A 144,179-nucleotide genomic window follows, 5' to 3' on the forward strand; every position below is an offset into this window, starting at 1 on the left:
AAGTCATCGAGCAAGAATATTTGAGCGTATGTGCATAATGCATAAGAAAGACACCATAATGAAATGCAAAAATCAAATAAGTCCACTTTATCCTCACTTGGTCCTTCTTTACAAGTACATATAAGGTTGCAAGGCAGGCCATATTATATGCCTTTCAATGAAGATAACATTCAGGTTCTCTCAAATGTACATAGAGACGACATTTAGGTTCTCTCAAATGTACATAGAGACATTCAAGATACAGTCATCAACCCTTTTCTTAGGTTTGTTTCATCATTATTTTTCATTCCATTTGCTTCTTTCTTGCCAAAATTAACAAAATAAATGATGTGATGTAATCTTTCTATGCAACCTAGTCGTGTCAAGACTTCCAGCAGAGATTCAAGAGTGGGTTTATGTTTTTTACTCTCTTATTTCCTAGTTGCTGTGTCTAGATAATACTACATTCGTTGATGTAGCTCCATGGCTGAACCAATTGAACTATGACTTGGAAGTCCTCCGAATAATTTTGTTGGCCCACCATGAGAAGTATTGTGATATATCACAACTATATGCATATACCATGTTTTCCAATTCCATCATCAAAGATTGTTACCTAGAAAACTTGGCTCAAGATGACCATGGCAACGTATCACTATAAAGTCCGATAATGTGTTGTGGGATATGTGAGAGAGAGAGAGAGAGAGAGAGAGAGAGAGAGAGAGAGAGAGAGAGAGAGAGAGAGAGAGAGAGAGAGAGGCTAATGACTATAAATTGGCATGCAGATCGATAAGGAAAATTGTAAGTGCTTTAGAGTGTGTCACCCAGGAGACGAACATTTTTTAGAAAATCATGACAATAAGAGTTAAATGTCCACGTCAACAAGATGGCTTCAACTGCTATTGGAGAATGGCCTTTAATGCTAAATTGTTGCACACAATTTTCAATTTGCCCAAGGAACATGTATGTATCAAGTGTTTTTAATGATGTATATAATTTTCGTTTCTTGTTCTATAAGCTCTTACTTTTTATTTTGCATTTTGTGTAGCTTCCACGGTTAAGGTTCTACTTTGAACTAGATGTGGAGCTATTCAGAGAACAGTGCATTGATGATATCATCAACAAAGTCCAGATTCAGCTAGTCGGTGACCCTCCTAATTGGGTACCCCCTCCTCCACGAGTGTGTAGACCACCCCGTGCCCCATTCAATTTCAAAAGGGAATTCTATAAAATTTTGTGGAGACCACCCCATGCCCCATTCAATTTCAAAAGGGAATTCTGTAAAAATTGTGTATGCATACCTCCTAACTAGTCTCCACCAGCCATTTGTTTAGCAAGGATTGGCATTGTACAATATTTCTCAATATAAATTCATTATTTACACTTCTCCATGTATCTTGATTTATTTTTTAATTTCAAATTTCTTAATGTAACTGCAATTGTGTATATATATATATATATATATATATGTATGTATGTATGTATGTATGTATGTATGTATCCAATATTAAAATATTTCCAAAGTGATTGAAGTGATGTTTTCTCACCTATGTGACTAGATAGTGTTCTTTGACAGGCCAAGGACCATAATGTGAGATGAAAGATTTTGATTAAACTGAGTTGAAGATTTAAAATAAAGTGGTTGGATAAGCTAATGAGAGTGGAAGAGATGCACTATGATGATGGTAGGACTAAGTATGGCATAGGCCAAGGACCGTAATGTAAGATGAAAGATTCCAAATATCTATACATATCTATATGTCTATATATATCCAATCTTATAAATATTTCCAAAGTGATCGAAATGTTGTTGTACAAAGCTGGTTGAAAGTTGCATGCTCTTCAATACAAACCAATGAAGGAACAACGAAGGAAGAGAGATGGAAAGCCATGGTAGCAACAACATTTCTTCAGCCTATTGTCCTACAAAAGATGAAGCCATTTTGCAATGGGCCCCTCGGCAACCCGAGATTATCATACATGAGATTGATCGCTTGGAGGAGGAACTTAGTGTTCCACAATGTCGATTCAAGATTGTCATTTGGAAGATGGATCACTTGTAGGAGGAACTATGGAAAGGCCTTCAATATTATAAGGACCCAAGATTGTCATTCGGAAGATGGATCGATTGCAGGAGGAACTATGGGAAGACCTTCAATATTATAAGGACCCATAGTTTGCGAAGTACGTTGTTGAAGGCTCCCACTGTGCTCTCTGTGTTGAGTGCATGTCCTGGAAGCCTTGCACACATCACAAGTTCTTCAAAGATCTCAAACTTGATCTCTTGGAACTTTAGCTACTCTATTCTTTTGTATAACAGTAAATCTTGGATATGTATTACCCACATCTTTTTTAGGGGCTGACCACCCCTCTAATACAGTCGGCTTTTCGATAGAACTTGATTTTTAAGTAGTAAAATGTCTTTACATTTATCCATCCTTAGATATGATGGTGGTCTCTTTTCAAAATACAGAAGAGTAAAACTTTGTTGTATACTACTCGGGTATATAAGTTTAGGGGCTAAGTATACATTTGGCTTTTCTATACAACTTTCGTTTTAAAGTAATAATTTGCCATTGCATTTATCCATCCTTGGATACCTCTTTTATGACTGCTTCACTCAGTTGGACTTTATAATTTGAAAAATTTTCATTCAGTTGGATTCAAACGTTATCTTTTCTTATGACTGCTTCACTTAGTTGGACTTTATAATTTGAAAATGTTTCACTCAGTAGTTTTATGACTACTTCACTGAGTTGGACTTTATAATTTGATGGACATTTTCCAATTATATAGTATGATTCTATAGCTCGTAGTCTACAATATTTAGTTATGTTGATATGGCTCACAGTCCTTTAGTTCATGTCAATGTGGCCCTCAATCCATGAGTCAAGAAAGGATGGAGACAAGTGTTGGGCTTACTCTAAACTTTGTAAGGCATGCTGTTATACACGGATTTGTGTACCTCAAGTGAGAATATGAATAATCTGTTGTTGCTTTTGTCCTAGACCATTGGGAACTAGATGCGAGTATATAAACACCTCAAGCTTGGTATGCAACAATTCATAGGTTTTCTCATCCTTCCTTGCATAGAAGAGTCCTTTCACTATGAAGGAGCCTTAGGCAATGATGTTTCCCCATGCATCTTTAACAACTCTCATGGCAATTTCCTTCTCTTTTTTGCACTTGATAATGTAAAATTCAGCATTCTCTGCATTGTCCTTTTCTGCACTAACTGCAAAATTATCTCCAATTAGCAAGGCATCACTAAGTATGTCATAATGCCCCCAATATGTTGCATGACATCCATGTCAAAACTAATCTCAAGACTATCATTTGTCAATGTTTTAGTCTTAATATAATTCCAACTGGATACATGTGATTGACTGGTGCATCTCCTCCAAAGTTGCTACGTACAAGCACTGCAAAATGATAATTTTCTAGCTCTTAGAGCTATGTCATCACGATCTAAAAACCCCAAAATTGAATGCAGTGATCATGATTGTGGTATAGCTTTGGAGTCAAATTATTCTCTATGTTCACATCACTAGCTTTTAGCTTCAAAACACTCTAGTCACCTTATGAACCTGGGAATTATATGAGCATTCAGGTCCACAATGCAGATTTTCCTTAAAAAATCTGACTACATTAGCAGCAACACTTTGCAGCTTTTCACCATCCACCTTCAATTACTCGTGAGTCAATTATCTTTTAACGACAGCTCCTGCACCACAGCTCCTGCACCATCATGCTCACCCTTCCCATGACCAAAGCCAAAGAAGTTCCACATCATTTACGATCTGGTCTCATAGGTGTACCAAGCCACAAAGTAGAAATGTCTTTTAGCTTTGAACTGGGAGGCTAATCCATCAAACCATACCCAATGCCATTTAAGCAGTAGACCAAAACCCTTCAACCATTCATGATGAAGCATGAAATAATGCTGCACAAAAAGCGTGTCATGCTGCGTATCATCAGATAAGTAGAAGTGATGGGTTTTGTGGATGTCACCTGTAATACGAATGTAAGAAATGTGAACAAAGATTGTTACTTAATTGGAATACCAGTGCATGGACTATATCTCATTCTGCTCCTAGAGGCTATAGTTTTCAGTGAAATCTATGCAATGATACAACCACATCTTCAGGGAACCTTGTCAAACATTCTTTATATTGCTCTCCTTGCCATCTGTACACAAAATTATTTTGGTTAAAATCCACTAGATGAGCATTAAACATATCAATAAGTTCCCTGGTAGACATGTCCTTGTGTGTTATAATATTCCTTTTCTTCTTCTTTCCATTAGGAGTAAATCCTACTTCTATGTCTTCAAAAATCTTCACACCTATAGGGTGTTGACTGAATGGTTCCTTAGTTGGACATATTGGTAGCTTCTAAGGTCCACACTCAGTGCATTCTCCCATGACATGCTTCATTACATGGAATGCAAAAGTTGCTAGTTTTGCACACAAAATAGACTCCCAAACTGATGTGACACCCTTGTAGGACTTATTCGTAGACTTGCATCCTTTTGAATGGCCATCCACCATACAAATATCACAAGCACATTGACATGAACATCCACACAATCCAAAAGCAGGACTCCTCATGTGATTCAGGTCATCCTTTTAAAAGGAGATTTGAATGTGTGCAATGTAACAACATTTGTAGCGATCCTTGAGCGTACTCACAAAATAAGGCTTCGAGTTCTCAAATGCCCATTGTCGAATCTTGATCTCTGGGTGCATTTGCTTGAACAAGAGATAAATCTCCACCTGTAGCATCAGTTAAATAGATAGATTACTTACATGATACTAGTATAAACCGGTATTTTGTTCCCATTGGTAATACTGGTATACACCAACATTCTTGGTAAAATTATATCAGTAGTCTTGCGGAACGAATCATTAGTATCTTGTGCTACCACTATTTCCTTTCCCACAAGTGCACATATCCTTATTTTTATACTAGTGTTTTTGCACTACTAGTGCCACCTCACTATGGAAACGATTTCTTGTAAGGAACTTACTACAACCACCTACAAGTAGTATGTCACATTGCTTTCTACTACATAGGTATCTTGCTGATGCAATGCTGATAGAAAAGTGATTTCCCCCATAAGATATCATAACTAGTGTAAAACCATACTTCCACACAGTCATACAATGATACCGATTTTCTAGTACTACCACTACGACATTGGTAAGTACTATTTTCTTCATAATGAACAACTGAAAGAAATGTGATACATTGCAAACTACCACTTGAGTGATCCACCACCATGACAATATCTATATCAAAGTAATATACAGTTGGGGTATAGCAATAGCCCAAAGAATGAAAGAATCATGACCACTGTGAGTAGCTAAGGCTGGTCAAGGAGGTGCATAGGGTGTTTGATCCAAGGTTTTCTTTCGAGTCGCTTTCAACAAACATATTTTTTGTTGGGTGAAACACGGGGTATGAGCAGCCCAAAAGGAGTATACCACCTCAACCTCATCACTAATTGACCCAACTAGTCAGGGTTTTTGTTCGTATGTTGACAATGGCAATACACCATATCTTGCCTATTCCAAACAAGATTTAGTTGCATAAAAGTTTCTCATGTGTATAACATTGTCAACGCGGCAAAAATGTTTGCCTGAGATGTTTTATCGTGGTACCATTCACTAGCCTCATAATATTGGCTCTTTTGAAAAACAAATCCTGAGAGATTCTAGGTACTTTCACTATAGTGAGTGTATTGTGTATGTTTGCTACTAAATCTCCATGAGCATCCTTATATCTCTATTGCAATCCAGTAAGGAATCCCCTCGTCAAAGGATGTTGGACAATCCAATGAAATATATAAGCCCTTGAATCCACATGCAGACCTGATGTACATTGATTAAAAAGTTGAACAACCTCATTGTATATTCTTCATTGCTTCTCTTCATTGGCTCTTTGTGTGAATTCTCATCGTGTGGTTTTATCACCTTGAAACTAGCATTATAACATCGCTTCCACTTTCTCTCTACATGATTATCCTTTATTACATTACTTCTAATCTTGGCATAGACCTCAGATTCATGTGGGTAGCCAAGCATAGAACATGTACAGATATCATTGCGTTCTTGCATTCAAGTATACACTGTCCTTGGTTTCTTCCTTCTGAAGGCATTGAAAGATCCATGCCCTGCAATACAAACCAGTGGAAGAACAGAGAGAGACAAAGAGAGAGGCAAAGTGAGAAATGTTAAAGCTAGAGTGGATAGAACAAAAGAAAATACACACAAGGAGAGAGAGAGAGAGAGAGAGAGAGAGAGAGAGAGAGAATGAGTAACTGATCGATGGTATTTGCTTGCACAAAGCCACTGAGACAAGCTGAACGGGAGAGAATGAGAGAGAGCGAGAGAGCATAGGAGTGAGCGAGAGTCTGCTGAGAGAGAGAGAGAGAGAGAGAGAGAGAGAGAGAGAGAGAGAGAGAGGTGCATACACAATCATTTCTTTCCCACATTGTACATTGAGTGCCAGTGAGTGGCACATTACTACGTGAAATTTCAATTCAAAATGTTTGTTCATTTCCCACCCAAACCACTTGCCCTACCATTGTCTGGGACATAAGTTTTTTATCCACCTTACCATACATATACCTTGGTGTACAATGCCCTCTCTTGCATTCTGAGATTTGCTTGGTATGCATGCTTACTCAGTGCTCAGATGTAAGAGCTAGATGTTGTTTCTATCAGGGGGGGTTGTGTCATCATTGGTGGAACAATATGGGGATGGGTAGATGAGCATACACAAAGGAGATATGAGCATTGCAAGAAATCAAATAATAAGCTGGTATATCAAACCCCATACTTGCATTATAATATAGGCCTCAACCAAGAACCTATTACAAATAGCCGTAGTTGAAACGTGCTCATGCAACGATTGGTGGTTGACGAACGCTCTCTCGCCTTGGCTCAAGACATAACACTCACTAGAATAGCAAGGCTCAAACATCTCTAGTCTACTTGAATCATACTTAGACAAACAGGGATAGCCTGAGCCTATTCTAACTTTGACTCCAAACTTAAATACTCCTAAGGCTATCTTTTGATTTAGCGGACCTTTTGCTTGGGATCTTTTGTAAACTGCTAACAATGATTGGATCAACTTTTTAACTCCCTGGTGCTTGCCCTAACTATTTAAATGCTTGCCTCTTGAGCAGGTGGTGGATGCAGAACCCTGCTTCTTGGTCACTTGGAACTTGGGTTCATAGCTTGTTGACCCACGGTGAACAATGGCATTATTGCTAAAAATAGGATGTGAGATTTTTTATTGTACAGTATCTAGAATTCATTTCCATCAATGTAAGATGTAAAATTTTAAATGCCTTATTGTAAATTCTAGCTAGATCTTTAGTCACTTCTTACAATCCTTGAATGATTTTCATGATTATCCTTTTGAAATTTTGCACAATATTGGATTTGTCTTACAATATGATTACTGAAGTGAACTAATCCATGAATGATCACAATATCACCTTATGAGAACTAATGTTATACTAACTATATCTCCACATACCAACAAATACATTAATAAGATAGTTCACCTTTTGGAAAGAAAATGTGGGTTAAATCTTGTGAAAATTATATTGTGTTAAGAAGCTCCATAGTGTTATTTGCTTTTCTTGTAGTCACACTACTGGATGTGGTTACCATTCAGTCAAAGCTTATATTGATGGCTAATTTTGTCACTAGGGACACTTTTGTTGAAGTAAAAAGGGTAGAGGTGTTGCCTTTACATAGGATTTTACTCTCAACAAGTCACTGCTAGCTTTCAACTTAAAGTAAAAGTTTGATGTCATTTGGATTATAATCCAATCTTAGTGAGCTTGACACTACTGGTGGCTGGCCTCTTTAACTAGTGATTGACCTTTTTTTAATAGCCCATTGGATAATCTTTTAGAACAACTGGGTTTTAACCTTGGCAAGTTATTGGCCAACTAGTCGTGATTCAATGTGTTTGAGAGTAAGCTTAGGTTATAGAGATTAATAGACTTGTGATGACACTTAAGGAGGAAGAACAATCAATACATGATCATGATGAGGTGCATATCAGATTGCATTACAAAATTTTGGAATAAAAAGGGGCCCTGTAAGAGAGTCCTTCTCGTGGAGATATGGCAAGATAGGGTGAATAAATCTAAGAGAGTCCTTCTCGTGGAGATATGGCAAGATAGGATGAATAAATCTAAGTAGAAATTGGCTTGTGGAAGCTAGAGTATGACATGATTCTCACATTTTTAATTCAAGATGGCCCAAAGTCTAATGGAACTCTCTCACTTGTGCCCTCACCTCCCTATCACCTTAAACTGATGTGGAAAAATATAAGGCATGCTTGGTTGCCTAGGGATATTCACAAGTAGAAGGCATTGACTACTTCGAGGAGATATTTGATCCTATGGCCAAGATGATTACTATCGGGTGTGTTGTGGCCATGGCTGCCTCATATAGTTGGCCTATTGAGAAACCATCTCAAACTCATGTGATAATATGTGCATAGCACTATCCCAATAGAGTGATATAAAGGAAAGGGTTAGATGCCCTAACCCTAACCCTAAAAGGGTTTGTATATATTCTACAATTTCAACTAAATCTAATGTACAATTAGTCATTTGTGGTGTGCTCTCTAACTATGTCCTCTCTCCTTATCTCCACTCTTCTCCTCTCCGCTCTTCATATTTTGTCATGGTATAAGAGCTCCCTTGCCTTCCGCTGAGGCATTTTGATTCATATGAGAGCGTGAGAGATTGAGAATTCTTGAATGTTCTCTTCCGTGAGATACTTCCGTACATGTGAAGAATTTTTGTCCATTGGTGACAAATTTCCATCATAGAGATATTTAGATTCATTCTTCACTTCATCCTTAAGAGATTTTTGTATATTGAGAGAGAGAGAGAGAGAGAGAGAGAGAGAGAGAGAGAGAGAGAGAGAGAGAGAGAGAGACTTAGTTCCGGAGAGAGATTTCTTCATTATGTGCAGCAACCGTTTCTTTTGGAGGTGACCTTAGTAATGGACTTTGATTGTGAGAGACTGTGTGAAAGAGAGAGAGTTCTCTCTTTCCTTCTATGATGAGAAAGAGAGAATTTTGTTTTTTGAGAGCTAAGCTCAGCAGACTGAGCAAGGATTGCATCTACAAGCACGGCCTTCATGAACTAAGCTAGGGGCCATTACAAATAATTTGAACTCAAAAAGGGCCCTGTAAGGAAGCCCTTGGGCTGGTGACATGGAAGAATAAGGTGAATAAAACCCAATAGAATATTGGCTGGTGGAGGGCAATATAATATTAGAAGTGGCGTGACTTCTCTATTTCTTTATTCAATGGCCCAAACAATGAGGTGGAGCACCCACTTGCTGCCTCAACTCCCCCATCATGTTTTTTAACTATAACCAAACTGAGAAACCTGTAAGAAAACAATACAAAGTCTGTGCTCAACAAATAACAGGATCTTGTATGCAAGAGAGAAGACCAGATAGTATGGAGAATAAAAAATTTGATTACTATAAAACTGATACAATAGATGGCATTGCCTCCCAGCCATGCGCTCCTGTGTGAGAAGCTTCGATGGCATGCTGGAAACAGTAGAGGACAGAGGCTGGATGCTAAGGAATCAGGGTTGCTATAACGAGTGATGAATATGGGCTTCACGGGCTTGCTCTTATATAGCCACCAGTCGTAGTCGGTTAGACACAATTGGGTAACCAACCTAGTCTGCCCAAAACGGCTGATTGGAGGTCGGTCTCGAAATAGGCCACCGACCACATGATAGAACTAGCGCAAAATAGAGCAACTGGCCTACGGTCACCGTTCGGCCCAGAGCCATCTAGAATCTCATCTGGGGCTTCAAACGGGCCTCGTAACCCGAGAGTGGGCTACTGTCCTGGGAAATGCTCTGTCTACCCTCAGTGCGGTTAGTCATGGGATGCCTTCCCGCACTTGCATGTACTCTAGTTGGCAGTGTGCCAACTCTATCTGAAGCCATCTAGCCATCAGGCTACACATAGCCCCCATCTGGTGTCCAAACCAGGACCTACCAGATAACCTAGCTACTCAAATGCCTTCTCCTCATATGGGGGGCTTACAAGTAGAGGTAGCTGGTTCCCGTGTAGTTACACAAGAGTGGAGCATTGATATCTAACACCCCCCCTCAATGTCCACCTGCAAGTGAACTTACTTTCTCGGCCCAATGCCAAGTCGATGAAGATGCCTTTCTAGCAAGTCTCTTCCAAGAGCCTTCATGAAGATGTCTACAACATTCTCTGTAGTCGGATAGTACACCAAGTCGACCTCTCCATCCATGATGAGCTCGCGTACAAAGTGATATTGAATCTCAATGTGTTTTGTGTGAGCATGGAACACAGGGTTCTTTGCAATTGCCATGCAACTCTGATTGTCACATGATAACTGTGTAGGCTTGTTCTGCACTGCATCCATGTCCCCTAAAATCCTCCTCAACCACACTACCTCACAAGAAGCAAAACATGCTGATTTGTACTCAGCCTCAGTAGAAGAAAGAGCAACTGTAGGTTGCTTCTTGCTGACCCATGATACAGCTCCAGATCCAAGTGAGAAACAGTAACCAATCACTGATCTCCTACTGTCCACGTCTCCTGCCCAATCCGAGTCACAAAATCCGATCAAGGTGTTGCCCTTGGTATAGGTGATGCCATAATCGAGTGTGCCTTTGATGTATTTCAGCACCCCTTCTCTGTAGATATACAAATTTGCATTAGATGGGCTCCTCCTGAACCCGTTTTGCAGAAAGTAGGCATCAATCCGCAGGTACCATGCTCATGAGGCATGTTTCAGCCCGTAAAGTGCTTTCTTTAGTTTATAGACTTTACCTTTTGAACCAGGGATCACAAAACCTGGTGGTTGTTCCACATATACCTCCTCCTTGAGATCTCCATTCAAAAAGGCGGATTTTGCATCCATCTGAAACACGAGCCAACTTTCTTGTGCTGCTAAAGCCAAAACACTGTGAATTGTGGTTAGTCGAGATGTGGGAGCAAAAGTATCCTGATAATCAAAACCATGTACCTGTGCGAATCCTTTTGCCATGAGCCGAGCCTTGTACTTATCCAATGTGCCGTCGGACTTGTACTTGGTCTTGTACACCCACTTGGTGCCGATGACCTTGCATTTTGGTGGTCGATCCACAAGGTCCCAAGTGTTGTTCTTCATTATGGAGCCATACTCCGATTGCATAGCCTCCATCCACCTATCATCACCCTGTGCCTCTTCAAGACACTTGGGTTCTTCAGCACAGATCACCTCTATCATTAAAGCGTAGTTGACCAAGTGTTCCTGCGTCCTTTGCTCCTCTAATCTCTTGGACCGACGGTGTTCGAATGGTTCCTCCTCAATGGCTAGAGGTTCTCTACCATCCAAATGCTGCTTTACCCACTTCGGGAATGGCTGTTGCCGTTGTGGTTCTGTAGGCTCTTCTTCCTCTTCTTTATCTTGAATTTATCTTGAATCCTCCCAAGCATTGTTGGGGGAGCTCAGTCTGCTGTTGGTGGTTGTACTAGATGGATATCCTGGTTCTGGTTGTCTAGGAAGGAAGATCCTCCTCCAATTGATGCGGCTGTTCTGAGAAGACCACATCGCGACTCACTATTACCTTCTTGGTAATAGGATTATAGAGACGGTAACCCTTCGCCTCTTCACTGTAGCCCAAGAAAATACACTTCCGGCTCTTCGGTTCCCATTTGGTCCTATTAGCATCAGGGACATGCACAAAACAGTCACATCCAAAAACTCTGAAATGTGCAGCTGAAGGTTTCTTACCAGAAAAGGCCTGTAGTGGAGTCATCCCATTCATAGCCTTCGTGTAGCTACGATTCAGAATGTAAACTGCTGTGTTACATGCTCCAGCCCAGAAAGTCTTTGGCAAATCTTTCCCTTTCATCATACTCCTGCCCATTTCGCAAATGACGGTCATCTTGTGCTCTTCTACTCCATTTTGCTGTGGTGTATATGGTGGGGGTTTCTGCCTCTTGATCCCGTGACTTTTGCAGTAACTTTTGAATTCACTTGATGTGAACTCACCACCTCTATCTGATCTCAACTTCTTCACCTTCCTCCCCATTTCTTTCTCGACCATTACATGCCATTCTTTGAACTTACTAAAAGCCTCATCTTTAGTCTTCAGGAAGTATATCCATATCCTTCTACTGTAGTCATCGATCAGCATCATGAAGTAGTAGGAACCACCCAAAGCTTCCGTCTCCATCTTTCCGTAGAGGTCCGTGTGAATGAGCTCTAAAGGAGCCTTTTCCCTGCTGGCCTCTTTAGGAAAGGGTTGCCGATGCTGCTTGCCCATCATGCAAGCTTCACATACATCGAGCAGATCTGTAATTTTTGGTAGGTCTGCAATCATTCCACTTTTATGCATCTCCTTTAAAGAACTAAGGTTTAGATTACCAAACCTCTCATGCCATAGCTTAGTGTTGCTCACATCGGCTCAAGCACTGAAAGTTGAGAGTTCGTAGATGTTGTTGCACTGTGTGCCTTTTCCAATGACCTTCCCTTGAAGATCCAAAATATGTGCGCCATTCTTATTGAAGTGAACTTTGAGGTCCTAATCCATGATCGCAGAAACGGACAACAAGTTCCTCCTGATATCTGGCACATAAAGAACATTGGACAACTGTTTTACAACTCCATCTGACTTGAGAGCAATCATACCTTTTCCTTTTGCTGGACATTTTGCATCATTGCCGACTACTACCAAGATGTCATTCCCTATCGGATATAGAGAGGTATACCAATCCTTCTGACTGGTCATGTGGCACGATGCACCACTGTCAATAATCCAAGGTTCATTTGCAGGTACATGAAGTGCCTTCATGCAAATCTCCTCAATTGCTACGAATAGCTCTACTGGTACTGCCTGCGTGCTGTTGTTGGACTCTTTCTTTACTCCGTTCTTCTCATCTGCAATCTTCTTTTGGCACTCATTCTGCTTGTGCCCTGCCTTGTTGCAATAGAAGCACTTGATCTTCTTCTTTCTCTTTTTATCATCAGAAGAAGATGGGTTACCAGAGTCCTTACCCTTACCTTTCTTTGATCCAGCCGAGAAAGCCGAATCTTCTCTAGTCCTCATCTTTTGACACATCTCCTCCTCCATAATTTTTACGCTGAAATCCTCAAAGTCGAGGGGCGGATTTCTGTTCTGCGTATTCAGCGTTGTAACAAGACCGTTGTACTTTGGTGGGAGAATCCGTATGCACCTTTGTGCTAGATTCTTGCTGGTGATGGTGATGCGAATCGCAATCATCTGATCGCGCAGATTCTTCACCCTAGTGATGAACTTCTCTGCCATTTCAGACTTAGACAATTTCTCATTCGCGAGTTGATTCTCCAAATTCTGAATCAGCATCTGATTCATGGTCTCGTACTGACTTTTCAAGACCGTCCATGCCTCCTCCGTTGTGGTGACATGTTGAATTAATGCCATGACAGAATCACTTACACTGCAGACAATAGAACACAGCGCATCTACATTTCTTCTTATCCACGCGAGAATCTCATCTGCAATTGGTACTATCTGTTGTCCTGCATTGGTTGGATTCAGTCTCACAACCGGCTTCACGTCCACCCTAGTAGCAGTATCCCAAAGCTCGTATGCGCTAAGGATGGTCTTCATCTTAAACTTCCAGAGTGGATAGTTAGTGCCATCCAACTATTCGCTTTCGCCGAACGGTGGGATTCGCAGTCTTGCGGGCTGGGCCATCTCTCACAATCTACTCGCAAACAAAAACACACTACCAAATCTTCTTGCTAGAGCCCAAGCTTTGATACCATGTAAGAAAACAATACAACGTCTGTGCTCAACAGATAAAAAGATCTCGTATGCAAGAGAGAAAAGCAGATAGTATGGAGAATCAAAAATTTGATTACTATAAAATTGATACAATAGATGGCGCTGCCTCCCAGCCGTGCGCTCCTGTGTGAGAAGCTTCGATGGCGTGCTGGAAACAGTAGAGGACGGAGACTGGATGCTAAGGAATCAGGGTTGCAGCCAGTGATGAATATGGGCTTCACGGGCTTACTCTTATATAGCCACCAGTCGTAGTCAGTTAGACCCAATTGGGTGATCGACCTAGTCCACCCAAAATGGCCGACTGGAGGTCGCCTCGAAATAGGCCACCGACCACACGATAGAACTGTGGCATAGAATAGAGCAACCGACCTACGGTTGCCATTCGGCCCAGAGCCATCCAGGATCATCTGAGGCTTCAAACGGGCCCCGCAACCCAAGAGTGGGCTACCCCAGGAAATGCTCTGTCTACCCTTAGTGCAGTCAGTCATGGGATGCCTTCTCGCACTTACATGTAGCCTAGTTGGCAATGTGCCAACTCTATCTGAAGCCATCTAGCCATCAGGCCACACATGGCCTCCATCTGGTGTCCAAACCAAGACCTACTGGATAACCTAGCTACTCAAATGCCTTCTCCTCATATGGGGGGCTTACAAGTAGAGTTAGCTGGTTCTCGCGTAGTTACACGACGAGAGTGGAGCATTGATATCTAACAAAACCTAGTTTCTTAACCAAACTTGAACCATTTGACTTGAAACCAAATCCTCCCATCCAACTACCACACTCCTTTCATTCTCTCTCATTCCTCTTGCTTCCCCCTCATTTTCGAGCACCATTTCAAATTTTTCTTTGCTCCAGCCCTCTTTTCAAATTTCCTACTGGCTCTTGAGCGGGGGGAAGCTTCTTTCTCTATTCTCCCTCTCATGGGATGGACTCTCATGCCAAAATCTCATCACTTCTCTTCTCTACCTATATTTCCCTCCCATTTCACTCTCATTCTTTCAAAACATTCAAGAATTTTTGAATGAGATTCAACCTACCTTCTTCTTTCTCTATTTTGGGCGCTTCTTCAAATCTAGTTACTTCCTCTCTCATTTGGGATTCTCCCATGATCTGAAATCATTTCATTCAGGATGACAAGGCAATCAATGTTCTAAGCGAGCCATGAATGATGCAAGGTGTTTGGAGCTTAGAAGGAGCTACTGGACGAGATTCTTTGAGAAAGGATCAAAGAAGATTGACTTTCAGGCATTGCAGTTGCTGATGTATGAGAATCAATCTTTCTTTTGCCCATCTCTCAATACTAGTTACTTTCCTTACTGCAATCTCTAAGGGTGCATGATTTTAAACCATTTGTGAAGGTTAGGGGTCCATCTAGACAGCTTGTATGGAGGTTCAGGTGAGATAATCTTTGGAACAATGCAACAAAGTGATTATGATGAGATTTGTTTGTTAATGATGTAACTTTGAAGAGACAGTTAGTTCGTAGTTCATTTTGTGTAGTTGTGTTGTTTTGTTTTATTTCATGGTTTGAAAACATTGAAATTTTTGTTTGTTTTGTAAGAAACTCCATGAGAAATGAGTCTTTTTCACTCTTACTATCAATGGTTTTCTATAGAATATTGCTTGAAATAGATTTCGAGATGTTTGGGAGGATATAATTTGTTTTGAAGCAAGAACCATCAACTTCATCAATCCTAGAACACATTTGGGACCATTGGGAGGGACAAATTTAATCACATTTTTCTTTCAAAGAATCTTGCTCCAAGACACAGGTACTATTCATTCATGTAGTTTTAGAATGTTTTTAGTTTTCAACTCAAATCAGGGTATATCAGAGCAACTTGCATGGAGATTCAGGTGAGAAAACCTTTAGAACAATGCAAGACAATGAAAATAATGAGATTTTATGATGCAACTTTGAAGAAGCAGTTAATTTGTAGTTTGTTTTGGTAATTTTGTTATTTTCTTTTAATACATGATTTAAAGAGGAAGAAATAATTTTTTGTTTTAAAAAATACACTCTTACTATTGAGTTTTTTTACAAAAGATGGTTAGAAATAGATTTGGAGTTGTTTGGAAGCATATAATTAGTATTGGAGAAAAATCCATCAATTTCAGCATCCTGGACTACAAGAGGGACCATTGAGGAGGACAAGTTTGATCACATTTTTTCTTCAAAGATCCCTGTGAGGTATTGTTCATTCACATAGTTTAACAGTGTTTTATGATAAGTAAATGTTTTTTTGAATTTGTAGATTTCAATCGTTAGATTTTGCGTGCAATTGGGGTTTTCATTTTCGCTTAGTTTGATACTTTTATGAAACATGTCATGTTTGTATATTATTTATTGATGTCAATGTTATATTATATTAGGTGGAAAGTGCATGAAATCATGCAAGCCGCTCGAAATTTAAAAAAGGTGGATATCCACTTTCAAATAGATGCAGAGAATGCACCATTTTTAAAGAGGAATGAATCCTCCTTAGGAAGTGAAAGTGATTTAGTAGCTCTTCAAAATCAAGGAAAAGCACATATGGATTTGTGGTTAGAAGGGAAAATATATCCAGTAGATCCACAAACTTGTCAGACTCCTCAATTCCATGGATTGACCAGCTTAATAAAGTTCCTATGTAAGGGTGAGAATGGATTGTTAGGATATTATCGAAGGTTGATTGGTCATGGAGCAAGTAGCCTTCACAACCAATATCAATCTTTGCTTAGTGAAAGAGACAAAAGGATTGCAATGTTGGAGGCTTGGAATCAACATTTGGTATCATCTATGCAAGCTACAAGTGTTCAAATGTTTGCATATGATCGCATAGAGAAAAAAAATGAAGAATTAAAGGTAAAGGTTCAAACATTAGATGCTCAATTGGGAGAGAGCAATATAAATGCAATTCACTTATAGATGCAAAACACAGCTCTGAAGGATGAGATCAAGAAGTTAGAAAAAACATTATCATTCATGAAGGATACTCCAATGGGTCCAAGACTATGTAAGAGGAAATTGCGTCCAATGGATGAAATATCCAAGAAAAGTGGTCACTGGAAGTGTCAAGTGAGAGCTTGTAGGAGTGTTTCAGAACTCATGTCTATCCATGATAAACACTATGGTGCTATGTGTGAAGTGTTTACAAAAAAAATATTGGAGTCTGTTATACAACATCCAAAATTCAAAAGTCTAAAATTAGAGATAACATCCGAGTCAATGAACAAAGTTGTGGAGCATTTTAATGCAACTAGTGCACAGAGAGTTTGTGATACTGCAGGGATAAGTACAAGGGCATATTGGCTCATATTTAAGAGCTTAAAAACAGCATGTCTTTTGGTGGGAGCAAAAGTTAAAGGCCCACTTCCTAAACCGACTGATGTTGATAAGGCTAGGTATGCACTCAATTTTGGCATACTTAATTTAGTCGGTGAGCCCCAGCATGTATGTAGTACACTAACTTTGAAAACAAAGGCTGGAGAGACTAAAGAATTGGGATTGACAGTCAATAATAACTTGTGTGATGGATGTTCAAAGAGTTCTACAAGCCGTGGTGAAGTTTTATGATATGCCTATGGAGGAATGCAATGGTACTTTGAAGATTGTACTAAAGCTTGATGAAAGTGAGGTGGTCAAAGGTCAAAAATTGAAAAGAGTTAGTTTGACAATGATGAATAGAATACTGGACCTTGAAGTCGAGCTTGATGATGCAAGACAATTTAGTGTGCAATCAGAATAGGAGATTTGGTGGTTGGTTGCCTTTGAGGTATAATCGAAATTCATATTTTAATGCAATAATGCAAAAAGACTTAGAATATTTTGAAATAACATGTGAGTTTTTTTTGCAGGTGCCGAATTAGTCACATTCAATTTTGAAGTGGTTTTTTAACCGAACCGATATCCCAAGTGTGATCAAAGGTCATAAAAATGGTGAGCTACTTGAAGTCGAGGGCTATGGATCCTACAGTGTATAATGGCATCTAGTTGCTGACCTCAAGACTATTAAATGTATGTTTAATGTGCCACATGGAGCAAATACAAGCCATCCTTGTCCACTGTCCATGCAAACGAGAGTACCTGCAAAGGGTGGTAAAAAGAATCAAAAGCAATGAGCCTCTGAACTTGCAGAGATAGATCAAACTAAGGCACGAGATAGGGATGCTCCAGGGAAAGATCCATCATGGAGCCCAATTCTTGAAATTCCTCTTGAGCGAGTACACATTTATGCGCTTCATGCTATTGTGAGAATAATTGAAAAGTTGGTGCATTTGTACATCATTGATGCATATAACTTGAAGCTTCAACAAGAGAGTGAGAGGATGATTGCAAGAATTGAAAAGGTTCTTTCAGATATGGGACTACACTCTGGGCAAGTAAAGATGAGAAAAGATCTAGAAAAATAGGCAATGTTCCTTGTAAGCCAAGCTTTGGTGGTGTCAAGGCTTTAAAATTCCTTTCTGTAAAGAAGAAGAATGACAAGCTCAAATGTGCTAATGAGTTTGATGTATGGAGAAAGCTACACAATGCCTGTTGTGAACGAGGAAGGGACAAAAAAGACTGGAAAAGGTGCGAGTGTGGTTAGCTCTTAATAGCTTAGTACCTTTACTACAATCAGAAAAGATTTAAAGAAGATGATGCAGAGTGTTTCATCAATGTTGTGAATGACTTTAGCTGGAATATGGAGATAGCTTGGGGAAAGAATCATTTCACACAGTACATGGTAATCTCTAACTTGGACATTGAGATGTGCATATTGAATGGTCCTATATTTACTGATTTGTTTTTCTATTTAGCAGCACATATTATATGCTCATGCACCATACATGGCATGGAATTATGGAAGCATCGGAGTGTGGTCCACTCAGGGCATGGAAAGATCGCATTGGCAAGCACGTTGCGCATAAAATAGAGTGACCCAACATGGGGGTGGTAGAACTAAGTCAAGCCCAATGGTTCAATTGGTTCAATGGTGGTATAGGTGTATTGAAATAAGAGTAGCTGGAACACTAGCATTCAAAGAGTCCTTAGTGTCCCATGCAGTGCAAGATGTTAACACGGAACATCGAAGAAGAATATACAACTCATCGAATGCAAGACAAATCATGCAAGGTGGCATGCAACCCATCATAGACAAGGGCACATATGGGTGGAAACGTATGAAAATGATGGTGTAGACTCTTCCAATGTGGATGCCCATGCATAAGTTTCAGAATTTATTTGTAATTTTAGTTATGTGATTTGGAGTAAAGCCAACATATTATGGACATGAGTTGCAGTATAAATGAGAAAATTTGTGTTATGGGATGTTAATTATAAGTATTTAGCTCAAGGTTGCACTAATTTTACTTTTTTTAGGGTTTTTATTGAAACAAGTATTTTTAAAAAATGAGGGTTTTGTTCCCTATATAAGAGAATGCGCCCTCATTTTCATTTCATTGTTTAAAGAGCTCTCCACTCCCACACCACCTCCCACTTGCCCCTTAGATTTCCACCCTATCTCTCGCACCCTCACCCTTTCTCTTGCACACTCTCTCCATCCCCCATGGCCAGCAGGCCCAAGATCAAGGCACCACGGAGACTGGCACAGCCAAACCCACCTCCAGACTCAACGACTGAGAGTGATAGCCCCCCCCCTTCTCCCCCCGATGATCCCCGTCGAAGGGAGAAACTGCCAATCCAAAAGCCAAACGGGGAACAAGAGGGATAGAGGAAGGCACAAGAGGAGGGACAGAGGAAGGCACAAGATTATCCTCTGATAGAGACAGTGGATGACTCGGAGAGCACAAAGGAGGAGCATGTGGAAGAGGAACAACGAAGGATAGAGCGGAGGACTAAGGCAAGAATAGAAAATTAGGGTCCACGCCAACGGGGAAGAGGTGCCCGACCCCCAAGTATAGGTCAAAGAGGCCCTCAACATCCAAGAAGAGGCCCTCCACATCAAGGGCAAAGAGGCCCTTCTCTAGTGAGGTGGTACAAATTCAAGCCAAGGACAGTGGTGCTTCGGGAGATCAGAAAGTTTCAGAATTCCATTGATCTGCTCATCCCGCCCATGGTGACTCGACACACGACTAGCACGTAGCTCCAACAGCGCAACCACACTGGTTGGATCGACACTCAAAGCACATGCCAAGTTGTTAGACCTTGGTCATACCTAGTCATAGCGTGTTCACATATGTTCACATCTTGGTCACTCTGGAATAGACTTGGACATGACTTGACATGGACATGACTTTGGACATGACATGGACATGACTTGGACATGACTTGGGTATGACAGAAGCAATACATGACTGAAGAGTGCCAAACCTCAACCTCGACTCACCATGGTCAAAGTCGATCAGAGGGAAGTACTGGCGCAATGGTACACGGGATACACCTGTTGGTGCACATGGGAAGCAGTCCAACAGTTAAGAGGTATAGGTGGTGCACCAACCCTCTCAACCAACGAGTGTCAGGAGCGCATGGAATAGACAGGAGAACACATGGAGCACGAGATTCATTGACCCAGAATAGGCTGGAGTGTTGCGGAAGCCATCAGAGCGGCCCACAAACGGTGGAATGGCTAAGGATGGCTAAGGGTGCAAGAAGACATCCAATAGGAAGGAGAAGAGGAGATTGGCAGCGGGGGGTGGAGCAGAGGAGGAGAAGGTGAAGAGGGGGAAAGGGGAAAGGGAGAGGGACATTCTGGAGGGACGAGAGGCGTGAGTGAAGGAGTGAGAGGCTAGAGTCAAGAGCTCACCTTGTGTGTATCTTCTCGGGGTGTATCAGTCATCTTTCTTTCTAATGAGTTATGCTACTCCCCATCTCTGCTCGCTACTCTAAAATCTCTTTCCGTTGTGTTCTCCTCCCCTCCTCTCCCTTCACCTGGTACAACAGACCTGTTTCATGTGGTTGAAGTTCTTTGCCGTTCATGTCGAGGAGGGTTGGCTTTCATGATGTTGTTCCGCTTTGGTCTTCTTCTTGCTCACATCACTTCAGCACTTGTACCGCTTGCACATAGTTGACACCATCTACCGCTTGCATATAGTTGACACCATTGACAAGCAATCGCCTACGTACCATCAGTGACACTTATGGCATGTCTTACTCGCTTCTTGCACCAGTGGCCCTAGGCCTCCGGTAATACTTCCAGAAGTGTTAGAAAAACCCCCCCCCTCTCAGACAGTTTATGGCGATCACGGTGGGACACTGCTGGTGTTGAGTAGCACGAGTAAAGTGGTGATCTAGGGTCCTAGAGAGAGGTCTTATGCCGAGTAGTTCTGAAACATTTGAAGGAGCTAGTGAGAGAACTAGGAGGTACTTAAGGAGAGTGGAGAAAAGACTTCTGGTAGACCAAACTAGGTATAAGAAGCATTACGTGCGACGTAAGTTTGCGAAGTCCTCAACTCGAGCACAAAGTGAGCCCATTGGAGCAGTAGCCAGAGCAAGTAACTTCATCGACACTCTCATTGACTTGGATCAATAGGAACCCTGGTGGTCAGATCCGAACTCCGGAGAAGAAGAAGTGCAAAGCGGAGAACATGTGAAAGAAGAGGGTACTAAGGACGAGTGCTCCTCAGGGACTCATCAAGGTCAAGGCAGCCCCTCTCCTCCTCCTACAACGATGTCTTCATTAACCACCTCTTCTACCGGAGTGGTGACTCCATCTGCTCCCGCCTCATCAACCTCTTGTGGACAAGCTGCTACCTCATCTGTTATGCATAGCTCCGGGCTCCTAGCTAATCCTTCTTCTACATCTATTCCATTGGGGGGTACTTTTGCTCCGGCCATGCCTTTACCTGCCATGATGGTTTCATCTCCCTTTCCATCCACACCGGTGTTGCCTTTTCCACCACCTCCTTCCTTCCCTTCTGCCTACTCATCCATGACTTCAACTCCGTCCCTCTCTTTCCCAAATGCTCTCCCATCCTCTTTCACCCCCACATCTTCCATGTTCTCACCCTTTCCCTCTGCAACACCGAGACCCCCCACTTACGCCCTACCATCTGGGTACACTTCCTCTATGACTACATCAGTAGTGACTTCTCCATTGTGGTCCTCCACAGGAGGAGTTGTCAGGGTGGTCTCCTCCTTGGGAGCACCAACACTCATTACAGCCCAATCGGGACTCCCTCCAACTCTTGCATCCTCTCCAACCTCTCGGGTGGGGATGGCCGCCTCTCCAACCTCTCGGGTGGGGATGGCCAGTTCTCAGTCCTCCAGATAGAGCTAGACTTCTCGAGCCACTCAACAAGGTCCATGTGAAGACTCAAAAGTTCAAAGGCCACCTCCATGAGGATGCAAAAGCTCATGTGAGGAAGTTTCTCACAGCATGTAGAGCTAAAGGTGTGGAGAATGAGCATGCATTCCTTCACATCTTTCCCTTGTCATTGGAGGATGCTGCGGATGTATGGTACAGTCAATTTCCTCCGGACCACTTCCAGACGTGGACAGACCTAAGGGAGGAATTCTTACGCACTTTCAAGTTGGAAAAATTCGAACACATGATTGTCCAAGAGTTATCCACTGACACCATGAAGCCTGGAGAGAGCATCTCTGAGATGTACACAAGGATGAGGGTCTTGGCGGCAAAGATGTCGGTGCCACCCAATGACGCCATCATGAAGGGGTGGTTTTTGAAGGCTTTACCCTCCACCATTGCTATAAGGCTGGTTGACAAACTTCCTGAGCATGCCTCACTACAAGAATTTCTTAGGGAATCGGTGAAGATGGAACGGTCCCAGTTAAGTTTCGCCTCAACACCCACCCAGACCGCCCAACTTCCAAGAGAAGAGGGCTCACAGGCATGGCAGCAACTCAAGAAGGAATTGGAAGAAATCAAAGAAGGTCTGAAAGATAGAACAAAAGTGGATGGACCATCACCCTTTGAAGCTCAGATAAGAAGTGGTCTCTGGTGCACCGACTGCAAGGGTTTTGGCCATGGCTACTGGGAATGTCCATCGAAGCGTAAGGTACCCACCCCAACCTTCTTTTGCACATTTTGTGAAATTCATGGACATGATGCCTCTGAGTGTAGGTATCTTAAGGGGTTGAGGAAGCTTCTACCGGAGTATCCAATTGGAGAACCACTGGTGGCTACAATGAACAAAGCTGCACCGACCACTTCAGGGCTAGTACCCCTAGCTTCAGCCCCTGTGAAGGCACCTGAACCACCCACCCATCCTATCATTCCACCTCCACTACTTCCTAATACTCCTTTGCTCCAAGCTCCTACTCCTAGTGAATTTGGGGCTCCATACTTCTATCCTCCACCCTACTATGCACAGTATCAACCACCTATGTCAGGGGGTGGATATGGACCCTCTTATATCTGCGGTCGACGAGGTGGGTTCCGAGGTGGACGTGGAGGCAGAGGTACCAACTTTCGCAGGCCCATCATGTGCTATAGATGTGGCGAGTACGGCCATTACCAAGATGATTGTACACAACCATTTGGGGGACCCTCTTGTACACAGTGCAATAGAAATGACCACTACACCAAAGATTGCCCCAATGGCAGAAGGGAATCAACATCGCAAGTCAACATGGTTGATGTAGTAGTGGCGGGGGAGGGTGACATACCCCATTTGATTGGTGTAGTGTTGGGAGCTATGACTAGGTCACAAATGAAGGGTGACAGTAGTAAGGATGACTCAACATCAATATCGAAGGCCTCATCACCAACTAATACCAACTCAGTCACTAGAAGAGCATCCCCACCTCCTTCCTCCAAGGTGGACAGTGGGCACATGACTGCATCACCCTTGTCCTCTCCTGTAACTGGATTAGAAAGGACCCAAAGGGCCCCACAGCCATCAAGACCTATCAATAGCTCTAAAACTACCTCAGCTCCAAGTGAGCAATCTATGCCTTCAAGGTACTAGGAGGTGGTCAAGAGTGTCACCAAAGATCTTCAATCTAGTTCTGAAGATGAAGGCGTCACACCTCAGTTCCCTTCCCGCAAGTCCAGAATAGTGAGGTTTGCAACAGAAGTGACAACTTTAGGGCAAAAACATGAGAAGTCGCAGGCAGGCCCATCCACCTTCCACTCAGGAAGCACAATGAAGCAAGAGAAGGAAAAAGGGGTGAAGCCTAGTAGTGCCCAAGAAAAGGGGAAATGGGTGATGGGAGAGTCACCACAGGAAATATTGATTGAGAATCCAGAGGCACCTCCTCTCCCTCGCGTGAGCTTCGACCCTCGGCCAGAAGCTCGGCGGATGAAGGCACAAAAGGCTGCTGCTATTGTCCAGCCCTATTCTTTGATGGATGACTTGATGGATTTTAGGCCCAATATCACCTTACGACAACTCTGTCAATTGTCTCCACATATCAAGCATCAGACTATTGCATTTTTGAATCGCATGTCAGGAGGGCACCAAAGGGGATCTGTTCAAGGCGGACCTACACCAGAGACAGTAACAGTTCAAGATGGAGTAACACTAGACAATTGCTCAGCCTATGCTGCCCTCACATGTGAACAAAGTCCCAAGCTCGCAGTGGAGATCAATGGGGTGGAGCTGAAAGATGTTTTCTTGGATGGTGGGGCAGCAGTAAACATCATGCCGAGAGGTACTCTTCAACAACTGGGTTTGAAATTGACAACTAACGTACATTTTCAAGTACGCATGGCGGATCAACGCAAGGTGAAGCCTATGGGGGCTATCAAAGGTGTTCACATGAAGATTGGGGGAGTTACATTCCTGTCCAATTTTATTGTACTTAATATGACGGAGGGTGAGCAGACTTATCCTCTACTTCTTGGTAGACCATGGTTATGCTCAGCAAAGGCCATTCAAGATTGGTCAAGTGATGAAGTTCGACTGCCTTTGGGATCCACATCCTTAGAAATAGACATGGTTACTGGAAGGGCCCGTCACCGACCTATGGAACTTGGGGAAGAGGATTTTGAAGAAGAAGAAGGGGTGGAAGAGGAGCAATGGGCACTTGGGGATTGGCCCCTATAGAAAGAAGAGTTGACCTATGTGGAGGACTCACCCTTCCAAGGTGAAACCTATGTAACAGCGGCACGAGATGATGGTGAGAGCTTGACGTACTTGTTGGAACATGCTAGACCAGATGAGGAAGAAGCTGTCATCTTGGATTGGATGGGGGCCTTGGGATCCTTAGCCATCAACATGGTGGAGTTGTGTCCAGAAGAGGATCTTGAAGCCCATCTTGCTACTTCACGGAATGCGCAAGAGGTGAGCCAGGAAGCCTCTTCACCACCTGGTTTGGCTGATCTCATGTATGAACGGATGCCTTTTGGTCTTCTTAATAATCCCCACATGTATCAGCGAATGATGTCCGCAAGTACCAGACCAAGTGGTGGGGAGGCCACCAGGGTGACTCAAAGACAAGACCATGAAGTAGCAATGGAAGCAATGGAGGCACACGACATGGATGCCTCACACCAAGAAAATGACCATGGGGACACAACAGAGGAGGAAGAGGATGCTATGCAAGAAGATGATGAGCTGGCAGAGCATAATGATGGTACTGAAGAGAACACTCATGAATCTATGGAAGAAGAAGATGACCACATAGATCATGGGCTGGCTGAGCACAATGATGGTATTGGAGAAGACACTCATGGATCTGCAGAAGAAGAGGATGACCACCTACTTACTGATGTCATTCAAAGGCAGGCGGTGCTGGAAATGACTCTTGGAAGGGTTATTGAATCCATTGTGCAACTTGACCAACCTAGGAGGGGTCAAGAGACCGGACAATTTGAAGGAGCCGTCCACATTCACACTGGAGTCTGGAACTTCAGACCTTCAAGGCAAGCCCACAGCATACAGGGAGAAGATGTCACGGACCTTGTTCTACTCGACTTATATATGTCAGAAGCTGACCCCCCAACGACACAGGACGTTCATGAAACTACATACGAGGTGGTTGGACTACCATACAGAGGAATGCTCAAGCAAGCACAAAAAGGAAAGAAGAGAATGGGCCCAAGTGCTGCCTCTACATTTCAACCATTTCCAGAACACACCCAACCATCCTATCCGAGCTCTTGGATGGAAGAAGTAGTGGCGGATTTTTCTCTAGATGATTCTCCTGCGCACCCAGCAGTGGGAGTAGAAGAACCGAACAACTCCACATCAGGAAGCATACCTCAGGTTGACCATGCCAGGGATTGGAGGTATCTGAACATTGGGACAGAAGACCAACCACGACATCTTAAGGTAGCCAGTTGGGTCTGGGAACATGACTATCCCTTGCTGCATTGTTTGATTTTTTTCAAGAGTATGTTGATGTCTTTGCCTGGTCATATAAGGATTCAAAGGGAGTACCCATTGAGTTCATGGAACATCGCATAGATCTATATCCGGAAGCAGAGCCGTTGATCAGGGGACCATATCGCATGAATCCTAACTATGGCAAGGCTGTCCATGCTGATATTCAAAAGATGGAGCAAGCAGGGTTGATCTACCCTGTTGACTACTCCGAATGGCTTAGTGGCATCGTAGTGGTGCCCAAAAGAGAGATTGGAAAACTCCGAGTTTGTGTCGACTATAGGAGTTTGAATACCGCCACACGTCGGGATAGGTTTCCTCTCCCCTTCACTGACAGGGTACTGAAAACCGTAGCTGGTCATGCTCTCTACTCCTTCATGGATGGATACAGTGGGTATAACCAGGTTCGGGTGCGAGAGCAAGATCAGTTAAAGACTACCTTCGTCACCCAATGGGGAACTTATGCTTACCGGATGATGCCTTTTGGTCTATGCAATGCACCGGCCACGTTTCAACGTCTTGTCACCAAACTCTTCCAAGAGAACATCGAAAAGTTCCTTGAGGTATTCTTGGATGACTTCTTTGTGTTCAATGGTAAGAATGCTTCTCACCTTGAACCTACGATTCAGACTGATCACATGCGTAAGTTGAGGTGGGTTTTTGATAAGTGCAGAGAAGCTAGGTTGTGCTTGAATCCGGACAAATGCTTCTTCCTCGCCTTGCGAGGAGTTCTCCTTGGCCACATCGTCTCGGCTAAGGGAATGACCACGGACCAAAGGTGGAAGTGATATTGACCTTGCCTATTCCTCGCACACCCAGAGAAGTCAAGTCTTTTTTGGGACATGTGGGTTATTATAGAAGATTCATCAGGTCCTATGCTGACATAGCGGTGGCGTTGACGGAACTCCTTCGGCAGGAGCAGTCCTTCAACTGGTCGGCACCTCAACAACTGGCGTTTGACAACCTCAAGGATTGTCTAGTAAAGGCACCCATCTTGCGGCAACCTCAATGGGATGTCATTTTTCATGTGCATGTAGATGCAAGTGGGCTGGCGATTGGGGCGATATTGGCCCAACCAGATGAAGAGCACAAACTCGACCTACCTGTGTACTTCGCAAGCAGACAACTCAATGGAGCAGAAAGAAACTATAGCACCACTGAACGTGAGGGCTTGGGCATGGTCTATGCCATGACAAAGTATCGGCACTATCTCGTGGGCAGTAAGTTTATCATCATTACTGATCATCAAGCTCTCAAGTACTTACTGAACAAACCAACGCTTGGGGGGAGAGTGAGGAGGTGGATTCTTCTATTTCAAGAGTTTGACTTTGACATCCTAGTGAGAGCAGGCCGATTGCATCAACCAACAGACCACTTGTCAAGGATCTCTTCAGGTGAAGCAGCCATAGGAGTTGATGATGACCTTCCAGATGCAGGCCTCTTCTGTGTCGATGCCACAGTACCAAAAGATGACTGCCTGTTTGCTGTGGACTGCTTTCCCCCATGGTATGCAAACATTGTACACTTGTTGTCTACAGGGGAGTTCCCCAAAGGGTTAACTCTAGCACAAAAGCGGAGGCAGATTGTTTAGGCTGCTCCTTTCAAACTGATCGCGGGTCAGCTGTACAAGTTGGGGAAGGACCACATTTTAAGGAGGTGTGTGCTCCCTCATGAAACACAAGCCATCCTTCAGGAGGCTCACTCAGGAATGGGGGGAGGTCATATGGCACCAGAGGCCATTGCTAGAAAGATAATGCGCTCTGGGTTGTGGTGGCCAAAGCTATTCCAAGACTGTTATGCTTATGTGCGCCGCTGTGACTTATGTCAAAGAGGGGGGCCGAAGCCTACCCGACGGGAGTACCTTCCCCTTCAGCCATCCAGCCCTGTACCACCCTTCTATAGATGGGGATTGGATTTTGTTGGACCCATCTCTCCTGCAACTCGAAGAGGGAACAAGTATGCTCTGATTGCTACTGATTATGGCACTAAATGGGTGGAGGCTAAGGCAGCGAGAAGACCTGCACTGCTCAAGTTGTGGCCTCATTCTTGTATGATCAAATCATTTCTAGGTTTGGATGTCCTGTGGAATTGATGAGTGACAAAGGTACCCACTTTCTCAATGATGTCATCACTAACCTCATCACCCAACTGCAAATTGTTCACAAGACCTCTAGTTCATACTACCCTCGAGCCAATGGTTTGGCCGAGAGCTCCAATCGGACCATGTCTCATATTGTGGCTCGGTTATGCCTTCATTCCTTGGCAAATTGGGATATTCTACTACCAGCTGCTCTTTTTGCTTACAGAACAACATATAAGGCTAGCACTAGATACTCACCCTTCCAGCTAGTTTACGGCTTGGAGGCGGTTATGCCCTATGAGTTCCACATGAAGACCACTAGGGTCATGGCAGAGATGGATGATAACTTGGAGGCATGCACACTTGAGAGATTATGGGATCTTGAAGCCTTGGATGAACATCGTCGTGAAGCGATCCTTGCTCAGGAAGTCTGGCAAAGAAGGTAGAAGGCATGGCATGATAGAAATCTTAGGAAGAGGGAATTCCAAGTTGGCAGCTTGGTCTTGTTATATTCCAGTAAGTTCCTAAAGCATAAACCCAAATTTGTCAGTGGCTGGACAGGGCCCTTCTTTATCACAAGGATTATTCCTAGTGGAGGGGTTTATTTGGCCACCTTGGAGGGCAAGAAGTTACCAGCACCTGTAAATGGCTCACGGGTAAAGAAGTATCATCCACATTGACTCTCTCTCTTTGGATAAGGATTTCCATTCCTATTAGTTGAATTTCTCTTTATTAAAAAAAAAACAATAACAATGTATTCCCTTTCCTAACCCTGTCACGCTTCTACTCTCTGCCCAGTTGCACTCTTTGGTGGGAGACCAATAAAAACTGAGTTTCTCCTTCTCTGCCAAGACGGAAACAGCCCTTGCCTTCTCTGACACACGCTTCTCCTTAATCCCTCTTCACCCGTGTCACTCAGGTTGAACCTCTGTTCACCCATGTTCACCTCCAGGTCACCCCTGTTCACTCCTAGGTCACCCATGTTCACTTCTAGGTCACCTCCCCATGTTCACCTCTAGGTCACCCATGTTCACCTCCAAGTCACCCCTGTTCACTCCTAGGTCACCCCTGTTCACTTCTAGGTCACCTCCCCATGTTCACCTCTCTGTCACCTATGTTCACCTCTAGGTCATCCCTGTTCACTCCTAGGTCACCCCTGTTCACTTCTATGTCACCTCCCCATGTTCACCTCTCTGTCACCCATGTTCACTCCTAGGTCACCCCTGTTCACTTCTAGGTCACCTCCCCATGTTCACTCCTAGGTCACCCCTGTTCACTTCTATGTCACCTCCCCATGTTCACCTCTCTGTCACCTATGTTCACCTCCAGGTCACCCCTGTTCACTCCTAGGTCACCCCTGTTCACTTCTATGTCACCTCCCCATGTTCACCTCTCTGTCACCCATGTTCACTCCTAGAGCACCCCTGTTCACTCCTAGGTCACCCCTGTTCACTTCTATGTCACCTCCCCATGTTCACCTCCAGGTCACCCATGTTCACCTCCAAGTCACCCCTGTTCACTCCTAGGTCACCCCTGTTCACTTCTAGGTCACCTCCCCATGTTCACCTCTCTGTCACCTATGTTCACCTCTAGGTCACCCCTGTTCACTCCTAGGTCACCCCTGTTCACTCCTATGTCAACTCCCCATGTTCACCTCTCTGTCACCCATGTTCACTCCTAGGTCACCCCTGTTCACTCCTAGGTCAACCCTGTTCACTTCTATGTCACCTCCCCATGTTCACCTCCAGGTCACCCATGTTCACCTCCAAGTCAACCCTGTTCACTCCTAGGTCACCCCTGTTCACTTCTAGGTCACCTCCCCATGTTCACCTCTCTGTCACCTATGTTCACCTCTAGGTTCACCTCTAGGTCACCCCTGTTCACTCCTAGGTCACCCCTGTTCACTTCTATGTCACCTCCCCATGTTCACCTCTTTGTCACCCATGTTCACTCCTAGGTCACCCCTGTTCACTTCTAGGTCACCTCCCCATGTTCACCTCTCTGTCACTATGTTCACCTCCAGGTCACCCCTGTTCACTCCTAGGTCACCCCTGTTCACTTCTATGTCACCTCCCCATGTTCACTCTCTGTCACCCATGTTCACTCCTAGGTCACTCCTATTCACTCCTAGGTCACCCCTGTTCACTTCTATGTCATCTCCCCATGTTCACCTCCAAGTCACCCCTGTTCACTCCTAGGTCACCCCTGTTCACTTCTATGTCACCTCCCCATGTTCACCTCTCTGTCACCTATGTTCACCTCCAGGTCACCCCTGTTCACTCCTAGGTCACCCCTGTTCACTCCTATGTCAACTCCCCATGTTCACCTCTCTGTCACCCCTATTCACTCCTAGGTCACCCCTGTTCACTCCTAGGTCACCCCTGTTCACTTCTATGTCACCTCCCCATGTTCACCTCCAGGTCACCCATGTTCACCTCCAGGTCACCCCTGTTCACTCCTAGGTCACCCCTATTCACTTCTAGGTCACCTCCCCATGTTCACCTCCAGGTCACCCATGTTCACCTCCAAGTCACCCCTGTTCACTCCTAGGTCACCTCCCCATGTTCACCTCTCTGTCACGTATGTTCACCTGCAAGTCACCCCTGTTCACTCCTAGGTCACCCCTGTTCACTCCTATGTCAACTCCCCATGTTCACCTCTTTGTCACCCATGTTCACTCCTAGGTCACCCTTGTTCACTCTTAGGTCACCCCTGTTCACTTCTATGTCACCTCCCCATGTTCACCTCCAGGTCACCCATGTTCACCTCTAGGTCACCCCTGTTCACTCCTAGGTCACCCCTATTCACTTCTATTTCATCTCCCCATGTTCACCTCTCTGTCACCCATGTTCACCTCTAGGTCATCCATGTTCACCTCCAGGTCACCCCTGTTCACTCCTAGTTCACCCTTGTTCATTCCTATGTCACCTCCCCAAGCTCACTCTCTATCACCCATGCTCCTCCCTATGTCACCCCTTGTTCCTCCCATGTTCACCCTAGGTCACTCCTTGCCGCTCCTTGTTCACCCCTCAATCACCCATGGGCAGACCAATGTCACCCCTTGTTCATCCTAGGTTCACCCTTGGTTCATCCCTCCTTCAGCCTCATTCACCCCTATGACACACTCGTCCACTAGCCTATACAGGAGAAAATAAAATTCAAATTCAGATTTTCCCACCGTTTCATTCAAATATTTCCTCTTACCCACACCGCTTTTTCTCTCACCAACCACCTCCCACCAGGGCTATATTTAGCCACCAAATTCAGCGTAGGTCCTTCATCTCACCTCCCAATTCTGGCTATATTTAGCATTTGGCTAAACTCAGCGTGGATCCTTGGGATCAGCTCATCCATCGCATCTTACAGCCCACTCATGCTATTTTTGGCTTACCTTCCTAAATTTGGCTCTCTTTGCTTGTGTATTTGTGGCTGCCCCCCCCTCCATCAAAACCATATGCAGCTTCCTTCCCTCCATCAGCGAATTCTCCTGTATGGAAACTCTCAGAGCTCCAGTGTCTCTTCTTCCGACCATGGGGGCTCAGATTACACCCCTCTGCACGGAGACCACATTCAGAAGGGTCGAGTGGGCCAATAGAGATACAGAGCCCTTCGATAACCACCCCTCCTCTCTCCCACATTCGGGTTATGTTTAAACCTCTTCTTGATCCAAACCTCAAACTATCCTCGGTGTTGACATCTACCGAGATCCAAACCCTGTGTCTAACTGAGTTCGACAAGGTCATCTTCCCTCCTGTGGATGTGGAACTGTGTACAGGATTCATAAGATCTTATGACTCTGTCACAGACACTTTTGAGTTCATGGGCTCCAAGCAGCTTCTCACACCCAATTTGGTCTCACAGTACATGGGGCTCCCTGCTCTCCCTATTCAGCCTCCTTCTGACAATTCACCACATCTCCTTTCATTCCTGTATCTTCTATTATATGGCCAAACATGCAGATTTCTCATTGAGAAATTCTTTCTGAGTGGTAACATGTTAATATTGAGATTCTTATTTAGTACTTCAGGAGTTCTATTGCTCTTTCACTTACAATTTCCAAGGTTTTGTTTCAAGCCTTATTGCGGAAACATTATGATGACACTAGTTCTTCCTTTACGATTTGTAACGTAGATGAAGAAACTGTGGGCTACTATTTTTGTAGCCTTCATCCTGACGTTGTCTAAGCATGGTTTACACCTATTGTTTATGCAATGCAGAAGAATTTTAACTTCCTGTGCAACTATCTTGTGGTTGAAGACTGCAGTCTTTGTCTGCATTATGTGATGAGTTTCGATATGATGGTCTTCAATTCATCTAGATCCCTGACCTTATTTAAACCCCAAAGTGACATAACATGAAGCACCATGCTAACTACTATTAATGACTACAACTTCAGATTTTCAGTGTGTGATCATACCATAATAAAGCAAACTTTGAGCTTATACATCCATGATGCACATCCACATGCAAGAACGGTCCAGGTCAGTTCTTCACTGTGAATAGAATTCAGAATTGGAAGGGTTATTTCACTGCCTGTCTGATACTACAATGTTGCCTCTAATTTGCACTGCTTTCAATGACAACAAGACAGCAGTCATAGGCCTATCCTGGGAGTGTATTCTGGCTGAACAGCAGAAGACTTCAGTTCCAATTTTAAGCTCAACGGGCAGGTAAAATGACTATATATCCTATCCATCTTTTTTTGTGCAGCATCCACAAATTAAACATGTGTAAACACAGCACCTGTCCGAACCTGTCAATTGGTTTGTAAATACTTTAATACTTTCTTTCTTGCATCTTCAAAAATCATGGCGTGTGCCATCAACACGTTACCACATGATTTAAGGAATATCAGGTTTGGGCATCATAGAGGACTGAAAATGCTACCTCATGATGAATAACCACTCCTGTATAGGGCTGGATCAAGAGGATTTTTCATTGATGGTTCCCCACTGGATACTACAGTAAAGCCTTCAAGCGGCATCTTCACAGAAATTGTCCTGCTTGTACCAAAGCTGTAGTTCAATGGTTCAACATCTGATACCATCGAAAATCCCTTTCAACAGGTTTGTTCAGATGAAGTATTCCCTTGTACCAGACATGTACCAGAACAAATGCAAGGTCATCTATAACTCTGACTCACACTCACTTCTCAGGGCTGTCATACAGGTCAGTAACAGGGCACTTCGTTGAAATGGCATGTTGAATTCTGGTGACAACAGGTAGCTATGATGCTCCCACTCCTGATAAACTGCATGCTCGCAAGCGCTCATTGATCTCTAATGCCAATCGTTCCTCTAGGTCCTGGCAACATACAAGTTCATGCCTCTCAGTGCTATGAGCATGGAGTGATCTGATCTATGATCAAAATGAAAGCAAAACACACTTAGATACCATGGCCTCTGTTTGAACACCGATAGAAACTGGCTTGATGTTGTTTCCAGATCTGCTAACTTGCTCATCAACATGCAATCCATCAACTGGCAAATTCAGAATATCCTCAACTGAAACTGCTAAGCCACCTGCTTTACAGTTGTTGAAAGCAGGTATAAGCATCGTTTTCAACTATTTTAAGTAAATGAGATACAAAATACAATGGCAAGTCTCCACAGTTGCCTATCAACAAGCACATCAGGGCAAACATGAGATTGACCTTTTGGAGGAGGGATACATAAAGAATTGACTGCTGAACTGGAGTCTTCAGTGCATTCTGCAAGTGCAGCGCTCTGCACAACAGCTCGGAGAGAGACTGCCGTTCGAAGAAGATGCCTGAAAATTTTTGAAAACAGAGCAGTGGTACAGATAATTGGTACTTTCAGCTTCTATAAAGATAAAGCCCTTATAAAGATGACTTGAAATGCACCATATTTCATAAGCTTTACAATGTTTACAACGCTGAGTTTGCTGTTACACTCTAAAACCTAAAGATCCATGTCAGTTACAAACATCAGGAATTCCTGTCGCTGCTGAGGAGTAAACTGATCTAGGGAACTTGATCTTCCTTCAATACTGGGGCTTGATATTGTTTCTGAGCTGCAAAGTCCATAAAATGGTAAATTTCCATCATATACCTGCCTAATAAGAAACCCTCTGACAGTCCTCCCACATTACTTTGCTATTGGATGCACAAGCACAAACCAGTGACTGAGAAGCTCCACTTTCAATAGATAGAAGTGATGTGTCATTGATATAAGTTAAATAAGTGTTCATGTTTAGATTAGCTTCCAGTTTGAGCAAGAACATTTTACAATACCTCAAAACTTTATCCTGACCAGAAGCATTTATACATTTTTCCATCTCAATATCTTCCAAGCAAGCATAGAGGAATTTCATTGCTTCCTCTGCACTACTCACTGACTCAACAGTCCTTGTGCATTGCTGAATGTACCGTTTTATATTCTCTAGCTCCTGCCAGGTTGGACACACCGAGTATGGAAATGCGCAAACATCTTCTGAAAATCTGACGTCTTCCAAACAGTTGTAGGTAGGCATAGTACCTGACTTTCTACATGTGGGTAGGACTTTTGTTGCTCTTTCTGACATATTAATCTTGTTAACTCTTCCTCATCAGAACTCTTCTCTGACTTACTGGCAAGGTGTTTCTCTGTTGTAGATTGATGTCCAAGCAGATCGTATTAGTGGCAAAGCCTTAGCCTTAAATGAAGAATTCAGCTATCTAAAAATCGCCCCCTCTATCTGAAAACAGTAGCATTCAAATAAATTTATAACGTGCCATTAAACATCAACTCTCTCTCTCTCTCTCTCTCTCTCTGTGTAAATTTCAAAACAGCCTTCTACGCGGTTCCACACAAGAAACTATGCAAGAGACTGGAAAATCTCCAAGTCCCTCATGAACTCAGAGTAGGCTACATACCAAGCCGAGCTAGCCCAACCACTTGTGGATGGGTCATGCTCCAAAGGAAAGCTGTCATAGGCAGTGGCATTGGGGTCAAACAGGGCTGTCCCCTTTCGTCAACTCTTTTTGGCCTTTTTATCAATGATCTGGAAGATTGGATGAGAATACAGGGCAGAGAAGGTGTTGCAGGATATGCTCTACTATTGCTTACTTATGCAGATTATGTAGTCTTCTTCGCAAAGAGCAAGCAGAAAATGCACTAGCGGACTTCTGCAGATACTTAGAAATGCAGGTCAACATAGCCAAGACAACAGTCATGGTGATTAGGGCTCGCAATAAACATATTGATGTCCATTTGGAAGGACAGCCTTTGGAAACTGTCAACTCATATAAATATCTAGGTTTGGTATTTGCTGACAACTACAAAGGGAATGCATGTGTAGAAAGAAGAATTCCTGGGGGCCTTGAACAGCTTCCAAAGTAAGTTTAGAAAGGTGCACCTGTGGAATTGGGAAATGAGAAAGTTTCTATCCACTAAGCTTGTACAAATACGGATCCATAACCTGAAAAATCTATTGGAGCAGCCAGCTACAAAGCTAAAGAAAATATCTAAAAGAAGTTTTTTTTTCCTTAAAGTTTTGGACCACTGCAACAAGGTACTTGGACTACCACACAAGCTAGCTCAACAAGTACTAACTACATAGCAAGTCTATAGTATTTTCTTTTACCAAATATAAAAGATCACTATTTGTTGATAGTGATCACCTCTTGAAGGGTCTCAAGAGAACTGATACGATCATATCATATCATACTTTTTGATGTGACACCTATCCTCTCTTCCTCCTCCTTGCCTACATTCTCTCTCTAGGCACTTCAGTGGGAAATGGCAGCCTAGGTGCAGCCCTAGGCACAGGTCATAGCCTAGCTGCAAGTTGCAGGTACAGCAGTAAGCTCCAAACACACAGGTCGTGTTTTGCCTTTTCACCTCTACTCCAGGTCGCACTATCACTACAGCCCTAGTCCCTTTGTTCACAACTTCTCTTCAGTTCGCTTTGCTCAAGCTCCATTCATTTTCAGCTTACAGCAGCAGGTTCTGTCTCTCAACCCCCACTCCAGGTTGGGCTGAAGCCCCCATCCCAACTCAAGGGTTAACTACAGCAGAGGGGGGTTTTCAGTCTATATAGGCCCACATGGAGACTTCCAAGGTGAATATGTTTGCTCCCTCAACCCCAACTTTTATGCTTTTGTACTTGACTATTGTAGGTTTTGCACCGACTCCTAGTCCATATGCAAGAACATATTTAAAAATGATGCCTATTTTAGATCCACAGGAGCGTGTCTATTACTTAGAGCTCGAAGTTTGAGAACTCAAGCTCCCAAATTGCAGCTCTTGAAAGAAAAGTTCAAGAAGTCATCCATGAGATATTACACAAAATGCATCGCCGCCAACACCACTGCTAGTTTACAAAGAAAATGGTCAAATCAATGAAACAAGAGATGAGTGCTGATGCAATATAGCAAAGTGAACAAAGCTGATCTTTACATGGAAGTGAAAGAGCAGGAAGCCAGAGAAACTAACAAGCTGATTTTACACGTAGGGGGACTACCAGAAGGCTGTCTTGGCACAAAGGGATACAAAAGATAAATCAACTGCCTCAAGGAGAAGATAGCACAAGTGGAATGGGATCCCAATGTTTCTGGAATATCCTGCAAAAGGCAAGTATCAAGATTCTCCGACAAACACGCAAGCTGAAGGGCACAAAGATATGGATATCTGAGGAGCGCACCCTGACCCAGCTCAAGCAAAGAACCACCGAAGTTGCTAAAGTGAAAGAAGCCAAGAAAGCAGGAAAATGGGCAATCTACTGTCAAGGACAAGCATTGATTAGAAATTTCAAATCTAAGACCAAAGACTCTCAGTCCTAAATTGATGTTATGAAGGTCACACTATGATAGTACTAGAATATAGGTATGTTCTAAAATAGTTGTGAGCTGCTTTATGCACACTCTAGGAGCTGCCTTCTGCGCTCCTCTCCTCAAAGATGTAGTAGTTTCTCTTTTATTGTACCTTGTCTCATAGGCCCATGAGGCCTTCTGCAGGCGTTAATCTCTCTCTCTCTCTCTCTCTCTGTGGCTCTCTCCTGCTCTCTCTTAACTAATAACTAAGAACAAGCTCTCATGAAATTGGTGAAACTGCTAGATGGGAGGATATGCCGAGTGGACAAAGTTCGCAAACTATGCACATCATAACCTATAAGACACAGAGGATGAGCACCATATACTTCTCATCTACTAAAATTATCAGCACATCAGCGAGAACTATAAGATAGAGACTCACACCCGTGAGTCTACATGCGTTCTTCGGGAATCCAGCAAAGCTAATAGGATCCTACATAAAAGAGATCTTAGAACGTCGCAATAAGGTCTACGATAGGCACACACACTAGCAAGATTGGTCATGGACACAAACACATGAAAAATGTTATTGATAGCTATCTATAGAGCTGCAAAAATAAATTTTGACGCAAGATATCCTTTGGCATATAGTTCTTGTTGGGTCTCCATGGACATTAATATTATCTTTCTATAGGCATGCTTGACTAGTGGACATTAATATTATCTTTCTATAGGCACGCTTGACTAGAGGACATGCTTCTTTGTCGATATTAGCGAGACAACATTTCCAGGCATACTTCTACTTCTAGCATGTGAACACCAGTAGCAAAGTCACTCCTCTTTGATTCTCTAGCTCGACTAGTGGCCTTACATGCACGTGCTTTTTGGACAGTAGACTTCAAAGAGTATGAGTAGACTGGTTTTGAGAGGCTATAGGTCATATGATTGTATCTCGTATGATCCGGGGAAGAGATGTAACCACCATGATACCATCCTAGCACAGCTTGTAGCAAGATCCCTCCACACAAAGGTCTCATTCCAAATCATTACCTATCTAGACCGAGTCAAACAATTTAATTGGATAAATGTTGGTCAATTGAGATTACATGGACGACACTCTCATCATCTATGTAACTTGTAGCTACCGAGGGAATGAGCCGTGGTGGTATGCATGAACTCCAAATGGTTCTAATCGCAAGGCATGTCTATCGACACCATACCAATACTCACTAGATGCTCCTTGCATTTGAGACAACATAAGATTCATAAGGTCACCCTCATCCAAGATGACATATGGCAAAAATATACATCCATAGGACATGGGTACGTGCATGTATGCTCACACACCCACACAAAGCCACGCGAGACTAAGTTGGCCTTCTACAAGAAGCATTTCCTCCACAAAAGGAGGCGGGGTCAGAAGTATAAAGCTTCTTGGATGGGTTCGACGGGTACAACCAAGTACAAATAGCTCCTCAAGATCAGCCTTTCCGCAGAATGGGAAATTTTAGCATACAAAGTCATGCTATTTGTATTATGCAATGCCCCAGCAACTTTTCAAAGGATCATGTACACCGCCTTCAAAGCATTTCTAAACAAATTTCTATGAGTCTTCCTCAATGGCTTGTGCATACATTCAAGCAAGAAGATCACTTGAAATGCCTTAAAGATATACTATAAAAATACGAGTATGGAATCTCCTTGAACCCTCTCAAATGCCAATTCCTGGTCACACATGGAGTAGTCTTGGGACAAAACTCCCCTGGCAAATGAGCCAGGGAGGGCTTTTATAGGCTGGTTGTAGGCCAACCAGTCTGTAAAACAGACCGACCCAGTCGGCTGTTTACAGACTGGGTTGGCTCAGTTCCAGCCCTGTAAAAGGGTCCCTTGGCTGCCCTTTTGATTCATTCAGCTGCTCCTGCCTTCAGCTCTCCTACAGCTCCACTCCAGCCTCCTTGTGCAGCCCCTGAACTCCTCAAATCTGGCCCTGCTCTAGCCTCAGTCCCTTGGCCATCAGTTCAGCCTGATCTGACGGTGACCACGCAGCACAACAGTCGGAGGTTTGGACCAGCAAACGGAGAGAGGTTTGGACACTGTTTCTTCAGCTTTCTCGGCTCTCTTTTACAGTTTACACAGCTCACTCTCAGCTCTATATTTCAGCCATCTCTCAGCTCTCTCATGGGATCTATCACTCCTAGTTTTCACTCTCTCACTCACGCAGTAACCTTGCATTCCGGTGGACTGCACAAGCCTCTCCCTTACCTTGCAAGAGCGTCCTACATCGTCAGTGTGGATAGCATCAAGGTCTCCGTATTGGTCGGCGTTGCCTCTCAGGTCTTTGGGTCTGCTATACGTGTGCACAGTGAGCTCTTCAGAAGTGTGTTCCGTGCTCTCTCGAAGAGTGTTCTTTGTATTTCTCAGTTCTCCAAGTATAAAGCAAATTCTCTCCTGATTGGGGGAGGGGGCCCTCAGTGGGTATAGGGACCCAATCGGTTGTCGACTCTACTCTCTCTCTACCCTCATCTCCTTTCTCTCTCTATGGTAAACAATGCTAATTCCTCGCTAAAGGTTTAAAGAAGGTCTTGCTGTGGATTACACGATCAGATTACCGTTGCATGTTACATTGTATTTTACACGGATCATCAAGCCATGTTGTATCTTGTGAATCAAACATGTATCACCAATTGGATCACTAAATGGCTTCTATTACAATTCAATTTCAAGATATTGGTAAGGAAAGAATCTTAGCACTAGATCGCAGATCATATGTCATCGATCGATGACAGGAGAAGAGCCAGAAGGAATAGAAGATGACCTATTAAATGCTACTTTGTTTCAAATTGATGCTGGTGTGTACACATAGTTGGGTTTTTAATGACAAGAAGACCACCCCTTGAACTGAGACCAATGGAGGCAAGAAAATTAATTCCAAAATCTGTCCCCTGTCAACTAATTGTAAAAATGGGCAATGATCCAATTCTAAGAAGATGTGTTATGTCTCATGAAATCATGCCAACCATAAGAGAAGTCCATGAAGGCATAGCAAGAGGACACTTAATTGGGAAAGCAACAAGAAGATAAATCCTCTTGGCTAAATATTGGTGGCCAACCCTTTGGACAGAAGCTTATGACTATGTAAAAAGATATAATGTATACCAAAGAACAATCAAACCCAACACAAGGATTGCAACCCCGTGACAACAATTACTCCTTAATAACCATTTGAAAAATAGGGGATTGATTTCGTGATGTCGAACCACACTAAAGGTCAATATGGGATTTACAGTGTACGGCCTGACAAAATATGAAGAGAGGAGAGGAGAAGAGTGGAGACGGTACACTGTATCAATCTATTGCATTTCGTCGTTTGCAAGAAACATATTCCCATGTTCATTTGCAAAATAACTATGTCTAGAATGTCCACCACGATGATTTCCTCTGCCGCGAAAATTCCCTCGATTATTGTTGGATTAACCGCCTTTGTCGTATTACTTCTTGCGACAATCTCTTTCATAGTGTCCAAATTTGTGACAATAGTTGCACTGAATGTTTGACACGTTGGTGGATGCATTCCCTTGTCCTTGGAATCTTTCTCGGTTGGAATGATTCCTCGTTATGATGCTGATGTTGCTGAGGATGATGCCGATGCTGATTTTGCTGATTATGACCTTGTTGTTGATGATTACCACTTCGTTGGAATAATCTACCTCTGCCTCTACCTCTGCCTCTGCTTCTGTCTCTGCTTCTGTTTGAAGCTGTGAATGCCTGATCATTAGAATGACCTTTGCGTGCCTGAATGGCTTGCGTCCTGAGTTCTTCACCAAGTAGGACTGACTGGAGTTCTTTCAGTGTCGGAATTTGCAGTTGGATGGCAATACTCTGGATTAGATTCTCGTATCTCTCTCCTAGTCCATTCAGGATGACTTGAACCATTTATGTTGGATTCATAGTCTCTCCTGCTGCTGCGAGTTGATTGTTGTAGTCTTTTATCCGGAGTACATAAGCATGACCGGTTTCGCTACTATTGCAAAAACTCTGGTTGATTTGGTTTCCTAGTATGAGAATCCTAGATGTGTTCTTGGACTCGTAGAGAGCTGCGAACATATCCCATGCTTCTTTCGATGTCTTGATTGTGTTGAGCTATCCTAGCATGACATCTTGCACATTCTGCTTGATCAGATATGATATGCGTACTTATCTTTCTTATCCCATTCTGCTTGAGCTCGGGCAATGGCAAGATCTTCTATAGGTGCGAAAACTGTTTGTGTAGCTGTAGATCCCACTGCTGGTACTGTGACAACAAGTGGAGTAGAGCTACTGGTGGCTAGATCGTCCAATGGTGTAGGTGTAGATCCATCGACATACTCCCATTTATCCTAAAGTACAAGAATGGTCTCCATTCAGTATTTCCATGTGCCGTAATTGGAGTTTTCTAGCTTAGCAAATGCCTCCAGATTGAGGTTGCTAGTCGTAGACATGGTGCAAGAAATGTACTCAAAGTGTCATGAAAATCTGTGTATGAATCAACTGCAAAAACACTGACTGTGTCAAGTGAAATCTGAACTATCGGTGAAGATAGAACTGCAATATATATAATTCGATCTGTTACAAGGCTTATAGCAAATGATGCCGGGAATAGCCAAGAGGCTTTACAAGACTAAAATGATGTGCACAATGCCGTGAAATAGCCAATTAGGCTTTACAATGATAGCATGTATGTGTGAAATCAAATCATGTGCTGTCTGCCCACTAAACAATATGCAATGTCTCTGAATACTCTGAAGTCTGCTCACTGAACCAATGAACGTCAGGTTTCAGATAATGTGATGATTTGAAACCGTATGTGAGCATATGGACTGACTCCGAGTGGGTACTAGTCGGGAATTTTGGGCATGGCTTAGATTGGCAACTTGGGAGATTTAAAGCGTCCCCTCTATGGCGATCTAGTCTACTCTGATCTACATCTATACCAACCGTCGATCGATGAAAGAACAGCAAATAATTTCCTTTTTTTTGTTCTTTTTAAGTGCTGGGTCAGATGTGTCGATGTAGAGACTGATGTGTGTAGGAAGTGGTTTTGTCGACGAAGCTTAAAAGTGAGTAATACTTGCACTGAAATGTACGCATGATGTGACGAGCGCGTTAAACACGAAAAATCGAGTGACTTTCCTTTTTGGAGTGCCCTCAAATTCTTCCTAGATCAAGAGATACAACTTGATCTAGGTAGAGGGGCAAAAGGAGTGGAAATGTGCTCAATGATGATGTATCATTGTGGGTCACATGCAATGATGATGTGGCATTGTGCCTAGCAAGAGGTGTGCCTGTGGAGCAGAGTGTTGAGATGGCAACTGTGTGCACATGCAGGCTGCACACTGTGCCTGCAGGGGATCAGAGTGCCACGTGGCACCGATGAGGTGTCAACTGACCGAGCATGATGACATGGCATAGGTGACGTGACTGTGTTGATGTGGCCGGATGACATGGCAACTAAGGTGGCTTTATGACGTGGTCTACTCACGTGGACTACCACCATGGCAAATGATGTGGCAATGTTGACTTTGATTGATGACGTGGCAAATGGGGGTGACGTGGCAAAGTGCTGACATGTCAAATTTTTAACCAAAGGTGTTAACTTGACCCGAGGTTGGCTTAATCAACCCTATCCCCTTTGCTAACCTAGGTTAACTTGACCCAGACTTATCCTTGATTAACCAAGGTTATGGTACCCATGATAACTTAACTCGAGGTGAGGTTTGTGGATAAGGGGTGCCACATGTGGAGTGGCTATCTGCCACGTGTCGGATAATGCTCTACCGAAATCTTTTGGAAATGCCGACGAAGATGCTGATTCCGTCAGAAGGGTTTCGACGATTTGTGAGGCATCGCTGTGGAACGGCCATGCGTGGGAGCTTGGAAGGTGGTCAACTGTCGTTCTGTGGAGCCAGCTCGTTGAGGAGGCACGGCTGGCTCAAGAGATCCAAGGGGTCGTTGAAGCTTTAGTTGGAGCTGTTGTTGGAGGAGCTGCGAGCAGGTCGCTATGCAGTTAGAAGAGCTTGGCGAGCTTGTTGAAGGTCGGCTAGCAAAGATTTGGACCTGCTGGCTGAGGTCCCGTGAGGCGCTGCAGTCAGCTGCTCACCTTCGCAACAAAGTTCGATGATGGCTCAATCGCGGGCATTGAGTTCATTGTGGAGGTCGCTTGAAGCTCGTAGACGATGGAGGAGCTTAGCCGTTGATGGCGTTTGTAGTTGGTGAGGCGGCTCTTCAATAGAGCAAGGAGACTGAAGGTTGTTGTAGTCGTTGTCTAGAGAGGTCGCTGCTCATCGTAGAAGCGCCTTTCGTTGCTCATCCTCGAACCTCGATTGTACATCTGCAATCCTACACTTTTACGTTGCACAGCTTCCTTGCAGCTTGCGTACTGCTTCAGTGTTTGGCTCCTAGCTTCTTACACTTCTTTTATATGACCACGACTCCACTTCCCCTTTTGCAAAATAGCTTCAGAATTGGCTAATTCCTTCCGCAGTCCGCGTTGGCGCTATAGGCGTTGGACAGATATGGCGTTGGTTGGAGAGGTTGGCCGTCGGGGTTGAAGGTGCAAGAGGCGCTGGGCTTTGAAAGGCTTAGTCAAAGCCTTAGTGCCTTGTATGCAGGAGCCGGGCCGAATGGAGAAAGTCAGGCTGCATGTCTTGCAACGGCTGGTCGTTGATGGAGAGGTGGTCTTATCGGAGAGCAACAAAGAAAGGGAGAACACCGAAATTGTGGGTGCTAACTCACCCAGATCAAGGTAAGCTCTTATTATGTATGTATGGTACAAAGGGGTATATACTAGGCCATTGGCCTTTACCCCAACAACCTCCCACTTAAAGGCCAATGCGCCTTTAAGGGACAAGATGGGCATCCTAATGTAATCCAACACCCATCAATACTCTACAATGTGCAAACCGCTCTGAGGAAAGACTCTTTGTAAGAAGATCTGCAGGGTTCTCATTTGTGTGAATCTTGACAAGCTGGATGCGCTTATTCTCAATCACCTCTCTGATGAAGTGATACTTCACATCAATATGCTTTGTCTTCGCATGAAAGACAAGATTCCATGCCAACTGGATAGCACTCTGACTATCACAGTGCAAAACTGGAACCTCTCCTGCAATGCTCAAGTCTACCACTAGACGAGTAAGCCATATAGCTTCCTTGCATGCCTCAGTGGCTGCAACATACTCTGCCTCAGTGGTAGACAAAGCCATACATGGCTGCAAACGAGAGACCCATGAAACTGCACCTCTAGTGAATGAGAAAGCGTATCCTGTAGTAGACCTCATGGTGTCTACATTCCTTGCAAAATCAGCATATGCATATCCAACAATAGATGTGTCCTTCCTCCCAAAGAAAATGCATATGTTCTTTGTACCATTCAAGTATCTCATGATACCTTTCACTGCCTCCCAATGCTTCTTGCCAGGATTTGTCATATACCTGCTAACAGCTCCCACTGCAAAAGTAATATCTGGACGTGTAGCAACCATGGCATACATCAAGCTTCCTACTGTGGATACATAAGGTATCTTTGCCATTTCAGCCCGCTCCTCATTTGACTTAGGACTATCCGCTTGGCTGAGTTTCACATATGGAGGCAACGGAGTACTTATGGACTTCCCCCTCTCCATATCGAAACGCTCAAGTACCTTGCTAATGTACTCTTTCTGTGACAAATGAAGGAGTTTCTTGTTCCTATCCCGAACAATCCTCATGCCAAGTATGTGACTGGCATCACCCAAATCCTTCATGTCAAAGGTCTCATGTAACCTTTTCTTCAAGGCATCCACATCCAAAGTAGATTTCCCAGCAATAAGCATGTCATCAACATATAAAATCAAAATAAGAAGGCTGCCATCTGATGCCTTCTTTGTGTAGAGGCAATGATCTGTCTCACTCCGTGTGTACCCTTGGGATCGCATAAATGCATCAAACTTATGGTATCACTCCCTAGGAGCCTGCTTCAGCCCATAAAGACTTTTCTGAAGCTTGCATACCATCCGTTCTTTGCCCTACACAACAAACCCCTCTAGCTGCTGCATATAGATGTTCTCATGAATATCTCCATGTAGAAAAGCTGTTTTTACATCCATTTGGACAAGCTCCATGTCCTCTCTGGCAACCAATGCAAGCACTATACGAAGGGTAGTCATCTTCACCACTGGGAAAAAGATCTCATCAAAGTCAATACCCTTCTCCTGCTTAAAACCCTTGGCTACCAACCTTGCCTTATACTTAGGCAATGCATCTGCTGGAGACATCTTCAGCTTGTAAACCCATTTGCATGGCAATGCATGCTTTCCTTTGGACAAATAAACCAAATCCCAAGTAGCATTCTTTATCAAAGAATCCATCTCTGACTGCATAGCCTTCTCCCACTTATGCTTGTCATTCCTAGACATAGCATCCTCAAAGCATGAAGGCTCACCACAATCTGTCAACATGACATAATCTAAAGATGGAGCATATCTCTGTGGAGATTGTGAGACTCTAGTGGAACGTCTCGACACTTGCTCACCATGAGCATCTTGCTGTCCCAACTGATTTTCCTGCATAACCTGAGGTTGTCCACCTAGATGTGGCTCTCCCACCTCACAATCTATGGACTGTCCTTACCCTGCATCATGTGAAACAGGTTGTGCATGCCTCTCATATGGTGGTTGTCCATCCTCTTAAAACACCACTCTGCGTATCTCAACAGTCTTTTCTAGCTTCTTGTGTATCTTGTCCTTATTAAAGATAATATCATGGCTGCGTACTATCTTCCTGGCCTCTGGATCCCACAATCGGTATCCCATCTCGCCTGAATCACCATATCTAAGAAAAATGCACTTCCTTGACTTTGGATCAAGCTTGCTGCGTTTTTCCTTAGGAATTTGAATATAAGCTTCACAGCCAAATACATGAAGATGCCCATAAGATGGTGGCTTGCCTGACCAAACCTCTTCTGGTACTTTCCCATCTAGTGTCTTGCTAGGCGATTTATTGATAAAATGTACTATTGTCTTGATAGACTCAACTCAAAAGCCATGAGGTAGACCGGCATTAGAAAGCATGCTTATATTCCTTTCTTGAATAGTTCTATTCATCTTCTCAGCAACCCCATTCTGAGAAGGATTCTTAGGAGTAGTCAACTCCCGCTTGATGCCACGTAGCTCACAAAAATTCTTAAATGCATGAGAGGTATACTCTCCTCCATTATTAGTGCGCAAGCATTCGAGCTTCTTGCCCAACTGATTTTCAACAAATGCTAAGAACTTTTGAAATGCATCAAAGACATCACTCTTCTTCCGAAGAGGATAGACCCACACTTTCTGTGTAGCATCATCAATGAAAGTAGCAAAGTAAGAAGCACCACCCAATGAGACAGTAGGCATAGGTCCACACACATCACTGTGAACCAACTCCAATGGTTCAAGCCTCTTCTTGCCCAAAGATTTTTTATGTGAAGACCGTGTTTGCTTCCCATACATGCAATGCTCACATATGCTAAAATCTGAAAAATTAAACACGGGAACATACTGCAAATCAAAAAGTATCTTCATTCCTGTCATGCTCATGTGTCCCAACCGACGATGCCACAAAGAGACGGATGGCTGCTCGGTCACATTGATTACATTATCTCCTATGCTTGACACATGCATTGAGTACAATGTTCCATGCTTGGAACCTCTAGCAATCACAAGTGACCCTTTGCTAATTTTCCATGTATTGTTGCCAAGAAACACATGATAGCCATCATCATCAAGCTGTCCCGTACTTATCAAGCTCTTTTTCAGATTTGGAACATGCCTAACATTCTTGAGTACAAATGTAGAACCATTAGGTAGAGACAAGTGGATATCTCCCACTCCAACAATGTCACATGGATAATCATTTCCAAGTCTCACGGTGCCTTTCCTTCTTGCATCATAAATGGTAAACCACTCCCTATGTGGAGTGACATGGAAAGATGCTCCTGAGTCTAGTATCCAATTCTGTGACAATGCATCATCACTAGTCACAAGAAAAGCATGCCCAAACATAGAGGCATAAAGAATGTCATCCTCATCACTATTGTTACTTATGGCATTCACTTCCTCTATATTGACCGTGGATTTCTCTTCCTTCTTGGGCTGCACATTAGCTTTGCCTTTGCCTTTATCGTTCTTCTATTTGTAGCAATCCTTTTTGAAATGGCCTTTCTTCCCACAATAGAAGCATTCCAAATCCTTTTTGGCATGAGATTTTCCTCTAGATTTGCTTCTAGACTTGCTTGTATTTCTGTCGTGGTATTTCCCCCTGGAATATGACCTCCCTCTCACATTGAGAGCACTTGAACTTTTAGTTCCAGCATTGTTCTTTCTATTTATCTCCTCAGTGAGAAGGCTACTCTCAACATCACTGCTTGTCAGGCCTCCTGCACGGGCTGAATTGCTTATAGCAATCCTAAAAGTGTCCCAACTTTCAAGAAGGGTGACCAATAAGAACATTGCCTTAACTGAGTCATCAAAGGCAATTTTCTGATCCGGGTATGATCCTCCCTTCCCCCTATTGTCTTCAGCCCCCTTGTCCCCTCAAATCGGGGGTTCACAAGTGGAGCAGTGACATTCTAACACCCCCTCTCAATGACACAACAGTGGGTGGATCCCCATGCATCGAATGAGGTGTTCCATCTGCTCCCTGGGAAGCGCCTTCGTGAAGACATCCGAGATGTTGTCGGTTGTCTCTCTTGAGCTGCCCTTCCAGCTTCATCACTCTCAAGAAGCCCTTCTAGCCTGATCTCTCCACTGCCTCTCCGACAGCATTGGGATCTTTTGTCACTCGTCTTTTTACATGTCATCAGGAACTCATAGACTCCTGACCTCTCTCCTTGAGGAGACTCTTTTTACATTGTATCGAGACGGGTCCCATGGGTCATTTTTGGCCCCCCGAGGACGCTAATAAACTCTCTTTCTTCTTTCTTTGGATCCTCCCTGCCTCCACCTCCTCTGTTGAGCTCCTCTCTCCTCTCTTTCCTCTCCTCTCCTCTCTATTGAGCTCCTCTCTCCTCTCTTTCCTCCGCTACACCTTCTTCTTCTCTCCATCTCCTTTCCTGAGCATAGTGGCTGGCTTGGTCCTCACAGCACATGAGCATTAGTACTATGAAAGGCATACAAACTTTAATATTTTGTGTCCCTTTCATTGTGATTACAAGCATATGACCCTTGGAATGTTCGTCTCATTGCCTCTCCTCTCTTAGGTCAAGAGTTGTGTTGATGGGGCTTGTCAAATGGCTACATGATGGTGTGGCCACATGTATTCCCTGTCAATAGCTCAAAGAAAATTATTAGTTAAGGCACTTCCCAAAGGTCAGAGTTTTCCTCTCCATTCATTGATCAGAGCAGACCAAGATCTTGGCTCATCCTATCATCTTCAAATCTCTAGCATGTTAGCCCTCAAACTGAGGGCATAACACATTTGTCCATGCATCAAACGTGTATCCATCAAGTCTCTACCCCAACTACTCAAACGTATATGCACCCACTGATCACACTACTGTCTCAAATAGTTTCAGATCTGCCAGATCTGTGAACTGAAAAGGACTTGTTGCTCAATCTTATCCCATTTCTAGGCTGCGCATACTGAATCTCAGAGATGCTTGACCATGCTCCATGTAAGATACAGATAAATGGAGAGGCTGGTGTCAAAAATAGTGTGTGCGCCAAGAATACATTGAAAACACGGCATCTAGAGGCCTCCAAGTCCAGCAGTGAAATGTTGCAAGCTGTGCCATTCAAGGCTGGTTCCTTGACTTAGATACTTTGAACAAAGGGCTGGAAAAGGAGCACACGACTCTCCATCTCTTAATCAATTAAGCTCCACTCACCCCCCATTGCTCGTAATATCGTAATATTCCCAACCATGCATGCACCATGCAGGCCCAGGAATCACATGTTTCCATTCTTCTCAATTAAACAACTGCAAGTCACATATGTTATCTCTATGATGCTCTCGCATGCTACATCAAGCTACTTAAGGTTTGGTACAGAAGGCTTCAAAACTGCAACCCTCCTTTGAGCTAAGATTCATGGGATATTAGAATGCTCACTTTAGATGTGAACAGGCTGATCTTCCCCAAGAGTTCACATCGACGGGAAGGTTTGGCACCTCGATGTCGGCTCTTCGCCACCTGGGGCGGTAGTACTGTTGGGCTGTTCGCCCATTAAAGCGGTACGTGAGCTTGTACATTGAATGCTTTTCAATGTACAAGCTAGGCTAGAGATACCCAGTATTTGGTGCTCCTTCATGGATCCTTTTTCACACAAAGGGCATCATTAAGATATTGGGAGATGCAAACCCAGTCAAAGGACAAACCAAGGGTGCAGTTTGGGGCATCCATGGTCAAATGGTGTGGCCATCCGCATGAAGCCAACTACAGCCAATGATGGGAGCAGAGGAAACAGAAGCACCCAATTGGCAAAATGACGTCATAATGGTGTAAGCAAAATAGTCCACTGCCACATTGCAACTAACACCGAGAAGACAACACAATTGCCACATGGCAACTGGCCTCAGTAGCAAAGGAGCTGGCCTTGGAGCAGCATCAATTATGCTGCAACAACCCACCACATTTAGCCTAACCAGAAATTGGGAGGTGAGCTCATAAATAGCCACGCTATTAACCATTTTGGCTAACAACAGCAATTGGTCAAGAAGCAATGCACCATTAAGAGCCAAAGGACTAGCACGTGCACAACTTGAAGTAATGTGCCTCATCCTGTCCTCAGGAACACGCTGACTTGTGCCAATCAATCAAGAAGCAATGCAATCTTAGAGCCAAAAGCACCAGCATGTGCTGACTTGGAGTCCAAGGAATCATGCCAATTCATGAGAGCACCAAAAGCAAAGCAGCATGAGCTGATAGCTGATAGCTCTTCGAGGCAATACCACACAAAATAGCAGCAAATTCTTGAAGGAGTGTCCCATCAATACTAGCTCAAAGATGTGCCAAAACCTAAGGCAGCCTGGTGAACATATTGAGAGAGGGAACTCCTTGATCTCCACTACTCATGTGCCTCTCCTGACTTATCAACTCGCACAATGTGCTTAACTTTGACAATAGTCATTTCATCGGTCAATGTCTCGCAGCAAGTCCAGATGGCACTTCTAGGCGATACAAGCAGGATCGACCCTACCATCCAGGTTTTTAGGAAGCAGAGGTATCACAGTCTTTTGTTTCCTTACCTAGTAAAAGTTCCCGTTCTCTCATGATTCTCTTCAAACATTTACCAACATTGGCATAGTTCATATGCAATATGCACAAATACAGAAGGAACTGTAGGTCGATTGGGAAGTTGGCCTACGGTTCCTTCTGTTGGAGGTGAATTGCAGTTACACCTAGTCCCTTTGAAGCCCAAGGGAAAAGCCACAGATGTAGGAGGGCCTAATTCCTTCAAACATAGGATCATGGGCCTGTTCGTTAACTGAAGGGTCAAACACGGTTCCCAAGCCAAGCAGAAAGGCTCTTCTTTGGGTTGTCTATTGCTGTTGTAGCTCCTGCATCCTTAAGAGCTTAACTTGACAATTCTGGGACACCTCTGTTTATGCCTTAGGTAGAACACAGTTGTAGTTGGGGTCTACAGGCAGCTGCCAAACTTTAATAAACCTTGCCAAAACATAAATATGAATGTTGAAGCAAAGGACAAGATGAAGTACAAACAATCCAGATTACCTCGTAGCTTATAGAGTAGTATCCTTATAGTCTTCTGGTTCATATGGTTTCTTCTTGCCAAATCATCTTCTACCTGTGAAATGCAGTTGTTCTGAGTAAGTGTCTTTGGACGTGTTTACCTTAAAAACTTTGAGCACAGTAATAGAGAAACTCTCAATGCAATGCTATGCAGATGTTTGAAGCTCAGCAAAACAAGTCACAGAGGTACAAGTTTAGATATTCAACAAGATAGTGTGCGAGGAATTAAAGAGAGGCCCTTGCCAAGCTTCAAAGAAGTGGCATCTTCTCAAACAGTTGCCATCTTGACCGTATGAAAGAGAAGTGGCAGAGTACTAGTAAATAGAAAGAATCTGAGGCAGAATCCAACCAGACACATGCAAGCCCAGGCACCAATGTTTTGTTAGAAAATCAGGCGCTCATTTGGATTCAGGGCAAAAAGCTGGGCGACCATGGCTTTCATTTTTTTTGGAAAACTCTATATTGGGCAAAAAGTGCCAAACTTTGACAACCTATATCTTTTGATTGACAAATGCAAATGGGTTCATGTAGCACAATCAAATCAAATGGCAGGCATGACTTAGATATTTAACATGTTTGTTGCACTATTTTATGAAATTAAAAGCATCAAAATAAGCATTTTATGAATTTATGCCTAGCTTGTCTCCACCAAGTTTAGAGCATGATCGCCCATTTTAGGCTATCATTTCTCAAGGGTGAGTATAGTAGGATAGACTAATTAGGCGCTCCTTTTCCAAGGGGGTCTTTGAGAAAAAAACAATGCTGGCCAACTTAGCAATATGTTAACCAGTCCTGCGACAAAACCTTTTGAGGAAAGGAGCTGAGAGGACAAGGTGGAGTGGAGTACTCCATGCATGGAGATTTTTAAAAATCGGAAAATAAAAAGCAAGCAATGTCAGCAGGTTAGATGGTGCTCAGTGCACAAAACCGGAAATATGACTGATCCACTATGACACATAGCACCCTTAGTAAGTTTGTCAAGAGAGCATGCCTCAAGAACAGGGACTTCAAGTTGAATGCATCCAATGGAAAGAATAAGAGCCCTGGGATAAAGCCAAAGAGAACTAGAAACAAACTACCTAAAGGACAGAATCATAACATTAAGAGGAAGTATCCACAAATGAGAGAAACCGTGATATCAAAAGTTCTATCAAGGCTGGTTGTACGACAACAATAGAGCTTTAACCTTTAGCTATGAAAGGATAAAACTCCACTTTCATTTCTCTGTGTTGTCTCAAAAATAGATTACGGCCTCTCATATCCTAGGCATGTATTCCTTGACTCAATGTTATGCAGGACAATGGTAAAAAGTGTATCATAAAGAAAAATGATTTACTAATGCAAACAAGGCACTCGTCTGTACAATTATTCATCTTAAGCATGTGGGAAACAGCAGGGGCAATTATTCCATGAAGAGCATTAAAACACAACGTGCTGACAGAGTGATTTTTAGTTGGGTGGGATCCCTTTGACCTGCTGCTGCTCCCCGCTCCTCCTGCTCCCCTCCTCACTGCTCTCCTCGCTCCCTGCTGCTGCTGCTCCCCCACTCCCTGCTCCTCCTCCTGCTCCTTCCCTCGCTGCCCCCTCCCTTCCCTCCTGCTGCTGCTCCTCTCCCCGCTCCCTGCTGCCTCTCTCCCCGCTCCCTGCTGCTTGCCCCCTCCCTTCCCTCCTCGCTGCCCCTACTACCTGCCCTCTCCCCCGCACTGCCCCTTCCCACGCGCTGCAGCCTCCCCCCCCGCCCGCTGCTGCCCTGCGCTGCAGCCTGCTGCTCCCCCCCCGCACCCGCTGCTGCTCTCCCCCCGCTGCAGCCTGCTGCTCCCCCCCCCCCGCTCCTGCTGCTGCTTTTTTCCCCCCGCAGCAGCCTCTCCTCTCCTCTCCTTCCACTCTCCTCTACTCCTCTTCTCCCCCTCTCCTCCACTCCTCCTCTCCCCTATCTTCCCCTCCTCTTCCCTCCTCCCTTCTTCATCACCCTCTCCTTCTTCTGGATTACCCCTATTCTCCTATAGGGGTCTCCTGGGATTCAGGAAAGCGGACGGAGTTTCTATTTTTTGTGTTTGAATCGGCCAACACACCTCAATTGACGAATGGGTTCCCATTCAATCAATCCGTCTCCGCTCACACCGGCCACGAGAACTGTCACTTTTTAAAAAAACGAGCTACAGCAGTTGCAAAAGGATTTCGAACATGAGTGTTCCACGACTCTCTTCGCACGCATTCATGGCTCACACCCCTCCAAGTTACAAGCTAGAGATTGGATGCTGTCGGCGCTTCCCCAGGACCTCGCCCCCCACCTCAAGGATGTTCGTTTGTTGGGACGGGGTTTCTTTCAAGTATGCCTAGATTCCCCGGACATCACGAGAGACCTGCTACAGGCCGGGTTTCTACTTCTAGGCTACAGGAGGATCTTCTTGTTTCCTTTCCAACTGGGATTTGACCCAGTTGAAGAGGACAAGCAAGGAGTTTCTGTTTTCATCAGGTTCCCTAGTCTTCCCTCAGTTTATTACCAGCTTCTTTCAGTTATTGGCGAGAGGTTTGGTGTGGTGGCAGAGATCCCCCCTCTCCCTTGCGAGCCCTCTTCGGCTACTGAGGCGGTCAGGATGGACGGGGTTCCCAGGGTTAGGGTCATTGTCCAAGACCCCAATATTTCAAATGACCACATCATGCTATAGCGACCCGATGGGTCTTTCTTCCGCCAGAGATTTGAGGTTGCAGGTCGGCAAGACCAGTGCAGGATTTGCAGATCCTCGGGGCACTTCGCCAAAGATTGCCCAAAGAAGAAAAAGAGACCCACAAAGCAACCAGCTCGTACTAGCTTACGACAGAGAGCTGGAACAAGACATACCGCTCCACAGACACGGCCTCAGACACGGGCTCCCCCCTCTCCTAGAGCTACTCGAGTCCCTTCGACACCCCGCGCCACCTCTGGCCCACGGTGGGTTCCGGTCGTGGCTAGGCCCTCTACTCTAGTTCACTCCTCCACCTCTTCGAAGGCTACCTCCTTGGAGCCTCAGGAGGAGACTACTGTTAAGGAGCCTTGTTCAACTCCACCCTTGGATCAGGCTGTACCTTCCTCAGCAGCGCAGGTTGTTGGCACCTCATCTGCACCACTTTTTGATCAGGATCCAGTACAGGTGCCTCCCTCTTTGGACAGAGGGAAAGGGGTTTTACATTCACTTCCTACTTCGGTAGGAATCCTTCGTACTCCCTCCCCAGGATTGGCTCAGCAGAACTCTTTTTCCGCTTTGGAGGACCTCTCTAGCCTCCCAGATGATGATTTTGTACCCTCTACTTTTGGAGAGCTAGTTATCGGCTTCCCTGTTGAGAGATCCTTCTCTCTCTCACCTGTGGACTTTCCTCCCCTCGGACCTCGTGTGTATGGCAAGAGGTCTGCTCCGATAGAGGCTTCTGTTTCTGCCACCAGGTCGGGTAAGGTATTCCAACTCACTTCCTCCCGCCGATGAGGATAGCCAATTGGAATATACAAGGATTGGGCGGCATCCCTCATCGCCGTCGCAGACAGCTGATCAAGAATCAGCTCCATCCAGGTGTTTCACGTGGTTCCCTAGACATTCTTTTTCTTCAGGAACACAAACTGAATATCAGAGATTGGTCCAAGTCAGGTAAGCTGCTCTCAGGCCGGACTTTTTGGCTTCCTGCCTTGGGAACCAGAGGAGGTACACGCATTTCAGTTTGGGACTCTGTTCTCCCTCTGGTCATTGGACACGGTACCATAACCCCCTCCAAGGCCCAGTGGGTTGACGGACGTAAGGTTGGTTTCCTCAACCTTTATGCTCCGAACAACAGAGGGGACCATGTTTTGTTTTGGAAAGAGTTGCTCTCGTGGGCTGACATTGCGGATTCATGGATTATTGGAGGTGACTTCAACATGGTTGAGGCACCTTCGGATAAGAAAAGGGGTAGAGAAGGTGGTATCCACTCCCTTGAGAGAGCAGCCTGGGATGCCTTCTTGTTCAGGTTCACTAACAGAGATGTCTGGTCAGATGATGCATTTCTTATTCAGTCTCAGTCACTTTTGTTTTCATGGTCGAACCATAGGGTGCAGATGCCTATCCATGCTCGGATTGACAGATTCTATGTGAGTGACTGGACTCTTGATAGAGGGGGGACAGTTTGTATTGCACCCGGTGTTTTCACTTCAGACCATTTTCCGGTAATTTTGTCCATTTCGGAGCCTCATCTGAGAGGACGGTCTCACAGTATCAGGATCCCAAACGCCTTATACACGGATGAGACTCTCATAGAGGCAGTGTTGGAGATCTGGGTTTCTCATATGCAAGGGGGTGGCCGGTCCTTCACATGTGGCCACAGCACTTGACAGTATCAGCGACTTCTATCACTCAGTTGCTAGTGCTCGGCGTGGTGAGGTACTCAGGCGAGAGATGGGTATCCGCCGGCAGTTGGCAGCCCTTCAGAGGGAGGAGCAGAAACGACCTTCAGATGCTTGGATACAGGAGCGCCTTGCTGCGGCAAGGGCTCACTTGCAGACCTTGCTTGATCAGAGAGGCTTGATCAGAGAGCAGAGTATGCCTTCCATGCACGAGAGTCCTTTTGGATACAAATGGGAGGGAGAGTCAATAAACACTTTTTCTCTACACTTGGCCATAGACATAGTAGAGAGAGTGTCGGGCAGTTTATTGACTCTGACGGCGTTTTGTAGTCCCATCCGGAGACCGTCATGCATTTAGCGACAGATTTTTATACCTCCCTTCTTTCTGCAGATCCGAACTCACAAGCCAGAGAGGTGGCTAGAGATGAAGTTTGGCAAAGTTTACCTGTGTTGGTCACCCCAGAGATGTTATGCTCACTTGATGCATGCTTTATCAACACAGAGTTCAAGACTGCTCTTTCTGCCCTTCATAAGGGCAAGTGCCCTGGTTCCGATGGTCTTACTCACTCTTTTTTTATAGCCTTTTGGGATATGATAGGTGATCATATTACTTCAGCCCTGCAGGGCATTTGGGACTCGGGCGAGATGCCTGATTCACTGACCGAGGGACTCATTCACCTTATCCCGAAAGGTGGCAACAGGAATTTTGTATCCCATTGGAGACCCATCACTCTTTTGGGCACTCTTTACAAAATCCTTGCCAAGGCAATCAGCATCCAACTACAGCCCCTTCTTCCAGATCTCATCCATGATACTCAGACAGGCTTTGTACATGGCAGGAGCATATTTCTTAATATCTTTTCCTTTTGGGAAGCCACAGAGTGGGCTATGCAGAGTGGACAGAGGCTAGCAGTTTTACTCTTGGACTTCGAGAAAGCCTATGATAGAGTAGATTGGGGTTTTCTTGAGGGCACTCTTCTACGGTTTGGTTTTTCAGATGCTTGGATCAGAGGGGTGGCCTCCCTTTACAGATCAGCCCATAGCCAGGTTTTGATTGGAGAGGTAAGGGGTGACAGGTTTCAGATTTCCACATCAGTTCATCAAGGATGCCCTTTAGCCCCCTTCCTCTTTCTTTTTGTGGCAGAAGCTATGAGTATCTTCCTTAGATCTTAGGCTGAGCTTTTTGGGCTGAGACTGCCCTTGAGACAAGAGCAGGAGCTTTTTGACTGTGAGTTGGCTGATGACACTGCTATTTTTATTCAGGCCTCCTTGCAGTCACTTGATTCTTTCCGGACAGCCTTGGATATCTTTTGCTCAGCTGCATGGGCACACATTAACTGGCATAAATCCTTCGGCTTTTGGATCAGTGATGAGGACACTCTAGGCTGGGGAGTTGACATTGGTTTTTCTTGGATTCAGAGGGGTGTTCCTATCAGGTATTTGGGATGCCAGGTAGGATTGGACATCTCTACAGCACAGCAGTTTGCCCCAGTACTAGAAAGTATAAGGAAAAGGCTCCTTTTCTGGAGCTCTGCCAAACTCGACCATGCATCTAGAGTTGTGGTAGTGAACCAGGTTCTCTTGGCCACCTCCTGGTTCATGTGTTCTTGCTGTTGCCGGTCTAGGGATTGCATCACTCAGCTCATCAGACCAGTCAGGAATTTTTTATGGAGTGGACTTGATGGCACAGCAGATGTTGCAGCAAGGGTGGCCTGGGAGACTATTATTCTCCCTACATGTGAAGGGGGCCTTAATGTCATTGACCCGGAGTGCAGTGTAGGGCTTTGCTTTGTAAGGTGGTGGTAAGGGGACTCATGCCTAGGCAGGAACCTTGGAAGGATTTCTTTTTTGGACGCATTCAGGCTTGCACACCAACCTTGGGAGATGATTGGGTGGACAGCCCTCGATGGATTTTCACATCAGCCCCTCTCAGATCTCCTGTCTCTCCTCTCATGACTGCCATCCTGAAAGCTTGGGGGAGCTTCAGGAACACTCTTCGAAGGATTCCACCTTCTACCATCGAAGAGATTGATAGGCAGCCGATCATTTGGAATGATAGTATTCTTGACGAGCATGCCAAACCATTGGGCACTTCCCATTACATGCAATGGTCTAAATGGGAGAGAGGCCCTGCCTACACAGTAGGCACTTGGAAATCTTTTATCAGGCTACCTGTGGATCAGAGACTGCAATCCGTGAGTCACCTCAGAGGGGTAGCACGCAGGATTCAGCAGATAGATGCAGCCATCCCAGTGGAATGGACAATTGAGCTGCCTATTACTTCCACCACTTGGATGGGGGCTTTTTCGAGGACATCAGTTCCTTTACACGTGATCGCTCTCCAAGGTCTCGGGGAAGACGCACTGGTCTTTGATGTTGAAGATGGAGGTTTACTTTCTACATCCAAGGATGGCATTCTTCTTGAGGTTGCCTTTCAGCCTGTCAAGATTGCTGGTTTTGTGGACCTTGAAGCAGGCTTGCAGTAATACCTAGACCCCGACCCTCTGCTCTTGGCCTTGGGATCCTAGAGGTTGTGGTTATATGGAGGTGCACCTATCAGGTGCTTGCAGTGGGACCCAGGAGAGTGGGAATGGATAGATCATGGGCATCGAGAGAGGGGGATTCCCTTCTTTCATTTCACGGTTGGTAATTCCAGGAGGTTTCAGCTGAACAATAGGGGTTGGATTCCCTCCAGAGCCCCCCATTGGGAAAGCTTCTTCATCACCGCAGACTTGCGTAGAAATTTCTAGAGGAGGCTTTGAAAATCCCTCAGAAATAGAAAGATCACTCTTTTCTTTTGACTTTCTATTCATGGAGGGATTGCAGTGAACCTGTGGAGATCACGATTTGGGGCTGATCCCACTTGTCCTCGATGCCATTCTGCAGACGAGTCAGTGCGACATTGCCTTTGGGACTGCAGTCAGGCGAGGACTGTTTGGAAAGGGGTTGCTCGGATACTCAGCATCTTTCACACTTCCCCTTTCTTCATGACTTGGGACTCGGTCGCATGGTTATCTCTTACCGGGCCCCAAGTGTTTTATGAGGGTGAGCCTTCTTCTTGGACACTCTCGGTCCGCCGGCAGGTGATAGAGCCCTGCTCTCTACAGGATGTACCACTTACTCCCTTCAGAGCTTCTAATGTTTCAGTGGACACCTCTTGGGAGATTTTGGCTAGCATTTCCTCTTGGCACATTTGGAGAGCCAGATGTACTGAGGCCTTGGATGGCACCCAGATACACCCATTACAGGTGTTCACGGGTATTTGGTCTGACACGGTTCACACTTTGATAGCCATATGGACTAGCATGCAGGGCCCTTCACGGGCAGCCTCTTCTAGAAGGACTATATTTCTTCGAGTTTGGAGAGGTTCTCCCTTTTTCTCGGAGGTTTCTACCGGATTGAGATGGCACTATCAGCCTCAATCCTTTCTTTTTGGCTCTTGAGCTTTTCGTGCATTGCATGATGTATCCCGTATGGAGCTTGCTCTAACGGTTTTTCTTTAATACTTAATAGAAGTCTCTTTTTTGCAAAGTCACACTGTAGGACTTCTTGCCTCCTCACGCTGCTCCTCCCCCTACTGCTCAAACTGTTCCCTAGCCTTTCTGTCCCAGTTTCTGCCCTTCCCCTCCCTTCCTGTTGCCCTCCTTCCTAGCCTCTCCACCTTCCCTCTCAGCTTCCTGCCTGCTTTCTGCCCCCCCTTCCTGTGGCCCTCCCCTAGCCTTTCCACACCCTCCCTCAGTCCCTGCTCATCTGACAGCCTGTATACCCGTACAGTCTGTCCCATACAGGGCAGTACAGCCATGTCCCCTCTCTGTACATCCCCCACCCCTCTCCACCTGTTCCTGCCCTCCCTTCTCAAATTTTCATTCTTTGGGCATTTTGCCAAAATTGCCCAAAGAAGAAAAGGAGACCAAAGGAGAAAAAGAATGCTCCTTCCTCTCGATAGGATTCTTCTTTGGTCCATGCTCCTCCTTGTCAGAGATGGAGGGTAGTCAAAGATGGAAGATTTGTTGGAGTCTCCCTCTTATGCCCATCTTATGCCGTCTCAATCTCCTAACATTAGGGGACTTTTGGGGTCAAAAAGCGCCTCATAAAGGGGATATTAAGGAACAGGTGAACTGTTTAATCCCTAAGGAAAAAAGTGGTGGTAAAGGGACAATTTCACAGTCATTAAAGTGACAGGGGGAGATTGTACAGCAGGCATCTAATGGCCTAAGTGTAGTGCCTCTTCTACACTGTAGATACTTCATTTTGATCCAAGGGCACCCAATTGATGCCACCACTAGAGCGTTGGATCATACTTAGATCCAAACCCCTACCCCCTTTACAAGATGTTAAATGCATGGAGGGCCACTTGGTTACGCGACTGTTACGTGTACCTTGCACAGTCAGAGCAGATCTCCACAAGCAATCGAAGATTTTCATCCAACGGCATGCGCGGAGCACCAATCCTATGTCATTCGATCATTTCTTGTACAGTGCGGGTGCTCCATCAAACAATGCCAAATTATAACCGTTAGATCTTCTTGAGATCTAACAGCCCTCTTTTGAGCCCCCAACTGCCAGTCATGTCTCTAAAGCATGTGGCCAAAGCATATCTCCATTGGATGTCCATCCAACAGCCCGCCCGGAGCACCGATTTCAAGTCACCGATCAGGCCTTCATCGAACGGTGCGTGTGCTCCGTCGCCCAAGCCCGCAATATAGCCGTTAGATCTTCTTGGGATCTAATGGCCCTCTTTCACACCCCAACCACCAGCTATGCTAACCCACCATCCATTGTGTAACCTTTTTACAACCATTGGATCATATATGATCCAACCACCTCTATAAGGCCACGTGTTTCCTAAGGGTTAGAAAAGCCCTTTACCTTGGTGATTCAAGTAATTTCGAGTGGGGACCATTGGTTTCCACCAATGAGGGGCAGGAAGAAACCCTCCATTCTTTTAATGCTTGAGCTCACTCATTGGCCTAGAGCCTAATCCACGTTTAAGCACATTGTTAAAGGTCTAATGCAGGAGGCCTTTTTGAGTCCAAAATTCCCCTAATGTCAGCCTCTCTCACCTTCAGCTCAACAGGTTGTTTGGCTAGCGCTTATTTAGTCAAATTCTTAGTTGTGATACAAAACTGGAAGCTTCATTTTCTTCTTTGGCTGCCCTAGTACAGGCCAGGATTTTGAGGACTCTAACTTCATTTTTGCTCAATCAAGGACATGCTTTTGCTCCTCTAGCTACTTGTGGAGACTTTTTTGAGTTCGTACTTTCCATTTTGTTAATACTCAAGATTGCAGTAAGTCAAGTAAGCTGATTTCAGGTCATACTTGTTAATTTGCTGCACTTGGCACTAGAAGAGGGACTTGCATTTCAGTTTCAGCAACTTTCTCCCTCTTTTGGTTGGCCATGGTATCGTTATTCCATCTAGGACTTAGTACATTATCTTGTTGATAGATGGTCAAAAGATCTCGACATGGTGGAGTTGTGTCATGATGGAGTTGTCTATAAACAAAAGAGGGCCTATTATTGTCCCTAGATTTGATGTGGTCTTGAAAGGCCAATGATAGGTCTTGCAATTCCCTTGCCAACTTGATCAAGCCTACCGGAAAGGTAAGGTGGCATTCACTCTCTTGAGAGAGCTTCCTAGATGTAGTCATTTTCCCAAATAGGAGATGCTTTAGTCTCACCATGCACGAATTGCTTGGGGGGTGGGCCTGGACGGTGATGGAGGAGATACAAGGTAAGAAAGGGACTACAGAATGTCAAAATATCGTCTCCAGGACATTTTGAAGAGTGTATCATAGTCGCATGCCGCACTCTAGGCACCCATGATCTAGAGCACTGGTACAGGAAATTTTGGTTCACTTTTGAAACCTCTAGACTAGATTTTAAGCCTTAGAATGTCTAGGTCACCCCTACAATTGAATTTCAAAACCAGTTTAGTTTATTGCAAGGGTAATGGAGTCTTGGGGCAACTTTGCTTTCACTAAGTTCGAAAGAAACGTTGGGGCAAACTTTTGAAGGGACTACTTGATGTAACTCAACCTATAATTAAGGGTTAGATCTAGAACTAATCTTAACGTAATTGTCAGGTCCTCCACACAACTCCATTTTCTGAATCATCTGCTCCCACCTGTGCTCTGCATCCTCCTCCATTCTCTTATACCAAAATCATTGCCAATTTTGGGCCTCTTTGCTGAAACCATCACATATGTCAGTGCTGTCCCTCAGTCTGTCCCTCTGTCTGTAAGTTGTGATTTTTCATAGAGCTTTTTCTTGTATCTCCAACTGCATCCTGCCTAGCAGCAAGATAGAGCCTACAGTCAGCAGTTCTATAAACCTTACTTGGATGCAGTTTTACCAGCATAGGCTGGATGTGTGAAACTCTCCCTTGAGCTAATTTTGTGGAGGATCATACTGCGTATTCTTTGGCTTCTTTTTGCTGTTCTATTTGTTTCTGTATATTTCAGATTGTAGGTTCCTGGCTTGTGTACCATTGCGAGTAAGCATCCAGATCATCTGCTGCGTGTGAGGTTGACTGATTCATGAGTAAGCATCCAGATCATCTGCTGCGTGTGACGTTGAGTGATTCATTACCTTTAATCTAAAAATTAAGCTCCTATCATTTCTTCTGAACACAAAAAAAAGTGACATGTTAGTTATAATACCAAAAGCAAAGCAGGACTTGGCATGACAGTGACATACCTCCTTTGCCAATAACACTTGCCGATGCAATTCAATATTTTCCTGCACAAGTTTCTCGTTCTTTTGTAAAAGTAGTTCAGTCTGCCTTATGTGATAGCTCAATTCCTTGGCCAGCTGCTCATTTTCCACGATTGTTCTCTTTGTTTTCTATTCAAAAGAAAGAGAATATCAACACCCCAAGCACTGGTGTGGTGAAGCTCCTAACTTACTATCTTCTGCATTGACAAAGAGGGCTGTAGCTAGCCATTGCAAATCCAGCACCATACTTTTCATGAGGTCTAAAGTAGGGACGAATTCCTTGAACTTCTCATGAGCTTTTGAGAAACTATATATGCACTTAAACAACGTGTGCAGTTACTTTCGGAGTCAAAATCGTAAAACACCCTCTCGACATAAACATGCTTTAATAGAGATGTATTCTCCTTTTCTGGGATTTTAGATTCTGATACATGTGTGTTTGTGCACGCGTGCGCGTGTGCAAGCACACATGTGTGTTCCATCATACATGCAGAACACACTATTCAAGTTAATCCTTTCTGGAATGAGATAGTACAGCATGAAGCTGCTCGTCCATCTGCTGCAGCATTTGTAGTTTAGTTTCCTCTATGCGGACCACCGTTTCCCTCTTAAGCCTCTCTTTCTCTTGCAAAGCTGCTCTCTCAACATCAATCATAGCATCTTGATGTTCTTTTTTCTCTTTCTCCAATTGCTCTTTCAATCTAAGAATATGAAGATCCCATAATCTTGTATCAGTTTAAATCAATATATTTTCATTGAATGGCACCATGACCTATGCTAATTCCAAGAAAACATGTTTGTAAAGCCAAAACAGTCATAACCATAGTTAAATTATCATTGCAATTTTGCTTTTTTTATGTAAGCCATGATGGAAGTAAAGAAAAAGCAAAGGCCAAGATGAAGGGTAAGGCCAAGAAATCTGAGCTATACTCATAAACAATTATCAAGGTATGAAAGTATAAACAAGTTCATGAATTCATCCCTTAATCTGGGGCATTCTCTAAGCTATGAGGTACAAACAAGAACACACCCTAACCTTACAAGTAAGTAGTTTTATTTTTCAAATGAAAAAAAACATCAAGAGTGTGAACTCCAGGTGCTAATACATCATGATAGCATGAAAACTCAAGGACTCAAGCCAAAAAATCCAAAGTAAACCCAAAGGAGACTCAAAAGGAAAAGAACTGCCACTCCGTTCCCCATGAAGAAACCTCCTCCTGGTTGATACAAATTACAAATTTCCTTGCATCCTAGATTATATAGCCCTCAAAGTATACACAATGTCATGCCAAGGTTGTCTGGAAGGGGATTTTGGGATTTTTGAGTGGATTTGCTCCCTCTTGTCTCTTCATCACCTAGGGCTCAGTGGCTTGGCTCTTTCCTATCTGGGCCTCATATGTTTTATGAGATGCATAGCATCTCTTGGGATTTTGGTCGAACTATGCTCTCTGGACGTTGTCCCCTCCTCTTCCTACACACCCACACATGCCTCAGTGGACTCACGTTGGGAAATCGTAGGAAGCATTTTTTTTTTCCCCCAAAAAAGAGACTTCTATTAAGTATTAAAGAAGACCGTTAGAGCAAGCTCCATACCGGAATACGGGATACACCATGCAATGCATGAAAAGCTCAAGAGCCAAAAAGAAAGGATTGGGGCTGATAGTGCCATCTCAATCCGGTAGCAACCTCGGAGAAAAAGGGAGAACCCCTCCAAACTCGAAGAAATTCAGTCCTCCTAGAAGAGGCTGCCCATGAAGGGCCCTGCATGTTAGCCCATATGGCTATCAAAGTGTGAACCGTGTCACTCCAAATACTCATGAACACCTGTGATGGGTGTATCTGGGTGCCATCCAAGGCCTTTGTGCATCTGGCTCTCCAAATGTGCCAAGAGGAAATGCTAGCCAAAATCTCCCAAGAGGTGTTCACTGAAACATTTGAAGCTCTGAAAGGAATATGTGGTACCTCCTGAAGAGAGCAAGGCTCTATCACCTGTCGGTGGATCGAGAATAGCCAAGAAGAAGGCTCACCCTCATAAAACACCTGGGGCCCAGTAAGAGATAACCATGTGACCAAACCCCAAGTCATGAAGAAAGGGGATGTATGAAAAATGTTGAGTATCCGAGCAACTCCTTTCCAAACAATCCTCGCTTGATTGCAGTCCCAAAGGCAATGTCGCACTAACTCCTCTGCAAAATGACAACGAGGGCAAGTGGGATCAGCCCCAAATCGTGATCTCCACAGGTTCACTGCAATCCCTCCATGAATAGAAAGCCAAAAGAAAAGAGTGATCTCTCTATTTCTGAGGGATTTCCAAAGCCTCCTCCAGAAGTTCCTACGTAAATCTGCGGTGATGAAGAAGCTATCCCAATGGGGGGCTCTAGAGGGAACCCAACCTCTACTGCTCAATTGAAATCTCCTGGCATTACCAACCATGAAACGAAAGAAGGGAATCCCCCTCTCTCGGTGCGCATGATCTATCCACTCCCACTCTCCTTGGTCCCACTGCAAGCACTTGATAGGTGCACCTCCATATAACCACAACCTCCAGGATCCTAGGGCCAAGAGCAGAGGGTCGAGGTCCAAGTACCACTGCAAGCCCGCTCCATGGTCCACAAAACCAGCAATCCTGACAGGCTGAAAGGCAACCTCTAGAAGAATATCATCCGTGGATCTAGAGAGTATACCTCCATCCCCAACGTCAAAGACCAAAGCATCTTCCCCGAGACCTCGAAGAGCGATCACCTGTAGAGGAACTACTGTCCTCGAAAAAGCTCCCATCCAAGTGGTGGAAGTAATAGATATGTCGACTGTCCATTCCACTAGGATGGCTGCATCTATCTGCTGAATCCTGCGTGTTACCCCTCTGAGGTGACTCACGAACTGTAACCTCTGAACCTCAGGTAGCCTGATAAAAGCCTTCCAAGTGCCTACTGTGTAGGCGGGGCCTCTCTCCCATCCAAACCACTGCATATAATGAGAAGTGCCCAGAGGTCTGCCATGCTCATCAAGTATACTATCGTTCCAAATAATCGGCTACCTATCAATCTCTTCAAGGGTAGAGGGTGGAACCCTTCGAAGAGTGTTCCTGAAGCTCCCCCAAGCTTTTAGGATGGCAGTCATGAGAGGAGAGGCAGGAGACCTGAGAGGGGCAGAAGTAAAAATCCAGCGAGGGCTGTCCACCCAATCATCTCCTAAGGTAGGTGTGCAAGCCTGAATGCATCCAAAAAAGAAATCCTTCCAAGGTTCCTGCCAAGGCATGAGTCCCCTCACCACCACCCTACAAAGCAATGCCCTGCACTACAAGTCTGGGTCAATGATATTAAGGCCCCCTTCCCAAGTAGGGAGAATAATGGTCTCCCAGGCCACCCTCACTGCAACATCTACCGTGCCATCAAGTCCACTCCATAAAAAATTCCTGACTAGTCTAATTAGCTGAGTGATGTAATCCCTAGACCGGCACTAGCAAGAACACACAAACCAAGCGGTGGCCAAGAGAACCTGGTTCACTACCACAACTCTAGAGGCAAGGTTGAGTTTGGCTGAGCTCCAAAAAAGGAGCTTTTTCCTTATACTTTCTAGTACTAGGGCAAACTGCTGTGCTGGAGAGAGGCCCAATCCTACCTGGCATCCCAAATATCTGACAGGAACACCCCTTTGAATCCAAGAAAAGCCAATGTCAACTCCCCAACCTGGAGTGTCCTCATCATTGATCCAAAAGCCAAAGGATTTATGCCAATTAAAAAATTTGGACCATTTCTCGATTTTGTGCGTGTCATCCTTGCGCAGGGGCCATGCTAATCTTCTCTGTATCGTTCCAATTTTATCAGATGTCTCCGAAGAGACTTAGCAACAGCAAGCATTTTAGACTGGCATATGTAGAGATCAGATGCACAGAGGCATTTGATGGTTTCTTCTTTTTTCCATGAAAGAGACTTCTATTAAGCATGAAAAAAAAAAACCCGCGAGAGCAAGCTTGACAAAAATACGTCATGGTAGACATGAGAAAAAATACTCTAGAAGAGTAAGCAAAAACTCAAAAAGAGCTAGAGAGAAACCAAGTTGAGGCTGAAAATGCCACCTCAACCATGATGTAGTCTCTGAGAAAAAGGAGGAGCCCCTCCATTCCGTAAGACACTTGATAGTTTCAAGGTCCACCTATCTCACACCACGGCCAGCATTTGGACAAACATCGTACTCACTTTTATGGTGATTTGGTCTTCTACCTCTAAACTAAAAAATGAATGCATCCCGATAAGCTCTCTCCAGAGAGTAAATGCCACCTTCTCTTCCCCCTTTTTATGTAGAGGCAACTCCACCATGTTGAAGTCAATCTCAAGGATCCATGAATCCACCACTAGAGTGATGACAGCATGTCCACCAGCTAAGCATAAAATGTGTGCTGCACTGAACTGCTTGTCTCTCCTCTAGTGCCAACCGCACCACCAGACCAAAAAATGACTAGAAAGAAGCTTGTTGGATTTCCGACAAATAGCATCATTCAACTTATGTTGTTCAAGAAAAAGACTATCAATAATGGGACCACTTGAGACACTTCGAAGATGTTGATTATAGATCAACTTTCCACAACAATGATGAAGGACACCGCCTAGACCCTGAATGTTCCATCTAACAATCCTCATCGACATGACGACGTGGCTTGGAACTGCTTCCTAGACCTAGTGGTCAAAGTGCCTACCCCAGTGACCCTGGTCTCAGTGATGGAAAGTCCATTGGAGATGAGAGATCAACATGTTGTTGAAGTCCTATAGGGACTGCCTGTCCGTATATGTAATACCACCTCTCTATCTCCCGCTGCTCATGCGATATATACTAGACCTACGCTAGTTCTTTCTCACGGGCGATGGCTATTTTTTCTTTCCTCCCAGCCAACTCTCAAGGACCAGATACGCGATTAATTCCTAATCTCATCGTTAATTCCTTTATCCTTATCCCTGAGACCCACAATTCCCTAGATAGTTCCTGGCCACATGTCTACATTTTAGGCCCTTACTTAGATGCATCCTTTTTCACCCTTCTCTTGGAGTTCCTTTAAAAACAATTGCCCCTTGGCAATTTTCACATTTAGATGCACCTAGGCCCTAGCCCTATTAGAACTACCTAGTCAATGCCATTACGCCCTCACCTAGGACCTTGGCAGTTACTTCTCTTGACCATTTAATTACGCACATTAATTATTACAAAAGTTGGTCATCTAAGAGAAAATGCCCACCGATCTATCCGAGGTCATGCTATCTCGGCTAGAGCATAACAGTATAAGTGCAAGGAACAAACTTGGAAAAGTCTCCAAAATCAGCTAGGATTGTAAAAAGCATTACCTTGTACAAACTGAAGTGGAGAGTCCATCCTCTACATAAACATACAACATGGGAGGGTGTCATTCCACATGATAGGTTGTCTATCCATGTTCTACATCAAACATATAACATGGGAGGGTGTCATTCCACATGATAGGTTGTCTATCCATGCTCAGATTACTGCCCCTGGGAGGGGGATGAAGAAAGCTTGATACGTGCATCCATGAAGATCCAAGTAGTGCTCGGCCTCCACACCACCTCTATAGGGAGTACACATTTGAATTTGTTGTGTGAAAAAATACTTCCAAGGCTCATTGCTTGGAAGAAGTCCTCTAACAATGAGCTTGCCTAACAAGGCTCATTGCCAAGAAGGAGCCTGAAGGCATTCCCTTGGGCCTCATCTTGGAGGTGAAGGAGAGTTGAAGGTGTGCTGCAAACTGAGCTCCCTAGGGGCTGGACCTTGGCTTCAAGGGCAGCAAGGTGTTGTGATCTGGACGGAGAGTCTACATACGCTTGAGGTGGAGCACGCGGACTCAAGTCTAGAGATATCCGACAGATAATGGCAGTATCTTGTGATAAGATCAAAGGACCATACTCTCGTGGGACTTTGGATTTATCTCTGTTTTGTTGTGTCCATAGTTTTGGATGGAAATATATTGTTTTGGTTGCTTCTATATCTGGCTGGATCATTGTCTATTGATGAGTCTGCACATCTATGTGATGCACCTTAAGTAAAGAAGTTTGTGATTCCACTCCCCACACACACTGTGTGAGCTCCTGGGCTATTCTATCAGTCTTCCACTGTGCATACCCTCTGTTGGTCGATTTCTAACAGTCCTCTCTTTAGTAGGAGAGCTTGATTCGTGCTTTTCACATGGTATCAAAGCTTTTGTCTTGAGTGAGTTCTACTTGATAAGAGTTTTTTTTATCTTGAGAGATTTCCAATACTCGCATTCATTCCGTTCAAATCTGTTGTGAGAGTTCATTCTCTTCAATCCTTTGTGAGAGAGATACATCTAGTGTTCTACTTTGTAATTCCAAGGGAGAAGAGCGAGAGATTCCTTTCCCTTCAATTTCGTTGAGAGTTCCTCTCCTTGTGAGATTGAGAAAAGATCATCAATAAGGGAAAAAGATGTCTACGTGAAAGCAAGACAGAGATTTGAGTCATCTTCTTTAAGAGAGAGGTTTTCTATCAAACTCTAAGGAGAGCCTATCTACAAGTTTCTATAACGATACAAGGTCTTCTACATAGCAAACTAGACACGGTCAAAGCAAGTGGAGTGACAGCAGCGGCAACTCGAAGGCCCTTCAACAACAAGAAGCATCAAAGGCAGCGACGCACAACTAGACCTACACAAGTGTACGATGACACAGACTTTGATAGCTAGACATTGAATCAATCAAACAAATAGCACAACAGCTAGCAATCAACTACGACGACTCCATCTACCTAGCAACCAAGAAGCACTATACAAAGCCAAGCGACGACAAACTCAAGCGGCAACACAACTACACACAACGGCCGACCAAGACAACACAAAAGGCGACAAACTCAATGCAAACAACCAACTAGCAAAACTACAAACTATGGAGCAGCAGCACCTACAACAGACCACACGACAAATCCAACAGTGATGACCAACTACACACAAACAAACAAAAGCTCATAGATAGGAGAATGCAAGCTCCACCCAGAAACAAAGTAACGACAAGCCTTACGCCACATCATGTGCTATCTTCTACCTCGCCTCACCGACGGGATCTCTTCCGCCTCCATTCTCCATAGCCAACTTCATTTCAGCACACAAGCCACGTGGCTAGGTTAGCAGATTAGGTTGAGATAGTGTAAGTGGGCTTGGTCAAGAAGCTACCACGTGGCAAGCCTATTCTAAGTGGCCTCGTCATCAAGCCACCTTAGCTTGCCACCTAAACATAGGCCACATCATCTCATCTGCCACGTCACATGCCACATCTTTAGACCACATCATCAGGGCCACATCACCAAGCACAATTACCCCTTGCCAAGAACATTTGTATTCTGCATGTGAACTCCTACTGTCATATCATAGATATCCCTCTCCTTGATCAAAACTTTGACAAGCCATAACTTTTGATCCACGAACAATTTGGCGATGATCCGAAAAGGAAAAATGATCAGCTTTTCAAGAATTGCACACTCATTACATTAAAGCCATCATATGCAATTAGACACTGGCAATATTAAAAGGATTCAATTGGTAAGACCTTTGCAACAATGACAAAGTAAAGCATGAATGCACAAATCACTATCATAAGCATACCAAAAGTACAAGTGCATGAGATGACCATAGTACAAAACATGGCATCCATACATAATGCAGTAAAGGCACATAGAGAAAAGCACCATGCATCAAACTACATCAATCAAAGATGAGAACGCCATCGACAAAATGTATTAAAAAGTAAACCTTACCACCTTTAGCCCATGTTTGGTAAAGGTAACCAAATGAGAAGACCTTGGTTTTCAAATCAAACCTCACCACAACTAGTAGCTATGTAAAGCACCCAAGGGAGGTATTGATCATGTTGTAACACCACACTTGACCACCTTAAGTAGCAAGTATGCACGAAGGGGATTCTTTTGTAAACTCACATCCAATCAACTTGCAGTAGCCAATACGTCATGGCACCAAGGGGAAGTGTTGAGCGTTGTGATGCCATGAGTACATAAATAGAGGCAAAGGTATGAATAAAGGTATGAGGGAGAGGCATGCTGCCACATGGCATGGAGGTTTATCCCACATGTGAGCAAGCAAATGCAAGTATGTATCCAAAAGGAAGGTTCATTTCAAGCAAGCTCTCAAGCCTCTTTATCAGTACAAGCCTACTGTAATTGAACTTGAGTCATGATATTTGCGCTTAGGCTGCATCCACCTTAGATTAGTGTTGTCATTAGTATAGTATTAGAATCCACTTAGATAGTCCTCTCTTTAGTAGGGAAGCTTGATCCGTGCTTTTTACAAATCCAACAAATTTTTGCCAATTGATATGTGCTCAAGCTACAAGACAAGACTCTTCCAAGGTCGCTCTAAAGCAACGAAGGACCGAGGTTTATAAGGGAGGTCTCCAAAAGTGCAATTGTATCATCCACAAGCTCGTTGTCTAGGAGTTCTTCATCATTCTAGATAGGAAGACGAAGACCGATAATCTATGTCTGTGAGTGGGGAAGTGGCTTGTAGCCACAATCACAAAAATATAAAGACAAGGTGTTGTAATGAGCTAATATATAGATATTAAATATGTCTCCCTTGCTAATTTGAGGGAGGGAATTCCCCGAAGTGTCCCAATGTGTGCGAAATAAGGAAGGCCTGATGCCATCATCACCTAGACACTTGCCTGAGGGCAAGACATGAAGTGTAGTGTAGAGCTCCTGCATAGTAAAAGGAGCATCCAACTGTGTCCTCATCTCTCCTTTGGCTAGGTTGGGCATATGCTTCCAAACTCTTTACTAAGCTTTGTGTCTAGCTGGGATGGAGATCTCGTTGGATACCTTCCTCTTATCGACAAGATGCTCTATCATGTTGAAGTCCCTCCCTACAATCTAGGAATCAACATGCGGCAACAAAGTAAAGACCTCGTTCCAAAAGGCAACTTGATCTCTTCTTGGATTGGTAGCATAGACTAGAATTAACCCAGATCTTAGAGGTCCCTAAGATGAGTATGATCCATTGAGATATTTCTAGAATCAAGACTCCATATGCAGTAAAAACGAGAAGAAACTGAGATGCATACCCCACGTCATGATCCAAGGACACTAGAGCAAAAGGTATGCCTTAGTAAGAATTTCCCTATCTCAGTGTTATATCTGTTGATGAGCTTGCACTCTTTGAGAAAAAGGATGTCAATCGGTCCATGAGTGACAAAGGCGTAAAACAAGTCTCTGATGACTGTGACTATTGATATGATCTATAGAATGTAAGTGTATATTAGTGTATTTTACAATTTATAAAACTTTATATGTTATACATTTAACATATATAAATTAAGCATGCTTCTAGGTGAAACTCCTATAAGAATTATGAATGTCTCTCTTTGAGACTTCTGAAATGCATCTTTAGAATGTTTCTGAAGACACTGCTTTTTAAATATACACAGAGAGCACTCTACCAATAATACATCCCAAACTCATACAAGTCCACAAATTCTTATAGCCAGTTGTAAACTAGGAGTGAGAGAATCTGGAAAAAAACTCAAGGCAAGAATAGACAAACTGAACAATATTAGACATTAAAAAATCACCAGGAAGACAAGGACTCACCCTGTAATCTCCTGCTCTATTGCTGTCTTCTTTGCCCTGAAATCGTCTATGTCACGCAACTGAACCTGAGCATTCGCCAACTGAAGCCGCAGATCTTCAGTAACAAACTTATGAGTGTTCTTTAGCTCACTTAAATCTTTGGTGAGAGCTTCAATTGCCCTCATGCTTTCGGCTTTCACATTTTTTAAAGCTTGCTCCAGCTCATGGCCCTTGGCTTCTTTGGCTTTGATATCACTGTTGCAGAGGCTAGCGTTACTTAAATAATATATACATAATCCTAGACACATCCAATTCTGACACGAGAATTATTGAAAAACGCAGGTGAGAAAGGGGAAAAAGCAGACGCTTGAGTACATGCCTAGGATTGGTTCTGACATTGGAAAACAACCGATCGTAATGAAACACAAAGTCTCATTTGTCACCTTGTAAGACAAGAAATAACGTCTTGGAGTTTCTCTTGCATCTCTTTTGTGGCAGTCTGCTGCTTCTCAGTAAGACTTGCAAGAGACTGCGACCTTCTCTCAAGCCTGAAGAGCTTATCTAAAAGTGTCTCAATTTCCAAGTCTTTTTCAAGCAGCAAGCCTTGGATGTCCCCATCATTGTCATCTTTCTTTTCAGCGTCCTTCTTTCCTGAGGTCCCTTTCTTTGGTGGCATTATTCAATCCTCAGAGCCTATTACAACAGGCGCATCCCAAGTCAGACTTGAGCACATCTTACTTTGATGGTTGCAGTATTGCTGACAGCTGCTAAAGTCATCTACCCAAACATATATAACATGATATATGAAAACAAAGCATTTCCTTGTCAAGAGAATGCTCTGACACCTCCACACCTGCCATCTGGAAAGGCAAAAGTAGTTACTTTCTACCCGCCATACGGAGTGACAGACGATTACTTTATTCTGCTGGAACAGTTCAGCTTTGATGTGTACATTCATCGCCATACTTCATGAATATACATATCTCTTTGGCGTGCCTGTCCGCTCTTTTTAGAGACTTGCGCTAAGATTTCAGACAGTTTCACACAGATACCTTGGATCCTGACCGTGCATCTACTCCATTCTTAGGTTTTAAGGAAATTATCGATCTTATTATACCTCTCTCTCTCTCTCTCTCTCTCTCTCTCTCTCTCTCTCTCGTTTCCAACTTGGTTGTATGTGAAACCTTTTCTAGCCTTCCTTCTTTTCATACATTTCGTTTTATATTTATTTCATGCATTGTGAGAAACTTCAGAAAATGTTAAGACGCTTATGTTACTGTTCCGTGAGCCCCTTTTTGGCCTTTGTTGGATAATTCTTCTTCTCTCCCATGAGTTTTGCTTTAGCGTCGAGATGCCATCAGTCCCTTTTCCTACTTGGAGGAAGAGACTTCATAAACACGTACACATGCATCCGTTATCCACTGGCATCTTCTGACTCCGCCAAAGGCTTCGTTCTTAGATTGGCACTTGATACCCACGCATGCGTGCTATTCCAATGCACGAAGGAGTATCTTCTGACTAGGTTAAAGGCTTGGTTCTAAGATTTGCACTGTTTTGCCTGGACCCTCTCCCAATTATCATCATCGTCCCCCATCGTTTGGTCTCCTGGAGCCACTTATATTATTCCTTTGTCTCTCTGATGAGTTCCAGCCCTTCCCCCTTGTGCAGCTGGCATTTTCAAAATGCCTTACAGCGTAGTTTGATAAGTCAGCTTAGCATTTGATAAAAAGCCCTGAAAAGTAATAGCTTCATTCGCATAGGCTGCCGCGACCGAAGACGGACTAGGACCAACCGATACCGACAACATACCTCTCTACCGTTCCGGGTCTACATGCACATCATGCAATGCTTTGCCGACGACAGGGATTCTTCTGTTCTTTCGTCGTTGGTGAGATGGGCACTTTGTTTTGGAAGGCTACTCATACACTGCACACCTCCAGCCACGGCATTGATATACAGGTCCAATGAATCCGACGTGAATCTTTAATGAAGCATGATCGTGCGAATCGGCTCGCTGGTCTTTTGGGTTGTTGATTGTGCAATCTTGTATCGAGTGTTGTAGCTATGCTGGTGGCAGCTGCCGTGGATAATTTGAGGAGAGAAGAGAGGGTGGCGAAAGGGCATGCAATGCAACTCTTCGTTTCAAACCCAAATATCAAGTCCCGCCTTTTTTGAAAGCCCCACAACGGTTCTCGAAAAGACAAGCTTAGCGGCTGTTTACACACTGAGCCGCGCATGCCCGCCCATCATGCATTGAATGCATCTAGGTCGTGGGCTGGACGTGGGCAGGCAATCTTGCCTGTCATGCCCACCCATCGTGCATTGAATGCATCTGAGCCGTGGGCTGGATGTGGGCAGGCAATCTTAGCCGTCCATGATCTGTGGATGGTCGGTGCCCATAGTGCGCAAGTCTATAAACACCCTTAGCACATAGAGAAGCTTAGGGGCTTAGCACATAGGAAGAAATAGGATGCGAAATGTGGTCCCATTTGGTCCCATGCATATTTCTATCCTATTCGCATCCCACGTGGCCCCATGTGGTAAAACTGAAAAAGAACTAGGGATGGGTTTAGGCATTCAAAGGATACTGCCAAGTGTCATGCAAACAGATGCTTTGGGCAAAGGGACCCTAGCCTGTGTCTGGGCGACATAGCTGCCATAGCAACATAACTGGCGCATAAGCCCTCCCCCAACAGTCACATGGAGGAATCCATGGCCATCAACATTTGTGTTTGCAAGAGTTGTGTGCTGCAGTCTTTTTTTATTAATTAATGTTGTTTGTATTGTGTCTTTTTGCGAGAGTTGTGTGTTGCACACTTTTTTTATTTAATAATGTTTGTTTTGATTTATGTTTAAGACTGGCACTCATCTCTCCTTTGAGAGTTATGTGTTGCAGTTTCAATTTCTATATAAATATTTGTTTTTTATCTGAGGCTGACACTCATCTCTCTTAAGAGAGTTGTGTATTGCAATCTCACTTTTGATAGACATGTTTGTTTGTAGGATCTCTTGGTCTGGCACTCATCTCTCTTACGAGAGATGTGTGATGCAATCTAAGTTTAGCAATGTTTTCATAGATGCTTATTCTGGCACTCATCTCTCTTGAGAGTTGTGTGATGCAGTCTAAGTTTGATATCATGCGATGTGCTCATAGACACTTAGTCTGACACTCAACTGTCCCTTGATAGTTGTGTGTTGCAGTTGAAGCCTAGTGTTAGATGTGAAAACCACGGTTAGTTAGTGTTACACACTCAGTGTCACACGCTCAGTCTCACACAATAACGAGACAATAATGCAATTTTTTATGATTTGATTTTTTGTAGTCTGTTACAAGAGTTGAGTTTGAGTTGAGAGGTTATACCTAGGTCATTTTTGGAATTTCTTGCATTGTTAATTGTTATTGCTTGCTCAGTTTTTTATCATACCTGGCACTAAATTCTTTTTTGAATTCTGTGTTGCAACTTGTTGCATACTAGATGGCTCACACGGGTGAGAAAGAAAGTCTCTGCATCCTGATCTCAGTCGGACTCAGAGGAAGGTGCCAAAAAAATGAGAATGTGCACTTCTTAATGAATGTTGATCAAGACATTGAGACAACTTTCAACAATGGTGAAAGTGGTGTACAAAATGGCTAGGACCATGGTAGAGCGTGGAGTGAGGACCCCTACGTGAATGATTTCCAGTAGAATCTGTAGATCAATTCATGCACCACTTCACCTTGGAGAGTCAACGATGCCTTGGTTAAATAGATCACATCACACAAAGTGGGAGGGTCCCACTGTAGAACCCAGGTTCGCATACAATGCATGGCGAGGTTTCAAAGGCAAAGGACTTGCCTCATCCTCCCCTCCACCAATGCACCCAAGCACTATGGCAACTACAAGCATCATTGCATCCACCACAATCACAAGCATCATTGCATCCACCACAGCCACAAGCATCACTGTAGCCACACCACGCATATGCATGGTCAATGCATCCATCACAACCTGTCTTCTCCCATATCCCTTTTTTTTGAAGTTCTTCCTGTACACAGTCTCCCCTATCTGACCCCATCATCTCCATACCCACAAGCAATTCCTCCACTATGGACTGCATAAAATAATAGGCTCATCACATAGATGAGCTATGAGTTTCTAAGGTGAAGCTGTGACACACGCAGTTGATACAAGAAGATCTATCAAGAGATGGCAACACATGCCTTCTATATAGTAACATGTCACGAGCCATTCAATATCTTATGAAGACTAGAAGATTTCATCATTAGTCTCTCTTATCTGCTCAGCAACCCACTCTTCCACTGACTCCACGTCTGTATCCTCAATATAATTACAATGAAGGAAGAAATTCAAGCACTCAGAGATTGTTTGTTGATAATTTCTTTGTCATTGTTTCTTCAGCATCTGCATCAAATCACCCATACCGAGTGCTGCGATAACGAAGGTTACTTAAGAAGTTTACAAGATCTTTTCGTGCTTTTGTCATATTTTGTAAGATTATTTTGCAAAGTTTCCTCCCTCTCTGCTTGCCTCTATGAATTAAATTTGTCCCTTTCCATCTGAGTCAATGGAGAGCCTTCTCGAATTCTGAAATCTCTCATTGTTGTTAATTGATCAACAATCCATTCTTTAAGACTATTAATTCCTAACTTCACATCTCCTATGATATGGTATACACTCCATGGGTGGTGAGATGGAAGAAGAAAGTGTTTGCAAAGGACTATGATGGAGGAATACTTCACTACCTCGATGTGGATGTAGTGAAGTGGAGAGAATACATAGAGAGAGGATGAGAGAATTGGTAAGCACTCAAGTGTATTCGCACAGAGGAGATGAGGATGGGTGAGTGTGAAGTGAAAGGTTCAGAATAAAGTTAGTGGAGAATTGGGAATTGATACTTGGAAGTGAATGCTCTACTTTTAGTGAATGGAGCATTGAGAATGCTCTACTTTCTTAGTGAGTGAAGCATTGGGAATCGAAACTTGGAAGTGAATGGTCTACTTTTAGTGAATGGAGCATTGGGAATCAATCCTTAGAAGTGAAAGGTTACAAATATATTTTGCTCATCACACATTTTATATTTTCTAATAATCACATCATCGATCAAAGTGACTAATACAAAATACATTATTTTATTCCAAAATTTCTTTTACATTGAATATTTAAAGCTCTTGCTCTTAGTACCAAGCACAGGCCCTTTCTACAAGGTCCTGGCTAATACAAAATACATTATTTTCTTCCAAAATCTCTTTTACATTGAATATTTAAAGCTCTTGCTCTTGAGTACCAAGCACAGGCCTTTGACTACCAAGGTCCTTACTAATAGGTTGCTCTAGGTGCTCTAGAGGATTAGGATCCTCACCAATATGCTATGGAGGATTAGGATCCTCGCCACTCTTTAAGCTTTCAGGCTCAAACTCTTTGCTTAGTATCCCACCTTGTCCATTTTCTTGACCTTGAGGGTTGGGATCCTCACTAGTCTTCTTGCTTTCAGTTTCAGTCTCTTTGCTTAATATTCCAGCTGCTCCACTTGCCTGGCCTTCATCTAAGACTTTGGATGGCCTACGTGGTTTTAATTTCTCTACACTTTTCACTTCTGTAGCCTTCCTTTTGCCTTTAATGTAGTGGACTACTTCTTGCCTCTGGCCCTCTTGTATGACAAGTGGAACCTCCTTTGCTCTCTCTGATCCAAAATAACTCTTCCTCTTTGTGCATAGTTCAAGCATGTGATCCCTACTAGATGAAGAGCTATCCACCTCCTCATTACTTGCACTAGAGTCATCAACCTCCGAGTCATCAACCTCCGAGTCACCTTATTTATCTCCTCTCTCTTCTTTGAAACTTTCATCTTCAAAGACCGTAGTACAACTGTAAAGTGCATCAAAATATTATATTTAATGGGGGGTATCAATGATATTTACATTAATACCTTGGTGTAGCAATTTTTAGCTACAAAACCCATTCGATACAATGCTACCATCCATCCATCATTCAATAGGTGGGATACCATCTCATCTATCAATTCAAGGTGCTTTGGCTTTCGATAGTCCACCATTTATGCATCTAGTTTAGGCTTTTCTTCCTCTTTATAATAAAGCTCCATAGGGTTTACAGAAAGTTGAATTAAAGGACCGCCACCCCTATTTAAGAAGCAAATCAAGTACGGATTCAAGGCTTGAATACCGGTGTCTTCTAGCATGATCAAGTCATAGTGTAATGCTACACCATGAAAGATTTTTGTAAGTGGATATCCAATTGATGTCAAATTGGCAAAGAGGGGATCCCTTTGTGCTTCTGACATGAACATGTCCAGCATTGATCTTTTCTTGTCTTCCAAAGGGCAGTGTATGATAAACTTTACAAAGTCAACTATCCTTGCCACTCCAAAGTCTTGCAACTCATCCAGGATAAACACACATGGCTTTATCCCAAGCATCACTGCTCATTGCCATGAAGCGCTCTGTATCAATGCCATTGATGTGTATAGATTTTGTATCCTCCTTTGATAAGAGGATGTCATAAAAGAAGCTGAAAGCTGAACCAGCTGATCTCTTATGCTTGGCTAGGGAACCAAGCGTGAGATAAAATAAACTGGCAAATTGTGAGCCTAAGTACAGGAAAAGAGTCCCATAATCGTCCTAATATAGTTTTATTCGTACGAATACTTATTCTTGTGAATAAAAATTACTCGTATGAATATTAATGGATGACTTGTTGATTTATGAAAAAAATGTGACATGTCAGTGCTTTTTTTCAAGAATTCTTTCTCCCTTTGAATCATTCGTCTAGATTTTCTACATTTTTTGAATCACAAATTTGAATTTTTCTACTTAGTTCATTGGGTGTACCACCACTTCTCATCATTGCCACTCTCAAAAGGGTTCACGTTGCAAATAAGGATAAAGACATGCCACCCATTGAGGTTACAATTGCAAGTTAATGATCCTCTTGAGGTTGAGCATGTAGCCAAGATACCAAGTTTTACCAAGTTCTTGCTATGAGTTTTGGATCTGCAAGTAGTAATGGTTCTCGAATGTGCAAGCTTATTGTGTGACATGATTTGGAGGAGGTATAACAATAGATTATTAGGGAATCGAATTTGGATAGGTTTTATATGCCCAAATCAATAATATTACCGATGAAAGGCATCGAGATTTCTTAGGACCATAGGCAAGGCACAAAAGCCTAGAACCAGAGCTACTCCATTATTCCGAAAAAAATTGTAGCATAGACTTCCCTCATAAGTGCATACTCTAGAAGTGGAAAATACAAGGGGAACCTTGCTATATCAAAGCAAATGGAAGAAGAAGGGTGAGCCAAAATATGCCAATCGAGATCCTTCAACCCATCATGAGCATAATAGTGTTGATATATTACATTGCTTCTTCCTTACAATGAGGTTGGAATCTCTCAAATTTCTGATGAGTTTATAGTAAACATTTGGACATTCGACATCTTTGTTGATCTTTCTCTACATTTTACTAAATTGATGCATTGAAAGCACCATTCTCTTTAGCCTTGAAGAGAGTGGCCGATTGGAGATGGTGTGTACGTATCGACGGTGACTCACATGTTATGGGGATGTTGAAGAGATGCAGATGGAGCCTTCATGCCAAGATACTCCTTTTGAGAGCAATGCAAGGCACGAGCCATCTCTGCAAGTGTCACTCAAGCGACCTCCGGATTGTTGCAATGTGTTTCCACGAGAGAAAGAGGGAAGGAGGAGAGGGGAGAAGAGAGGGGAGAAGGGAAGAGTAGAGTGAAGGGGGATGGAGTGGCAAACACGAGGGCACTACAATGGAAACAAGAGAACACCCAAAACACTCTTGGAAGAGAAGAGGAAGCTTGTATTCAAACTTGTGCAAACAACAATGACGACCAAAGTCAACCATTTCTCCTTTTATACAAGTCACTTTTTGAAGGGAGGGCCAACCCTAATCTCTTTATACCACTCTCTCTTCTCATTCTTTTACCATCCTCTTGGGCCCATCTAGTACCTAGAAAGAACATCAATCAAGAGACCAACATAGGAATATGAATTGTATAGCTATTTGGGACTTGATGTAAGTCTGATAATCACTTGGAAGGAGAGTCACTAAGACCTTACTGGAGACCTTTCTTGGCGAGCAGCTGTCATCCCATTGACAGCAAGTTAGCAACATTGCTTGAAGTCCTTTGAGATCCTTGATTGCAGCAGTAGGTTCTTGTGGAGCTACTCCATTTTTAGGAGCAGGTTCTTGTGGATCTACTATTGGCATGTTTGTTCTTGTCAGTGTTGCACCATTGAACATTGCGATCTCCCACATGTACCACTTCTATGATACTTATCGTAATAAAGTGATATATGTTCTATGTATCAAATGTGAGTAGGATCACAATGTCTCAGAGATATTTTGCTTTTGTTGAGCCCAAGTTTCAGCTGAGAAAGATGTCAGGGATGAAGATAATTCGTTGTTCACATTGGAAGGTTCTCGTGGGACTTCCGTTGTGATGGGCATTACTTGTGTGGCCAATTCTTGCATAGCTACCCTGATGATAGATGCCAAGTTTCTCAATAAGGAAGATTCTTATGAGGCTCCCAACGTGGATTCAGCTTTTGTCTTGGCAGGTTCTTGTGTTACTATCTCTTTTTTCAAGACAGGTTCTTGTGTTATTGTCAGTTGCCTTGAAGATGATGCAATAAATTTACATCCTTTTGATAGACTCACGATCGAGCAGGTTCTTGTGAGACAGGTTCTTGTGTAACTACGGGAGAGGAGGTAGATGAATTCCTTTGCATATGATGCTCCTGCATTGGTGCTTTTCCCTTGTCCTTACAAGCAAGTTCTCGCTGTTCTTGGCATCTCTGCAGAGTACGTTCTTGTGTGACTACTATTGGTGCATCTACACTCGTTGATGCTTTTGTATTGACAGATTTAGGGCTCCGCACTCTTGCTTTTGCGATGGTGTTGGTGTACATTTAGGCTTAGGGCAAGCATGAATGGGATGTTGATTGCTCTAGCGAGGCTTGGGTACCCATATATAAGAGTTGCCAAGGTAATATCCTTGGGCCTCAAGTAGTCTTATGGGAACCCATTGGTAATGTACCTTCCTCGTTGGATCGCGTATTCTTCTTCTTGAAGTTGAGGTTTGTTGTTTACATGAGTGGGTGGCTGGCGATGGTGATGCTTGATGTTTAGAGGAGGGGGTGGCTTCATATGTTGAGGTCTTTTTGGAATCCAAAAATATGATTCACCCTCAAAGTATCCTTGGGCCTTCAATAGATCCTTTTGGACCCATATTTGCTTGGTTGCCTTTTGTCTTCATCTTCTTCCTTGGTGATGTCCTTGTCGAGGTGGGGAGGTGGAAGTAGTTGTTGATGTTGATACTTGGCTAGCAATTGGTGCATCTTGATGGGATGATTCATTACCAAATAACCCTTTACATAGGTGTCTTGGATCCAGCCTTTACCAAGAATGATGGCTTCTGTTAAGGTACCTATAGGAGTTACAAAAAACTTGCAAGGCACGATGTAATTGTCCAAGGAAACATTCAACATTAAAGAACCAATAACCTTAATAGAGGTACCCTATATGGATTGGATTTTAGAATCACATACTTGAAGGCGTACCTGGCCGAGATGCTTTAATGTCTCCCAGGAGATGAGGTTGTGGCCTGTTGCTCGCCCATCTACCCTGGCCTGTATTCGGCATGTTGCACCTGCTGATGTTAGCTCTACCCAAAGTTGAGATGGAGTCATATCTATCTCGTTAGGATCAAGGGAATTGTCAATTCCTAATTCAATTTGATTAGGTAGTACCACTCTTATGGTGTAAAAAGTTGTAATGGAGTTAAGTTGTTCATCATCAAGGTACATCATCTAATTCTACCATAGTGTGAGCCTTCCATGTTTGGAGATCAACCCTCACAACTTGCTGATCTTTCCTTAGATAAATGTTGTTGGAGCACCAATCATGGATCAATTCTGCCATACGCAAGAAAGGTCTCCCTAGAATAGCCTCATACACAGGGTTGTTTTGGAAATCCATTACAACAAGGCACACCCGATATCTGAGACCACAAGTTTTGATTTTAATGTCCTTGAGTACTCCTATGGCATGAGCCATGCCTCCATCAGCTAATTTAACTACCAAGTAAGTACTCTCTCAATTGGGGCTTCCCCACTTTTCCTAGCATTGTTTCGTGTGATGCTAACACCTGCTTCTCCATCTAAGATCGCCATAGCTTTCTTATCACGGAAGGAGATGGGTCCAATTTGTTGTGATTGGTACCCTTGGAAGGTCTTGAGCATGATTGGGAGATTCAAATTATCAGGATTTGTGGGTTGGGGTACCACTATTTGCCCATTCATCCAATCCGAGAGGTCTCTCCATAGAGTAGGATTACCCCGTAATAGTGTTGCGATGGGCACCTTAATCTCAGTGGGCAGGAAAGAGGCTAATCCTGCAATGTCTCAACGACCAGTGATAGATTTGAAGATGCAAGACATGGAATGGAAAGGAAAAGCAAGACTAGGAAAGCATAATGGAAATGAAATAATGTGAGAAAGAAATGTACAACCAAGCAAAGTACTTATATGATCAATAAAGGCATGAGGCTTGATTATTTGACATGAGAAAGTACACTACCTTTATACGATAGGCACACACACTCTAAGTGTCAAATGTATATGGGATAAGTCCCACAGTGACACGTGGCACTCTAGGATATAAAGTAGTATAGTACTACTCCAGAACACACTAAAAATCACTCAAAATGACTCCATTTCCTAACACCCCCCCATGGAGGAAAGGTGAGTACTACTGGAATGGAACCAAGAACAAAGCATGATGGTCATGAAAAACTGTGCATGCTAGTCTAGAACTAGACATGGCTCCCACACAATCTTAGAGACAAGTGAGATGGCTCAAAGGCTAGTGAGCATAACATAGAAATCTCATCTAGCATGGCTTAGAGGCTCATCATACATGGATGTATGATCAATGCAGAGGTCTAGGAGACCAATGCACCAACAAGTAGCAAGTAGCAAGCCCGCTATTCTGCCCACTTCTCTATCTGCTTCTCTGCCCATACCAGCCGTACAGATAGGCATACAATAGTATGGACTATATTGTGTCATACAATAGGATTGTTGACTACCCATACAACCTACCCATACACACGCTCCTCTTCTCTGCCCGCTGCTATTCTATATGCCTTCTATAGCTCCATTGTGCCCGCCATTTCTTCCTCTCCTACATCTCCATTGTGCCTGCCATTTCTTCCTCAACTCACTTGTGCCTGCCATTTCTTCCTCAGCCACCATTTCTCCCTCAGCTCGCTTGTGCCCTCCATTCTATCCATCACTCTTCTCTCTCCTAGCTACCAACTTTATGGATTTGATTTCCACCAAGTTTCTCCTTGTGGACAAATTCAAGGGGGATGGATTCCCCACATGGCAAACAAAAGTGCAATTCCTTCTCATGAAGGAGAGTGTTTGGGATGCCATCAAAGATGATGAAGCACTTGAAGCATCAACAGAGCCTCAAACACGCAAGATTTAAAAGCAACACAATTCAAGGGCCATTGCAATCATCAGGCTTTGCCTAGATGATTGATTGATTCATCACATTGACTTCCAAGGCTAAGGAGATTTGGGCATGCCTCGAGAATATATTTGGTAACAAGATACCAACTCTAAGGTTTTTCTGAAAATGCAATTTTATAAGTTGAAAAATAAAGAGTCTAATACCTTGAGTGCACATATAGCAAAAATTCAATCTTTAGTTCAACAACTCTCTAACTTGAAGTGTTGCCCGTATGACGAGGACAAAATGGCAATCCTCATGACAAGTATGGAAGGGATTTCTCACTTTGAGAATGCCCTTGAAGTACTTCGCATTGCATCGACTACATTTGAAGATATGGTGTCTCTTATGCTTTGAAAGGGATCGCCATAATAAAGAATCTCCATCCTACTCATCGGATACTACACAGGCTCTTGCCTCCACGAGCAAATGGAGACCTAGGCCATCAACTCCACTAGCAAGAGTAAAGACATTCAAGCCATTCAAGTGCACTTACTGCAACAAGCTCGGTCATACAAAGGATAGGTGCTACCAGAAGCTTGCTCAACAACAATCGAAGGATCATGCCAGTTGGGTGGCATCCGCCACTAGTGATGATGCAGACGAAGATGACCAGCTAACATAGGATGATGCTCTTACTATCTGTCTCCAGCATCTAGAGGATGATGGAGATCATGATTTTGCTTTCTAAGCATGATATATTTGGGTACTCTGCCCTAGGGGTGTTTCCCAAAAAGAATGCAATAAATCATGTATGTTGAGTCAATAAAGGTACTCTGCCTTGGATAGTCCTCCTAAAATGATGTATTTCTTTTCTATTTTTGGTGTGTGGCTCCATTTTCCTCATTAGTCTTTGGAGCCAGAAGGAGATGTACTATGGGAGCCATATGTTTTGGCTTTGATAGGGCTGGGCACTAGGCCAAGAGAATGGTGCCTATGAGCGGAGCATGGGGCTGCTACGAGTCATTGGAGCTGAGCTGCCACATGCCATTAGAGCTACCACAAGCCATGAGTTGAGTTGCCATTGTTGGTGAGGCTCAGGGTGGAGAGAGTAGAGCTCAAGATGGAATTGGAGAAGGCATTCCTCCAAGGGGAATGAGGGAGAGAGGCTTCAATGCCCTCAATCTCTTACCTCAAACGCTTGGAAGATAGCCTAGCTCTGATACCATATGAACATGCAAGACATGGAATGGAAAGGAAAAGCAAGACTAGGAAAGCATAATGGAAATGAAATAATGCGAGAAAGAAATGTACAACCAAGCAAAGTACTTACATGATCAAGAAAGGCTTGAGGCTTGATTATTTGACATGAGAAAGTACAATGCCTTTATACGAGAAAGAAATGTACAACCAAGCAAAGTACTTACATGATCAAGAAAGGCTTGAGGCTTGATTATTTGACATGAGAAAGTACAATGCCTTTATACGATAGGCACACACACTCTAAGTGTCAAATGTATATGGGATAAGTCCCATAGTGACATAAAGTAGTATATGGTACTCTAGGATATAAAGTAGTATAGTACTACTCTAGAACACACTAAAAGTCACTCAAATTGGCTCCATTTCCTAACAAGATTCCATGCCTATTGATTTAGACTCTTCTAAGCCATACTAGGACATGTTGTCATCCTCCTTTAGTTGCTGCAAGGCAGGGTCTTCTTCAAACATCCATTGCATTAGGGTGGATCCCTTTGTTGAAGGGCATGACACATCTTCTTCCTCTACCCTTTCAGGTATTTGCAAGGCTTTTGAGGCTTGAGCATTTATCTCATGTCTAGGATGAATTGTATCAGTACTCTTGCTTGTCTTGAGACTCTGCTAACATTCCTGTTGGCACTTGTATACCAATTTATGTGCCTCGATGAGACCTTGTTTCCCCACCCATGGGTTGAGATATTCACCGTGACCCTTAGGTGTTGTAGCTTGGCCATGGGTTGAAGCCATTAGCATTGCCTCATTTACCTCATGCAAGTGGTTGTTGCTAGTACCATTTGAGAGAGTATCACTAGAGGAAGATGATGTTGCTAGGGAGGTTGTATCTTCATCCGACCCATCTTGGATGATGACCAGATTTTTTCCCTTCCCAATCTTTGTTGCACCCTTGGTGCTTACTCGTGCTGATTCCGTTGCCCCTCTTGACTGTGACGTGCTAGTTTTATCCCTTTTGGCTTGTTTGTGAAGCTCTTTATTAAGGGCTTTAGCTTGCAACCTCGTGATTACATTCAAGGATACTGTTGACACTTGGCCTCTCTCGATCCTTAACAAGTTAAGGCTTGTGGACTTAGATGGCCTTCTCATCGAGCAATCCTTAAAAAGATGGTCCACACCACACCCAGTGCACAATGGTGGTGGTGTATTAAATGCTGGTGCACATGTGATTGGCTACTTAGATTGCTCCTTATATGGACACTCATTGGTTGGGTGTGGCCCTTGACACGTATGTCATTGAATGGGTGGTGTCTTGTCCAAGATGTTCGTATATCCCATTTTTTAAGGAATCGGTGTTGTTTGGTAGATAGGGATGTATCGGTCCTCTTGTATAATGTAGTGACTTATAATGTTGGACCGATTTGCATTGTCACCATTTTGGGGATAGTTGTGTCCATTATAGGTAGGTCTGGGGTCTCCCCAATCACTAGGTAGCTCTTCCACCAATACTTGATTCAGGGGAGTAATTCATGGAGCTGGCGGTTGAGGTCCCAGTACTGCCAGGGGTAATGGAATATTTTGAGCCCTAAATTGCACTTGATTGGTTGACGTGGCTCCTTCTAATGTCCATTGTGCCTGAGTGGATGGATTGAGTGGTGCAAGCAATGGTAGATGTGGCCTTTATTGATACATGGGTTGAGGAATTACCCTAGGATAATGACATTGGGATGTGTCATGATTTACCCAACAAACACAATGGGCACAATAGAGTGTTGGCGTGGCTCTAAGACAAAGGCATTCCTTAATGGGATGATTTGCAGTGCATACCCCACACCATATGTTATCTCTTTGTAGAAAGAGATGGGGGTTGCTAGGAGCATCTTTTGGTGCTTCTTTATTCCATTATTGGCTCAACTTGTTTAATAGATCTGTGGCCAACTCTTCCATGTTGAGCACTTTGGGCATCATGCTTGCATCCCTAGTTGCTTCATAGGTTGAAGCCTATGCTATTTGGGACATATCAAAGGAAGCTAAGGATCTATCCTTTTGGGGTGTCTCCCTCATGTTATCCCCTAGGTGTATAGCCGCCTTGCTGCATAGCTCAAATGATGTGGGATTCATAGCAAACAAATGATCATGTAGCTTAGCATCTCATAGCCCTATGAGGAAGCGTGGTAGACGCTGTACATCACTCATCCTCTTGTGGGGTTCACATCACAAGTTTAGATGTTTAATCCTAGTGATGTAGTCTCTTAAAGACTCAGTGTTCTTCTGCTTCATCTCATAAAGTTGGTTAAGCGGGCTCCACTTGGGACCACTGGGGGCAAACCCCACAATGAAAGATCTATGCAATGTGTCCCAATTTATTTTCTCCTCTGGGTTTAAGTCTCTAAACCATTGTCCAGCCTTACCATCAAGACTCAACCTAAAAGCATTGACCTTGTCTAGATCCCCGATATCACCCAAGGTCTCACAGATTTGTTCAAATCTCTCAACATGGGAGACTAGGTCTCCTTCTCCTACAAACTTGGTGATTAGCTTGGAGATTATGATAGGCTTGCTCCTTGAGGGGTTGGTATCCCTTCTTAGAAACATTAGTGGTGGAGTGGTGGCCTCCCTTCCTAGTGCTCGCACTAGGATTAGCTTCATCTGTAAGGACTATTTGCGATATAGGAGGAGGTTGTGGAATGGTGGGCCCTGTCCCATACATTGGTGGTCCTGATGAAGGGTTCCATGGATTTGATGACATGAGGTTGGGATGGGAGGATCCAGGCCCACTAGGCAATTGCATTGTGACTCGAGTCAGATTGGGCCTAATAGGTTGGACTAGGGGTCCTCTAGGGAGTGGTATGTTCCCTACATGCATAGGCTTTTAAGGGGCACTTGTTGGGTAGGGAATATCTCCCATGCTTTGCTGCCAAGGAGGCATCATAAGGGATTCTGAGGTGGAGAGTCTTAAGTGCTAACCTTTAGGGTTACTCCTCTGACCCCTTTGCTCTAGATTTTGGGACCCTAGTGAGAATGTGGGTCCAAATCCCTCCCCATAGGATTGTCTATCGTCAAAGAATTGATATGATTTTTTTGCAAAATGGGGTTTATTTCAATGCAATTTGCATGCAAATTTCATCATTTCTTGATTCTCCGGGTCCCAATTTTCATGTGCATTTTCTTGAATTTTCGTGTTCCTAGAGCTATCCCTATGGCCATGGGGATAGAGCTATGGCAATGACCAGTAGGATAGCAAGTCGATAGGATAGCATTAAAGCAACGACCGACGGGATAGAGTTATGGCAATGAGTCAACTCTTGTTTGACTGGTGGGATAGAGCTATGGCGATGACCCGTGGGGATAGGGCCAAGGCGATGACCCGTGGGGATAGGGCCAAGGCGATGACCCATGGGGATAGGGCTATGGCGACGACCCGTGGGGATAGTAAGTGAGTGGGATAGAGTTAAGGCAACGGCCAGCAGGATAGCAAGTCATGGGATAGAGCTAAGGCGACGACCTGTGGGGATAGAGCTAAGGCGACGACCTGTGGGGATAGGGCTAAAGCAACGACCGATGGGATAGCCTTATGTTTGACCGGCAGGATAGCTGACTAACAGCATTTAATTAAGGCAGCAGGTTAGGTATTGACATGTGTCACATCATGGGGATAGCACTAAGGCAATGGGTCAACGCAAGTTTGACTGGCAGGATAGTGCTAAGGTGACGGGTCAATGCAAGTTTGACCAGTGGGATAGTGCTAAGGTGACAGGTCAATGCAAGTTTGATTGGTGGAATAGAGCAATGGCAATAGGTCAACACAAGTTTGACCAGTGAGATACGGCTATGGCAATGGATAGCACTATTGCACTGACCCATGGGGATAGGAATACATAGTTTGCTGACTAGTTTTTAATGATTTGGAGGTTTTTGTTCATGTTTTTTGTGATGGGGAGATGCTAAACTACCTAATCTACCTACTCAATGAAAAAAACTTGAAAGAAAAACAACTTTAAAAGCCAAAAAGCAAGATTTCTTGAGGGATGAGTTTTACCACACAAAACAACTTTGAAATTCAGCAAGAATCATCATTTTTTGTTGTTTTTTGTGTGTTTGGACATCATACACTTCTTAGCAATCTTACAAACTAAGTTCCTATCAACTCAAAAGACTAAAAAGCATAAAAAACAAGCTTCAAATGATCCAAAATGACTTTCCAATAGATAATGACAACTTTCCTAACTTTTTCATCCAAAACTCTCACTTTTCACCCATTCCTCTCCTATAACTTAACTAACAAAGGTCCAAGTTAAGCTTGAAGCCTTGTGCAATGGGTAGATAACAAAGGAAGACAAGTGCAATGCAAAAGCATACCTCCATTCCTTGGTAGTGGTGCTAAAAATGTGTAAGTCTTGACGGTGACTCATGTGTCGTGGGGATGTTGAAGAGATGCTGATGGAGCCTCCACTCCAAGCTACTCCTTGTGAGAGAAATGCAAGGTACGAGCCATCTGCATGTGTCACTCAAGCAGCCTCCGGATTGTTGCAATGTGTTTCCATGAGAGAAAGAGGGAAGGGGGAGAGGGGAGAGGAGAGGGGAGAAGGGAGGGGGAAGGAGAAGGGAAGAGTACAATGAAGGGGGTGGAGTGGCAAACACAAGGGCGCTACAATGAAAACAAGAGAACACCAAAAAAACTCTTGGAAGCTTGTATTCAGACTTGTGCAAACAACAATGAAGACCAAAGTCAACCATTTGGCCTTTTATAAGACCAAAGTCAACCATTTGACCTTTTATACAAGTCACCTTTTGAAGGGAGGGCCAACCCTAATCTCTTTATACCACTCTCTCTTCTCATTCTTTTACCATCCTCTTGGGCCCAAGGCACATTCCTGGCTCTATGGACTTGCCATTGTCCATCAAATCACATCACTTAACAAGCGGTGGCATATTGCTAATCAATCTATTAATAGATGGGCTTCAATCCATCCATGACGCACTTGATAAATGACTTAAAGTCACCAACTAGGACCATGGCACACTTAATAAAGTTGGTGATGTTGGCAAAATTTCAACCCTTGCACTTGGGCATAACAAACATGTATGTGTGCATGTGTGCATGTGTGTGTGTGCGCGCACGCATGTGTGTGTGTGTGTGTGTGTGTGCTGATAGTGGGTGAGCCTTGTAGGTGCATAGGTCCACTCGCACGATTTGCTCCTCATGGCATAAATAGATGTTGTTCCTGTACCAATCATGTATGAGTCCAGACATTCGCAGAGGAAGGGTCTACCTAGGATGACTTATATCCGGGTTGCTGGGTGAACTCCATAACCACGAATTGAATGGGGTACGTGAAGCCAAACACCTTAATGTTAATACCCGTGAGAACTCCTAAGGGTTCAGCAGTTCCGTCGTTAGCTAGCTTCACTACTCTAGCAAAATCCAATTCTATTATGACCATTTCTTGAGAGGTGTATGTTTAATGCTCACATAAACAACCCGATTTTTCACAAAGAGAATAGAGACTTGGATTGCATAAAATGATGTTTAACTCACATGAAATGACAAGAGAACTTTCTCAAAAGATAAAATCACAAAAGCCTTCTATTAATTCTATCTAATGCACAATCAGAGTGCACAATCAGAGACTACACATAGCAAAAATGACTTTCAAATGGTACAGAGCTCAGGTGATCTAGCTGAGCGTGCGTGAATGCTTGAAGCTCAGCAGCTCTATGGGAGGAAGGAGAAGCTCTGTGGGAAGCTTTGTGGGTGACTTTACTTGGATTTGAGTGTGTAGAGACCTTGGAGGAACCTTTGGAAAAGTCACTTTGGTTTTGTGAAGTGGTTTTGAGACCCTGTTAAGTGTTTTCAAAGAAATAGTCGTTTTTGAGCTTTTCCATGTTCCGTTCGATGACAGACACTTCGTATTGACTTGTAGAGGCAACTATTGCTTGCTTTTGGTGTCCACTTCACTTCAAGAGCTTGGAAACACTTCATTCTTGAATCTGGGATCATTTCATTGGATTTCTGACTCACTGTGTCAGTTTCTGCGTTTTTCTGCCCGGGTGTTGGAACTCAAGTTTGGAGCAACCATTCGCAGATCTGTCAGTTTCGGTGGACTCGTTCTTTTTATTCCAGATCTGTAGCAACCCTTGCATCAGTTTGCTGTCTCAGATTTGGTTCAGTTCCAACTTGTGGAGCTAGTGCAGAAGTCCACTACAGTTGCCTTCCCTGGAGGATTGATGTTTGCTCCCTCCAGAGCTTCTCTCTCATATCTTCTCTTGTATTGAGTTCCGTTTGTGATATATATTTCTTCTTCAGCTATCATTAGTCTTCAGTATTGTTTTATTTTTTTCCACTAATCCTGTCACACTAGTAAATACTTGGAAATGGAATACTCCACTTCTCGGGACATAACCATGTGCTCAATCTTCTACTCAATCAAACTTTCATTTGGCCAGGCACTTGTAGAGAACTAAATCTGAACTTCCATAATGTATACCCCACAAAGAATGAGGATAAGGTATTTTGTAAGATTTTGTTATCCCTTTTCACTTGGATCTTTTCTTTTCTATTAGATAAAACACTATAGGATATTAGCCAGTTTTCAACACATATTTTGACAAAAATGCATTGGGAATTTTCTTTCTACTTGCAAAAAATATCATTATAGTCATTAGAAAAAGCACGTCGATTTAGGTGTCGGGTCTTGAGAGTATCCAATAATATTTGACAGTATTGGTATAGGCATCAGGCCCTGACGTTGTGTTTTAAAAAAAAAAATTTGTGGAGTAGAATGGGGCTTGTTCCTTCCCCATTCTACCCCATTATATATATTTAATTACAAGATTTTCCTTCAAAAGAGGGTAATACACAAATGAATACATGCCATATGGGCTACAAAATTGCCAAATTTCCTAAAACTCTTGAAATTATTTTTAAAAATATAACTAAAGCTGCATTTTAAAATTGGAAAAGTCAAACCTGATTGAGAACAAGGAGGATTGGAGACCTATATGATGACGTTGCACTGCCATCCGATCAATGGGTAGCCCCTCATGATCCAACCTCTCTAAAAGAGCCCATGAGCCCGTCACGTATGCATACATGTACTCCCCATCCATAAGGTTTTGGCCCATTATGGAATGCTTGTGAGCCCAAATTAAAAACATCAAGATAAAGTGCTATGAGCAAAATAATGTATTCACACCAAACTAATAAAAATTGCAAAAGAAGTATGTAGCACACATATATTTACCACCCATGCATCGAATCGTTTCCTGCCACCACTCCCAATGTGTGAAGCACCTGTACTCTACATACATGCTCAGGTCATCTTCCACTGCTTGTCGCACGTGTATGGCTCATTGTGAAGGTCTTGCTTGGCCCTCTTTCAATCTAACTATTCACATGAGGAGGCCCTTGACTCCCCTCCTCACCGCATCCTAGATCGAGTTAGTTGTTGGTAATTTTTGTTTACATCACCCATGAGTTTAAGTATGGTCTTCTCATCAAACTCGTGACCAGGTAGTACATGTACTCCTCCATGAGCATGTCTATGACATAGCATTTTTTTTGTTCCTCTTGGTTTGGCCATGGATCTTATGTATTTGAGTTAAACATCATGGCCATGAGCTATCTCATATGAGCTATGATGATGGTCCCTTTGTCATTCTCAATGATCTCTCATAAGTGATCAAAATAATAATGTTGCTTTGTATCTGGGGGAAACCAAAAGGGTGTGGATGGGCCCACATGAAGCTTCATCAATCAAGTCCCACAAACTGGAGCCAAGTACCACCAAGTACCTAAGTTTGGAGATGATCCAAGCATGATAAACCTTCCCCACATGAAGACTAGCCTCATGATGTGGTTGAATTATTGAAGCTTGCCCCATATTACCAAAAGTTTTTTTGGTAGGAGCTCTGCATTGAGGAAAAGCCACCCTAGGTCATTAATTCTCTTATTACCAGTTCAATTATTGACACACCAGTAGTGGATGAGGAACATCTAGTCATTACTATCAAAATCAAAAAATAGAATATACCTCGAGTGATTATGGATAGTGGCTTAGGAGTCAATCTCATCTCGAAATATGTGGCCAAGCGATTGTGGCTCAAAAATTTTAACCTTCTCCCTTCCGAGTATGCATGGCAGATTAGCAACCGGTTGAGTCCAAAGGTATTCTCTCGGATGTTATCATCACTAGTGGAGCGGTGTATTACATTGTAAGTTTGATTGTCATTACCTTGGAGATGAATGCCTCTCCAATTTTGTTAGTTGAAAAGTGCCAAGTATTGCATGACTGGGGTTTTCAGATTATGACAATCAAAACTCAAGATCCCGAGGTGAAAATCCCCACCAACCCAGGCAAGGTATCGAGAAGTTGCCAACCCAAGGACTTGGAAGTCAAAGATCAATTTCCAGGGATGTTGGGTCTTGGATGATGGAAATGCTTTTTTTACTTGTGGGCAAGATTGACATATTCTAGATGGCTATTCACCTTAAGTAGAAGATAAAGGATGAAAAGATGGTGAAACAATGCAATTTGTATCTGAGTCACATTATTGAAGACGTGACTAGTGAATGAGAGCTATCTGAGCCTAAAATCATGATCACTCATCTTGGTCTTGAGCACCTGGTTCCAAAACCAACTTGAGAACTTAACTTGGACACGATCAAGAAACTCTGTATAGTTGTGGTAAGTACGCATTTGTTGGAAGAGCAACTACAATTAGTCAAAAGTTTTTTCCTACACTATAGAGATGTGTTTGCATCGAGCTATAATTGATTTGCGGAGAGTACCACCCAAGATCTACCAGCATCGAATTTTGTTAATACCTGGTGCCAAGCCAATCAACAAAGATACGCTAAGTAATTCAAAGTCGAGCTTGACCAGTTGGTCTGAGCGGGCTTTATTTATATAATCAATTGGAGTGATTGATTATTTCCGATCATGGTGGTGCCTAGGAAGAATGGCAAGCTTCAATTTGTGTGGATTATTAGAACTTAGCACTCAAATACTATCAAATTATTTTTCGAGTTCTTTCTCTAATTGTGAATTACAAGACATGAGATGTAGTCATTCATGGGATGGCTATAGTGAGGACAATTAGATTTTATTGGCACTAGAGGATTAACAAAATACTACATTTATCACAAATTTGGATGCATATACCTACAAAGGCATGCAATCTGGTCTGCGAAACACACCATTAGCTTTTCAAAGGTTCATGGTTAAGACTCTTTGTGCTTACTTTATCAAGTTTATTGCCATCTACTTGGATGATTTATGTGTACTCATCCGTAGTTTGCATGCATTTGACTTGCTTTAAAAACTTTTTGCCAGGTGTAGGTAGACAAAAATCTCCTTGAACTCGGTCAAGTGTGTTTTCTATGTAAAGATTGTTATGTTGCTTTTGCCATGTGATTTCCAAAGAAGGCATTCATTCCAATTAAGATTCGAGGAATCAAAGAAAATGCATGAACCAAAAAATTAACACAGCTTAGGTCCTTTTTTTATTCATCAACTTTTATAAAAGATTTGTGAAGGATTTTGCCAGGATTGTAGCATCTCTATGAGATGACTAAGAAGAATACCAAGTTCCAATGGATAAAAGACTTGTGTGCAACGTTTCATAAATTGAAGAAACGAAAAACCGAGAAACCATTCTCTATATACCCATGTGGGATGTGATTGTGGATGCATTAGGTTATGCAATTGGCATTATTTTGACACAACCAGATGGCAAATTGAACTACCTAGTCTTTAGTTGATGATGGCACCCAAGTGCAATTACAATACTACTGAGAGAGAAGTGCTTGGGATGGTTTAAAATGTTTAGAAATTTAGACACTATTTGCTTGGTAATTTGTTCATCTTCTGTGTTTATCACCAAACTTTACTATATTTAATCAACAAAATAGTTATTCAAGAATGTTTGGTGAGGTGGATGTTATTGCTCTACGTGTTCAATTTTAAGAGAGTTCAAGCCAGGGAAGTCCCATGCAAGTTTAAATTGGTTGCCATCGTTACCTACCCTAGATGGAAGTCACGAAGTCATACCCGAGCTTCCAGATGTCCAAATGTTTGTTGTGGATTGTTCAGAGACCAACTATGATGAAATGCTCTAGTACCTATCACAAGGCACATTTCTCGAGAAAATTTTTCAACAAAACCGTACGCAATTGAATTTGAAAGCCTGAAAGTATAGTTTGGTTGGTGGCCCGTTGCATTGCCAAGATGCAGATGAAAAGTCCTACTGTTGGATCGTGCTGCATAAGCGAGCAATGGTACTCACAAAGGCAAATATTGAACTTGCTGAAGACCACCTCAGTGGCAATTAACAACTCAGAAAGTACAAGTAGACTTGTGAGGACGTATTCTATTGAGATGTTCACGTTCAATGTGTTAAATGTGGTGTTTGTCAGAGAATAGGATACTTGCTTCCCTCATCATATGCCATGGTTGTGTGTGTATGCGCGCACGCGCATATGTTTAGATTAAAAAGTTCAATCAATAATTGAGTCATACAATTAATTCCATCAATTGGATAAAAAGTTAAAAAAAGAGAATATATAAGAAAAAAATGTTTGAGACATCTAATTTGAAAATACAACTAAAGTTTGCAAAAATTTTTCACAAAAATTAAGAATTTTTAATAGTATTGAGTTTGACAAACACAATATTGAAAAAAGATGTCGAAATCGTACATTGTCCAAGTTTCGAGGTCAAGGTCCAGTTACCTGCCACTATCCAAACAAACTAGGTGTTAGAACATCATAATTACATTTTGATAGACAAATCATGCATATTTTCCCTAGCTTGATATTGTTTTAGCTAAGAATATAAAGAACCATATGGATTCTTTAAATTTAAAAAAAAAAAAAAGTGACAAGTTGAGTAAAGAGCGAATGGGTGCATGGGTTAAGAAGGAATTAGAGGAGGTATGGGAGAATTAGTATACAGGGTGTGTGAGGTGGTTAAAGAAAGTGTGTAAAAGGAACATTTCACAGGAGATACATAAAACAATAATTTGTAGTTAAAAAAGTATACATGTGTGTGTGTGCACGTGTGTGTGCGTGACCCACCCCCAACCCGGAGGGTAAGACCACATGGTGGGAAGTAAGCCCACCATGTAGAACTCACTCCCCATCTACTGATAATAAGTGAATAAAAGTAGATCTATATGATAATTGTCAAAATGAAAAAATGATACCGATACTAAATGCGTAAATCACATTTGCAAAATAGATATAAAAGTTAGTTTTAAAAAAAGCAAATCACAAAATGACAAGGATTATCCATGCGAAAGAAATATCTAATGGATGTGAATTAATTATATGGCACTAACCCGATCAAAGACTAGTTTAAAAATCAAAGTGTATTTAGATTAAAAAGTCCCATCAATAATTCAATCATATAATTAATTCCATCAGTTGGATAAAAAGTAAAAAAAAAAGAACATATAATGAGAAAATGTTTGAGACATCTAAGTCAAAAAATTACAACAACTAAAGTTTATAAAAAAAAATCACAAAAACTAAGAATTTTTATTAATATTGAGTTTGACAAACACAATATTGAAAAAGATGTCGAATCGTTAGGCAATCCAGGTTTAGAGATGAAGATCCACTTACCTATCACCATCCAAACAAACTAAGTGTTAGAACATCATAGTTACATTTGGATAAACAAGTAATGCCCATTTCTCCCAGCTTGTTATCGCTTCACCTAAGAATATAGAAAACCATATAGATTCTTAGATAATATAAAAAAAGTTTAAGTCACAAGTGAAGTAAGGAGCAAACGAGTACATGTATTGAGAAAGGATTAGAGGAGGTATGGGAGGATTAGTGTGCTTGGAGTGTGGGGTGGTTAAAAAGAGTGTAAAGAAGAGATTTCACGAAGGTATATAAAAGAATAATTCATATTTGGCAAAGTATAGATGTGTGTATATGTGTAAAGAAATAAGTGTCTATGTGTGAGATACATTTGCTAATTAAATTATTGTGTGTGTGTGTGTGGCCATGGATTATGTTACGAAGTGGATAAAGGCTAAGACACTACGACACAGCTTGGCTTGCAATACAACTAAGTTCATCTTTGAGAACATCATTTGCAAGTACGGCTGTCTGATTGGATTTATTAGTAATCACAATACACAATATGAATAATGTGTTACAATTATTGACGAAAGTTCATGTTGATGCAACAAGTTGCCATGACTTATCGCCAGTGCAATGGCCAACTTGAGTCCGCCAGCAAATTCTCAAGTCCATCCTCACCAAGATAGTTAGTACACATCGACAAGATTGCGACACCAAATATACATGCCACACTCTGTGCATACTCGAGAACATACAAGGTAACTAAAACTTGACTCTTTTCAGAATGGCATTTAGTTTGAAGGCCATAGTGCCCTTGGAATTTTTTGTTCTAAGTCTTTGAGTAGCTACTGAGCATTAGCTTGGGAAACCCAAGGCAAGCGATTACACCAACTTGCTAACTTGGATGACCTACACATCTGAGCATCCTGGTCGTAACAAATAATGTAGAGAAGAAGAAAAGCTTGGCGAGATAAGCAAAACATCCCCTAGCACTTGAAAAAATGCATGCTCATCTTGGACACTAAGCTAGATCCTCTCAAGCCCAACCTGACGCTTAGTGAGAATGGACCATACATGCTCATTGAGGTATTCAACAAAAAGGATAGAGCAACTAGCCTATTTGTAGAAACACGTTATCCATGAGATCTTCAATGGCAATCGAGTGAAGCCCTACCAAGGCAGAGCCTACTTAATCACAGTAGCCAAAGCCCGCATGCCTGATCAAAGTCCAATTACAATCGACCTTAATGACGAATCAATTAGGAGAGATTATAGTGACGACGTACAATTCACAAGCTCCAAAGTCGCTCATACACCAATGACAACAATGGCATGTATTCTAAGCCTGTTATGCCATGCACTTAAAGGATTCACCAGCTCTCATTTTTCAAAGTTTTCGTACCTCCTTTGTGTATGCTCATCTGCTCGTCTCCATGTGGTTCCACCCATGCAACAGAACCCCCCCGTGATAGAAACAACGTCTAACTCCTGCATCCGAGCACTGAGTAGGTCTGCATATGAGGCAAACACCGGAGTACAAGAGAGGGCATCATCCACCAAGCATTGTTTTAGTCCAAGCACTGTGCAGGCATCAAGCACTAGGCACCAGGTTCACTGGTCAACCAAAAGGGTAACGTGGAAAGACCGTCAATAACCACCATCTTATAAAATGAACTCACCTAAACCAAATCATGATTTGAGTCACCTTCATCCTCATCTGAATATACGATGTAAGGGGCAAGGGGAGTAAAATATGGTCATTAACTATGCATGTCCTCTCTCTCTCTCTCTCTATATGTATATATATATATATATATATGAGTCACCTTCATCCTCATCTAAGTATACGATGTAAGGGGCAAGGGGCCTAAAATATGGTCACTAACTTTGCCTGTCCTAGCCACGATGTCCAGAGTCTTCTCTCTAGAGAGAGAGAGGACTCTAGACATCGTGGCTAGGACAGGCAAAGCTAGTATATATATATATATATATATGAGAGAGAGAGAGAGAGAGAGAGAGAGAGAGAGGGGGAGAGAGGACTCTGGACATCATGTTTACGCTACCTACTATCTGTTGGGATAAGTATGATCAAGGGCTTACTCTATGGTGCATGTGTGCATCTAGGGGAGTCACATGTGTGTTTGTGTGTGTTGTAAAGGCACATATAGTGCTATGATGTGTCGAGTGTGTGACCTAAGTGATGATGTAAGCCAAAGGCAATCCCACTGATGTAAGGATTGATTCCCACTGATGTAGGGACTGATTGCCACTTATGTAAGGAAGGTATTACCTTCTCCCCCTTTCTATAAGAGAGAGTCCTCTCTCTCACAATCCATAATAGAGAACTACCATCTTTCTTTCATTGTGCTCTCACACCTCTTGCAAGATGCATCTATTCTATCCTACGGGATTCTACACTTGGTATCAGAGCTTTAGGTTCTAGCCTAGCCTAGCATTAGATGCTTTCTCTAGCATAAACTACTAGTTTCTCAAAGCTTCTTCATCTTCTCCATTTTCCTCCTCCTCCTTCCCCAAATCTGTGAGAGCTCTGTTCTCTACCTACAAGCGACCATTGCTGAAACCCTTTGAGTTGTAGACTCCTAGTGTACGGGCGACCTTCCAGCTGCAAGCAATTAAAGAGTTCTCCTCTGTACGCGCAATGCCAACACAAAGACTACTCGACGATCTATCACGTAATGCCGCCTCTGTGCTTGCCCTTTTGCAAATTTCTCTGAGCCCGAGTTACACGACACTACAGGCAAGCTCCTGTTGAAATCTGAGGTCGTTTGGTCAAGAAATGGAGGCACAAAACAAAAAACCAGTCGATCTTCTTAAGCTTGGCTATGGCGACTTGGCGCAACATTACGCCCTTTCTTGGTGGAGGACCTTCTCTAGTATAAGGCCTTTCTTCCTACATAAAAATCCCCTTCAATAGAGCTATGAGTTGTGAGAATTGCACCCTCCAAGTTCAGGCCTCTGTTTTGGACAATTTTGACAATGTTGTGAGTTTGATGCTAAATTAGATGCTGCTTTAGCATTTCTGATGTTTGAAAGCGTTGAATAGCATCAGTATAACTGTGGCTACAGCTTTCCTTCAAGTTGCTATACTTGGATTTGCTTGGAATACTTTCATTTAGCCACCTCTATGAAGCATGCAAGTTGAAGCATCATTTCCATTATGATTTGTAGTATGGAATTTGGTTACAAGTCTTTGCTACACTAAATGCTTGTACTTTGAAGTTTTTCAACTCTTTCTAGCCTTGTAAGAGAGTAGACATTGCCCATTTTGGGTTAGACCCTCTCATGGCTACCTTCTTAAATATGGATAAGTTCAATGGTAAAGGCTTTCACACATAGCAGATGAAGGTTAAGTTTGCATTGATGAGGGAAAACCTCTGGAGACTTGTCAAACCTGCTTCAACTTTTTCTTCAACAACCTCTAATGCTGGAGAATCCTCAGCTCCGACATGCTCGGCACGAGATCCTGCTACCTGCTAGAGAGGAGAAAGCCTATGGCATCATTGCTCTTGGCTTAGGAGATGACTATATTCATCACATTTCTAATTTGGAGTCTCCTTCTGAAGCTTGACAGAAGCTTGATATTATTTTTGGTGCTAGCTCTTACATCTCAAAATTATCACTTTAGATTGCTTTCTTTGAATTGAAGATGGCTAGTGGCACTCCTTTGGCTGCCCATGTCAATCACATGCAGAGTCTCATGACTCAACTTGCTTCTATCAACTCTCCAATCACTACAGATGATGTAATGGCAGTGTTGCTCAAAAGTATCCCTCAAGATTATGATCATGTTGTTACCACTTTGAAAAATCTTCCTAATCCCACTCTTGAAGGTCTTATTACTGCTCTTCAAGAAGAAGAAAGACACATGGAACTCCAAAGAGGCAATGACACAGCCTATGCCATAAAAACTCAAAAGGGCAAGTTTTCACCTTGCAGACATTGTGGGAAGACTAATCATTGTGGCAAAAACATTATGGCAAAAACAATCACCATGAAAAGTATTGTAAAGCAAAAAAGGAAGCAACTACAAAGCCAGAAACTGCCAATCTACTTTCAGTTGATGTGCCTCCACATGATGAGGCCTTCTATGAAGACTATGATTTTTAAGCAATTTTTTGTTTATCATCACTTGGTTAAATTTTGAGGTTCTCTGCCTGGAGTAGTACTCCAAAAAGAATATCATATGTTATGTCTTTTGTAAATCACCTCTGGTCACCATATGATGTAGACCATGTGATATGTGTTTTGACTATCCCATTTCTGTGAACCTCACACCCTTGGGAACCCTTGCTAGCATGAGATCCTAGCCATAGATTTATCCTTGACCACCATGAGATGGCATGAGAAACTATAAGACTAGATGTATCCTTGACACTGCAAGAGGCAACCTCTTGAGGGGGGGTATGTTGGGATAAGTATGATCAAGGGCTTGCTCTATGGTGCATGTGTGAATCTAGGGGAGTCACATGTGTGTTTGTGTGTGTTGTAAAGGCACATCAAGTGCTATGATGTGTCTAGTGTGTGACCTAAGTGATGATGTAAGCCAAAGGCAATCCCACTGATGTAGGGACTGATTCCCACTGATGTAGGGGCTGATTGCCACTTATGTAGAGAAGGTATTACCTTCTCCCCCTTTCTATAAGAGAGAGTCCTCTCTCTCACAATCCATAATAGAGAACTACCATCTTTCTTTCATTGTGCTCTCCGCCTCTTGCAAGATGCATCTATTCTATCCTACGGGATTCTACACTATCTTCATTGCTTCTATTGAGGCCTGGCAATCACCAGTAAACCCCCTATACATAAATTGTTCTTCCTCATTGACAAGGGCTTGTCTAAGTCCCACTGAAGGGCAAATATTAAGGCTGTGAAGCTGTCCCTGGCCCAGGCTGTGGTCCCCGGGAGAGAGCTGCGTGGGCTGACGGGGCTGCCGTGGGGCTATCTGGAGCTGCTGCATGGACTGCATCTACTGTGGCTGAAGGTGCTGCTGCTGCAGTTGGAGGGCACTGGTGCATGCTGCTGGAGGTGGAGCCACAATTGGAGGGCGTCTATTTTGGGGGAGGTTCCTGCTGAAGGAGAGAAACCTGGAGCAACAAGAATGAGAGAGGACTGCTGAATTTTATAGGCTGAGTGACTGAAAAAGTCACCTCTGTGTTTTTTTACCTATTCTGTCATCTGCTGCTGCTGCAGCACCTGTACCTGCTGGAGCTGTCCTGCTGCTGTGGGCTTCAGGGAAGCAGAATTGCCATCATTCTAGGAGGGACATCTCAAACAAAGGAACAATAGCTGATGTACATGCACTAAGGTCACCAATAGTCTCCTCCGCGTACATTTTCCCTGACAAGGATACGCAGCTCCTCTATCTTTAATGTAATTGTACTCTACGTGTAAAAAGTAAGTGTACTGTCTGCATAGTAGTCATCACCAACCCATAGATTTTTTGGCAACACACACGGTTCTCCCATTGGATGTATTATGGCACACATATGAAACCAGCTTCTCACAGTGCCCCTTTAACCCATCTTTCCTTGCCACACCAGTTACGTCCATGACGTACAATGGAAAGCCTTCCCCTTGTATATTGAGGGACAGGTCTTCTAACTTTGCATACACATCTTCACTCTCCCCCACAAGCATATCCACAACTCTGCCACCTTCAGTCCAACTCTGTCCTGGCTTCTTCCAGATTTGTTCCCTCACTCTCATTGCTTCCATCTCATCTTCCTGCATATGGGCATCTGCATAGATGTTAGACATCAAGATATAGGCTGCAGCATCCTTTTCATCCAGTCGCATTGCACGTTCGAAGGCCTGTCTTCCAAGCTCCACATTACCCCACTTTTGGCAAGCACCCAGCACAGTATGCCACACCACAAGATTAGGCTGGATAGGCATTTTCTCCACCATCGCTACAGCTTCATCCAATCGGCCTGCACGGCCAAGGAGATCAATCATGCAAGTGTAGTGCTCAATACTTGGTGTGACATCATAATCTTTGCTCATGGCCTCAAAGTACTTCTGGCCCTTATCCACTTGACCTGCTCGACTGCATACAGAGAGAACCACAAGGAACGTGATGCCATTTGGCATTATCCCTTCCCCAGTCATTCTCTCAAGCATATGGAAAACAATGTCACATTCTCCTAGCAAGGCATATCCTGCAATTACTGCATTCCACGAGACTAAATCCGGAGGGAGACCGTCCATTTTCATCTCTTCAAAACACTTCAGTGCTTCTTCACCAAGCCCCTGCTCAGCATACCCTGCAATTAGTGCAGTCCATGAGACTATATCTCGAATTGGAAGCTGCTCAAACACGTCCCGTGCTTTTGCAAGCGAGCCCCATTTGGCATACATATCGACCAAAGTGCTTCCAATGCTAGGATCTCTTTCCAACCCCTTTCTGGCAATCTCAGCATGTATTTCTTGGCCCTTGTCTATGGCTCTAATATTGCAACAAGCTTTCAAGCTGCAAACAAATGTAATACCATTCGGACATACACCCTCAGATTGCATCTGCTGAAAACAGTTCAGTGCTTCCTCCCCAAGCCCGTGCTCAGCATATCCTGCAATTAGTACAGTCCAAGAGACTACATTTCGAACAGAAAGCTTGTCAAACACTTCCTTTGCTTTTGCAAGCGAGCCACACTTGGCATACATATCGATCAAGGTGCTGCCAAGAAAAAGATCCCTTTCCAGCCCCCTTCTGACAATCTCAGAGTATATTTCTCCTCCCTTATCTACGGCTCCTAGCATGCCACAAGCTTTCAGGATACAAGCAAATGTGACAGCATCGGGAGCGACACCCTCAAGTTGCATCTGTTTGAAACAGTTCAATGCTTCCTCCCCAAGCCCATGTTCGGCATACCCTGCAATCAGTGCACTCCACGACACTACATCTCGAACTGGGAGCTCATCAAGTACTTCCTGTGCTTTCGCAAGTGAGCCACATTTCACATACATATCAACCAAAGTGCTGCCAATAGAAGGATCTCTTCCCAACCCCCTCCTGGCAATCTCAGTGTGTATTTCTTGACCAGTGTCTATGGCTCCTATGCTGCCACAAGCTTTTAAGCTGCACACAAGCGTGACAGCATTTGGAGACACACCCTCAAGTTGCATCTGTTCAAAACAATTGAGTGCTTCCTTGCCAAGACCAAGTTCAGTATATCCTGCCATCAGTGCAGTCCACGAGACTACATTTCGAACTGGAAGCTTGTCAAACACTTCCCTTGCTTTTGTAAGCAAGCCAGATTTGGCATACATATCAACTAGGGTGCTGCCAAGAAAAGGATCTCTTTCCAGCCCCATTCTGGCAATCTCAACGTGTATTTCTCCACCCTTAGCTACAGCTCCTGTGCTGCCACAGGCTTTCAAGCTGCATACATATGTGACTGCATCTGGAGGGACCCCCTCTAGTTGCATCTGTTCAAAACACTGCAGTGCTTCCTGACCAAGCCCGTGTTCCACATATCCTGCAATTAGTGCAGTCCATGAAACTACATTTCGAATTGGAAGCTTGCCAAACACTTGCCTTGCTTTTGCAAGCCTGCCACATTTGGCATACATATCGACCAAGGTGCTGCCAAGAAAAGAGTCCCTTTCCAAACCGCAGCTGGCAATCTCAGAGTGTATTCCTCGGCCTCTTTCTGCATCTTTGAGCCTAGCACAAGCCTTTAATAGAGCCACAAACGTGTACCTGCTAGGATGTACAGAGCCCTCTTGCATTTTCTCGTACAGGTTAAGAGCATGCTGTGATTCACCACATTCAATATAACCGGTGATAAGAGAAGTCCAAGAATACTCATTCGGAGCAACCAAAAGGTTGAAGACGTTCAAAGCATCACACATGCTTCCACATTCAGCCAACATTGGGACAAGGTAGTTCCCAAGAGATCTATGAGCTTCCAGCCCCCTTTTGCACATGTAGGCATGCAAGCGCTTGGCATGCCCTAGATTTTTCTCTTTTCTGCAGGTCTGCAAGATGCATATAAAGTTGTCAACAGAAGGCAGCTTGGGCATCCGTTCCAAAGAAGTGAGTGCCTCCTCTACGCTCAGTGTCTCCCAGGCAACGTTCCCTCGCAGTCCTTGCGCTTTAAATAAGTTCACCTGTACTCCAGACCCGACGCTGGCCTTAATATTCCCAACACTCTGCACCACGCAACAGTCGTCAGGTTTTGACGGGGCCCGCCAACCTCGATTGGACCAGCCATTCTCTTCGGTAACTTTATGCTGAGCCCTTGGGTGTTTCTGTTGAAACTTGCAACAGACTCGTCAGACTAGCCTGTATGACCCAGAATTTCTTCAATCATTTTTCTGGGAAGTACACTTTAATCGGAAACTTACTTTGATCTTTCGGTTATCCCAACACTGCGAGGGATCCCTGAAGCACTCTAGACATGAGCGCGATGCCCGTAAAATACCTGCGAAGCATGAAAAACCAATTACCAAAGTGTGTGGGTGTGTGTTTGGGGGGATTGTACTCAATACCTTTTCTCGAGCATTTTGAGAGAGTTTCTGGCGCATCCGTCTGGCGGACGCTGCCTCCCCCCCACGGTGCCTCCCGGTTAGCGATGAGGCCGATCATTCAGTGTACAATGATGGGCTGTTGAGGACCATGAAGATGGATTCTTATTTCAATTTTGTTATCGTATTTGTTGAGCTCTTGAGTTTGAGGAGGAGAACCTCCGGTTGCAAGCCTTCACAACGAAACCAGATAGCTCTTAGATTGTACGATGTGAAGTGCACATCAACAGTGGTTGTAACTCAAGTAGAGTTTTAATAGTAATAGTAACAAAGCTTGGAAAAGTTTCATCAATACAAGAAGGTGGCCTTCTTTTTTTTTTTGTCGTTGTGTGTAGCGGTAGTAGACGATGCTCTAGTGGATGTATGCGTAAAGAAGATAGTGGTCTAGACGTCTAGTAGGCATAGGAGACCCCTACAAGGATATTTTCTTTTGGTGAGTCAACCCAAATGTGGTCCAAGTGGGAGTCGTATATTGTTGTCGGTTGATGCGATTGTAGTTGCATCCCCAAGCCATTCATTATTTTTTCCAAGTTGGTTGAGGCTGGTGATGCTTTACCCATGTCTATGTTGAAGTCACCTAACACTATTGTGGAGGCGTTCGAGCTTCTTTTGGCTACTATCATTTTTTCCAAGTGAGGAACATGTTGCATTTTTGTGATGGAGGCTTGTAAATGTTGAAGATTTGGAAGCTTCTATTTAGAACTGTTGTGCTAGCACATGTTATCTCCACTCCTTGTTCTACATATTTATCGACAGCATGTATTAGCAAGTGATCTTGTAGAAGTGTGCACTGGCCTGTGCGAGAGCAGTTTGTAATGATATGAAATCCTTGCGGGATAATCTCCCTTTTGGCATTTGCACTTGTTTCTTGAAGGCAAATGGATTCCATAAGTTTGCCCATTCCTTTGATGTCCAAGATGTATTTTGATAGCGATCTTGTGTTTAGTGATTTTATCAATATTTCTTTGTTTTGTTGTTGTTGAGTTTGTGATTCTTCTATTATCACCCATCCTGCTCTCCCATGTAGTCTGCGCATTTCGCTACGAACATCCTTGATTGCCACAGGAAGCTAATCTTCCTATTGAATGCATATGTGAAGATGTCTTTTGGCTCACGTTTCAAGAATAATATCGTCTTTGTTATTGAAGCTCTCAATAAGAGGATGTATGATTCCACGCTTATATGCAAAGAGTCCAACCACTACAAGAATGATGTGCTTTCTCTTGGCTCAATATTTTGGAGATTGGGGAATTCTATAGGATAGAAGATGCAAGTGTTGTGCCAAGAGGCTTAACAGAAGGTGGCACTTCTCAATTTTCTCTCCTCATTGATGCTACTACATGCATTATTAGAGGGGAACCATTTGAGGAAAACCTTTGCTTGCTACCAAACCATTCATTATGTACTTATGTTCCTTGGGCCGCTGAGATGATCAACATTGAGAAATTGTCTGTAGTAAATGTTATGGGGACAATTGGAATTGTCATCATCAAGGTTGCTAATGATGATTTCATGGGGGACCAGTTAATTATTATTGCTGATGGGCCTCGAGACCAAGATCGAGCTGCAGTAAGTGCTATTCAAGGTACTTGTCTTTCCTTGTGCACACGAGACGTGAAAAATAACACGAACATCGAGCAAGTATTTAACTCAGGAATAGGATATAGGGACTTTGAAAGCCTCTGCACTTCTTGATGGGGTAAAGGCCAATGGCCTAGTCTATACCCCTTTGTATCATACATACATAATAAGAGCTTATCTTGATTTGGGTGAGTTAGCACCCACAATTTTTGGTGTTCTCCCTTTCTTTGTTGCTCTCCGACAAGACCTCCTCTCCATCAACTGGTATCAGAGCTTGGTTGAGCGAAGCCAACAAGGAGACTATAGCATTGCGGTGTTGCTGTGCCAAGAGCCTAAACTTGTTACGTGGAGTCTCCTACTGCCCGTGGGATGTCCCTAGGAGTTGTATTTTGACATATACTAGCTCGTTTTTACTGTTTCAGCCATATATATCAGGTTGCCTTAACTGTTCCAGCAATTTGTTGCCTTATTTGAGCAGGGGAGAAGGAATATTATCCATCTACGGTGTATTTTAATGTGAAAGATACTGCAGGTGGTGCCTATGGTGTGTGGACAAAGTTGCATGATCTTTATGAGAAGCAGAGTGCCATTTGTCAAGTGTATTCGTTGAAGAAACTCATAGATCTTCGCATGGAAGAAGGGACTTCAATGTCTAGCAATTTAAATGAGTTTAACACAATTTTCAGTCAACTCTCAGCTAAGAAAATTGCCTTTGATGACTCAATTAAGGCAATGTTCTTATTGGTCACCCTTCCTGAAAGTTGGAACACTTTTAGGACTGCAATAAGCAATTCAGCCCGTGCAGGAGGCCTGACAAGTAGTGATGTTGAGAGTAGCCTTCTCATTGAGGAGGTAAATAGAAAGAACAATGCTAGAACTAAAAGTTCAAGTGCTCTCAATGTGAGAGGGAGGTCATATTCCAGGGGAAAATACCATGACAGAAATACAAGCACCTCTAGAAGCAAATCTAGAGGAAAATCCCATGCCAAAAAGGAATTGGAATGCTTCTATTGTGGGAAGAAAGGCCATTTCAAAAAGGATTGCTACAAATGGAAGAACGATAAAGGCAAAGGCAAAGCTAATGTGCAGCCCAAGAAGGAAGAGAAATCCACGGTCAATATAGAGGAAGTGAATGCCATAAGTAACAATAGTGATGAGGGTGACATTCTTTATGCCTCTATGTTTGAGCATGCTTTTCTTGTGACTAGTGATGATGCATTGTCATAGAATTGGATACTAGACTCAAGATCTTTCCATGTCACTCCACATAGGGAGTGGTTTACCATTTATGATGCAGGAAGGAAAGGAACCGTGAGACTAGGAAATGATTATCCATGTGACATTGTTGGAGTGGGAGATATCCACTTGTCTCTTCCTAATGGTTCTACATTTGTACTCAAAGGCATGTTCCAAATCTGAAAAAGAGCTTGATAAGTATGGGACAGCTTGATGATGATGGCTATCATGTGTTTTTTGGCAACAATACATGGAAAATTAGCAAAGGGTCACTTGTGATAGCTAGAGGTTCCAAGCATGGAACGTTGTACTCAATGCATGTGTGAGCATAAGCGATAATATAATCAATGTGACCGAGCAGCCATCCATCTCTTTGTGGCATCGTCGGTTGGGACACATGAGCATAACAGGAATGAAGATACTTTCTAGTTTGCAATATGTTCCCGTGTTTAATTTTTCAAATTTTAGCATGTGTGAGCATTGCATGTATGGGAATTAAACATGGTCTTCACATAAAAAATCTTTGGGCAAGAAGAGGCTTGAACCATTGGAGTTGGTTCACAGTGATGTGTGTGGACCTATGCCTACTGTCTCATTGGGTGGTGCTTCTTACTTTGCTACTTTCATCGATGATGCTACACAGAAAGTGTGGGTCTATCCTCTTCAGAAGAAGAGTGATGTCTTTGATGAATTTCAAAAGTTCATAGCATTTCCTAAAAATCCGTCGGGCAAGAAGCTCAAATGCTTGCGCACTGATAATGGAGGAAAGTATACTTCTCATGCGTTTAAGAATTTTTGTGAGCTACGTGGCATCAAGCGAGAGTTGACTACTCCTGAGAATCCTTCTCAGAATGGGGTTGCTGAGAAGATGAATAGAACTATTCAAGAAAGGAATATAAGCATGCTTTCTAATGCCGGTCTACCTCATGGCTTTTGGGCTGAGTCTATCAAGATAGCAGTACATCTTATCAATAGATTGTCTAGCATGGCACTAGATGGGAAAGTGCCAGAAGAGGTTTGGTCAGGCAAGCCACCATCTTATGGACATGTTTGTGTATTTGGCTATGAAGCTTATGTTCATATCCCTAAGGAAAACACAGCAAGCTTGATCCAGCGTCAAGGAAGTGCATTTTTCTTGGATATGGTGATTCAGGCGAGATGGGATACCGATTGTGGGATCCAGAGGCCAGGAAGATAGTACGTAGCCATGATATTATCTTTAATGAGAACAAGATGCACAAGGAGCCAGAAAAGACTGTTGAGATACGCAGAGAGGTGTTTCAAGAGGATGGACAACCACCATATGAGAGGCATGCACAACCTATTCCACATGATGCAAGGCGTGGACAGCCCATAGATCGTGAGGTGGGAGAGCCACATCTAGGTGGACAACCTCAAGTTATGCAGGAAAATCAGTTGGGACAGCAAGATGCTCATGGTGAGCAAGTGTTGAGATGTTCCACTAGATTATGTCATGTTGACAGATTGTGGTGAGCCTTCATGTTTTGAGGATGCTATGTCTAGGAATGACAAGCATAAGTGGGAGAATGCTATGCAATTAGAGATGGATTCTTTGATGAGGAATGCTACTTGGGACTTGGTTTATTTGCACAAAGAAAAGCATGCATTGCCATGCAAATGGGTTGACAAGCTGAAGATTCCTTAGGGTACACACGGAGTGAGACAGATCATTGCCTCTACACAAAGAAGGCATCAGATGGCAGCCTTTTTATTTTGATTTTATATGTTGATGACATGCTTATTACTGGGAAATCTACTTTGGATGTGGATGCCTTGAAGAAAAGGTTGCATGAGACCTTTGACATGAACACTACTACACACGCATCCTATTGCGACGTTTATGTACCGACGATTAGCGCCCGCTTAGCGTTAATCGTCGGTATAAAAATCGGGTGTCGTAAATCGTCGCTATATAGCGACTTTTACTAAGAGTCGCTATATAGCGACGTTAGTAAAAGTCGCTATATAGCGGCTTTTAAAGGTCGCTATATAGCGACACTGAGACACTAAATTATAGCGATGTTTTACAGAGAGGTTTTTTTTTTTTTTTAGCCTTAAAATTTATTTTCTTCCAATGACAAAATTTTTTAAATTTTCATACATGTTTGAGCTCATAGAGAATTAAAAAATGAGAGCATGTACATCAAGCCTTTGAAGCTCATATATTCATGTCCAAGTTTGAGATGAGAAAAATCAAATTAAATAAGAGCATTTACATCAACTGTTTCATCTTGAGCCAAGTCTAAGGCGCCAAGCAAGTCTATCTCCAACTCTATACCGAGTTGATCTCCTATATCATCATCGTACTCTAGCATCGTACGTTCACCTAAAAGTATTTGATCATCTTCTTCAATTAAGCTTAAGTGTGGTGATTGATCTTGACGATTGTTGTCTTCCTCGTCAATATCGTGATCTCCATCCTCCTCCCGTGCGATGTCATTATGCGCATCTTCCTCTTGCCTCATATGGTGATCTACATCTTCTTCGCTAGATTCATCAATTGGATCCGGCATCGGTAGTGGCATCTCCATATCCACATCTCGATCTTCAAAAATCTGCTTACTTCGTGGTGCAACTTGGATCACGTACCACCATCTTGGATCAGAACGATTCAGATGAAAAACCACCTATATTGAAGATGAAAAATCACGTGCCAAATGTCGTTAATTATATATATATCAATGGACTTAAAAAACGAAAGCTTCGACTAATTAAATCATTAGTATGCACCTGCTCATAGTGCTCGGGAAGAACAAAAGTATCACTTTCATCGGTCCAATGTTTGGTGGAGTCTATTGCAAAGAGACCGCTACCATCTTTTCTCACAGTTGCATGGGGACCGTTGTAAGTAGTTCTAAACCATTTTACATCAAGAATGAAAATAGTAAATCGTCTGAAATCAATTTCATAGATGTCGCGTATGGTTCCACAATAATCCAACTGTGAGGAGAGAAGATTGGTATCCGAAGCACTTGCTCGGCTATCTTGTGTGAAGTTAGCCATGACTTCACAATCATACGTGACTCTCTTTGAATCGATGCGTTCTACGCGAAAATGTCGTCCATATGACCATAATGCACTGTACTTTTTGTACTGTAAAAGAGCATCATTAAAACAATGAAGATGCACCTATTTTATAGCATATATTGCCACAAATAATTACTTAATTACATCAAGAGATAAGAAACTTACATGCACCATACATCCAGATGATAACTCCCGCTCGCGCTCGTTTATTGTCTCTCCATCACGTTCGGCTTTACGTATAGCTAGTTGTAGCCAATCAAGTGACATGTGAGTAGGGAGAAGAGCCAGATCTCGTGGATATGGTTGTGATCACCTGTACATTACTCTGAATCTCATCCTTGCATTTTTTCTTTCTGCTTTGGCCACTTCATATCTCTCAATCCACTTCTGCATCTCAGGGCTATTGAGGATACAAAACTTATTGAATTTCTCCATTTGCTCTTCGCTCATCTTTCTTTCAATCCCTTTTCCTTGGGGGACCTCGCCAATGATGCGATCATCATCCTTGTTGTGCCAAGCTTGCGGCATATCAGGATCCGTGGATGCAAGAAACTCTGTGATATATACTAATGACTCTTGCACAAGCCATCCCTCTGCCATGCTTGCTTCTGGTCTTGCTCTTTGTCTTACAAACCCCTTTAAAGTTTTCATAAACCGCTCGAGAAAAAACATCCATCGATTATGAACGGTACCTGCTATAGCCACCTCATCAACTATGTGCACAAGCAAGTGGACTTGAGTTGTCATAATGCTTGAGGGAAAGTGCTTCTCAAGCAAGCATACCGCTTCGATGGATTCCACCCTAGCCTTCTCGATGCTCGATATAGAGATCTCTTTTTGAGATATCCACCTATTTCACATGTCCATGCATATGTAAGATATTTGAGATATCCACCTATTTCACATGTCCATGAAGAAAATACATAATGCGAATTGATAGTAAGCATACCTCACAATACCACAGATCTTGAATATAGCATTTCTAACATCTTCTTGTAAGCACCCTTTTATTGTAATTGGAAGGATGAACTATCAAAGCAACAATGAAATCATGTCAACAATATAACATAATAATAATTATGCTAATGCATCACTATTATCGGTACACTAATTCTACTTAGAATACCTGTAAGACCTTGTGCCAATCATGGGACTTGAGGCCACTAAGCTTATTGTCCTTTGAAAATGCTCCTTTCAAGCAACGCATGTATCCTGTCGGTGTTTGAAAAGAGGCAATGTCTGCCTTGATCGCTGCCTCCTCCCTCGTAGAGAGGATCCACGTTGCTTTCGGGAGGACAACTTTTCCTGAAGCATGCACTTGGGGCCACAAACGAGACATCCTATTCATAGCACGCAAGTCTTCTCGCACTCCTCTCGAGTCCTTGGAACCAACCAAGTGTGCCCAAATGGTAGCCCCCACATTCTTAAAGATATGCATGGGATCCAAGAGATGATTGATTTGTAACTGACCCCAATAAGGAAGCTCGTGAAAGATCGATAGCCTCTTCATACCAGGAGGAGGTTCCTCTCCATTCTCCCTCCAAGCTTGAATCCAATCACTTGCTTTCAAATATGATGGTGGTGGATCAAGCTGACCTCCACGTGCGAGATGGTCGAGCGGAAGGTATCGAGCATGACCTTCATAAACATTTTTCCTCATGTGTTTGGAGTAGCGTGCAAGCGATTTCAGAGCGGGTCCACAAACAGGACAAGCATGGTACCCACTTGTAACAAGCCCTGCACGCGTGCATGAATATGTTAGTACAAGACATGCGTGCAAAAGAGAGTAAAAAAAGCATAATCCCTCATTGTACATGTAAAGACATAACCACGTACCTGCGCACTCTCCATATCCTGGGTAGTCATGCATGGTCCACATCAAGATACCCCTGACTAAAATATCATTGGTATGCCTAGGAGCTCTGGAAATATCAAAGACCTGCACTCCTCTCCATAATATCTGTAACTCCTCTATCAAAGGTGCCATGTACACGTCCATGTTTTTTGCCTTGTACTTTCCTGGCACAAGTAGTGCAAGCATGAGGTGTCCCTTTTTTATTGTTAGCCATGGTGGGATATTGTAATTCACCACGACTATGGGCCATGTCGACCAAGATGTCGAGCGTAACCCGAAAGGATTCACGCCGTCCATGGCTAGCCCAAGATGTAAGTTGCGTGGCTCTCTCGCAAAGTCCGGCCACTGATTATCTATGTGCTTCCAAGCCGCACAATCTGCGGGAATCCTCAATGTGTGATCAGTGGACCGATGAGATGCATGCCATGTCATCAACTCCGCTATGGATTTGCATCAAAACATGTGTTGTATTCTTGCAATGATGGGAAAGTGTCTTAAGACCTTTACCGGTATCCTCTCACCCTACAAGTCATCTCTATATCGTTGTTCCCCACACTTTGGACAACTAGCCAAATCTCCATGCTCACGACGAAAGAGAATACAATCATTACGGCAAGCATGGATGGTATCATAATCCATACCCACCATTGTTAGAATCTTTTTCGCTTCATCTCTTGATGCGGGCATGGTATTTGGTGCAGGCAACATCTTTTGGAGCAACCTATGACAAAGACACTATCCAAATGATGATTCTCAAAACAAACAATATCCAAATAATGAGTCAATCAAATTAATGCAAGGGCTAACCTCATTAAGGCCGAGACACTTGTATCCGACCACCCATACTGTACTTGTAGATTCAAGATTGAGAGACAAGCACGTAGTTTAGACATCTTGGCACCCTCGTACAATTGTGTTGATTGCAACTCTCGCATTTTCACCTCAGACTCTGACATCACGTGTACGTGGGATGTAGTGCCCCTAAAAATGGAATCCATCATGTCGACCATACCCTCGTCGTCATCTGGGAGACTATAGTCTTGTTGAAAGTGAGAAGGTATATGTGTACCCTCGTCACCCTCGTCATCCTGTCATAAGCTCATTCGTGTAAATAGAAGATCTTCTAATTCCGGGTATACAATAAGATTGCGAACTTAAATAGCTTTGACTTACCGATGATCCATCAACATGTGCAACACCAACGGGGGGTACTGGTTCTGGCTCCTCCCCATACATCCGCAAGTGGCGCATGATAATACGACGTTGATGTCGTACTTCTCGCTTGCAATGAGTGCAATGACAATATGACCTCTCCGTAAGCCACTTCGTGCTCCCGGGCGTTGGCGCATCATCGGATGAGCTTCCACTCGTCCCTTCCATCTACACTTATAAAACCAAAACATAAGCATGAAGAGGAGATGTACACAATTATGAGCATAGCATGTTTAATTTGAGCTTCTCTTGAGGCTATATAAAAAGAATGACATCGCTTTATAGTAAGGATTGAAACAAAAAATCCTATATAGTAAGGCTATGTAGTAAGAGGAGATATTGACAATTATAGGCATAGCATGTTTGAGCTTCACAAGAGGCCACACCAAAAAATAAACAGTAAGCGTCGCTATATAGCGACGCTCTGTTCCGTCGCTATATAGCGACGATTTTAATTTAAAACGTCGCTATATAGCGACGCTTTAAATTAAAAACGTCGCTATATAGCTACGAATAAGCGTCGCTATATAGCGACGAATAAGCGTCGCTATATAGCGACGTTGTGGGTTAAAACTCGAAACGCCGAAACCGGCGGCGTTTTGCTCAAAGCTTTCCTAATCTCTCAAGTAAGCTCCCCAAAATCTCCTCCCACCTATTTTCACTGACCTCCCATCTATTCCAAGCAACCTCCTATCCTATTTCCCACTCCTCACCCTTCTCCTACCTCTTGTGCACCCTCTCTCTCCTTTTTCCCTCTTTGGTTTCCAGAAAGAAAGTTCTTCAAAAGGTGAGTTTCTTTCAACAATGTAGGTTGTTTGTTTGTTAGCTTTGGTTTTGTGAGTGTTTCTACTTGTATTGCTAAAGTTTTAAACTAGTTTTCATGCTTGATTAGAAAGGATTCAAACAAAAAACGAAATTTCAAGAAAGAAAGAAAGAAACTCACCTCTTCTTCCTGTATTTCTCTTCCTTCTCTTCCTTCTCTTCTCCTCAATCTCCTCCTTTCCTTGTCTCCTCAATCTTCTCTTTCCTTGTCTCCTTTCAAGAAGTTGCTTTTGTGATCTCCTCTTTCCACTAACATCTTATTTGAAAAAATGGGTTGTTTTCTCTCTTTTGTAGGGCCAGTCCACTACACCGAGCGGGACATACTCTCTCTTTTGTGGGCCCAGTCCACTACACCGAGCGGGACATACTTTTAAAGGTAAGTGCTTCCTCTTCTTTCCATTTAAGCTTTTTGTTATTTGCATTGGCCTGCAGCTAGCGCCTTAAGCGCTAGCTGCAGTGATGGGCGTAGGAACCCTCTCTTCCCCCTTCTCTTTTTCTCATTTTTCCCCCTTCTCTTTTTTCCCTCTTCTCTTATTCTCTCTTTCCCCCTTCTCTCTTTCCCCCTCTCTCTTTTCCCTTCTCTCTTTCCTTTCCCCCTTATTCTCTATTTCCTTTCCCTCTTATTCTCTTATGCTTATGCTTCTCTCATTCCCCCTTCTCTATTTCCCCCTTCTCTCATTCGCATAAGCTCTTTTTCCGCAAGAGCTTATGCGGAAATAGAGAATGAGAGAAGCATATGCTTCTCTCATTCTCTTTTTCCGCATAAGCTCCTCTTTTTCCGCATGAGCATAAGCATGAGCTTATGCTCATTCATGAGCATGAGCTTATGCGTAAGTTTCCGCATAAGCTTATGCGGACATAGAGAATGAGAGAAGCTTATGCTTCTCTCATTCTCTTTTTCCGCATAAGCTCCTTCTCTCATTCCGCATAAGCTCCTTCTCTATTTCCGCATGAGCATAAGCATGAGCTTATGCTTATAAGCATAAGCATAAGCTCAAGCTCATGCTTATGCTCATTCATGAGCATGAGCTTATGCGTAAGTTTCCGATTAAGCTTATGCGGAAATAGAGAATGAGAGAAGCTTATGCTTCTCTCATTCTCTTTTTCCGCATAAGCTCCTTCTCTCATTCCGCATAAGCTCCTTCTCTATTTCCGCATGGGCATAAGCATGAGCTTATGCTTATGCTTATGCATAAGCATAAGCATAAGCTCATGCTTATGCTCATGCGGATATAGAGAATGAGCTTATGCGCAAGTTTCCGCATAAGCTTATGCACAAGTTTCCGCAAGTTTCCGCATGAGCTCCTTCTCTCTTTCCGCATAAGCTCATTCTCTATATCCGCATGAGCATAAGCATGAGCTTATGCTTATGCTTATGCATAAGCATAAGCTCATGCTTATGCTCATTCATGAGCATGAGCTTATGCGTAAGTTTCCGCAAGAGCTTATGCGGAAATAGAGAATGAGAGAAGCATATGCTTCTCTCCTTCTCTTTTTCCGCATAAGCTCCTTCTCTTTTTCCGCATGAGCATAAGCATGAGCTTATGCTTATGCTTATGCATAAGCATAAGCATAAGCTCATGCTTATGCTCATTCATGAGCATGAGCTTATGCATAAATTTCCGCAAGAGCTTATGCGGAAATAGAGAATGAGAGAAGCTTATGCTTCTCTCATTCTCTTTTTCCGCATAAGCTCCTTCTCTCATTCCGCATAAGCTCCTTCTCTATTTCCGCATGAGCATAAGCATGAGCTTATGCTTATGCTTATGCATAAGCATAAGCATAAGCATAAGCGTAAGCTCATGCTTATGCTCATGCATGAGCATGAGCTTATGCGCAAGTTTTCGCATAAGCTTATGCGCAAGTTTCCGCATGAGCTCCTTCTCTCTTTCCGCATAAGCTCCTTCTCTATATCCGCATGAGCATAAGCATGAGCTTATGCTTATGCATAAGCATAAGCATAAGCATAAGCATAAGCATAAGCTCATGCTTATGCTCATGCATGAGCATGAGCTTATGCGTAAGTTTCCGCATAAGCTTATGTGGAAATAGAGAATGAGAGAAGCTTATGCTTCTCTCATTCTCTTTTTCCGCATAAGCTCCTTCTCTCATTCCGCATAAGCTCCTTCTCTATTTTCGCATGAGCATAAGCATGAGCTTATGCTTATGCTTGTGCTTAAGCATAAGCATAAGCATAAGCTCATGCTTATGCTCATTCATGAGCATGAGCTTATGCGTAAGTTTCTGATTAAGCTTATGCGGAAATAGAGAATGAGAGAAGCTTATGCTTCTCTCATTCTCTTTTTCCGCATAAGCTCCTTCTCTCATTCCGCATAAGCTCCTTCTCTATTTCCTTTCCCTCTTATTCTCTTATGCTTATGCTTCTCTCATTCCCCCTTCTCTATTTCCCCCTTCTCTCATTCGCATAAGCTCTTTTTCCGCAAGAGCTTATGCGGAAATAGAGAAGGATAAGCATGAGCATAAGCATGAGCTTATGCTTATGCTTCCGCATAAGCATAAGCATAAGCATAAGCTCATGCTTATGCTCATTCTTATGCTCATTCTTATGCTCATTCTTTTTCCGCATGAGCATAAGCATGAGCTTATGCTTATGCTTATGCATAAGCATAAGCATAAGCATAAGCTCATGCTTATGCTCATTCTTATGCTCATTCTTATGCTCATTCTTTTTCCGCATGAGCATAAGGATGAGCTTATGCTTATGCTTATGCATAAGCATAAGCATAAGCATAAGCTCATGCTTATGCTCATTCTTATGCTTATGCTCATTCTTAAGCTCATGCTCACCCATGAGCATAAGCATAAGCTCATAAGGAAAAAGAGAAGGAGCTTATGCGGAAATAGAGAATGAGTTTCCGCATAAGCTCTTTCTCTTTTTCCGCATAAGCTCTTTCTCTTTCTCTTTAGCGTGAGCATATGCGGAAATAGAGAATGAGAGAAGCTTATGCTTCTCTCCTTCTCTATTTTCGCATATGCGGAAACATGAGCATAAGCTCATGCTCACCCATGAGCATCCGCATAAGCTCATGCGGAAAAAGAGAAGGAGCTTATGTGGAAATAGAGAATGAGTTTCCGCATAAGCTCTTTCTCTTTTTCCGCATAAGCTCTTTCTCTGTCTCTTTTGCATGAGCATATGCGGAAATAGAGAATGAGAGAAGCTTATGCTTCTCTCCTTCTCTATTTCCGCATATGCGGAAACATGAGCATAAGCTCATGCTCACCCATGAGCATAAGCATAAGCTCATGCGGAAAAAGAGAAGGAGCTTATGCGGAAATAGAGAATGAGAGAAGCTTATGCTTCTCTCATTCTCTATTTCCGCATAAGCTCCTTCTCTTTTTCCGCATGAGCATAAGCATGCGGAAACTCATCCTTCTCATGCTTATGCTCATGCATGTGCATGAGCTTATGCTTAAGTTTCCGCATAAGCTCATGCTTATGCGTGAGCTTATGCGGAAATAGAGAATGAGAGAAGCATAAGCTCATTCTCTATTTCTGCATAAGCTCATTCTCTATTTCCCACTCTATTTCCACCTTCTCTCATTCTCTATTTTCCCTCATCTCTTTCCCTTTCTCTCATTCTCTATTTCCTCATTCTCATTCTTTTCTTTCCTTTACATCTTCTTTCCCTCTTCTTTCCCTCTTTCCTTGCCCTCTTCTTTCCTTTCCCTCTTCTTTCTTCTTGCCTATGCCTATGCCTATGAGAATGCTCATGTTTGTTTATTTGTTTTCTGTTTTCGTGTTTGTGTCTATATTAGACATGGGATCACGTCGCTCATCGGACGAGTATGGACAGCCTCGCAAGAGGAGAGCTCACGATCTATATGCTCCAGAGGACTTTGATTCCTCTCAGGCGACTACCCCGAGGACTACCCCTGGTCCGACTCCTCTCGGTCCTAGCACTGTGACTACCCTGGTCCGACCCCTCTTCCACGTAGCACTGCGACTACCCCTCAGGGGACTCCTTTGCTAGCCGCGCATGGCTTTGTTGGGACTCCCGACGAGTTTGTAGCGCAGATGAGCGATGAGGAGACAGCGAGATTCTTCTCTCTGCTCTCTCAGAGGACCTCCGCAATTCCTTCCCCTACACCGACAGGTGGACGTACAGCCCAGCCATCCCCTGGCGCCCCTTCGACCGCGGGATCATCACCTGCACATGCCTCCCGCAAGGGAAGGAAGAGTAGGATGGGCGGCTCATGTTGTGCTGACTCAGGAGATGTAGACGAGTCAGCACACTCACGCTCCTTTAGGTCTCTACTTGGTCCGGAGACACAGTATCAGTCAGGTCCCTTTCCCTCTCCTACTCCCACAGCTACTCCTCGATCCGGAAGCGGTCGCGCAGCTTCCACTCCTTCAGACTCTGCTACCGTCAGTCCCCCTTACTCATCAGGGGATCTCTCCTATCAAATCACATCTGCCGGAGAGATAATAGAAGACAAAAAGGGCAAAGCAGTGATGGCCGCCATGAGGCGGTTGATGAGTCATCACTTCAAGAGCGGCATAAATATCGATTGGCGGTATCAAGATGCCCAAAAGAAGCAGGCGGTGATCGATGAGTTAAAACAAAGATATCCTAATCCGCCAAATGTGGAGTTTAATAACAGTTATATGCTCGAGCGCATGGGTTTGGTCCTAAAGCATCGCAAATCAACCATGCGTACTTCCATTACAAAGGGGTTGGCTAAACCCAGCTGGGCAGACAAAGCTGATTGGAAGTACTTCAAGAAGCAACATAGGGACCATCCTGAAATGTTCGAGGGTCAGAGGAGGGCTGCGAAGAGACGGCTGGATGTCGTAGGTACTTCGCACTTTGGTGCAGGCGGACGGTATGCGTTCGAGGCAACCGTGGTAAGTTTACTTCTTTCCATTTAATGTATTGTTCTATTTGTTTTACTTACATATTACATGCACTTTAGCTAACTCTAACTCTCGTAAATTGGATCCACAGCAAGCTGCGATGGGTCGTCTTCCTACGGATGCAGAGACGCGGCGCGCATTTCGGATAGGAACCAAGCCGTGGTTCATTGAGCAAGAGGCAATGGGAGCGACAGTCGATTGGGCTGAGGTGGCTGCTCGCACGGTATAAGTTTACTCCTACTTGTAATCTCACTTTTTAATTTAAGTTCCAATCTAATTTTCGATTTATATGGTTCACTCTCAGGGTCAAAGCTCAAGCATCCCATCATCAGAGACGAGCGATCAACAGGGGCAAGGATCGGACGCAGGTGCCGATGACGAGGGAGAAGACGCAGGTGTCGGGGACGAGGGAGAAGATGCAGGTGCTGAGGACCAGGGAACAGCCCAACAAGACGATTCGGATTCGGATTCGGATTAGTAGTGGTAGTAGCATTTTGTATATCCGCTCGTTAGAGCAATTTTGTATCGCCCTTTCACAGGGTAATTTTGTTTCAAACATAGTTGTATATGTATATGCATTTCTTCCTCATCGTTCACAAGAACAATTTTGTATCACCCTGCAAGCAAGGGAAATTTTGTTATAAAAAACTTTCTTTTGTAATTACAAAAAAAAAAAAAGGGTTAGTGGGGCTAAACAGGGCCAAAATGAAGCCCTGTTTAGCCCCACTAACCCTTTTTTTTAACTTCTGTTAATCGTCGCTATATAGCGACATTTACCAGTGTCGCTATATAGTGACGATTATCAGAGTCGCTATATGGCGACGTTTGCATCGTCGCTATATAGCGACGTTTTCATCGTCGCTATATAGCGATGATTATCAGCGTCGCTATATAGCGACGGTTTATAGCGGCGCTCCTTTTCCGACGATTTTAACGACTTTTATAGCGACCTTTGCGCCCGTGAAAAAAAAAATTTTAATGTAAAAAGCGTCGGTATTTCCGTCGGAAAATGGCCTATGCCTTGTAGTGGAAGGATTTGGGTGATGCCAGTCACATACTTGGCATTAGGATTGTTCGGGATAGGAACAAGAAACTCCTTCATTTGTCACAGCACGAGTACATTAGCAAGGTACTTGAGCGTTTCAATATGGAGAGAGGAAAGTCCATAAATACTTCGTTGCCTCCATGTGTGAAACTCGGCCAAATAGCCCTAAGTTCCAAAGTCAAATGAGGAGCGGGCTGAAATGGCAAAGATACCTAATGCATCCGCAGTAGGAAGCTTGATGTATGCCATGGTTGCTACACATCCTGATATTGCTTTTGCAGTGGGAGCTGTTAGCAGGTATATGGCAGATTTTGGCAAAAAGCATTGGGAGGCAGTGAAATGTATCATGAGATACTTGAATGGTACAAAGAACATGTGTATTTTCTTTGGGAGGAAGGACACATCTGTTGTTGGATATGCAGATGTTGATACTGCAGGGAATGTAGACACCAAGAGGTCTACTTGAGGATATGTTTTCTAATTCACTGGAGGTGCAATTTCATTGGTCTCTCGTTTGCATCCATGTACGGCTTTGTCTACCACTAAGGCAGAGTATGTTGCAGTCACTGAGGCATGCAAGGAAGCTATATGGTTTACTCGTCTAGTAGGAGACTTGAGCATTGCAGGAGAGACCTCTTCCAGTTTTGCTCTATGATAGTGAGAGTGCCATCCAGTTGGCACGGAATCCTATCTTCTCCCTATCTTCCATGCGAAGACAAAGCATAGTGATGTGAAGTATTACTTCATCAGAGAGGTGATTGAGGACAAGCACATGCAGCTTGTCAAGGTTCACATAGATGAGAACCTTGTAGATCTTCTTATAAAGAGTCCTTCCTCAAAGCGGTTTGCACATTGCAGAGTATTGATGGGTGTCAGATGACATTAGGATGCCCATCTTCTCCCTTAATGGGTTTGGCCTTTAAGTGGGAGGTTGTTGGGGTAAAGGCCAATGGCCCACTCTATATCCCTTTGTACCATACATACATATTAAGAGCTTACCTTGATCTGGGTGAGTTAGCACCCATAATTTTTGGTGTTCTCCCTTTCTTTGTTGCTCTCCGATAAGACCTTCTCTCCATAACTTCCCACGATCATAAGGAAAAACTACGGAAAGAGGCATTTGCAATGATGTGCCAATAAGGACACATATTCTTCTTTATCACCTTTTAATGTGTCGAGCGAATGTGGGAGCCTTTGGTCCATACCCTGAAAACAACATACTACAAAGGGACACTTGGAGACAATTAACTGCATGAAATAGCAGGCAACATGCAACTAGTTAGAGCGAATTCCACTTTATGTGCAAGATACTACACACACAAACTGCGAAACATGATACAGCTCTTTCGTAATGACAACTCTATACTTAATGCGTTGTCGATTACTTTGTCGTCACAGAATTCTAAAATAGATGTCGTCAGCATGAGCACGGGGTCTTATGGGTTGAAGAGGCACCAAAATATCATTCACACAATCAAAATGAGGTAATAGCGTTTGTGGATGAACACGTGACATACGTTAAGAATTGTTAAATGTAAACATGAAGGAAATACAAACGCACAAACATACACAAATGTATACAAATGTTACAATATTGAGGCTTCTCCCATATAAGCTTCTTTACTGAAAACAAGCACATGAAACAATCAAAATATGGCAACAAATTAAAAAAAAGAAGAAGCCAATTTTGGTTTAATATCTTGAGCATATGCCTTCTCCGCTTCTTCTTTGAACAAATTCCTCACGGAACGTATATTTTTCTTGATTGGAGAATTTTTCAATGAATTGTCTTTGGGTGGTTAACTTGGAGAAGCACAAACAAAAGGAGTGAACTTTGGGCTTGGTGGGCGCTTTTTTACACGTAAGAGCAAGCGGAAATAGTAATATCTCCTACAAAGAGAAAACGTAAATGAAATAAATAGATTTGTGTGAAAGGTGTTGCAAAACAAAACCAAGTCACAATAGATTTTTGATGTGTAAAACAAAATCACATTTCTTATTCAATTATACATCGTAATGGTCATATACCAATTTTTTAATTGGTATTATACAATTTCTACGAATGCCATGGAAAAAAAAAACAATCTTGAATAAACACTAGTAATCTGTTTTGAATAATAGTAAATCTATAAATTTCCACTATTAAAGAATATAACTTCTCTTTATAGAGACATATGCAGAACAAGCTTTCTTTAGAGCAGGGACGAAATGCGAATAGTCAATTTAGCAAACAGTAGGCAATGTAGAAATATGATGAAAGGTTAGAAACGAAATAACATAAGGGTTTCGTCCCAAAAGACAGGAAGCATGGAGAAAAAGCAGGGAAAAATTTGTCTTCAAGAAAACAGCGGTCAATGTAGCTGTTCGTCCAAGGAAGGATTTTTTGTCAGGTAAGTACGTTGATCAGGGAAGCTGGTGCCGGCTGATTTTGTGTGCACAGTAGGCAGCAGCATACAAAAACGAACAAGGTAGCGAAGTATGCAGAAGGATGGATTACGTATGAAAGGGGATGAGCTGAAAACTGAGCAACCGTCGAATTTGCATTTAAACTTCATCCACCTATCGCTCCAGCAAGCAAACGTCGTCAAACTCTAATATCACTCCAGCAAGCAATAGCTCAAACCCACAAGGTGTCTTCTTTTTGTAAACGTTACCACATAAAAGACGTCCGCATATAGCAGACGGACGCAACGTTGTTTGGAGCAACGAATAAAAAATGGCAGCTATTCTAATCGCGATTCTACAAAAGCATCGACAGAGACATTTATGCAAAGTCACATGCAAGAAAAACAACAAATATATAAAGAGCAACGCTACTACGAGTCACAAGATCTCAACGTGTACCATTGCCACAGTCAATCTGTAGCTTCAAAACATTCTCTACTCCTTCTACGACAGCCTTTCCGGTGATGTTGGAGTGATAGGAGAATCCAACACTTCGGGACACGATTTGGCAAGTCGCAATATCCGAGTCAAATTGACTTGGATTAGCGGCTTGGTTAGGGTATAGTTTATATAAATTGCGAGAGATTAGGGTAGATTTGTTGTTTCGTATTGCAGGTTTTCAATGCTCTGTTTTAGCGTGGCCACGAACGAGTAAAAGTCGAGATATTTTGACTTTGGTATCTCCCTGCGTGTGAGCTCACGTGACGATGGAAGAAAGATAGTCGGTGTAGGTAGTTATCGATTTGTGCAGAGGTGAAGCCATTCTTGGCTTGCACTTCGTCACACAATCGAACAGAAATGCATGGGGACAATCGTGTTAGGCCGATTTGTATCTGCTCTGACACGATATAGATTCGCATCTGTATTTGTATAAATGCATGCTTATGGATTGTCTCTTTGCAATATGGTTGTGTACGCTTTGTGTGCTTCCTACTGTGAAGATTTGCAGGACACGGAGATGGCTGATTCAGAAGGTTGTGTGCATGTCTCTGTGGCACTACAGTTTGAGGTCTTTGTCTCTGAAGGTCGTCATAGGGTCGTAGTAGCGGGATGAGAAGCTTTGCATATGCCTGTAGCTGTGACGAGAGATTAAACGTGTTTGCAAATGGTTTGTGGATCGCTGGGCGTTTTTGCTCTCTGGCTTTCAATGGTGGGATCGTGATTTCCTATTTTCTGGCTTTCCTCATTGTGATTGATACTAGATTCGAGATTCGTTGTTGCAATGGGAGAGGTTCTGTGTGAACGTGGCGACGGCTAGGATGGACTTTTGTGGGTGGGATTGGCATATTTAACTACTTCGCATAGGGCTAGCTTTCGGGAGTGCTGTGCCTGAGGGTTGTCATAGGTGGGATTGGGGCTTGCTTGTGTTTCTGCGCAATACTACAAGGTTATGGGATTTGGGGTTGCGTGTGTTTTTGCGTAATGCCGCAGTGTTGTTTTTTCTCAGCTGCTGTATGCGAGAGTGGTCGCATGTGGGATTAGGGTCGCGTGTGTTCAATTTTGCGTGGCGCTGCAGTATTCAATGGATCTGAAAGCTTAGAAGTCCTTTGCATATTTCAGCTTGTTGTGGTTCTGGTTTTCATGTAGTCCGATGAAAGTAGATAGAAAGCATGCAATCTGATAGTTGCAGACGACGGATTTTCTATGGCAGACAGTTTGTGTGGTGCGAGAAAATATCGTGGGGAGAAAAACATACGTGGGTTTATTCCTATATCAATGTACATGCTATCTGTTCGTGTAGGGTCCTTAGTGGTGAATGTGTTTTGCTTGACTCTGCTTGACTGCATAGTATGCGAAGTTGCATGTAAGTTTGTAGTGGCTTGAATGTTTGAACATCATTCAGGATAAAAAAAAGAAACACGTGATATTCTAATCCCATGAATTAATGCAATCATTAAAAAAAAAGAGCAAAGGAGCGTAACTGAAAAACAAGGAATATGGTGTGTCGTGTCCATGTCCTCCACTGTACCCATGGTACCACGGAAAGAGGTACACTAGATGTGGGCCAAGGAGAATGAGGCTCTGCTCCACGAGTGTCGAGGCAGTGTCGGGGAGGCTCAGTTGGATGAGGAATATGTCTCTTCCATAGATGGTGACCTCCTAGATGTGGTCGCCCTCTAATGCCAAGCTCGCCTAGATCCACTCTCGCACTTGTCTCTGTGTAGGCGTGAGGCCCACAATTATGCCCACAAGCGCCTTGTCTTGGAGGGACTGAACTGCCTGTTGTACCTATTGCTTGTCAGATGGGGAAAGAAGAACCTAAACGGCTATGGGATTCGAGGGTGCTGCCATAGAGCCCCTCTAGTCAGACCAAGGGTCACCACCAAGATTTTCTTTAACAGCTGTGGGATTTGAGGGTACTGCCATAGAGTCCCTCTGGTCAGACCAAGGGTCACCACCAAGATTTTCCTTCGCCTTAACAAGAACAAATGCTCCCGTTGAAGGGATGAAGAGGAGAAAAAAGGGGGGGGGTGAGGAAGAAGGACGTCCAAGGGGGAGGCACGAGGCGAGACGAAGAGGCAGAGGAGAGAGGTGGATAGGGCAGAAGGGAAGGTAAAAGGAAAGAAAGGGAAGGAGAGAAAGAGGGAGAAGAGAAGGAGAGAGTGAAGGAGCGGAGAGGAGGCGGGGGAAGAGAGCCTATGGGGAGGAAAGAGGGGCGGAGAAGAGGGTGGGAGAGGCGGATGGGAAAGAAGACAGGGGAGGAAATGGCTACATTTTCAAATAGTCAGCAAACACCTTAGCTACATTTTCATCCCCTGTGACCAGGTTTCCCCTCGCATCTTCAATCAGAGAAATGTGCTCCTTTAGGCTTTTCTCCTTAATCGCCCTGAAGAAGAAGGCCAATGGCCTATCGCCCTCCTCCAGCCATCTAAATCTAGACTGAACTCTTGCAGTCGCCAAGGTAGCAATCAACTACATTCATCAAAGTGGATGCATACGGGTCTCTCAGACTTTCTTGTAGAATCAAAACCAAGGTAGCTCTAGCAGTAGATGCATTACCCTCAGCTTCTTTGTTTACCTTAGTTGCTGTCCTATCGATTGTCTTAGCAACTTGACACCACTACGCGTGGGCAGGCCTTCCAACAATGTGACAGATGAGTCGAAAGCTCTAGAAAAATCAAAACCAAGGCAGCTCTAGCAATAGATGCATTACCCTCAGCTTCTCTGTTTGCCTTAGTTGCTGTCCTACCGATTGTCTTAGCAACTTGACACCACTACGCGTGGGCAGGTCTTCCAACAGTGTGACGTTTGAGTCGAAAGCTCTACTTAGAGATTCAAACATCAAAACTTTCTTTCCCAAACCGAGAAGTATTCCATTTAAATGGAACCGCCCCTCTATTAGGATTGATCCATTTGTCAAATCAAAAGCAATAGACGACGGGAAATGATCTGAATCAAAATACTCCAGTAAGACATTACCATTTAGACTGGACTTGATCCACCAACCGCCCTGCGAGAAGTAAACTCTGTCTAGTCTCGCGCCTCTCCATGCAGTGCCCATCTATTTGTTATGCTAGGTAAAAACTTGAAGACTACGCAAGCAATCAAACTTCACAAGATCGCAAGACCTCTCAAATCGATTCCATGCATCTCTCTCTGTCACAGATGCATCCACTCCTTCATGAGATCTATCATGTGAACTAAAAGCATTGTTCCAATCCCCGAGCAAGGCTGCCTACTTATCAGCTAATGTGAGTCTCAGTTGATCCCACAGGCACCCTCAAAGAGCACTATTGTTGGATGCATATATCGACTCGATAACAAAGGGAATGGCGTAGACGCTCACTTCAGCAAGAATGTATCCACCTACCTTATCCTTCACAGTAGCATGCACACTTAATCCATTGCTAATTAGTAAAGCCATTCCACCAATCGGGCAGTTGAAAAACAATTGTAGCATGGAACTTGCAAACCTTCTACATTATGACGCCCCTTTTTCAGCTCCTGAATAGCAACTACTTTGGGAGAGAACTTTCGTAGCAGATTCTTAACCGCTCTTTGTTTCTAGGATGCAGACGCTCCCCTCACATTCAAGAGAGACAAGCCTACCTGTGGCCTCTTTCTTCTAATGTCATTCATCAGACTTCTCTTGCTCCATATCTTCTGCCAACACAGCGTAAATATTAACAAAAGAGGAGCCTCCCTTTCTAGCTCGACTCTTAATACTTCTAAAGGACTCTATCTTTCTTGCAGTGCCCTCAAGAACCAGGCTATCTTGCACATGCATCTTGTCACCTTTTCTCTTTCGCAAGGCCTCTTTAATCTTATTGAAGACCTCGCCTATGCCTTTGGCCTCCTTTTCTTGGGATTCCATGAGCTTCATGGCTTTATCTGTCCTTTCTTCAGTGGCCTTTCCCTGCTGTTCTTCCTTAAGACTAAGAAGCGCTTGCATGTCGTTGGTCCCCATGTTGCATGCAGTGGCCTCAAAGTTGCTTGCATGATCTGTTGTCGTCCCTCCCTCCGAAGCACCTTCCAACATAGGGTTCGTCTCTGCATGATCTCTTTCCAGCCCTTCCTTCTCCAGACATTTGCACGCAAAGTGGTCACTTCTCTTGCAAAAGTAACAGGCATCCGGGAATACTCCAAATCTAACTTTTGCAAACACACTCCAGCCATTGGGGAGCTCCAACTCTAGAGCCTTTGGAGGAGTTTGCCTTCTTGCCCACGCCTTCGTTTTTTTGGATGCATTTGAATCCGGGTAGAGATATGTTTGGTGAGTCCTTAATGTGCAATTCTTGAAGACAAAGTATTGTTGCGCTTAGAAGGCTTTTATCGTTCAATATGTTTATTATGTGTGGATTTAGTGCACGTGTGTTTAGAGATTGCAACATCATATGTTTTTGTAGAGTTGTGTTGAAGTTTTTTTGTTGAATTTTCCATTAGCTTTCTATTTTTAGTCTTTCAATTTCTTTCAACACATTTGGATCCATTTTGATGTGCTTTAGTTCAAGTGGTTTAATCAAGTAAAGATTTTCTGGGCCATGTGACTTGATGAGGGAAGGGTCAAATGCAAGGCTATCCATGGATAGTCCTTGTGAATGGTGAATTGTTCTTATAGTGGCTACTTGTATAGGGAATTGTGTCCTTGTGATAGAATTTAATTTGTTTTTCCCAATTTGAAATTCTCTTGTGATTTGAAGAATTGGAGTCCATGTATTTGGCATTTTGTCTATGTATAGTTTGGAGTTATTGAAGCGAGATTTGGTGCCTACTTTTGTATTAATGAACAAGATCCAAAGAACATAGGGTTCATATTCTATGTTGGAGTGCTTGAATATTCCGTCTGCGCCATTTACAAGATCATCATTGTACATGTCATGCCATGTAGTAGTTGCTTGGATCAATGGTGTGATATGGTAAATAAAGAAGGCACAGTTCTCTCTAATAGTTTCAAGGTCTGTGAACTCATTGTAGTTGTTAAACCTTATTAATTTACCTTTTCTCATCTTCTTGAATGTATTATGTTTGAACGTGTAGTTACTTGTGAAACTTGCAAGGCATATGTCATGAAGATGATGTGGCATTTCAAGTATTTTGCTATTATGTCATCGAAGAAAATGTTTGTACTTTTAGGATCTAGCTTCTCCAGTTGCTCTCTTCATTTTAGCACAGCAATGTGCATTTATCTGCAGGGTTTGTATTGATATATTGAAATTGTCTTGAAGAAGAAAAAAGTGGCAATGATAACGGTAGGTACACTGCTTGTTGAGAGCTTATGTGTTGGGTATTCAAGATTGCATTGCCTACCCTTCTAATTCGTTCAGTTGGTGGTGCATTTGAGTTCATGGTATTTGATAGAGTTTCTTTTACTACCAACGTAGTTTCCTTGCCTATTTTTATGATGTATGACGTACAGTAAGTTGCAGTTCCATGAGGATTAAGTATGAATTGCACATTTGTATTTGCCTCCCATAAGTTTGACAATTGAGGATTGAAGTTGTTTGTATATACGTCTTTTGGCTCTCTTCTCAAAAATAGTGTTGGCTGTGAAATAGATGCTTGTAAAACTTCAATGTATTCTTCCACTGTTAAATGCAAAGTAGTCAAGAAGCCTCTGTCTAATGACAATGTGCTGTCTTGAAACAAAAATGTGTTTATTGATTTTAGTTGTTTCTTTAAAATGTATTTGCTTGATTCATCTTTCAAGGGCAACAAAACTCTAGTTGAAGACATAGGTTTGCGAGGGAAACCAAATCGACATTTTCGTTTTCTTTTGAAGCATGTCTTTCGATGTTTGTGTGTTTGAATATCTTTTGCAATGCAAGGAAACAACGAAATGTTCGTTGAAATATACTAATCGACAAAATACATCTTTTGGCTCTCTTCTCAAGAATAGTGTTGGCTGCAAAATAGATGCTTGTAAAACTTCAATGTATTCTTCCACTGTTAAATGCAAAGTAGTCAAGAAGCCTCTGTCTAATGACAATGTGCTATCGTGTAACAAAAATGTGTTTATTGATTTTAGTTGTTTTTTTAAAATGTATTTGCTTGACTCATCTTTCAAGGGCAACAAAACTGATCTAGTTGAAGACATAGGTTTGTGAGGGAAACCAAATCGACATTTTCCTTTTCTTTTAAAGCATGTCTTTCGATGTTTGTGTGTTTGAATATCTTTTGCAATGCAAGGAAACAACGAAATGTTCGTTGAAATGTATTGATCGACAAAATGTTATGTGTCTTTATTTGGAGATATATCATAAGCAGGTGCATTTTCAATCCATAAGAGACCATGATCATGCTAGCTACCTCTATGTTGGAACTCTATGACAAAATAAAAGTCATTGATTTTCCCCATTATGTTGTGATCTTTTCGCAACAATGTCTTGGGGACGAGCATTTTTCGAGTGAAATCTTCCGAGCATTTGAGCGAAGGAAAAAAAAAGCTTCCAACTATGCAAAAATATGACAAAAATGGATCAGAAGAAAACATAGTTTCACTTAGAAATATGAAAAGTATTATAGGAATGCCTATTTTATACACGAATATTTATGTGAATCTTTGGGAATGGTGAGAACATAATGGGATGGCTTTTGAAGAAACCCACATATAGAGTAGACTTCTCTATGAAAATTCCCTTATGATCCTTCTTACAACTTTTTACTTAATAGGGGGTGACATTGAAAAACCTCTCTCAACCTATGTTCATGAAAGGGTTTCTCCAAAGAAAACTCATTGAAGCAAGCCATCAAGGTAGTTTCGCCAGCGAAAACCCTTTGAACAAGGTCTTTCAAGGTAGTTTCGTTGGCGAAACTACCTTGGACAGCACTTTTAAAAGTGACATAACTTTCACATCCAATGTCCAAATATAGTCATTCAACCACGCAAATTGATCGAAAAACCCCATTTGAGCACATCTATGGGGTTATATTTTGGAAAACCTTGCATATATAGTATTAAATATTACATGTATTTTATGAGAGTGATATATAAGCCCAAGTTAATACTTATTTATAGTAATTCAAACTTCTGTAGAAACATGTCCATAAATATCTTGTTATTAATACTATAAAAACACTTGAAAGATATTGCCATATGATATAAATGTGTTTAATAAGTAATTATTTATGTATAATATTATTATATTGAGAGTGATTATGAGGGACGTTTCTTAAATGAATTATTTTTCAATACTTTTTTAAGGTAATAACAAGGGTACAAAGGGATGTCTATGAATAAGAAGATTTATGTTATATGAAAATGAATGAGTGACTAGTTTTTATGATTTTATGATAAAGGGATCTAGTTCTAATGAAAATAAAAGTGTAAAAACCACGTTTCCTAAAGAAATACTATTTTTAAAATCTCTTGAAAAACACGCTCGTATAAACCTGCTCATAGGTTTTTGCTCCTAAAATTGACGCATCCCAATGTCTTGAGTGCTTGAAATTTATGAACGTAATATTGTGCAGTAGTGATTGGATCACTTTGGATAAGATGTTGCAATTCCAAGCGCTCGTTCAGATGTCTTTAAGATTCAGTTCTAGGGTTAAGTTTTTGGACAATGTCAATTAATGGCTTCCACATTTTTTTTACAGCTGAAACTGTCACAAAGAATGTTGGAGGACCTAATTGTCTTAAACATTGCAAACAAGTTCTTCTTGAGATAGTACTTGTAGTCTGCTGATGTACGAAGGTACGTGAAGTCTCGAAACCCTATGTTCGAATGAAGAATTTTTTCAATGTTTGTATCCAAGAGAGCATCCTTTGCTTGAATTGCCTTTCCTTTTGTTTCACCTTTGCACATCCAAATCCATGACGAAGATAGAACTTGTTTGACTATTATTTTCATTGTTTTGAAGCAAATATTTTGTATAGATAATGCAAATCATCGATCAACGTTTCTTAACTGCCACTTTGCTATGTCTTGATAAGATGTACCTGTGGGAATGGTACACTTTCGTGCGTTGCCAAAGTAAAGTTTTGGAAATGATAGCTCCTAACAAAATTTATCTTTAAAAATGGTCAAGGGGGAGAATCCTTTTGAAGGTGCTACTACAATTGTTTGCCCTTTGAAATCCACAACTTGTTGGCTTGTGTAGATACCATGAACCAAAGTATCCATCACAATATCGTCCTCCAAGTTTTGCATGAGGTTATTTTCATTATCATTGTTTTCTCTATCTTGAAGTTGCACGGGTTTTATACATTGCTCCCAAAGATTGTTTTGTTGGATGTTGTTTTCTTTGTATAAGGGAGTTGCTAACAACTCTTTCAAAGCAAGCATAGTAAGAGTTGGTCAAATGATACCACTCATGTAACTATGTTTGAATGATAGTTTACGCTTTATTGCAACTACAATTGTGTCGTTCTCACTTAAGAATCTTGGCAAGACTTGTTGTGGTCTCTATCCACATCAGCAAGGACATTGATAACACTTCCATGTAGTCCATATTGTCCCTCGTATGTTAGTTCTCTTATTTGGGCAAATGGTATTCTAATGGATACTAAACGTGCTTCAATATCATTAAGATTGTTTATCCATTTTGTTTTTTTATTCATTTGCATGTTCTTGGAAGAGAACAATGGTAATATTATTGTTTCACATATTTATAGCAAAGAGAACATAAGAGCTTTGTTGATGATTGCATACTTGAAATGTTTACTCCATTCACTTAGAGAAATATTGCCATGTTTGGCTTCAATGTTTTCATCTTATAGTGGAATTTCAAGGAGGCATAGCATGCACATGGAAAACTTGGAGTGTCCAATATTTTTTTAAAGTATTGTAGTTCATATGAATTGTTTTTTCTTTTTCTTTTGCAATTCCCAATGTAGTTGTCGAGCTACAATTTTGGTGGTGGACTTGTTCGTTGAACATGACTAGGAATAGGTTCTATAATTGCACGATGCAACTTGTAAATTTTGTTTGTGATTTCTCGAGCATTGTATGTATTGGATGGTGCACTCTTTGTGAATTGAAGAGCTATGTCTTTTGCAGGGAGTTGTGGATTTTTTCCCACAAAATTTTGAAGTTGCAAGTTGTCTTGCATAGACCATAGCTTATAAATTCGCTTTACTTCTAGTCGATCTAAAGGATAGATTGTAATAACATTGCTAGATTCATTTAGCAACAAAGTGAATGTATTACTCTTTCTCTTATTCCGTATTGTAGTCTTCTTCAAAATTTTTAGTCCATCATAACATAGAAGGGCAAAAGATGTTCCAAGTAAAGTGTGGAATTGTTCAAGGATGTCTACAACTAATGCGTGAGATCCTACAGAATTAAGAGCTAAGTTTTGAACATGCTCAATTGTGAATGTGGTTCTTTTTTAATTTGACAAAACATATGCCATGGATTAGTTTGGTGGCTCCATGTGGACACAATGTTCTCAAATATCGTAAATATCATTTGCCCATACGTAAACGTTGGGAAAAAATGTAGTAAACACATGAACACATTTGAATTTATTGGATTAGCAAGGGTGAAAGCTTCATTTATTGTTAAATGTTTTGCTGCAAGAAGTTGTTGTATGTCCATGCTCGCTAGTAGGATTCTTTTTCACAACAAATTTATTTGGTGCACAAATGAATTTGTTTTTTTGAGTATAAGAAGTGCCAAAGAATCATTTGTTGCTAATGAAATGTAGCATAGATTTCAAAATGAAGATAGAGTACATCATGCATTTGACTCAAATGCAGTGACAAAGCCATAACTATTAGACATAAAGCTTCCACTAGTCTTAGTAGTCCTGAGTGTACTTCTAGCCAGCATCAAATCTTCTTTATATAGTTTCATGAATGGGAAAGGCAATTGAATAATGGTGTCAACATATGTTCCCTTGATGTGAGCAAGTACTTGCTCACCTCCACGTTGCACAATGTCTCCAGTAAGGGAAGGAACTAGCTCAACGTTTTGCAAACTTTTGCAAGAATAGAAAAAGGGGTGTAGAGGATCTTTGCTAACTCGCACTCCACCACATGCTTCACAAACATGCTCAATCAAGTCGGCATTGATATTAGTGAAGTGCAAAATGCCAAACACCTGCCAATAAACATAGAAAACATAGGGTTATTGATTGAAGTAGGGAAAACAAAGAAGGATTGCAAGACAGTTAGTCACCTTTGTTCCATATCCCAATCGTGAAACTTGGCTAATAAAAGCAAATTTAAGCTCGTCTTTTGTTGGATCACCTGGAACCTTGGCTAGAATAGTAAAATCAAAAACACAAATGGTACCCTTTTCCCTCAATAATGATTCATTTTTCAGAATGTACATGACAACCCCTTCTTCATTGAACTCTTGAATAAGTTGAGTAAGAGTGGATTTCCGCTCATTAATAGATGACAACTACAATTTAGCAAATTATGTGAGTTCTACTTCATGACAATTTAAAAAGCTATGTTGTTGTACATTCGCAATATTGTGACCGAATTTTAGTGACACGTGTGTTATTTCCCACTTTATTCTATCCAAATATGTTAGTTTGCTATTGTGAACAGCTCTTGAAAATCCAAAATAAAGTGAAGGGAAACTCAACTCCTCACTATGCTCGTCTTTGAAGATGCCTAATGGTTTTTGATTTTCTGAGGGTGCTACATAAATGGCTTGTGTTTCAAAATCTATAACTTGTTTTGCAGTAACCAAATTATGTATCAACGTGTCTATTTGCACATTGTCTTTCTCTATTAGGTTGTCATGATTTTCACATTCAATTGAAGTAGAATTATTTTGTGATGATGTTGCCACAAGGACCTCTTTCTACGAATTGTTGTTTATGGTAACGTTGTTTGATTTATACAATGGTGTTTCAACAAGTACTGTCAACGCTTTCATAAGAGTGTATGGCCGAACTTTGCCCATTGCAAACGTTGATTTGTATTCCATTTTTCTTTTGATTCCAACAATCATGACATGATTGTCATCCAAGAAACATGGCAAAACTCATTGTATCTTATTCGTGTCGGCAAGCACGTTCATGATACTTCCAGTAATGCCCAATTGACCATTGAAACTCATTTCTCTAATTTGGGCAAAAGCAAGTCTTGGTGCAACTAAGCATTCCTCCACGTCGTTCAACATGCAGACAGCATGCAATGGTGCATTTAATGATATGTTGGATGGGGTGAAAATTTTGGGGACAACATTTGCTTTTATTGCTTTCTTACACTCATGGCATATTTTGTAATGCTTTTCTATAACTTCTACGTCGTATTTTCTCTTTTTTCTTGTACCCATTCAAACGTTGCCTTGTTAAGGTGTATTATTTGTTTTTTTTAAAACATTCTCTCGCAAGAAAAGCAATCATATGATGGTGTGTCTTCAATGTTTTTTATGTGAGCAATACGCAAACATTTGCAAGAACTTGTCTAATGAAATATCGTTATCAATACAAATCCTTTCCTTTTGCTTTGTTTGAACAATCGCCATCGAAGAAGAAGATGATGGCTTAGAGGCTTGTAATTCCTGATTTATTCCACTATCCATGTCTTCCTTCATTCGTTTTATTTTTACAACCTTGTGTCTGATAGTGGACATTGAAATGTTGTAGGAGGGGATATTAGAGGCCACTCTCTAATCCTTGTATATTTCGTGTGGCCTTCTGCAAGCACAAACTTCTTCAAGCATTTATCCATATTTGGAGACCATCGTCTTCTTCTAGGTACATGGTTGACAAATTTATATGGATAAACGGTCATAGTTGAAGTTTTCATTAATATTTGCATGGTTGAGCTTGCATTGAGAGAGTTATAGTACTCACTAAATTTTTCAATCTTTTTATTGCTCTCAAGAAATAACTCAACTTTACATGCATATGTTGCTACCAATGCAGACAATGCACACGAATCAAAAGGATTAAGCGTGAAGCCCTCATCTTCTATGCAATGTAGACAGCTTTTAAGATCTTGAACTCTTGCATAAATACTCTCAAATAATGGATTGTGAAACCAGCTCTTCCACTCAACAAAGCTTAATGTTCTCGATGCTATCAAATCCTTGACTTTTTCACATATGGAAGCTTTTAAAGAATGAGGTGGTATGTGAAAGTGATGGAGCTATGATATGCACAATAAAGCACATGTATTGTCCGAGTAGTTTTGCATGAATTCTGCATCAATGGACTCATTTATTCAAATCTCTTATCATTCATTTCGTTGTCAAGTGTGTGAGGAAGATTTGCCATTAAAACCTTACAATCCGAGAAGCCTTATTGCAAAGATCAAGTGAAACAAAAAGCTCAACACTCTACAAAAGTCTTTATTACAAAGCAAGAAATATGTACATAGTGTTTTTTTTGCGAGCAAACATCTCGTTGTGCTCAGCAAAAATAGAATTCTGCTTATAAAAACCACATGCTCTACGCGGCCTCCTCGGCAGCAAGAGAAATGAAACCGGTTACACATCTGAAGTTATTTGTCAAGAAATGCCCTTCAACCTTTTTACTGAAGAGATATGACTTCAACAAAGACGTATTCCCATGAAGCAACTCCACAAAAGGTCGAGGAAGCATTAAAACTTTGTTAACAATTGCATCCTTTAGAGTGACATCAATCAATGCCGCCTCAGCTGTTGTTATGAGAGCCTTTTCTTTAGGGATCTTTATGAGGGAAGATGTTTTATCGCAAGACAAATAGAAGATATTATCACCATCTCTCGATATCTTTGTTTGCAAATACCACAAGCATTCTCATACAACGCTGAGTTAACACCCGTCACTGTCAAAGTACCAATAACCTGGACAACATCGCAAACAACATATAAATACTATTGGTCGTTAAAAAGAAAAGCTTTGTAGCAAGACCTGGTTGCCATAACCGATGTGGCATTCTCATACGACGTTGAGTTAACACCCGTCATTGTCAAAGCACCAATAACCTGGACAACATCCCAAACAACATATAAATACTATTGGTCGTCAAAAAGAAAAGCTTTGTAGCGAGACCTGGTTGCCATAACCAATGTGCTGGATATGAGCACTAAAAAAATGGGAAAGATAGGCTCCAAATGATGTGTCTTTAATGAGCACAATTATTTTCATGTCAAGCATATTGAGCACATAAGTTGCGTGTTCTTCTTGCAACCAACATTATGCAATATAAACTTTGCCTCTTTGAAAACCTTAAATTTCTCTACAATTTTCATATAGTCGGACCATCGATTGCTCCAAAAGGTCAGCTACTCTCATACATTTGGAAATTGCCAACAAACCATTTAGATGTCTATGATTGCAGCACACATACTTTGATGAATGGGGAAAGAAAGAGCAAGCAATGAATTTTTTGAGGGGCAAATAGATCTTATTGTTATCAAATCCTCACGAAGGTCCCCATCTCCCATGATCAACTCGTCGTGTTGCTTGTATGAGGCTCCAAGCTTGATAACAGATGCGGCCAAAGTTGCTAAAGGAAGCTGATTTCCCTCACCCTTGTTTATGAGATTTTGTATCTTTCTTTGAACTGGCAGATAGTGCCCTGGGGATAGATTTTGGCACTACACCGAAAGGCTCTATCCTCTCCACCCTAGTCGAAGGGTCAAAGGCAATGTTGTAGTCAGTGGTTCCTCCATGAGTCCATCATTCCTTGGGTTTCTAGAGCAAATTGAGAAATTACTTATTCTTATGCAGTCACCTATGTTCAAGAACTTCACAAACTCTCCATAAATGCAAGCTTATGAAGCCTAGGCCAACCCTATCAACAAGGTCAACTTTCAAGCATCTATGGTAATTTGCACTGGTGAGCATGTATGTTTTGTACTTATGTAGGACTTTTCCATTAAACACACAATTTTTTGTTGTCAGATTGATCTTTGAAACTTGGACTTTTAGCACTAGCTCAATTTTAGGACCGCACCAGTTATGGGCTTCATGGAGAGCGGGTACGTTCACATTCTCTACACATGGTGGATACTCTTCCTTTGCCTCAATTAACTTTGGTTTCATTTCACCAAGCTTTCACTTGGGGCATGGCTTACTAGTTGTAGGTGGTTTCACGACGGGGGTCAGGGAACAACTCAAAAGAGAAGCAACACCACCTATAAGTGAAGGGATAACAACATTCACACTCAAGGGAGGTATGTTAGTTGCAAGGACAGTGTCTCTCTTAGGTTGAGGATGATTAATATCTGTTTCAAGAACATTCAACCTATCAGAATTTGATGCCGATTTTAAGAAAAGTTATACTTTTTATCTACTATTACGATAACACTCCTTATTGATATTCTTACCTTATTGATTCCATCCTATAGTATGCCATTCACTGCAACCCCCATAAAAAAGAGCCATTCATAGGAGATTCATAGCAACTCCCATAGGGCCAAAAACATGTTATATGCTCATTTGCATTTTTTTATTTTTTTTTAAAAACCTAGTGTTTGAAACATTGATTTAGCTAAAGAAAAGAAAAATCCCATATGGTTATTTGCCTAAACAAAATGAACATATAATCACATCACAATTATTTTCACTAATGGATAGGATTGTATTGATATATGGCATCTACCTCCCCTCCATTGGTCGGGCATTTGGCACCGTGCTTGAGTCTTCGCCAGAGTTGGCCGCCTCAGTTGTCAGATGATAGGCTCCCCAAGATCAAACTGGTGGTTGAGAGCCTAGAGTCCCTCCCAAAGTTGATCCTCCTAGAGACCCTTAAAGGGGGCACACTTCGCCCATGAGTGGAGATTTTTGGGTTACTAGGCCAGTGTCTTCGGTGCAGATAGATGGGTAACCTAGCAAGAGATTGCCCCTATGGCCACGGTCAAGCAACTCCCCCCCACCCCCGCAGAACAGGCAGAGTCAGTAGACCAGAGTTCAGCACCCTCTCATATAGGAGCAACAGGAGTCTCAGACCCCCTGGGTGACCCCCTTAGAAGGGGACTGGACCCATTAAAAAGAGAAAGAACCCAAGCAAACCGGCTCACAAGCGCCACATGCAGAGGGCCAAACGCAAAGAGAGAGATAGGGTTGTCCACAAGGCACCTAAGGAGGAGCAATAGCAACGGGAGCCCTTATGTGGAGATCCACCTCCCCTGGAGCAAGGTGCAACCATCCAGCCAGATGATCCTCTCGTCATGGAGGTTCAGTGACTGCATCCATCAGCAGCAGCGAGCCCCAGGAGTTCTTGATGAGGTGATGGGGGACGATAGCTAGGCAACGGCTGAGGAGGAGCGGATCAGAGCCCTGGCAAGCCTAATTAGCAGGGGGCCTGAGGCCACCCCTATGCCCCCCCCTTCCCCCTCCAAATCCCTCCCCCTCTTCCCCTCCACTCCCCCCTAGGTTCCCCTCGCCCCCTCCTACACCATGCGCCGCTCCTGCTATGATCACTCTCACCACCTACCCCCTCCCCTCTGCCCCCCCACCTCCTCCCCCTCCTGCCTCCCCTCTCCCCACCTTCGTAGCATATTCCTCAGCCTCCCTTACCACTATTTGGAAGTTGAATTCTTGAAGCAAGAGGAATCAAGATCCATCTGGTTATTCTTCCTATTATACATGGATAGTTCACAAGATAAAGCAATGCTTGATGGTCGGTGTAGAAGACAAAATAATTTGCCAATAGGTAGTGCCAAAATTTCTTAACACTATACACCATTGCTAGGGCTTCTCTTTTTGTGGTGGTATAGTTGATCTCCACATCATTGAGCTGTCGACCGGCAAAGTAGAATGGGTAGTCTTTCTTATGTTCACCAAGTTGACAAAGCACACTCCCAATTGCATACTTGGATCCATCAGTATGAACATGAAAATCAATACCCCAATTGGGAGATATAAGGATGGGTGCTATGATTAGGCGCCACTTTAAAAGCTCAAAGGCTTGGTCACAGTCTTCTATCCTTAAGAATTGCACTAATGATTTGTAAAGTGGTATGGCTCTAATGGCATACCGCAAGATAAATCTTCTATAATAGCCGGCATGTCCCACAAAGACTTGTACGCCTTTGGAATTTGTAGGAGGATGCAATTCCATGATGATTTTGATTGTGTCCATGTTAGTTGCAATCCCATGTTGAGAAATGATGTGTCCCAAAACAACTCTGTGGGTGACCACGAACTGGAATTTTGTTGGATTTAGGGAGATGCCATATTCCCTGCATTTGATTAGAACTACTTCAAGACATTGGAATAAGTCTTTTTTGTTTGAGTGGATGCACAAATCATCCAAGAACACCTGTAGAAACTTATTTAGAAATGACTTGAAAGCTACGAACATGACTCTCTAGAATGTGGTCGGGGCATTACAAAGGCCGAATGGCATGACTCTATAGGCAAATATACCCCATTCTATAGCAAATGCTATTTTTGATTGGTCTGCAGGAGCAATTTACACTTGGTTATAGCCACTGAAGCCATCCAAGAAGCTCTATATCTCGGAACCTGCCACCTTTTCCAACACTGTTTTTGTTAAGGGTAGGGGATAGTGGTCCCTGATTGTGGTGGCATTCACATTCTTTAAGTTAACACATATTCTTAACTTCTTGTTGCATTAAGGCATGATGATGATGGGTGGAACCCACAATCGGTGTCCTCAATCTCATAGATGAATCCGGCATCTAAGAGTTTTTCCAGTTCATCAAATCATGGTGCCATATTTTGGATTTGTTCGATAAGGTCCACATACCTTAGGGTGGGCACCTTCCCTTATAGGTATCGTGTGTACTGCCACTTCTAGTGAAATTCCTTTCATTTCCTTGTATGACCATGCTAGGTTGTCTTGGTATTCCATTACGAGTGCTTTGAGCTAGGTTTCATCTTCCTGTGTAAGCTATTTACCAATGAAAACCAAATTTTATTCCTCCCCTTCAAGGGCGAGGTTTATTGTTCGAGTTTTTGCTAGTCCCTCATAGATTAGAGTCTCTCCAATGCTATCGGTTTCTTGAACTTCAGATTCTCTTAGTGGACTTGGCATTGCTATGGGGACACTACCACTTGTGTAGTTCTTGAAGTACTTTGGCACTTCTCGAAGATCAGCCTCTGATGGTGTTGAACTAGCTTGACATGTGCTATGGGTACTGGGTGGCATAGTATCATTAACTAATTTTTTAGGCTCTTGGGGACTTTCTTTTTCTGAAGTCTCTTGATAAGCTTCATCCGCACATGTGGGTTATACTTTCGAAACTTCTTACGTTGGGAACTGTGGGGTAACTTTTCCATGAGCAAGTATTCCCAAGTAAGGGTTCATTTGCTATGCATACTCCTTCAAGTCCATAAGGGGACCATTCAAAAGGATGTGGCTCAGATTTTGAAGGAGCTGGCTTGGTAAGATACAATTCGATGATCCTAGTTTGGACTCGTTAGAACTCATTGAAATGTTTCGCCTTGGCTTGCGGTGATATCCTCCTTTAGCTTTGTTGCGGGATCTTCTACTTTATTCAACTTTGGGAAGTTCGATTGCCATTAGGGCATGCAGAATGGCTAAGTCATTGTCAAAGACTTGATCTTCAAATTGAGCATTATCAGCCTCAGTTTCAAGGTCCCAAGGAAAATCTAAGTCCTTATTGGTATGGGTACCTTCTTCGGGTTCATTATTCCACTCGAGGTTAGCCATAAAGAATGGCACCTCTAGATCGATTGATTCTTCGTGTGTGAGAGGATCTACCTGCATGACCTTACCATCAATCTCCCACCAATCTGCGAGAAGATGGGGTCTAGTGAATGGCAGTTGTCAATGGTTGCGAATCATTGTATCCAATTATTGACATTGCTTTGTGTATTACCTGCTATGGCCTGCTGTTGCAAGGGAGCTGATTTGCTTGAAATCGTCGTTGAAGAGGTTTCATCCAACGCTCTAGGCACAATTGGTTTTATTGCTCCTGTCCCCACATTGACACTTACTACGATGTCACGATTTTGGATTGTCAGTCTATTAGTTCCCCAATCATGCTTCCTGCAACCAAGGACGTCCCAACAAGATTTGATAGGATTTCTTGGGGAGATCCAAGAGTGTAAATTGAAAGAAAAAGCAGACTCCTGCGACTTTTATTAAGACACCATTCACTATTCCCAAGGGTTTTGCCTGTGAATCGTCGGCAAGGTGTATGTTGAAATTAGCCTTTTGCATTGGTGGGAGACCCCATTCATCATAGAGCTCCTTGGATAGGACATTTACACCTGCTCCACCATCCACTATGGCTTGGACTTCATCATATGCCTTATGGATCAATGGCACAGTGATGTTGCATATGTCATTTCTCTCACCCATCCACACAAGGATATCTTCTTTGTCTTCCATAGGTGGAGGGGGATTTGATAGTTCAATCCATCCTTTGAAACTCTCCCAGAGATTGGGACAATTCCGTAATAGGATTCCAACGGGAATTGACACAAGGCAACTTCGAATGCTAGAGAGTGCGGCTCCTTCAAGTTGGCATGGTGGTACATTATGTTGTGGATTCTTTCGTTGGAACAAAGGCTCAAGTATAGTGTCAATACTCGGTGGGGCCAAGTCAGGGATTGGATCTTGTGCTTGCTTCTTAGCCTCAAATTGAGCTTGTTCCTTTTGTACCCATTGTTGAAGTGCCTGAAATTGAGCCTTCTCCACTTCTGCATTAGGATATGGAGCTTCTTTTATTTTGAGGCTCGAGAGCTAATGTGGATGAGCTTGGTTGTTCAGTGCTCGACGGAGGCAGAGGCACTTGTACTTTCTTTGGAAGAGGTCATCTTGATTGAATTGGAATATTAGGGTCCTTGGTGGCCTCTTTTTGCTGGTGTGTAATCACATTCATAGGTAGTGATATTATGCTTACTGGCCCTAGACTTTGATGGTCCACCCCAATAATGCTTAGTCTCAATTTGTTGTGGGACCTTATTTTTCATGGGACAATCCATACAGGCATGGCCAATGCCAGAATCTTTGCAGAGTGGTTGGAACGTAGTGGGGCTACCGCAATGAGGGCGCTCTCATAGCACTTGATTGGTATTCGATATGTGTTGGGCTGAACTTGATTCGCATAGACTGGTATTAAACCTTCTGCACCTTCCACATAGTACATTGGGTACTCAGCTTCATACTCAAATACCAAATCCACTTCCTCGGCTTAAAGAAGTTGTATTGGAACTATCGGAGGAGCTGGATTTGGCACTCTTGGATATCATCGTGGATTTGGATTCCTGAGTAATCGTGGGGCTTGTGTCCGAACGAGAACAAGATTCAGCCTCGGAGTTGGGGGCGCTTTGTGCAAGTACCGGTTGCATGTAGACTGGGATGGGTGCCGGTTGGTATTGTTGAGGTCGAGGCAGGTTGTTGCGCATGTTGAAGATGCAACTATTTTCATCATGGCCACCAACTACGCAGATATGGCACCACAACCTTAGCAGTGGATTTGCTTGTGCGGTGATCCTGGCTCTTAGGACAGGGCATTCATTTGCTATATGATTGGCCATGTAGTGTGGACATCATACATTTTCTTGTCATGGATAAGTCTGAGGTGGCGGCTGAGACGACATGTGAAGCTTTTGTTCCATGGCCTGCATCATTTCTTCTTTTAGCTTCATGGTCACGGCCTCTAGGCGATCTTCATTAGACGTTTCGGCAGTGGACTTGGATTTTCCCTTTTTAGAGTACTTATCTCATGCATTGGCTTTTCCATCATCACTACTAGTGTCAGAGTCGATCATGCCATCCTCAATGTCAATGGTTGCCGCATAAGCAGCACTGAATGTTGTGTAACTGCTAATCTTTTTCATGTCTTTGTGGATTTTCTTCTTAGGCCTACAATGAACCAAGCCATGAGGTACTTAGCATTGGGGCATGGGTCACATTTGGTAATTGAGTGTTTCATCTTACCCAGGTACATGCGTAAATCTTCTTACCGACCTTGTTCGAGCTTGCTTAGTTGGAGAGCGGGATCATCTTGTAGTCTCTCCGTTTGAAAGTACCTCTTGAATTCAGTTTGTAGCAGGTCCCATGTGGCTCTTTCTTCCACTAGGAGGTCTGAGTACCATTCTGAGGATTCATTAGTTAAGGCCATGGGGAACCAAGCGACCTTGGTTTCATTGGATTGATCTCCACCCGCTCGGCATGCGGCATCAAAATGTTGGAGGAATCAAGCGCCTTCCTTGATTGTTATTATTGTTGCCAAAATTGTTGCGAGGGTTAAAGAAATTGTCCCCCTTTGCTTCGAGTTCAAGATCCCCATCATCGCGATGGCACTTGGTCATGTTGTGCCGTGGAGAAGTCAAAGGGATTTGCTGAATTTTAGGGGGGAATTCAGGGCAGAGGGTTGTCGGAGGCATTGGCTTGAGCATAGTTGCATGCAGATTTGGCGAGAGGTGGAACAGGTGTCTCTACCGCAAGTGCGGGTGTTGATGTAGTTGTGGTAGGGGGATTAGAGATGGGTTAGTTTTGTAGGGACCGCCGTGTTAATAATGTGCCTAGGATTGTCCCACGCGAGTAGGGAAATGTGCCAGTGTAGACGAATCGTCAATCGGAGGTCATGGCAAAAAATTATGAGCGAATTAGTGCGAAAAGGGGCCCACACAAGGGCATGAATTAGCAAGTACTAGGTATGTTGAAATGGTGTGCAATGCACTGGAAAAATGCCTCATAGCATGGTGTTTTCGTGTGTGAAACCATGGTTCAAACGGGGTCCTCAAACGCGGTTCTGTTTGGGTCCTAAATGGATGAGTTATGAGGGGTTAAAGTAGGGGTAAAATGGGGCTTTTTTTTTTGGGTGTAGGGGGGGTGGGGGGTACCTTAGCCAAAGGTATGGTGTGAATGGCCCTAGGATTTGAATGGAGCTAGACTAGGGTTAGTTAGTCTAACTGACCAGTTACCCAAACTATCCAATTACTCTAACTATTAGTTAGAGTAACTAGGTCAGTTACCTTGACTGGCAATTACCTTAACCTAACAGTAGTCAATGAACCTAACTATCCTAATGCTAGTTAGACTAATTCAGTTAAACTAACCTAATGCCAATCAGACACAAGTAACTCTAGTTAGTGCAACCTAACCTAACTAACTCAACTTAGTTAAACCTGACCTAACTAACGAAACTAACTACAATAAAATTAACCTAACCTAACCTAACCTACCTAGGGTTAATGCAGGATTAGTTTTAGGATTAGTTAAAGTTTTTTTTTTAGTGAAAAAAAACGAGGGGGGTGAGGGGGGGTGCCGGGCAGCAACCGTCGAGGGAGGGTGGAGGAGGGGTTGAGAGGAGGTGGGGGTGGGAGTTGAGGGGGTCGAGAAGGGGGTGTGGAGAGGAGGGGAGGTGTAGAGGAGAGGCGGTGAGGCGAGCGGAGTAGAGGCTGCGGCCGAAGCGGAGGTTGGCACAAGGGAGGCGGAGGCGGACGCAAGGAGGGGCACCCTGTATCGCTGTCGCGAGCTGTTTGGCTGTGTCGCCGCTACGTAGTGCAAAGAGCGAGTAAGGGGGGCGGGTGGATGGGGGGGTGGAGGGGTGTGGTGGAGAGGGAGGGGCGGGGGGGCGAGGGGAGAGGGGGGGAAGGGGGGGGCGGAGGGGGGGGTGGAGAAGGAGGAGGGGGGGGCATGGG

At 43.0% G+C, this 144,179-nt stretch overlaps 2 protein-coding genes, 1 non-coding gene and 1 pseudogene across 5 annotated transcripts; all 4 read right to left on the reverse strand.

The window, feature by feature from the left end:
- Positions 1–3,772: 3,772 nt before the first annotated feature.
- LOC147891523 (uncharacterized) lies at positions 3,773–33,174 on the reverse strand (annotated as a pseudogene).
- On the reverse strand, positions 32,653–73,219 carry LOC147891524 (uncharacterized). Its single transcript, XM_087388924.1, is given in 12 exon segments — positions 32,653–33,431; positions 33,522–33,649; positions 33,781–33,896; positions 34,074–34,160; positions 34,381–34,535; positions 34,625–34,731; positions 50,591–50,675; positions 61,666–61,812; positions 62,219–62,384; positions 71,296–71,529; positions 71,718–71,967; positions 73,084–73,219. Coding segments are annotated over 11 exon segments (1,536 nt in total). The 5' UTR covers positions 71,951–71,967; positions 73,084–73,219; the 3' UTR covers positions 32,653–33,353.
- Positions 65,423–65,526, reverse strand: LOC147891525 (U6 spliceosomal RNA). Its single transcript, XR_015542545.1, has one exon. It is a non-coding gene; the product is annotated as a U6 spliceosomal RNA (small nuclear RNA).
- Positions 73,220–100,010: 26,791 nt separating the features above from the next.
- LOC147891526 (pentatricopeptide repeat-containing protein At5g27110-like) lies at positions 100,011–104,335 on the reverse strand. 3 transcript variants are annotated; one of them, XM_087388438.1, is made up of 3 exons: positions 104,100–104,335; positions 103,956–104,032; positions 100,011–103,859 (listed from the first exon to the last, which is right to left on the reverse strand). In XM_087388438.1, exons 1-3 carry the CDS (start codon positions 104,194–104,196, stop codon positions 101,031–101,033), a joined length of 3,003 nt encoding a protein of 1,000 aa, XP_087244564.1. In that variant the 5' UTR covers positions 104,197–104,335; the 3' UTR covers positions 100,011–101,030. The 3 variants fall into 3 exon arrangements, with proteins under 3 accessions (XP_087244564.1, XP_087244565.1, XP_087244563.1); XM_087388439.1 differs by having other exon boundaries at positions 100,011–103,992; XM_087388437.1 differs by having other exon boundaries at positions 103,956–104,335.
- Positions 104,336–144,179: the final 39,844 nt, after the last annotated feature.

The sequence above is a fragment of the Dipteris shenzhenensis genome, chromosome 17, assembly GCF_047967505.1.
Source record: "Dipteris shenzhenensis isolate YYH24624 ecotype China chromosome 17, Dip_SZ_1.0, whole genome shotgun sequence".
Taxonomy (NCBI): Eukaryota; Viridiplantae; Streptophyta; class Polypodiopsida; order Gleicheniales; family Dipteridaceae; genus Dipteris; species Dipteris shenzhenensis.

What these genes read in the sequence shown, in the direction of transcription:
- LOC147891526 (XM_087388437.1), bottom strand. Translation starts at nt 104,135, where the DNA reads ATGCGCCAGAAACTCTCTCAAAATGCTCGAGAAAAGGTATTGAGTACA. An exon ending in GGGATAACCGAAAGATCAAA is followed by an intron (nt 103,860 to 103,955) that starts GTAAGTTTCCGA and finishes AAGTTTCAACAG; the next exon opens with AAACACCCAAGGGCTCAGCA.